Source organism: Chiloscyllium plagiosum, unplaced genomic scaffold (assembly GCF_037043375.1).
Source record: "Chiloscyllium plagiosum isolate Xiang-an unplaced genomic scaffold, Cpla_swu_hap1 HiC_scaffold_31, whole genome shotgun sequence".
NCBI lineage: Eukaryota > Metazoa > Chordata > Chondrichthyes > Orectolobiformes > Hemiscylliidae > Chiloscyllium > Chiloscyllium plagiosum.
In genome coordinates, this window is record NW_028270169.1 from 5324658 (window position 1) to 5446553 (window position 121896).

The 121896-nt window shown below is 51.5% G+C and overlaps 3 protein-coding genes across 4 annotated transcripts; 2 read left to right on the forward strand and 1 right to left on the reverse strand.

Moving 5' to 3' along the window:
* Positions 1 to 17301: 17301 nt before the first annotated feature.
* Positions 17302 to 22125, forward strand: LOC148141847 (uncharacterized). The gene is made up of 3 exons (XM_087977153.1): positions 17302 to 17506; positions 20417 to 20525; positions 21633 to 22125. Exons 1-3 carry the CDS (start codon positions 17396 to 17398, stop codon positions 21899 to 21901), a joined length of 489 nt encoding a protein of 162 aa, XP_087833279.1. The 5' UTR covers positions 17302 to 17395; the 3' UTR covers positions 21902 to 22125.
* A 9556-nt stretch (positions 22126 to 31681) lies between these two features.
* Positions 31682 to 37517, reverse strand: LOC122563865 (uncharacterized). The gene is made up of 3 exons (XM_087977150.1): positions 37307 to 37517; positions 36259 to 36367; positions 31682 to 33786 (listed from the first exon to the last, which is right to left on the reverse strand). Exons 1-3 carry the CDS (start codon positions 37415 to 37417, stop codon positions 33518 to 33520), a joined length of 489 nt encoding a protein of 162 aa, XP_087833276.1. The 5' UTR covers positions 37418 to 37517; the 3' UTR covers positions 31682 to 33517.
* A 21731-nt stretch (positions 37518 to 59248) lies between these two features.
* Positions 59249 to 115114, forward strand: LOC122563860 (Na(+)/citrate cotransporter-like). 2 transcript variants are annotated; one of them, XM_087977151.1, is made up of 12 exons: positions 59249 to 59403; positions 61435 to 61563; positions 67962 to 68098; positions 68541 to 68755; positions 71251 to 71458; positions 81915 to 82037; positions 88278 to 88493; positions 97464 to 97585; positions 98729 to 98844; positions 103155 to 103316; positions 109489 to 109626; positions 114525 to 115114. In XM_087977151.1, exons 1-12 carry the CDS (start codon positions 59296 to 59298, stop codon positions 114651 to 114653), a joined length of 1803 nt encoding a protein of 600 aa, XP_087833277.1. In that variant the 5' UTR covers positions 59249 to 59295; the 3' UTR covers positions 114654 to 115114. The 2 variants fall into 2 exon arrangements, with proteins under 2 accessions (XP_087833277.1, XP_087833278.1); XM_087977152.1 differs by lacking the exon at positions 98729 to 98844.
* Positions 115115 to 121896: the final 6782 nt, after the last annotated feature.

Consider the following 121896-nt stretch of genomic DNA (forward strand, 5'->3'; position numbering starts at 1 on the left):
TGCCAGATCTTCTAAAACCATATAATTAAACCATATACTTAAACCATAAGCTAGGACAAATGTTCGGCACAACATCGTGGGCCGAAGGGCCTGTTCTGTGCTGTATTGTTCTATGTTCTATGTTCTACATACCTGCGAAGGTAAAGTTTACTCACGTAGGCCGGGAGCAGCAGGTAGAGAGGTTTGGATATTAAGAGACACAGGATCTTCTCAAACTTTGATGTTAAAAGATGAGGAGATATGTACCTCTGAAGGACTATTGCCAGAAAAGGTACTAGTAATGGGAATTTACGGTGAGACAAGAAGTGCTCAATTATGTAGTGTGAGGTTAGAGTGTCCAGTGAAGAGTAGAGAAGTCATGGTAGGAGTACTAGACAATCTCTCAGCTCCAGGAACACAATTTATCCTTGTTAATGATATAGCTGGTTCACAGGTTGGAGTGCTGCCTACTGTGGTTGAAAAGCCAATGGGCACACAGGCAACTGAACAATTGCAGGAAACATATCCTGGAATCTTTTCCTGACTGTGTGGTAATGAGGTCACAAAGTCACCAGCTGAAACAGGGGAGATCAAAGAGTATAGATAAGAATGTTGAAGTGGAATTAGCAGAGACCCTGTTTGATCAGATGGTGAGGACAAACCAGGGGCAGATAGATGACACAGCAGACATCTTTAGCTCAGATAAATTAACTGAGTTACAGCAGAAAGATTAGTTTCCCTACAGTATGGAAACAGGCCCTTCGGCCCAATAAGTCCACACCGACCCTCCAAAGAGTAACCCACCCAGACCCATTTCCCTCTGACTAATGCACCTAACACTACGGGCAATTTAGCGTGGCCAATTTACCTGACCTGCACATCTTTGGACCGTGGGAGGAAACCGGAGTACCCGGAGGAAACCCACGCAGACACGGGGAGAATGTGCAAACTCCACACAGTCAGTAGCCCGAGGCTGGAATCGAACACAGGTCCCTGGTGCTGTGAGGCAGCAGTGCTAACCACTGAGCCACTGTGCGCCCCACAAGATGAAAACTTAAAGCAAGTGTATCAAAAGGCATACACAAAAAAAATCCGAATGTATCCCTGAATGTTATTACCTTAAAAATGATGTCTTAATGAGGAAATGGAGACCATCACATATTCAGAAAGATGAGAAATGGGCAGAAATTCATCAAGTCAGATGATTAGAGGGTGGCAAATGTTCCCTTGCTAAAGAAAAGGAATAGGAATAATCCTGGGAATTACAGACCAGTCAGTCTTTCATCAGTTTTGAGCACAGTATTGGAGAGGATTCTGAGAGACAGGATTTATGATTACTTGGAAAACCATAGTTTGATAAGAGATAGTCAGCATGGCTTTGTCAGGGGCAGGCTATGCCTCACATACTTTATTGAATTCTTTGAGGATGTGACAAAACCCATTGATGGAGGTAGAGCAGTGGATGTGGTGTCCATGGATTTCAGCAAGGCATTTGATAAGGTTCCCCATGGTAGGCTCCTTCAGAAAGTAAAGGGGCATGGGATACAGGGAAACCTGAGGGTGGTAGTAGATGGAAAGTATTCAGCCTGGAGCTCGGTGACCAGTGGTGTTCCGCAGGGATCGGTTCTGGGACCTCTGCTCTTTGTGATTTTTATAAATGACTTGGATGAGGAAGTGGAGGGTGGGTTAGTAAGTTTGCTGATGACAGGAAGGTTGGTGGAGTTGTGGATAGTGTGGATGGCTGTTGTAAGTTGCAATGGAACACTGACAGGATGCAGAGCTGGTCTGATAAGTGGCAGATGGAGTTCAACCTGGAAAAGTGTGAAGTCAATCACTTTGGAAGGTCGAATTTGAATGCGGAATACAGGGTTAAAGGCAGGATTCTTGGCAGTGTGGAGGAACAGAGGGATCTTGGGGACCATGTCCATAGATCCCTCAAAGTTGCCACCCAAGTTGATAGGACTGTTAAGAAAGCATATGGTGTGTTGGTTTTCATTAGCAGCAGGATTGAGTTTAAGAGCCGTGAGGTTACGCTGCAGCTCTATAAAGCCCTGGTTAGACAAATCTTGGAATATTGTGTCCAGTTCTGGTCACCTCAGTATAGGAAGGATGTGGAAACTTTAGAGAGGGTGCAGAGGAGATTTACCAGGATGCTGCCTGGACTGGAGGGCATGTCTTATGAAGAAAGGTGGAGGGAGCTAGGGCTTTTCTCATTGGAGTAAGGAATGGTGAGAGGTGACCTGCTAGAGGCGTACAGGATGATGAGAGGCATAGACAGGGTGGATAGACAGAGACTTTTCCCCAGGGTGGAAATGGCTATCACAGGGGGTATAATTTTAAGGTGATTGGAGGAAGATTATGGGGAGATGTCAGAGGTAGGTTCTTTACACAGAGAGTGGTGGGTGTGTGGAATGCACTGCCAGCAGTGGGAGTAGAGTCAGATACACTAGGGACATTTAAGTGACTCTTGGATAGGCACATGGATGATAGTACAATGAAGGGGATGTGGATTAGTCTGATCTTAGAGTAGGATAAAAGGCCAGCACAACATCGATGGCCGAAGGGCCTGTACTGTTCTATGTTCGATGTTCTATTCTAAGTCATATTGCCAGTGGGTTATAGAATGGAAGTGTTGCGGGTAGTACATGAGCTACCACTAGGGGTCATTTAGAAGTTAGGAAAACTCAGGCTAAAATACAAAAATATTTTTGCTGGCCTGGACTGCACAAGGATGGAGCTGAATTTTGCCAGATGTGTCATACATGTCAGGTATTTGGAAGACCACAGGCAGCGATAAAACCTGCACTTTTAATGCCTTTCCTGCATTTGAGGAACCTTTCACAAGAGTCTTGATTGATTGTGTAGGATCCTACCTAAAACAAAAAGTAGGAATCGATATTTGTTAACAATAATGGTTGTGTCAACTAGATTTCCAGAGGCCGTTCCATTACACAATAGCACAGCTAAAAGGAATACAGAGGAATTACTCAAACTTTTCACTAGATATAGACTACTGACAGAGATACAATCAGATCAAGGGTCAAACTTCACATTAAAATAATTCAAGGAAGTTATGGACAGTTTAGGAATAAAGCAATTCAAACCTACCGCGTACTGTCCAGAATCACAAGGGGGGCTAGAAAAGTGGCATCAGACATTAAAGACCACGTTGAGGGCTTATAGGAGCAGGAGAATCACCGTTTCGGGAATAAGACCTTCATCAGGACTATCCCCTTCTCCCCCACCTTCAACTACTGATTGCATTCCCAGCTACCTTCCCCCCCACCCTCCCATTTATCTCTCAGCCCTGGCTCACAAGCCTCATCCCTGATGAAGGGCTTATGCCCAAAATGTTGATATTTCCTGCTCCTCGGATGCAGCCTGACCTGCTGAGCTTTTCCAGCACCACATTCCAAATACCAAATATGGTCCATTTGAATTCGTTTTTGGGCATGAAGTGAGAGGACCAGTAAAGTTGATTAAGGAGAAATTGGTAAGTCAGAATTCAGAGGTAACATATTTGGACTATGTGTCAATTTTTGGGAATGATTGAGTAGAGCGGGTAGGTTGGCAGGACAGCAAACAATGAAACAGGAAGCAGACAAGGAATCAAAAATTCACAATTTTGCAATTGGGGATAAGGTGTTATTGATACTTCCAGTGACAGGTGAACCTTTAAAAGCAGGGTTTAGTGGACCTTATCAAGTCAAAAGGAAATTGAGTGAGGTGAACTATTTGATAGGGACTCTAGACAGAAAGAAATCCTGCAGTGTGTGTCATGTGAAAATGCTCAAAAGGTATTTTGACAGGGAAGGGAAGCCAAAGGGGATTGTGTTATTGATTACAGCACAGAGGGAAAAACCACGTTCAGATTCTCAATCGGACATTCCTCACATTAAACTGGACAATGAGGAAGTTGTCAAAAATTGGGATAAATCATTGAATTACCTTCTGGAGGGAAATCTCAATGCCCTGAAAGAGTTATTACTGTCACATGGGGAGATATGTGGAAATAAGCTGGGACGTACTGACCTAATTATGCATGATGTAGATATAGGAGATGCTGTTCCAATTAAGCAACATCCTTATAGGCATAACCCTCTAAAGGTGCACAGGTTCAAAAGGAGATTGAATGCATGCTCCAAGATGACGTAACTGAAGTAAGTTACAGTGACTGGAGCTCACTCATAGTCATGGTGCCAAAGCCACATGGTACCCAACAGTTATGTGTGGACTATCGCAAAGTCAGTGCAGTTACAAAAACTGATACATATCCAATTCTGCACTTGGAAGACTGTGTTAAAAAGGTGGGACAAGTAACTTATATTTCTAAGTTGGACTTGCTCAGGGGCTACTGGCAGCTACCTTCGTCAGAAAGAGCAAAAGCAGTCTTGGCTTTCATAACGCCAAATGGACTGTATCGGTTTAAAGTCATGCCATTTGGTATGAAGAATGCACCAGCCCCATTTCAGAGAGTAACCAGTAAGGTCATTGCCGGATTACCCAATTGTGTAGTTTATATCGATGACCTGGTGATTTTTAGTCACACATGGAAGGAACATTGGCAACATTTGTCAGACTTGTTTGATTGACTTCGGAAGGCAGGTTTAGTGATAAACCTGGCTAAAAGTGGATTTGCCAAAGCCCAAGTCACCTTCCTGGACCATGTTATTGGACACAGACTAATGATCCCACAGGATGTAAAAAACAAAAGGTAATTGGGGAGTTTCTCACACCATCGACAAAAAGAGCAGTACTACAGTTCCTGGGATTGAGTGGATTTGATCGAAAATTCATACTAAATGTTAGCAGTGTGGCTACTCCACTCACTGAATTGCTAAAGAAAAGCAAGAAGTTGAACAGCTGATTGTCAGAAGGGATTTGCCAGCCTGAAAGCTGTGTTACCCACTGCCCCAGTATTAGCCATGCCTAATTACACAAAACTATTCAAGGTATCTATCGATGCCAGTGATGTGGGTGTCGGTGCAGTGTTCTTGCAGGAAGACAACGAGAAGATAAAAAGGCCTATCGGGCATTACTCCAGGAAGTTGAACATTCATCAGCTGAAATACTCAATGGTTGAGAAGGCGACTTTGAGCTTGGTGTTGCAACATTTCAGTGTTTATCATATACACCAATCATCACCCATTGAGGTTTGTAGAGAAATTTAATGATAAAAATTCCAGACTGTTTAGATGGAGCTTGTTGTTAAGCCATTCAATTTGAAAATTGTGCATGTGGCAGGATGAGAAAACGTGATTAATGATGCATTATTGAGACACGAATGAGAAACATTAGCGATCAGTGGCAGGAGTACAACAGACTGGAACAGAACATAGTGGTGCATGTTTGCATGATTATTGTCAATGTAATGTATATAATGCTGTAGTGTACTAACAATTTAGGATTATGGTTTTTTTTTAAATGAAGCCAACTTTGAATATTGATGGGTTTTTTTTAAGGGAGGAGGTGTGACAATGCTGCTCCTTTAACAAAGTTATGCTGTCCTTGGGTTTTATTTTCAAAGAGGTTGTCAATACAGACTCCAAAAAGTCTAGGGTGTAAGGTTTTAGGGTCAATTTAATTATAACAGATACTGCCTCAGGCAGAAGGCATTCAAGTTTAAAAAGAACACTTACACAATGAAAGGGGAGGGAGCCCAGTTTCTCTCTGGTTTGGTTGGGGTTTAGCAGTAGTGGGGAAACAGCTGCTGGACCCAAAGAAGCAGGTGCCAGGCTGATTCTCCCTCTCTCTAACTTCGCTCCGGTAAGACCCTGGGTTGGAATTTATCTTTTGTGCCAAAGAGTGTTTATGGGGATTGTTGCAAGTATTTGTAACATCATCATTAAGGCGGAATAATCTGTTGGGTTTTCAGATCGGTTAGGTTATTCTATATTCTGTTATCTTTTGTGTATCATTGGGTAACCTTGGAAATAAATTGTCTTGTTTAAAACGAAGTGGTTTGATCAGATGAATCTCTCCTTGAATGTCCGTGTTACACCTGCTTAAAACAACTCGCAAAGTTAGGGTGCAGGCTACTTTGTTGAAATGTTTTGAGGGGGTTCAGGCCTGGTCCATAACATAGGACAACAGGAATAATCCAGGAAATGAAAGGATGGACAGGCATATGTCAGTGGTAGGGAAATTATTGGAGAAGATCTTTCGGGACAGTCAGCACGGCTTTGTGCAGGGGACATCTTGTCTCACAAATGTGATTAGAGTTTTTTGAGGAAGTGATGAAGATAATTGGTGAGGGTAGTGGATGCAGTCTACATTGACATTATTAAAGCATTTGACAAGGTCCCTCATAATAGGTTGGTCCAAAAGATTAAGTCACATGGGATCCACTGTGAGCTGGGAAGTTGAATACAAGTTGGTTTGCCCATAGAAGCCAGAGGGTAGTTGTGGAGGGGGGTGTGCCTGTCTGGAGGGCTGTGTCCAGTGGTGTTCCACAAAAATCAATGCTGGGACCTCTGTTGTTTGTCAAATAAATAAATGATTTGGATGAAAACATAAGTGGTCTGATTAGTAAGTCTGCAGATGGCACAAAAATCGGTGTAGTTGTGGATAGTGAGTAAGATTGTCAAAGGATACAGCAGGATATAAATGCAGTTGGAAAGCTGGATGGAAAATTGAGAAAGGGATTCTAAACTGGACAAGTGTGAGGGGGAGGTATTTTGGGAGGTCAAATGCAAGAGGAAAGTATCCAGTAAATGGCAGGACCCTGCATTGATATTCCGGGGGATCCTGAAGCACAAATCCATTGCTCCCTGAAAGTGGGAACCCAAGTGGGTAAGGGAGTAAGGAAAGCATATGATAGGCTCGCTTTAATTGGTCAGGGCATGGAGGATAAACGTTGGCAAGTTATGTTGCAGTTGTATACAACTTTAGGAGAAAGTGAGGATTGCAGATGCTGGAGATCAGAGTCGAGATTGTGTTGCTGGAAAAGTGCAGCAGGTCAGGCAGCATCCAAGGAGCAGGAGAATCGACGTTTCGGGCATTAACCCTTCTTCAGGAATGAGGAAAGTGTGTCCAGCAGGCTAAGATAAAAGGTAGGGAGGAGGGACTTGGGGGAGGGGCGTTGGAAATGCGATTGGCAACGTCCCTCCCCCAAGGCCCTCCTCCCTACCTTTTATCTTATTCTGTTGGACATACTTTCCTCATTCCTGAAGAAGAGCTTATGCCCGAAACGTCGATTCTCCTGCTCCTTGGATGCTGCCTGACCTGCTGCGCTTTTCCAGCAACACATTTTCAGCTGTTGGAGAAAATGCAGAGACATGGGATTGAGGGTGATTTAGCTGTTTGGATTAGAAACTGGCTTTCCGTAAGAAGGCAGCGAGTGGTGGTTGATGGAAAATATTCAGCCTGGAGTCCGGTTACAAGTGGTGTGCCACAAGGATCTGTTTTGTGACACTGTTGTTTGTCATTTTTATAAATGACTTGGACGCAGGCATAGGTGGATGGGTTAGTAAGATTGCAGATGACACTAAAGTCGGTGGAGTAGTGGACAGTGTGGCAGGATGTTACAGGTTGCAGGGGGACTTGGATAAAATGTGAGGTGATTCATTTTGGGAAGAATAACAGGAAGGCAGAGTACTGGGTCAATGGAAAGGTTCTTGGTAGTGTGGATGTGTAGAGGGATCTTGGAGTCCATGTACATAGATCCCTGAAAGTTGCCACCAGGTTGATAGTGCTGTTAAGAAGGTATACGGTGTGTTAGGTTTTATTGGTGGAGGGATTGAGTTCTGGAGCCGTAATGTCATGCTGCAACTAGACAAAGCGCTAGTGCAGCCGCACTTGGAATATTGTATACAGTTCTGGTCGGCCCATTACAGGAAGGATGTGGAAGCATTGGAAAAGGTGCAGAGGAGATTTACTAGGATGTTGCCTGGTCTGGAGGGAAGGTCTTATGAGGAAAGGCTGAGAGACTTGGGTCTGTTCTCATTGGAAAGAAGAAGGCTAAGGGGGGATTTGATAGAGACATACAAGATGATCAGAGGATTAGATAGAGTAGACAGAGAGAGTCTTTTTCCTAGGATGGTGACATCAGCTTGTACAAGAGGGCATAATTACAAATTGAGGGGTGATAGATTTAAGACAGACGTCAGAGGCAGGTTCTTTACGCAGAGAGTGATAAGGGCGTGGAATGCCCTGCCTGCTGATGTGGTCACATTAGGGAGATTTAAACAATCCTTAGGTAAGCACATGGATGATAATGGGATAGTGTAGGGGGATGGGCTTAGATTGGTTCACAGCTCGGTGTAACACCGAGGGCCGAAGGGCCTGTTCTGCGCTGTACTGTTCTATGTTCTATGTTCCTTCAAATGTCGGGTGGTTAGGGAGCGGTGATGGAGGAGGCCCAGGATGTCCTTTGTGGAGTGGGAGGGGGAGTTGAAGTGTTTGGCCACAGGGCGGTGGGGTTTCTTTGTGCGTGTGTCCCAGAGATGCTCTCTGAAACATTCCACAAGTTGGCGTCCTGTCTCCCCAATGTAGGGGAGACCACACAGAGAGCAATGCACACAGTAGATGAGGTGTGTGGAAGTGCAGGTAAATCTGTCAGATGTGGAAGGGTCCTTGGACAGAGGTGTGGGTGCAGATTTTACACCTCTTGCAGTAGCAAGGGAAGGTTCTGGGAGTAGAGGGTGGATATTTGGGGAGGGGGTGGGTGGGGAGTCATGGAGGGAGTGGTCTCTGCAGGATTCTGAAAGCGGTGGGGAGGGCAATATCCCCGGTGGTGGGGTCTGTTTGTAGATGGTGGAAGTGGCAAAGGATGATGTGATGTGTATGGAGGTTGGTTGGGTGGAAGGTGAGGGCCGGGGGGGAGGGGGGGTTCTGTCCTTGTTGCAATTGGAGGGGTAGGGTTCAAGGCTGATGTGCGGGAAGAGGAGGAGATAAGCTGGAGGGTGTCGTTGACCACGTGGGAAGGGAAATTGCAGTCTCTAAAGAAGGAGGCCATCTGGTGTGTCTGTGGCGGAACTGATCCCCCTGGGAGCAGATACGGCGGAGGCGGAGGAATTGGCAGTAGGGGATGGCATTTTTGCAGGAGGTAGGGTGGGAGGAGGTGTAATCCAGGTAGCTGTGCGAGTCGGTGGGTTTGTAAATAATGCCAGTGTTGAGTCAGTTGCCAGAAATGGAGATGGAGAGGTCCAGGAGAGAAGGAAGGTATCCGAGATGGTCCAGCTGGATTTAAGGTCGGAGTGGATGGTGTTGGTAATGTTGATGAACTGTTCAACCTCCTCGTGGGAGCACAATGTAGTGCTGATACAGTCACCGACGTAGCGGAGGAAAAGCTGAAGAATGGTGCCAGTGTAGCTGTGGATGATGGACTGTTCCATGTACCCGATGAAGGGACAGGCATAACTGAGGCCCATGCGGATACCCATGGCTACCCTTTTGGTTTGGAGGAATAGGGAGGATTGGAAGGAGACGTTGTTGAGGGGGAGGACCAGTTCAGCAGGCTAATCAGGCGAATGATAGTTTCAGTGGAAGGGTATTGGTTGGGTCGGCATGAGAGGACAAAACAGAGGCCTTCTTCTGGCTGATAGTTGTGTACAGGGACTGGATGTCCGTGGTGGAGATAAGGCGCTGGGGGCCAGGGAAACAAAAGTCTTGGAGGTGGTGAAGAACGTGGGTGGTGTCCAGAACGTAGGTGGGAGGTTCCTGGACTAAAGGGGACAGAACGGTGTAAATGTTTGCAGAGCTGAGATCGGTGGGGTAGGAGCAGGCTCAGACAATGGGTCGACGGTTTGTGAATCTTGGGTAGGAGGTAGAATCAGGCAGTGCAGTATTCTCAGACTATGAGGTTGGAGATTCCCAGAGGTGATGAGGCTATGGATAGTCTGGGAGATGATGGTTCAGTGATGAGAGATGAGGTCAGGGTTAAGGGGGCAAGGGAGGAGGTGTCTGTGAGTTGGCGCCTGGCTACACCAGTGTAGAGATCGGTGCGCCAAACTACCACTGCGCCCCCTTGTCTGTTGGTTCGATGATGATGTTTGGGTTAGAGCAGAGGGACTGAAGGGCTGCGCATTGCAAGGGTGAGAGGTTGGAGTGGGTAAGGGAGGTTGACAGGTTGAGGCGGTCTATGTCACAGCGGCAGTTGGAAATGAAGAGATCAAGAGTGGGTAACAGACCAGCACAGGGTGTCCAGTGGATGGGGTGTTGAGTAATCCCATCCACTAATGGCAGGAGGAGGGGTCCTCGGAGGCTGGGTGGGAGTCTTGATGGAGGTGGCAGAAGAAATGTTCGATGATGCAACACGAGATGAATTTGTTGATCCAGGAGCTCAGGGGGATGAAGGTGAGGCCTTTGCTGAGGACTGACCATTCGTCCTCAGTGAGGGGGAGGTCTGGGGGGATGGTGACAACTCGGCAGGGGTGGGAGCAAGGACCCAGTGTGGGGCTGGAGCTGGGATTGTGGGTGGAAAACGATGCACACCCCCCCACCCTCCCCCTGCCTCCCCCACCCACCTCCCACCTTGCACCTTCCACCCCAACTCCCCCACCCCACCTCCCCCACCCCGCACCCCCTACCCCGTACCTCCCACCCCGCACCCGCCAGCCTGCCTCCTCCACCCTGCATCCCCCACCCTGCTCCCCACACCCCCCACCCCACACCCCCGACCCTGCCTCCCCCACCCCACACACCCACCCAGTACCCCCCACCCTGCACCCCCACCCTGCACCCGCCAGCCTGTCTCCTCCACCCACCTCCCACCCTGCAACCCCACCCCGTAGCACCACCCCGCACCCCCCACCCTGCACCCCCTACCCTGCCTCCCCCACCCTGCCTCCCTCACCCTGCACCCTCACCCTGCACCCCCCACCCTGTACCCCCCACCCCGCACCCCCCATCCCGCATCCCCCACCCCGTACCCCCCATCCCACATCCCCCACCCCGCATCCCCCACCCCGCTCCCCACACCCCCCACCCCACACCACCCACCCTGCCTCCCCCACCGTGTCTTCATGGCTTTCCTCCGAAGATGTGCAGGTTCGGGTGGATTGGGTCGGAGGTGTGAGTGGAATGTTGTTCAGGAAGGCAGTGCACACGTGTTGTGCCAAATGGCATGTTTCCACACTTGAAGGAGTCTATGATTCACTCTTTCTCTCTATTCGTGTTCTGCCAAACTGCAACTGAAATAGTTGTGTTATTGAAGTCTGGCTATACTGTCATTACAAGCTGGATAGTTCCAGGCAGCATGTTCATATTCAATATTTTCACCTTCTGGTGTAAGTAGATTTTAAAACATTAGATGAATGTTTATTGATGCCTGACTGAGTTATTAAATTTATTCTAAAATGATTTCCTAAACTTAGCACACTTCAGCAAGATCTGCGGTCATCTCAAGGCAGCATTCTTAACTTTTTAAAACTATTTTAGCCAAAATTTAGTGTGTAAAAATCAGATAATGATAGCTGAAAAATGAAATCATATCACGATCAGTGAACAATGTTCCAATCCGCCAAACACCCCACAGTGCCATTTAAAAATGCCCTGACCCTCCGACAGTGTGGCACTCCCTCAGCACTGACCCTCTGACAGTGCGCCGCTCCCTCAGCACTGACCCTCCGACAATGTGGCGCTCCCTCAGCACTGACCCTCGGTCAGTGCCGCACTCCCTCAGCCTTGACCCTCCGACAGTGCGGCGCTCCTTCAGCACTGACCCTCCGACAGTGCGGTGCTCCCTCAGCACTGACCCTCCGACAGTGCGGTGCTCCCTCAGCACTGACCCTCCAACAGTGTGGCACTCCCTCAGCACTGACCCTCTGACAGTGTGGCACTCCCTCAGCACTGACACTCCGACAGTGCAGCACTCCCTCAGCACTGACCCTCTGACAGTGCGGCGCTCCCTCAGCACTGACCCTCGGTCTGTGCGGCACTCCCTCAGCACTGACCCTCTGACAGTGCGGCACTCCCTCAGCACTGATCCTCCGACAGTGCGGCACTCCCTCAGCACTGACCCTCCGACAGTGCGGCGCTCCTTCAGCACTGACCCTCCGACAGTGCGGCTCTCCCTCAGTACTGACCCTCCGACAGTGCGGTGCTCCCTCAGCACTGACCCTCCGACAGTGCGGTGCTCCCTCAGCACTGACCCTCCGACAGTGTGGCACTCCCTCAGCACTGACCCTCTGACAGTGTGGCACTCCCTCAGCACTGACACTCCGACAGTGTGGCACTCCCTCAGCACTGACATTCCGACAGTGCAGCACTCCCTCAGCACTGACCCTCTGACAGTGCGGCGCTCCCTCAGCACTGACCCTCGGTCAGTGCGGCACTCCCTCAGCACTGACCCTCTGTCAGTGCGGCGCTCCCTCAGCACTGACCCTCCGACAGTGCAGCACTCCCTCAGCCCTGACCCTCTGACAGTGCGGCACTCCCTCAGCACTGACCCTCGGACAGTGCGGCGCTCCCTCAGCCCTGACCCTCTGACAGTGCGGCACTCCCTCAGCACTGACCCTCGGACAGTGTGGCACTCCCTCAGCACTGACCCTCCGACAGTGCAGCACTCCCTCAGCACTGACCCTCCGACAGTGCGGCACTCCCTCAGCCCTGACCCTCCGACAGTGTGGCACTCCCTCAGCACTGACCCTCCGACAGTGCGGCACTCCCTCAGCACTGACCCTCCGACAGTGTGGCACTCCCTCAGCACTGACCCTCGGACAGTGTGGCACTCCCTCAGCACAAACCCTCCGACAGTGCAGCACTCCCTCAGCACTGACCCTCCGACAGTGTGGCACTCCCTCAGCCCTGACCCTCCGACAGTGCGGCACTCCCTCAGCACTGACCCTCTGACAGTGCGGCACTCCCTCACTACTGACCCCCGATAGTGCGGTGCTCCCTCAGCACTGAGGCTGCGACAGTGCGGCACTCCCTCAGCACTGACCCTCTGACAGTGTGGCACACCCTCAGCCCTGACCCTCCGACAGTGTGGCACTCCCTCAGCACTGACCCTCTGACAGTGTGGCACACCCTCAGCCCTGACCCTCCGACAGTGTGGCACTCGCTCAGCACTGACCCTCTGTCAGTGCCACACTCCCTCAGCACTGACCCTCCAACAGTGCGGCACTCCCTCAGCACTGACCCTCTGACAGTGCGGTGCTCCCTCAGCACTGACCCTCCGACAGTGCGGTGCTCCCGCAGCACTGACCCTCTGACAGTGCGGTGCTCCCTCAGCACTGACCCTCCAACAGTGTGGCACACCCTCAGCCCTGACCCTCCGACAGTGCGGCACTCCCTCAGCACTGACCCTCCAACAGTGCAGCACTCCCTCTGCACTGACCCTCCGACAGTGCAGCGCTCCCTCAGCACTGACCCTCTGACAGTGTGGCACACCCTCAGCCCTGACCCTCCGACAGTGTGGCACTCCCTCAGCCCTGACCCTCAGAGAGTGCGGCACTCCCTCAGCGCTGACCCTCTGACAATGTGGCACTCCCTCAGCACTGACCCTCCGACAGTGCGGCATTCCCTCAGTACTAACCCTCCGACAGTGCGGCACTCCCTCAGCACTGACCCACCGACAGTGTGGCACTCCCTCAGCCCTGACCCTCCGACAGTGCAGCACTCCCTCAGCACTAACCCTCTGACAGTGCGGCACTCCCTCAGCACTGACCCACCGACAGTGTGGCACTCCCTCAGCACTGACCCTCCGACAGTGCGGCGCTCCTTCAGCACTGACCCTCCGACAGTGCGGTGCTCCCTCAGCACTGACCCTCCGACAGTGTGGCACTCCCTCAGCACTGACCCTCTGACAGTGTGGCACTCCCTCAGCACTGACACTCCGACAGTGCAGCACTCCCTCAGCACTGACCCTCTGACAGTGCGGCGCTCCCTCAGCACTGACCCTCGGTCTGTGCGGCACTCCCTCAGCACTGACCCTCTGACAGTGCGGCACTCCCTCAGCACTGACCCTCCGACAGTGCGGCACTCCCTCAGCACTGACCCTCCGACAGTGCGGCGCTCCTTCAGCACTGACCCTCCGACAGTGCGGCTCTCCCTCAGTACTGACCCTCCGACAGTGCGGTGCTCCCTCAGCACTGACCCTCCGACAGTGCGGTGCTCCCTCAGCACTGACCCTCCGACAGTGTGGCACTCCCTCAGCACTGACCCTCTGACAGTGTGGCACTCCCTCAGCACTGACACTCCGACAGTGTGGCACTCCCTCAGCACTGACACTCCGACAGTGCAGCACTCGCTCAGCACTGACCCTCTGACAGTGCGGCGCTCCCTCAGCACTGACCCTCGGTCAGTGCGGCACTCCCTCAGCACTGACCCTCTGACAGTGCGGCACTCCCTCAGCACTGACCCTCCGACAGTGCGGCGCTCCCTCAGCCCTGACCCTCTGACAGTGCGGCACTCCCTCAGCACTGACCCTCGGACAGTGTGGCACTCCCTCAGCACTGACCCTCCGACAGTGCAGCACTCCCTCAGCACTGACCCTCCGACAGTGCGGCACTCCCTCAGCCCTGACCCTCCGACAGTGTGGCACTCCCTCAGCACTGACCCTCTGTCAGTGCCGCACTCCCTCAGCACTGACCCTCCGACAATGCGGCACTCCCTCAGCACTGACCCTCCGACAGTGTGGCACTCCCTCAGCACTGACCCTCGGACAGTGTGGCACTCCCTCAGCACAAACCCTCCGACAGTGCAGCACTCCCTCAGCACTGACCCTCCGACAGTGCGGCACTCCCTCAGCCCTGACCCTCCGACAGTGTGGCACTCCCTCAGCACTGACCCTCTGTCAGTGCCGCACTCCCTCAGCACTGACCCTCCGACAATGCGGCACTCCCTCAGCACTGACCCTCCGACAGTGTGGCACTCCCTCAGCACTGACCCTCGGACAGTGTGGCACTCCCTCAGCACAAACCCTCCGACAGTGCAGCACTCCCTCAGCACTGACCCTCCGACAGTGTGGCACTCCCTCAGCCCTGACCCTCCGACAGTGCGGCACTCCCTCACTACTGACCCCCGATAGTGCGGTGCTCCCTCAGCACTGAGGCTGCGACAGTGCGGCACTCCCTCAGCACTGACCCTCTGACATTGTGGCACACCCTCAGCCCTGACCCTCCGACAGTGTGGCACTCCCTCAGCACTGACCCTCCGACAGTGTGGCACTCGCTCAGCACTGACCCTCTGTCAGTGCCGCACTCGCTCAGCACTGACCCTCGGGCGGCACGGTGGCACAGTGGTTAGCACTGCTGCCTCGCAGCGCCAGAGACCTGGGTTCAATTCCCGCATCAGGCGACTGACTGTGTGGAGTTTGCACATTCTCCCCGTGTCTGCGTGGGTTTCCTCCGGGTGCTCCGGTTTCCTCCCACAGTCCAAAGATGTGCAGGTCAGGTGAATTGGCCATGCTAAATTGCCCGTAGTGTTAGGTAAGGGGTAAATGTAGGGGTATGGGTGGGTTGCGCTTCGGCGGGTCGGTGTGGACTTGTTGGGCCGAAGGGCCTGTTTCCACATTGTAAAGTAATCTAATCTAATCTAATGACCCTCCGACTGTGCAGCACTCCCTCAGCACTGACCCTCCGACAGTGCAGCACCCCCTCACCACTGACCCTCCGACAGTGCGGCGCTCCCTCAGCACTGACCCTCCGACAGTGCGGCGCTCCCTCAGCACTGACCCTCCGACAGTGCGGCGCTCCCTCAGCAGTGACCCTCTGACAGTTCAGCACCCCCTCAGCACTGACCCTCCGACAGTGCGGCACTCCCTCAGCACTGACCCTCCGACAGTGCGGCGCTCCCTCAGCAGTGACCCTCTGACAGTTCAGCACCCCCTCAGCACTGACCCTCCGACAGTGCGGCACTCCCTCAGCCCTGACCCTCCAACAGTGTGGCACTCCCTCAGCACTGACCCTCCGTCAGTGCCGCACTCCCTCAGCACTGACCTTCCGACAATGTGCACTCCCTCAGCACTGACCCTCTGTCAGTGCGGCACTCCCTCAGCACTGACCCTCCGACAGTGCGGTGCTCCCTCAGCACTGACCCTCTGACAGTGCAGTGCTCCCTCAGCACTGACCCTCCGACAATGCGGCACTCCCTCAGCACTGACCCTCCGACAGTGCGGCACTCCCTCAGCACTGACCCTCTGACAGTGCAGTGCTCCCTCAGCACTGACCCTCCGACAGTGTGGCACTCCCTCAGCACTAACCCTCTGTCAGTGCCGCACTCCCTCAGCACTGACCCTCCGACAGTGCAGCACTCCCTCAGCACTGACACTCTGACAGTGCAGCACCCCCTCAGCACTGACCCTCCGACAGTGCAGCACTCCCTCAGCACTGACCCTCTGACAGTGCAGTGCTCCCTCAGCACTGACCCTCCGTCAGTGCCGCACTCCCTCAGCACTGACCCTCCAACAGTGCAGCACTCCCTCAGCACTGACCCTCCGACAGTGTGGCACTCCCTCAGCCCTGACCCTCCGACAGTGTGGCACTCCCTCAGCACTAACCCTCCGACAGTGTGGCACTCACTCAGCCCTGACCCTCCGACAGTGTGGCACTCCCTCAGCACTGACCCTCCGTCAGTGCCTCACTCCCTCAGCACTGACCCTCCGACAATGTGCACTCCCTCAGCACTGACTCTCTGTCAGTGTGGCACTCCCTCAGCCCTGACCCTCCGACAGTGTGGCACTCCCTCAGCACTAACCCTCCGACAGTGTGGCACTCCCTCAGCCCTGACCCTCCGACAGTGTGGCACTCCCTCAGCACTGACCCTCCGTCAGTGCCGCACTCCCTCAGCACTGACCCTCCGACAATGTGCACTCCCTCAGCACTGACCCTCTGTCAGTGCGGCACTCCCTCAGCACTGACCCTCCGACAGTGCGGTGCTCCCTCAGCACTGACCCTCCGTCAGTGCGGCACTCCCTCAGTGCTATACTGTGTCTCATTGGTTCCATGACTGTCAGTGTTGGTGGGATCTTGCTGTGCACAGATTCTCTGCAGCATCGCCTGCATTTCAGCGCCTCCCCATCATGGACTCCCAGCTCTTTCAGACTCTCGGAGCTGATGAACCTCCTATTGACCTGAGCCCTGTCCTGGTGCGCAGTGTCCCCTGGACCCTCAGATGGAGGGTGGGTGGGGGGTTGGTGGTGGGACACCCCCCTCAGAGAACCCCTCTCCCCCAGCCAGTGTTTCCCATTTCCCTGGAACTGACTGAGTACCTGAGATTCCCAGTCAGTGTGAGCAGGTCAGACCAGGGCCCCATGGGTGTAGGGAGACTCCACAGGGATTGATCTCCGAGTTAATGACTAACCAGGCAGTTACTGGTTAACCAGGCCGTTACTGTTTAACCAGTCAGCAGGGATTGGCTGTGCTGACTCTCAGGCTGTAACAGGCTGTGGGGGGACGTTTGCCCTCCTGTCCCAGAGTTTCCCAGTCTGTCTCTGGGGTGAGAGGGTGGTGGGTATCGAACCAGTGCCTGGGAGATGGAGCCGGTGACTGAGTGGATCCGACACCGGTTCCCCACGGTGGGGAATGTCTGTCCCGGTCAGCTGGAGCAGCTGGTGAAGGAGAACCAGCAGGGGGTGCTGCTGCTGGTGAGTGAGGCCTGGCTGAGAGTGCCACTCTGGGCAACTATTCAACTACGGGAGGAATCACAGAGGGCAGTGGTGGTGGGGTGGACGGTGGTGTGAACCTCCTGTTGCCCCCTGTGTGAGGGTATCTGCTCTGGGTGTTTGACATGAGGAGAGTGGGGAAGGAATGGAGTGACCCCGGAATACTGGGAGGGATTGTCCTAAGGGAGGACTTTGTAAAGGGCACCTGGAAGGTGGAGGGGGGTAACGTCAACCCTAGAGAACATTCTGGAATGTAATTGTGACCACAGGAACTTTGAACGGGCTGTTGGTGAGGCAGGAATAAACGCACTGTGGATCTATCAGCTTTCCCATCAGGCCATAGTGTGAACCAGATTAAGTTGGAGCTGTCTGAATTCCTGCAGGAAATTCCAGGCCAGGGTAGGAGGTTAAAGGATTCCCATCTTCCACTCCCTCAGTTCCCCATTTCCCCTCACTGCCTTAGTTGAACACTCACTGCTTCCCCCCACACTGTGAGCCATTCCCCTGGCCAGCTGATTCAGGAAAGGCCCCTGCTTCCGGCCTACTTTAATTCAAAAACAAAAATTGCTGGAGAAACTTGGCAGGTCTGTCTGGCAGCCATGCAGAGAACCAGGAGTTAATTAGGTTAGATTCCCTACGTTGTGGAAACAGGCCCTTCGGCCCAACAAGCCCACATCGACCCCATGAGGAGAAACCCATCCAGACCCATTTCATTCTGACTAATGCACCTAACACTACGGGTAATTTAGCATGGCCAATTCACCTGACCTGCACATCTTTGGACTGTGGGAGGAAACTGGAGCACCCGGAGGAAACCCACGCAGACACGGGGAGAACGTGCAAACTCCACACAGACAGTCGCCCGAGGCTGGGATCGAACCCGGAACCCTGGTGCTGTGAGGCAGCAATGTTAACCACTGAGCCATCGTACCGCAAAATATTTTGAGTCCAGTGTGATCCTTTGTCTGAACACAGGATTCGAAACAGGAATTTGCCAATCCTGTTCAGTCTCTTCAGTAATTTCTGGTTTTGTTTCAGATTTCCAGCGTCTACACTTCCTTACTTTGTTATACTTTCATTCACGCTTCCTGGAGTCACTCATCGGTGGGTTAGATCTGTCACCGTCATTGGACACCTTCTCCGAGGGTCATGGGGGGGTGGTCAAAGGCAAAGGTCGTCACCATATAGTGGACTCTCAGGCTAATTTCTCATTGGGGAGAGTGAGTGTGTGTGTGAGTGTGAGAGAGAGAGAGAAAGAGAGAGAGAGAGAGAGATGACTGATGGTGGTTTAACCTGAGGGTCACCGTGCCTCAGGTGAGATCAGAGGTTGAGAAAGAGGATTCTTTGTGGTCACCTCAGACAGTACAGGTATTGAATCCCTGCTGTTGGTATCACTGTCCATTACAATTCAGTCCCCAGCCAACTCAGAACAAGGAGAGAAATCATCGACAGAATCATAGCCTGTGTTCCCTCAGGTTTCTCAGCAGGACCTGAACGAAGTTTTTATTGAACATCCCCCCCCCAAGGCTCTTGGAATCCATGTGGACAGGCACACAACCCCCAGGTCAAAGAGTGGAATAACTCCTGGGAGTCGTTCCTCTCTGACCCCTGGTGACAAGTGGGCCTCCTACTGTCTCTTCATCATCTAGGGGTTTGATAGATCGACTAAGAGAACCCTGTTTCAGCTGGACAGGCTGAGAATGTCTGTTGTACGTTTGTGGAACTAACCCTTAGCAGGTAATACCTGGGGAGAGGGCTATCACTTTCCTCTACTCTGTACGGGGCTGAAGGGCCTGCTCAGTTTATGGTAAGAGAAGATGTGGCTCTGGTATGACTGAACAATAGGCACTTGTCTTAACAACAGGGTGTAGACTAGAGGCTTTTGCCCGAAACGTCGATTTTCCTGCTCCTCGGATGCTGCCTGACCTGCTGTGCTTTTCCAGCACCACTCTAATCAAGACCCTGGTTTCCAGCATCTGCAGTCCTTGTTATTACCTTTATACTTTACAACTGGGTGTACCTAGTTTAGTTCCATTAGCTAGTTTCGGGTTTTAGACTCTCAGGGTTAAATGAAGATTTCCAGAATACCAGAAAGAGTAGGTTTCAATGGATCTCACTGTGTGCCGCTTGGATAAACGTGTGCTCAGTGCCCAGCTAGTCATTATTCAAAATAACAGCAGCAGTTCAGGAAGGTACCTTCTCCAGGGGCAATTAGGAAAGGGGAATAAATGGCCAGCGATGCCCAGGTCCCAGGAATGAGTTAAAGGAAAACTTCATTCCCAGCAGGAGCCAGGGATGACACACCTGACTGGCACTGGGATGTCACACTTGTGTCCTCTGTCTGAACCAAGACTGTAGGGCATCATCATATTGGGCAGAGCCAACTCCATCTCCAACATTAACCCTTTCAGAAGCAGCAGGAGGAGAGCTGAACAGTGGGAGTTCGTGGGAACATGTACAATCCAAGCTGGGTTGTTCATAGCTCCTCAAACCCAGGGGAATGGGAATATGGAATCCTCTTCCCAGACGTGGCTGATGGAGCTTCCAAGACTAAGATGGACAGAGTTTCGTTAGGGGGCAGGGGATTAGGAATGGGGAGAATTTGAGGGAAAGGGAAGAGATTGATGATCTAATTGAATGGTGGACCAGGCTCAAGGGGCTGATTGGCCTCTTGCTGCTGTGATCCTCATTCAGCAGTTCAGCAATACCCCCTGGGGCCTTCACTGACACTTGTCATGATGCTGCAGAATTCCCGATGAAGCTCACTGGGCTAAGATACCTGGGCTGGGGGCGCAGTGAGGGGGTGAGGGGAGGCAGAGGTGGGGGAGGGTGGGGGAGCTGCTGTACTCCCTGTGGAGAAACAGACAGATCCCAGTGTCCGTGTTGTTTCAGGATGTCCGGAGTACGGCTGAATACGAGGTCAGCCACTTACAGGGAGCCATTCGCATTGACCCAGACACCAGTGACATGGATCATCTGACCAAGGAGCTGGGCCTGGCAGGTAGGGGGCAGTCTAACTCCCATCCCGGGGCTCCTCACCCCTCAGGTTCTCAGCTGTGTGGACAGGCCTCCAGCCTGGGAGATGGTTAGAGTATACACAGTGTCTGCAGTAAAGAGAGCCTCTTCCCCAACTTCTTAACTCAAAATCTTAAACCTGTCACCCAAATCCTTGTACAATTATCCTTTGGGAAGTTGTTTTCCTGCTCTATGTTGTCTAGACCTTGTTCGTCTTGATCCGATCCCCTTTCAATCTCCTTCGTCCTCCAGCCTGACCTCTCACCTTTGTACCCTCCCTCCTCCCTTGGCCCTATTCTGGTCAATCTCCTCAAAGACCCTCACATCCCTCCCCGAGGGTCACCAATGAGATCCAATCTATTCCCGGAGTCCCTATCACACAATATGGGCCGTGTCCCTGCTTATGATCCCCTGCCTTCCTACACCAATCAGAAAGCCAACACACTCATTACCCATTTGGACTGTGGGCCAAACGCCCTCTAACTCCCCATTTTCAAACGGAATGATATATTCTTCAATGTTGCTGGGATTACCCTCTGGGTTTTGTCACAGCTGGACCCTGGATGTTAAATTCCAATTCCTGGAGACTCTGGGCCAGTCAGGCAGGGCTGGTGAGTTAATCTGTGGTTATCGGCAACTGGACACAACCCTCTGGCTGTGGTCTAACCAAAGCTCAGTAAAATGTCAGCAACATGCCTTTCACTCCTGGTAGGAGAAAGTGAGGTCTGCAGATGCTGGAGATCAAAGTTGAAACTTTCCTGAAGAAGGGCCTGTGCCCGAAACGTCGAATCTCCTGTTCCCTGGATGCTGCCTGACCTGCTGTGCTGTTCCAGCAATAAAGTTTCAACTTTCACTCCTGGTACCAACACTCAAACCAAGGGCCCCAGAGGGATTGCTCATGTCCCTCTCAATATCACGGAAGATGGAAATAAGGGAAGATGTTTGAGAGAACTCCAACTCCTCAGCCCATCACAGTTAACCAACTACTCCTAACTCCATTGGACTGGCACCTTCCTCAATCCCGAGACTTTGTGTATGCTCTACATCTCGTTGTTATCCTGGTTTCAGGCTCTGAATGCAGTGTTTCTTCCAGGTTCGATGGATAAGACAGTGGTGTGTTATTGCACAGCGGGATACCATGGGTCGGAAATGGCTGAGAAGCTGCAGCATTCTTTAACACAAGGTCGTGAGCAGGAGGGACGTGGCTCACCCAAGGTTTATAACCTGGAGGGGGGGCTGGCGAAATGGGCCAATGAGAGGAAGCCCATGGTGGACAGCAAGGAGCAGCCAACCAAACTCGTTCACCCATACAACAAGGAGTGGGCTTACCTACTCCAGCCAGAGTTCAGGGCCCCTCTCTGAGGCTCCGGAGGTGGGGGGGGGGGGGGGAGTCTCCCCGATGGAAGCCACAGCAGCTCATTTACAACAACACTCAGGGAGGGCTCGCTACCTGGGGAGAGAGCCATCGAACGGGGAAGGATCAAACTCGGTGCAGCAGCTGTGTCATCCCTCAGAAACGGGATGAGGGAAACTGTCTCAGAATGTTCTCCTGTGATGCTCACAATAAAATAATTCTCCCCAGCAAAGCGATTCTATAACTAACTATCACAACGGCCCGGTGCATTCACTGACCCTCACTGGGGTACAGTCCCCCACACACTGACCCTCACTGGGGCACAGTCCCACACACACCGACCCTCACTGGAGTACACTCCCACACACACTGACCCTCACTGGGGTACAGTCCCACACACACTGACCCTCACTGGGGTAGAGTCCCACACACACTGACCATCACTGGGGAACAGTCCCACACACACTGACCCTCACTGGGGCACAGTCCCACACACACACTGACCCTCACTGGGGCACAGTCCCACACACACACTGACCCTCACTGGGGTAGAGTCCCACACACACTGACCATCACTGGGGAACAGTCCCACACACACTGACCCTCACTGGGGAACAGTCCCACACACACACTGACCCTCACTGGGGCACAGCCCCACACACACTGACCCTCACTGGGGTACAGTCCCACACACACTGACCCTCACTGGGGTACAGTCCCCCACACACTGACCCTCACTGGGGCACAGTCTCACACACACTGACCCTCACTGGGGTACAGTCCCCCACACACTGACCCTCATTGGGGTACAGTCCCACACACACACTGACCCTCACTGGGGTACAGTCCCACACACACACTGCCCCTCACTGGGGAACAGTCCCACACACACACTGACCCTCACTGGGGTACAGTCCCACACACACTGACCCTCACTGGGGTACAGTCCCACACACACACACTGCCCCTCACTGGGGAACAGTCCCACACACACACTGACCCTCACTGGGGTACAATCCCACACACACACTGACCCTCACTGGGGTACAGTCCCACACACACACTGACCCTCACTGGGGTACAGTCCCACACACACACTGACCATCACTGGGGTACAGTCCCACACACACACTGACCCACACTGGGGTACAGTCCCACCACACTGACCCTCATTGGGGTACAGTCCTCCACACACTGCCCCTCACTGGGGTACAGTCCCACACACACTGCCCCTCACTGGGGCACAGTCCAACACACACTGACCCTCACTGGGGTACAGTCCCACACACACACTGACCCTCACTGGGGTACAGTCCCACACACACACACTGACCCTCACTGGGGTACAGTCCCACACACACACTGACCCTCACTGGGGTACAGTCCCACACACACACTGACCCTCACTGGGGCACAGTCCCACACACACTGACCATCACTGGGGAACAGTCCCACACACACTGACCCTCACTGGGGAACAGTCCCACACACACACTGACCCTCACTGGGGCACAGTCCCACACACACACTGACCCTCACTGGGGCACAGTCCCACACACACACTGACCCTCACTGGGGTACAGTCCCACACACACTGACCCTCACTGGGGCACAGTCCCCCACACACACTGACCCTCACTGGGGTACAGTCCCCCCCACACACACTGACCCTCACTGGTGCACAGTCGCCCACACACTGACCCTCACTGGGGTACAGTCCCACACACACTGACCCTCACTGGGGCACAGTCCCCCACACACACTGACCCTCACTGGGGTACAGTCCCCCCCACACACACTGACCCTCACTGGGGCACAGTCCCCCACACACTGACCCTCACTGGGGCACAGTCCCACACACACACTGACCCTCACTGGGGTGCAGTCCCACACACACACTGACCCTCACTGGGATACAGCCCCACACACACTGACCCTCACTGGGGCACAGTCCCACACACACACTCACCCTCACTGGGGCACTGTCCCACACACACACTGACTCTCACTGGTGCACAGTCCCACACACACTGACCCTCACTGGGGCACTGTCCCACACACACTGACCCTCACTGGGGTACAGTCCCACACACACACTGAACCTCACTGGGGTACAGTCCCCCACACACTGACCCTCACTGGGGTACAGTCCCCCACACACTGACCCTCACAGGGGTACAGTCCCACACACACTGCCCCTCACTGGGGTACAGTCCCACACACACACACCCTCACTGGGGTACAGTCCCACACACACACTGACCCTCACTGGGATACAGTCCCAGACACACACTGCCCCTCACTGCGGTACAGTCCCACACACACACTGACCCTCACTGGGGTACAGTCCCCCACACACACTGACCCTCACTGGGGTACAGTCCCCCCCACACACACTGACCCTCACTGGGGTACAGTCCCCCACACACTGACCCTCACTGGGGTACAGTCCCACACACACACTGACCCTCACTGGGGCACAGTCCCACACATAATGACCCTCACTGGGGTACAGTCCCACACATACTGACCCTCACTGGGGAACAGTCCCACACACACACTGACCCTCACTGGGGCACAGTCCCACACACACACTGCCCCTCACTGGGGCACAGTCCCACACACACACTGACCCTCACTGGGGTACAGTCCCCCCCACACACACTGACCCTCACTGGGGTACAGTCCCACACACACTGACCCTCACTGGTGCACAGTCGCACACACACTGACCCTCACTGGGGCACAGTCCCACACACACACTCACCCTCACTGGGGCACTGTCCCACACACACACTGACCCTCACTGGGGCACTGTCCCACACACACACTGACCCTCACTGGGGCACAGTCCCACACACACACTCACCCTCACTGGGGCACTGTCCCACACACACACTGACCCTCACTGGTGCACAGTCCCACACACACTGACCCTCACTGGGGCACAGTCCCACACACACACTGACCCTCACTGGGGTACAGTCCCACACACACACTGAACCTCACTGGGGTACAGTCCCACACACACTGACCCTCACTGGGGCACAGTCCCACACACACTGACCCTCACTGGGGTACAGTCCCACACACACACTGACCCTCACTGGGGTACATTCCCACACACACACAGACCCTCACTGGGGTACAGTCCCCCACACACACTGACCCTCACTGGGGCACAGTCCCACACACACACTGACCCTCACTGGGGCACAGTCCCACACACACTGACCCTCACTGGGGCACAGTCCCACACACACTGACCCTCACTGGGGTACAGTCCCACACACACACACTGACCCTCACTGGGGTACAGTCCCCCCCACACACTGACCCTCACTGGGGTACAGTCCCACACACACTGACCTTCATTGGGGTACGGTCCCACACACACTGACCCTCACTGGGGCACAGTCCCACACACACTGACCCTCACTGGGATACAGTCCCACACACACTGACCCTCACTGGGGTACAGTCCCACACACACTGACCCTCACTGGGGCACAGTCCCACAGACACTGACCCACACTGGGGCACAGTCCCACACACACTGCCCCTCACTGGGGTACAGTCCCACACACACACTGACCCTCACTGGGGCACAGTCCCACACACACTGACCCTCACTGGGGCACAGCCCCCACACACACTGACCCTCACTGGGGCACAGTCCCCACCACACACTGACCCTCACTGGGGTACAGTCCCACACACACTGACCCTCACTGGGGCACAGTCCCACACACACTGACCATCACTGGGGTACAGTCCCACACACACACTGACCCTCACTGGGGCACAGTCCCCACCACACACTGACCCTCACTGGGGTACAGTCCCACACACACTGACCCTCACTGGGGCACAGTCCCACACACACTGACCATCACTGGGGTACAGTCCCACACACACACTGACCCTCACTGGGGTACAGTCCCACACACACACACTGACCCTCACTGGGGTACATTCCCACACACGCACTGACCCTCACTGGGGTACATTCCCCCACACACACTGACCCTCACTGGGGCACAGTCCCACACACACTAAACCTCACTGGGGCACAGTCCCACACACACACTGACCCTCACTGGGGTACAGTCCCACACACACTGACCCTCACTGGTGCACAGTCCCACACACACTGACCCTCATTGGGGTACAGTCCCACACACACACTGACCCTCACTGGGGCACAGTCCCACATACACGGACCCTCACTGGGGCACAGTCCCACACACACTGACCCTAACTGGGGTACAGTCCCACACACGCACACTGACCCTCACTGGGGTACAGTCCCACACACACACTGACCCTCACTGGGGTACAGTCCCACACACACACTGACCCTCACTGGGGCACAGTCCCACACACACTGACCCTCACTGGGGTACAGTCCCACACACACTGACCCTCACTGGGGTACAGTCCCCCACACACACTGACCCTCACTGGTGCTCAGTCCCACACACTGACCCTCACTGGGGTAGAGTTCCACACATACTGACCCTCACTGGGGAACAGTCCCATACACACACTGACCCTCACTGGGGCACAGTCCCCCACACACACTGACCCTCACTGGGGCACAGCCCCACACACACTGACCCTCACTGGGGTACAGTCCCCCCACACACACTGAACCTCACTGGGGTACAGTCCCCCACACACTGACCCTCACTGGCGTACAGTCCCACACACACTGACCCTCACTGGTGCACAGTCACACACACACTGACCCTCACTGGTGCACAGTCCCACACACACACTGACCCTCACTGGGGTGCAGTCTCACACACACTGACCCTCACTGGGGTACAGTCCCACACACACTGACCCTCACTGGGGCACTGTCCCACACACACACTGACCCTCACTGGTGCACAGTCCCACACACACTGGCCCTCACTGGGGCACAGTCCCACACACACAATGACCCTCACTGGGGTACAGTCCCACACACACACTGAACCTCACTGGGGTACAGTCCCCCACACACTGACCCTCACTGGGGTACAGTCCCCCACAAACTGACCCTCACTGGGGCACAGTCCCACACACACTGCCCCTCACTGGGGTACAGTCCCACACACACACTGACCCTCACTGGGGTACAGTCCCACACACACTGACCCTCACTGGGGTACAGTCCCCCACACACACTGACCCTCACTGGGGCTCAGTCCCACACACACTGACCCTCACTGGGGTACAGTCCCACACACACACTGACCCTCACTGGGGTACAGTCCCCCACACACACTGACCCTCACTGGGGTACAGTCCCCCACACACACTGACCCTCACTGGGGCTCAGTCCCACACACACTGACCCTCACTGTGGTACAGTCCCACACATACTGACCCTCACTGGGGAACAGTCCCACACACACACTGACCCTCACTGGGGCACAGTCCCACACACACACTGACCCTCACTGGGGTACAGTCCCACACACACTGACCCTCACTGGGGCACAGTCCCCCACACACTGGCCCTCACTGGGGCACAGTCCCACACACACACTGACCCTCACTGGGGTACAGCCCCCCCCACACACACTGACCCTCACTGGGGTACAGTCCCCCACACACTGACCCTCACTGGGGTACAGTCCCACACACACTGACCCTCACTGGTGCACAGTCGCACACACACTGACCCTCACTGGGGCACAGTCCCACACACACACTGACCCTCACTGGGGTGCAGTCCCACACACACTGACCCTCACTGGGGTACAATCCCACACACACTGACCCTCACTGGGGCACAGTCCCACACACACACTGACCCTCACTGGGGCACTGTCCCACACACACACTGACCCTCACTGGTGCACAGTCCCACACACACTGACCCTCACTGGGGCACAGTCCCACACACACTGACCCTCACAGGGGCACAGTCCCACACACACACGGACCCTCACTGGGGCACTGTCCCACACACACACTGACCCTCACTGGTGCACAGTCCCACACACACTGACCCTCACTGGGGCACAGTCCCACACACACACTGTCCCTCACTGGGGTACGGTCCCACACACACACTGTCCCTCACTGGGGTACGGTCCCACACACACACTGTCCCTCACTGGGGTACAGTCCCATACACACACTGAACCTCACTGGGGTACAGTCCCCCACACACTGACCCTCACTGGGGTACAGTCCCCCACACACTGACCCTCACTGGGGTACAGTCCCACACACGCTGCCCCTCACTGGGGTACAGTCCCACACACACACTGACCCTCACTGGGGTACAGTCCCACACACACACACTGACCCTCACTGGGGTACATTCCCACACACACACTGACCCTCACTGGGGTACAGTCCCACACACACTGACCCTCACTGGGGTACAGTCCCACACACACACTGACCCTCACTGGGTCACAGTCCCACACACACTGACCCTCACTGGGGCACAGTCCCACACACACTGACACTCACTGGGGTTCAGTCCCACACACACTGACCCTCACTGGGGCACAGTCCCACACACACTGACTCTCACTGGGGTACAGTCCCACACACACTGACTCTCACTGGGGTACAGTCCCACACACACTGACTCTCACTGGTGTACAGTCCCACACACACACAGAACCTCACTGAGGTACAGTCCCACACACACTGACCCTCACTGAGGGATCGGTCATGTTCCGTTGAGAGAGTGAAACATGTTGTTTTCCTCCTCCACCATTCCATTTTCCTTCCATTCCTGATCTCACATTCTCGCTCTCTCTGTCTGTCTATACTATCCTTCTATATCTGTATCCTTTCTCTAATTTCTCCAGAAATTGGAGACAGATTAGCTTACTCCATTTTATTCCCAGTGTAGGAGAGATTGCGTGAAATCTGATCAGGGTCTGAGCTCTGTGGGGGTTGGTGACATGTCTGCTAGAATAGCGAGAGAACTCCACTGAGCACTCCACTCTGTGGGAACAATCCCCATGTAGCCCATGGACAGGGGTACCTGATAATTGCCAACCCTTCAGGATTGTGCTGGCACCTCTTGTGTGCACGTGTGGGACACTCAGGAAGCTGTGGGTCTGCACTTCGGGGTTCCCTGAGCATTGAGAGGCTAGAGCGAGGGCACTCTGTGCAGGGACAGACAGCCTGGAGCAGGCTAAGTCTGAAGGCTGCTTGCTGTCTCTCTCTCTCTGAGCAATCACTCACTCAGCACCTCCCTCACACTCACAGTGTCTGGGCCTCGCTTCCTCTGCCAGGCCATTCCTGTTGGCACTTGATGGTGCACCAAGCTAACAGCTGTGAGGATGGTATTGAGGGGCTCGTTAGTACAAACACAGAGACAGGCTGCTGGACAGGACGGGTCTGTCTGGGGTTCACAGAGACACCACCCACTGAGGCCTCAATCGCACACCCACAGTTAGCACCAGCAAACCACACTGCACCATCAATTCAACCAAGTGGCCCTGTTAGAAACTGGATGGGTCCTAGCGCCCCCAGCACAGTCAGTGCTGGGCAGAGGGTGGGGGGTGGAGGGACATCAAGGCTGGAGTGGGAAACCGGAGGCATCGGCAGAGCTGGGTGGGGTAGGGGAGGTGGGTGACAGTGTGGGTAGGAGGGAGCTCCTGGTGGATGAGTTTGTGAGCCAGACAGCGTCTGGGGAATGGGGGTATGTTAGTGGCAGAGACTGCCATAATGGCCTGTAATGAGGGGGTTGGTGTTGGGGGGGGGGGGGCCATGAATGGGTTTACGTGGCGAAAGTTTAATGCAGTGGGTCTGGGAGCCTGGTGGCCAGGAGGCACCCAATGCCCACAGTGAGCTGATCTCGCTGCCAACACTCACCATCCTCTAGATGCTACACAGGATGGCACGGTGGCTCAGTGGTTAGCATCGCTGCCTCCCAGCACCAGGGACCCGGGTTCAATTCCCACCTCAGGCAACTGTCTGTGTGGAGTTTGTACGTTCTCCCCGTGTCTGCGTGGGTTTCCTCCGGTTCCCTCCCACAGCCCAAGGATGTGCAGGTCAGGGTGGATTGGCCATGGGGATTGCAACGTTACAATGATATGGTTGGGAGAGGGAGTCGGGTCTGGGTGGGATGCTCTTCAGAGGGTCAGTGTGGACTCAATGGGCTGAATGGCCTGCTTCCACACCATCAGGATTCTCTGAAAATGTCTGGGTGCAGTCTGTGTGACAGGGAAAGCCGTGGGATACTGGTCAGTGAAGGAATAAACAGAGCAGCTGTTGGCAAATCGCCCCGCTCTGCTGAGTCTGGAACCATTCCCTCTCCCATTTACTGTCCAGGTTGGGTCAAGCTGCTCAGAGGTCGGGTGCTGATGGCTGGAGGTTTACACTGAGCCTGTGGTGCTCCCATTAAACACTGACACCTCCCAATGATGCTGATGTTTGCAGCAATGTATTAAAAACAGGACAACAAGTTATTATCCATGCAATCTCGAAGGGTTTCCCATTGTGTCATCATCTCTCCTGGAAGAAAAGTCCTACTAGAATCAAAACATTACCTCTGTGTCTGTCTCTCTGTCTGTCTGTCTCTCTCTCTCTCTCTCTCTCTCGGTCTGTCTCTCTCTCTCTCTGTCTGTCTGTCTCTCTCTCTCTGTCTGTCTGTCTGTCTCTCTCAGTCTGTCTCTCTCTCTGTCTGTCTGTCTCTCTCAGTCTGTCTGTCTCTCTCTCTCTCTCTGTCTCTCTCAGTCTGTCTCTCTCTCTCTCTGTGTCTGTCTCTCAGTCTGTCTCTCTCAGTCTGTCTCTCTCTCTCTCTGTCTGTCTGTCTGTCTGTCTGTCTCTCTCAGTCTGTCTCTCTCAGTCTGTCTCTCTTTCTCTCTGTCTGTCTCTCTCTCTCTCTGTCTCTCTGTCTGTCTGTCTCTCTCAGTCTGTCTCTCTCTCTGTCTGTCTGTCTCTCTCAGTCTGTCTGTCTCTCTCTCTCTCTCTCTCTGTCTCTCTCAGTCTGTCTCTCTCTCTCTCTGTGCCTGTCTCTCTCAGTCTGTCTCTCTCAGTCTGTCTCTGTCTGTCTGTCTGTCTGTCTGTCTCTCTCAGTCTGTCTCTCTCAGTCTGTCTCTCTCTGTCTCTCTCTCTCTCTCTCTGCACAGGTGCTGCCTGACCTGCTGAGATTCTCCAGCACTCACTCTGTTTGTTGCAGATTTCCAGCAGCTGCAGTGTTTTGCTTTTTCTGAGTTAATTGAGTGACTGAGTTATCAGGATCTCAGTCAGCGGGAGAAACACTCCCGAATAAAACCACTCCGGAATTCGGGAAAAACATCTTCCGCAGGGAATGGGGGTGGGTGGGTGAAGGGATTGTGGGACTCACTCCCACAGCGAGTAGGGGGGGATTATGAGACTGACTCCCACAGGGAGTAGATTCAGATTCTGTGCAGATCTCCACTCCGGGAATTCCTTCCTGTTGATCCCTGGATTATAATTTCCCAGCATCCCGGGAATTGTGATCCGTTGGATCCTCAACTTTAAGGATCCATCCTGGAGTTCCCAAGCGATTGTAGTTTGATCTCGAATGTCAGCAGAAAACCTTTCAGGGTATAATGAGAAAACTGAGTCTTGTTTCAGTTTTTTCCATCCATTTGTTAATTAATTCTTTAAAAAGTCCAAGCTCACAGGGAACATTCAGTTTGATTGTCAGCCAGCAAACCAATCACCAAATAAAACTGTCAGATGAAGTTGAAGAGTCAGGAGGTTTTGCTGAGATTGTACAAAGCCCCAGTGTTCCCCCACAGAGCTTTGGCGTCTGGTCCTATCTATGGTTGGAGGAATTCCCATTCCAAATGTTTCTTTCATAAAATCTTGTTACATTTTTGTTTATTCATTTAATTTGGAGCAAATTTAAACATTAGATTTCATCATTTTTCTGCATTATTGCCATTGACTAGAAAGATTTACAAAAGACATGGGGGAGGCAATTTGTTTTTCACAGAGAGCAGTTTGTGTGTGAGAGGAATGTCTTGGGGAAGTGGTGGATGTGGGTACAGTAATAACATTTAAAAGGCATTTGTATGAGTACATGGATAGGAAACGTTTGGAGAGATATGGACCAGGAGCAGGGTCAGGTGGGAATATGGTTGGCGTGGGTGTGCTTCTGTGCTGGATGACTACCTTTGTCATCATCTCCAAGTGATCATGCTGAAGCTGCTTAGAATTGTGCTGTGTTTGGATTCGAGGCCCAGGCCGAGTGCAGACCAGCGCAGACACTGACATTTTAATTTGTAAATTGTTAACCCTGTGGAGGGTCGTGGTGCTGTTACACTCACAAGGGCTTTGTCACAAGATGTGAAAGTACAGATGTAAAAGTGTGGTGGTAATATTTGAATTGTTGATGTGAAATTGTTCTAAAAAACATGGATTACTTTGTAATATTAAGGGTGAGTCAGATGTAAATGTAATGGAATTCTAGGGAAAGTTGAGGTTAACACTGTCTATGTTTTTCTAGCTCTTTCTGAAGGCACTGTCTCAGACATGCAGTGGCAGTAGTGTAAGGCAGTAATCAGTAAGGCTGGAATACTGTGCCCAGTCCCTGACCTAAGGAAGGATAGACTGGCACTGGGAGCAGTGCACAGAAAGTTCACTTGGCTGATCCCAGGGATGGAGGGGCTGTCCTATGAGGAGAGGTTGAGTGGATGGGGGCCTGTACTCATTGAGGTTTAGAACAATGAGAGGTGACCTTATTGACATGTTTACAAGATGCTTAGAGGATTTGACAGGGGAGATGTGGGGAGGTTGTCCCCCGATGTGGAAGAGTCTGGGACCAGAGGGCAGTGTCTCAGAATAAAGGGTTACTCATTGAAGACAGAGATGAGGAGGAATCTCTTCTCTCAGAGGGGAGTGAATCTGGAGAATTCATCACTTACAGCGAGATGTCGAGGCTGGGTCATTGCGTATAATCACGGCTGAGATAGGTCTTTAAGCAGAAAAGGAATTAACAGTTATAAGGAAAAGTAGAGTTAAAGAGGATGATCAGTTCAGCCACTGAAAGGTGGAGCAGACTTGATGGGCTGAATGGCCTACATCTGCTCCTACATTTTATAGTCTAATGGTCTATGATTAACAAGTTTGATGACAGATGGTGTGAGAGACTGAGGGGGTTATAGGAGCGGGCACTAATCCCCCAGTAAGGGGAAGGGCAGGACAGTCAGAACTGGCAGCACGGTAAGGGCGATGGTTAGTTATGGTGATGGTTGGGTTGATGGTTAGTTAGCAACAGCTAGTTGGTGATAGATAGTTAGTGATGGTTGGGTTCATGGTTGGGTTGGTGATGGTTAGTTAGTGATAGTTGGGTTGGTGGTGGCTAGTTACTGATGGTTAGTTAGTGATGGCTAGTTGGTGATGGTTGGATTGATGGTTGGGTTGGGTGATGGTTAGTTAGTGATAGTTGGGTTGGTGATGGCTAGTTACTGATGGTTAGTTAGTGATGGTTGGGTTCATAGTTGGGTTGGTGATGGCTAGTTACTGATGGTTAGTTAGTGATGGCTAGTTGGTGATGGTTAGTTAGTGATGGTTGTGTTGATAGTTGGGTTGGTGATGGTTAGTTAATGATGGTTTGTTAGTGATGGCTGGATGGTGATGGTTAGTTAGTGATGGTTGTGTTGATGCCAATGTCTCTAAGTGGGTCACTGAGGAGCTTTGAAGTCAGCTTGCAGTAACTGAGCCCAGAGCTGGCAGTAAGGGTGAACCTGGGTGGTGGGCTGCTTCATACAGTCAACCAGTGGCTTCTTCTCCTCAGCCCATCTCAGGAGCCCCCCTTCGAGGTTGTAAATACTCATTGCCCTCTGAAACTGGCTACAATCTCCAGCCAAGAACTCAAGGAGTTTCTCAATCAGCTGTGACGCATGGAATCCAACCGTACAGTAACACACTATAGTCTGAGCAGCATTCCTTCCTGTGAGACACGGAACAAAACACAGGCATTAGTGAGACCGCCATGGAAATAGGGCACACCCAGACACACTGAGACACACTGGGATGCACTGAGACTCACTGGGACAGACTGAGACACATCGGGACACACTGAGACACACTAAGACACACTGAGACACACTGAGACACACTAAGACACACTGAGACACACTGAGACACATCGGGACACACTGAGACACACTGAGACACACTAAGACACACTGAGACACACTGAGACACATCGGGACACACTGAGACACACTGAGACACACTAAGACACACTGAGACACACTGAGACACATCAAGACACACTGAGACACACTGAGACACACTGAGACACATAGGGACACACTGACTCACACTAAGACAAACTGAGACACACTGAGACACACTGAGACACATCGGGACACACTGAGACACACTGAGACACACAGACACATCGGGACACACTGAGACACACTAAGACACACTGAGACACACCGAGACACACTGAGACACATCGGGACACATTGAGACACACTGAGACACACTGAGACACACTGAGACACACTAAGACACACTGAGACACACCAATACACATTGGGATACACAGAGACACACCTGGAATCAAGAAGACACACTGAGACCCCAACACACGTCACTGTAACAGACAATTCAACACAAAGACACACACATCCCAAAAACTCTAAGACAACTTGAAGACCTGAAACTTAGTCATTATTCAAGCCAAGAGAAATTTATCAAGATTTTCAATTGTCCAAAATCAATTAGAGCCTGAACCAGCCTCCCCTGGGTGGTTCCCACTGTGACAAATACCAAAGGTTAGTGTATATGATTCACTCCACATCACGGGGCAGAGAGTGAGCACTGCAGATACTGCAGATCAGAGTGGAGAGAGTGGTGCTGGAAAAGCACAGCCAGTCAGGTAGCATCTGAGGAGCAGGAAAATCAACGTTTCAGGCATAAGCCCTTTATCAGGAATGAGGCTTGTGGGTCGGGGGCTGAGAGATAAATGGGAGTGAGGTGGCATTCGACAGAGATTTTCCTGCACTTCCACAGATGTCACCTACAGTATCCATTGCTCTCTGTGGTCTCCTCTACATTGGGGAGACTGGACGCCTTCTCGCAGAACGTCTCAGAGAATATCTCTGGGACACCCGCATCAATTAACCCCACTGCCCTGTGGTCGAACACTTCAACTCCCCCTCCCACTCTACCGAGGACATGCAGGTCCTGGGCCTCCTCCATCACCACACTGTTACTATCTGATGCCTGGAGGAAGAACGCCTCATCTTCTGCCGTGGGACCCTAAAACCACACAGGATTAATGTGGATTTCACCAGTTTCCTCATCTCCCCTCCCCCTCACCTTATCCCAGATCCAACCCTCTTGAACAGTCCTACCTGTCCACCTTCCTTCCCAACTATCTGCTCCACCCTCCTGTCTGACCTATCACCTTTCCCCCAAACCTTCATCTCCCTATCGCATTCCCAGCTACCTTCCCCCTAACCCCTACCCTCTCCTACTTATCTCTCAGCACCCTCCCCCCCCTCCGGCCGACAAGCCTCATTCCTGATGAAGGGCTTATACCTGAAACGTCGATTCTCCTGCTCCCCGGATGTCTCCTGACCTCACATCAAAAAACAGTTAATGATTTGTGCTGCAGAACTTGCTGCTCCCCCCCCCACGCTGTTCCAGTTTGGTTACAACACTGGCATCTGCCCAATAATATGGATAATTACCCAAGTATGCACTGTATATAAAAAGCAGGACAAATCTAACCCAGCCTATTACTGCCCCATCAGTCTACTCTCGATCATCAGTAAAGTGATGGACAGTGTCAGTAACAAAGCTATCAAGCAGCACCTGCTCAGCAATAACCTGCTCAGTGACGCCCAGTTTTGGTTACAGCAGGGGACCACTCAGCTCCTGACCTCATTACAGCCTTGGGTCAAACACGGACAAAAGGGCTGAATTCCAGAGGGGAGGGGAGAGGGACAGCCCTTGACATTAAGGCTGCATTCGATGGAGTGTGGCATCACAGAGCCCTGGCAAAACTGGAATCAATGGGTATCAAGGGCAAACTCTCCGCTGGTTGGAGTCATACCTGACACACAGGAAGATGGTTGTGGTTGTTGGAGTCACTCATCTCAGCTCCAGGACATCACTGCAGGAGTCCCTCAGGGTAGTGTCCTAGGTCCAACCATCTTCAGCTGCTTCATCAATGACCTTCCCTCCATTCCAAGGTCAGAGGTGGGGATGGTCACTGAAGGTTGCACAATGTTCAGCACCATTCACCACTCCTCAGGTAATGCTCAATCACATTGGTCCCACACAAATGCCAGCTAATGACCATCTCCAATAAGAAAGACCCTAACCATCACTCCGTTAACATTTTCAGTGGTATTACCATCCCTGAACCATTCAAGGAATGAGCTATTAGACTGCCCCCTACCTGCCAGGCCCAGCTCCTTGGCCAGGTGATCCATGTCACTGGTGTCTGGGTCAATGCGAATGGCTCCCTGTAAGTGGCTGACCTCGTATTCAGCCGTACTCCGGACATCCTGAAACAACATGGAGACTAGGATCTGTCTGTTTCTCCACAGGGAGTACAGCAGCTCCCACACCCTCCCCCACTTCTGCCTCCACTTAGCTCCTCACCACCCCCACCCCCCCCAGCCCCCCAGCTCCCCCACCCCAGCCCCTCACTCCAGGTTCAAACATCCTCAAAGCAGAGAAAGAAAACATCCATCTTGGGCAGTTCTAGAGGTGTTCAGAGTGGGGCTCCTGCAGTGGGTGAGGGTCATAGAGCTGGTGAGGGTTAAGGAACTGGGTGAGAGTCCTGGGGTGAGTGAGGGTCTTACAGGTGGGTGAGAGTCCAGGGGGTGGGTGAGGGTCCGGGGGCTGGGTGAGGGTCTTACAGGTGGGTGAGAGTCAATGGGGTGGGTGAGGGTCCGGGGGCTGGGTGAGAGTCCAGGGGGTGGGTGAGGCTCCAGGGGGTGGATGAGGGTCCGGGGGCTGGGTGAGGGTCCGGAGTTTGAGTGAGGGTCCGGGGGCTGGGTGAGGGTCTGGGGGGTGGGTGAGGGGGTCATGCATGGGTGGTGTTTGTTGTTGTGATGGTGTTACAGGATGCCCCATGACCCCAGTTAGTGGGCAGCTGAGTATCCTGTCTCCATTACCAGGATTTCCCACACCACCCCCCGACCGCACTCCACAACTGAAGCCTTTCAAACTGCCGACACATCCCACTGGGAACGGTGAGGTATCTGGGATTGATCCCCACCCTCTCAGGGAGTCCTCCCTTAGGACAATCCCTCCCAGTATTCTGGGGTCACTCCATTCCTTCCCCACCCTCCTCATGTCAAACACCCAGAGCAGATACCCTCACACAGGGGGCAACAGAAGGTTCACACCACCGTCCACCCCACCACCACGGCCCTCTGTGATTCCTCCCGTAGTTGAATAGTTGCCCAGAGTGGCACTCTCAGCCAGGCCTCACTCACCAGCAGCAGCACCCCCTGCTGGTTCTCCTTCACCAGCTGCTCCAGCTGACCGGGACAGACATTCCCCACCGTGGGGAACCGGTGTCGGATCCACTCAGTCACCGGCTCCATCTCCCAGGCACTGGTTCGATACCCACCACCCTCTCACCCCGAGGACAGACTGGGAAACTCTGGGACAGGAGGGCAAACGTCCCCCCACAGCCTGTTACAGCCTGAGAGTCAGCACAGCCAATCCCTGCTGACTGGTTAAACAGTAACGGCCTGGTTAACCAGTAACTGCCTGGTTAGTCATTAACTCGGAGCTCACTCCCTGTGGAGTCTCCCTACACCCATGGGGCCCTGGTCTGACCTGCTCACACTGACTGGGAATCTCAGGTACTCAGTCAGTTCCAGGGAAATGGGAAACACTGGCTGGGGGAGAGGGGTTCTCTGAGGGGGGTGTCCCACCACCAATTCCCCACCCACCCTCCAGCTGAGGGTCCAGGGGACACTGCGCACCAGGACAGGGCTCAGGTCAATAGGAGGCTCATCAGCTCAGAGAGTCTGAAAGAGCTGGGAGTCCATGATGGGAAGGCACTGAAATGCAGGCGATGCTGCAGAGAATCTGTGCACAGCAAGATCCCACCAACACGGACACACTGACGGTCATGGAACCAATGAGACACAGTATAGCACTAAGGGAGCACCGCACTATCGGAGGGTCAGTGCTGAGGGAGTGCCGCACTGTCGGAGGGTCAGTGCTGAGGGAGTGCCGCACTGTCAGAGGGTCAGTGCTGAGGGAGTGCCGCACTGTCGGAGGGACAGTGCTGAGGGAGTGCCGCACTGTCGGAGGGTCAGTGCTGAGGGAGTGCCGCACTGTCGGAGGGTCAGTGCTGAGGGAGTGCCGTGCTGTCGGAGGATCAGTGCTGAGGGAGTGCCGCACTGTCGGAGGATCAGTGCTGAGGGAGTGCCGCACTGTCGGAGGGTCAGTGCTGAGGGAGCACCGCACTGTCGGTCGGTCAGTGCTGAGGGAGTGCTGCACTGTCGGAGGGTCAGTGCTGAGGGAGTGCCGTGCTGTCGGAGGATCAGTGCTGAGGGAGTGCCGCACTGTTGGAGGGTCAGTGCTGAGGGAGTGCCGCACTGTCGGAGGGTCAGTGCTGAGGGAGCGCTGCACTGTCGGTCGGTCAGTGCTGAGGGAGCCCCGCCCTGTCGGAGGGTCAGTGCTGAGGGAGTGCCGCACTGTCGGAGGGTCAGTGCTGAGGGAGTGCCGCACTGTCGGAGGGTCAGTGCTGAGGGAGTGGGCACTGTCGGAGGGTCAGTGCTGAGGGAGTGCCCCACTGTCGGAGACTCAGCGCTGAGGGAGTGGGCACTGTCGGAGGGTCAGTGCTGAGGGAGTGCCGCACTGTCGGAGGGTCAGTGCTGACGGAGTGGGCACTGTCGGAGGGTCAGTGCTGAGGGAGCGCCGCACTGTTGGAGTGTCAGTGCTGAGGGAGCGTCGCACTGTCAGAGGGTCAGTGCTGAGGGAGTGCCGCACTGTCAGAGGGTCAGTGCTGAGGGAGTGCCGCACTGTCGGAGGGTCAGTGCTGAGGGAGTGCCGCACTGTCGGAGGGTCAGTGCTGAGGGAGTGCCGCACTGTCGGAGGGTCAGTGCTGAGGGAGTGCCGCACTGTCGGAGGGTCAGTGCTGAGGGAGTGCCGCACTGTCGGAGGGTCAGTGCTGAGGGAGCGCCGCACTGTCGGTCGGTCAGTGCTGAGGGAGCGCCGCACTGTCGGTCGGTCAGTGCTGAGGGAGTACCGCACTGTCGGAGGGTCAGTGCTGAGGGATTGCCGCACTGTCGGAGGGTCAGTGCTGAGGGAGTGCCGCACTGTCGGAGGGTCAGTGCTGAGGGAGTGGGCACTGTCGGAGGGTCAGTGCTGAGGGAGTGCCCCACTGTCGGAGGGTCAGTGCTGACGGAGTGGGCACTGTCGGAGGGTCAGTGCTGAGGGAGCGCGGCACTGTTGGAGTGTCAGTGCTGAGGGAGTGATGCACTGTCAGAGGGTCAGTGCTGAGGGAGTGCCGCACTGTCGGAGGGTCAGTGCTGAGGGAGTGCCGCACTGTCGGAGGGTCAGTGCTGAGGGAGTGCCGCACTGTCGGAGGTTCAGTAGTGAGGGAGTGCCGCACTGTTGGAGGGTCAGTGCTGAGGGAGCGCCGCACTGTCGGAGGTTCAGTGCTGAGGTAGCGCCGCACTGTTGGAGGGTCAGTGCTGAGGATGTGCCGCACTGTCGGAGGGTCAGTAGTGAGGGAGTGCCGCACTGTCGGAGGGTCAGTGCTGAGGGAGTGCCGCACTGTCGGAGGGTCAGTGCTGAGGGAGTGCCGCACTGTCAGAGGGTCAGTGCTGAGGGAGTGCCGCACTGTCGGAAGGTCAGTGCTGATCGGGTGTCACACTGTCGGAGGGTGAGTGCTGAGGGAGCACCGCGCTGTCGGAGGGGTCAGTGCTGAGGGAGTGCTGCACTGTCGGAGGGTCAGTGCTGAGGGAGTGCCACGCTGTCGGAGGGTCTGTGCTGAGGGAGCGCTGTACTGTCAGAGGGTCAGTGCTGAGGGAGTGCCGCACTGTCGCAGGGTCAGTGCTGAGGAAATGCCGCACTGTCAGAGGGTCAATGCTGAGGGAGCGCCGCACTGTCGGATGTTCAGTGCTAAGGGAGAGCCGCGCTGTCGGAGGGTCAGTGCTGAGAGAGCACCGCAGTGTCGGAGGGTCAGTGATGAGGGAGTGCCACACTGTCGGAGGGTCAATGCTGAAGGAGCACCGCACTGTCGGAGGGTCAGTGCTGAGGGAGTGCCGCACTGTCGGAGGGTCAGTGCTGAGGAAGTGCCGCACTGTCGGAGGGTCAGTGCTGAGGGAGTGCTGCACTGTCGGATGTTCAGTGCTAAGGGAGAGCCGCGCTGTCGGAGGGTCAGTGCTGAGAGAGCACCGCAGTGTCGGAGGGTCAATGCTGAAGGAGCACCGCACTGTCGGAGGGTCAGTGCTGAGGGAGTGCCGCACTGTCGGAGGGTCAGTGCTGAGGAAGTGCCGCACTGTCGGAGGGTCAGTGCTGAGGGAGTGCTGCACTGTCGGAGGGTCAGTGCTGAGGGAGTGGGCACTGTCGGAGGGTCAGTGCTGAGGGAGCGCCGCACTGTCGGAGGGTCAGTGCTGAGGGAGTGCCGTGCTGTCGGAGGGTCAGTGCTGAGGGAGTGGACACTGTCGGAGGGTCAGTGCTGAGGGAGTGGACACTATCGGAGGGTCAGTGCTGAGGGAGTGCCGTGCTGTCGGAGGGTCAGTGCTGAGGGAGTGCCGCACTGTCAGAGGGTCAGTGCTGAGGGAGTGCTGCACTGTAGGTGGGTCAGTACTGAGGGAGTGCCGCGCTGTCGGAGGGTCAGTGCTGAGGGAGCACCGCACTGTTGGAGGGTCAGTGCTGAGGGAGCGCCGCACTGTTGGAGGGTCAGTGCTGAGGATGTGCCGCACTGTCGGAGGGTCAGTAGTGAGGGAGTGCCGCACTGTCGGAGGGTCAGTGCTGAGGGAGCGCCGCACTGTCGGAGGGTCAGTGCTGAGGGAGCGCCGCACTGTTGGAGGGTCAGTGCTGAGGATGTGCCGCACTGTCGGAGGGTCAGTAGTGAGGGAGTGCCGCACTGTCGGAGGGTCAGTGCTGAGGGAGTGCCGCACTGTCGGAGGGTCAGTGCTGAGGGAGTGCCGCACTGTCAGAGGGTCAGTGCTGAGGGAGTGCTGCACTGTCGGAGGGTCAGTGCTGAGGGAGAGCCACACTGTCGGAGGGTCAATGCTGAGGGAGCGCCGCACTGTCAGAGGGTCAATGCTGAGGGAGTGCCGCACTGTCGGAGGGTCAGTAGTGAGGGAGTGCCGCACTGTCGGAGGGTCAGTGCTGAGGGAGTGCCGCACTGTCACAGGGTCAGTGCTGAGGGAGTGCCGCACTGTTGGAGGGTCAGTGCTGAGGGAGCGCCGCACTGTCGGAGGGTCAGTAGTGAGGGAGTGCCGCACTGTCGGAGGGTCAGTGCTGAGGGAGTGCCGCACTGTCGGAGGGTCAGTGCTGAGGGAGTGCCGCACTGTCAGAGGGTCAGTGCTGAGGGAGTGCCGCACTGTCGGAGGGTCAGTGCTGAGGGAGCGCTGCACTGTTGGAGGGTCAGTGCTGAGGGAGTGCCGCAGTGTCGGAGGGTCAATGCTGAGGGAGCGCTGCACTGTCGGAGGGTCAGTCCTGAGGGAGTGCTGCACTGTCGAAGGGTCAGTACTGAGGGAGTGCCGCACTGTCATTGATTAAAAATCCATAGCTCGCATTTGAATAGATTTAATGACCCAGCCCACTGTGGTGAAGAAATCCACAGATTCCCTCCCCTCTGAGAGAACAAATTCCTCCCTATTCCTGCCTGAAATGGGTGACTGTGTATTCCGAGATAATGCCCTATGGTCCATGACTCTCCCACAACCGGAAGCAGCCTCTCCATGCCTACCCTGTCAAGGTTCCCCTGAGAATCAATCAGGTCACTCCCATCCTACCAAACTCCAATGAGTCCAGGCCCAACCACCTCCTCCTAATCACAATGTTCCAGACGTGGTCTGACTCATGCCTCGTGCAATTTTAGTGGAACCTCCTGAGGTTAATGTTCCATTCCCTTCTGAAATACTGGTCTCCATTCCATTTGCCTTCCCTCTGACCTGCTGAACTTGGATACTAGATTGTTGTGATTCGTGGGCAAGGATATCCAAGTTCCTCTGTTCTATTGCTTTTGCAGTATTTCACCATTTCAGTAATATTCAGCTCCTCTATTCTTCCAGCCAAAGTGCATAACCTCTCATTTCCCTACGATATATTCCATTTGTCATGTTTTGCTCACTCAGCCTGTCTGTCCATGTCCCTCTGCAGACCTTTCACTGCTTTGGTTTCCATCTATTTTTGTCATTGACAAACTTGGTGCAGTGTACCCACAACCCTTACCCAGGTCATTCATATATTTTGTAAATACCTGGCCCCACCTCTGATCTCTATCACACTCAACTGGTTGCCATCAGAAAATGCCTCCTTATCCAACTCTCTGCCTTCTCCGAGTTAGCCAGTTCTCTATATCTGCAAATATATTTTTGTTTTATAATTAATCCTGTGGAGTGAGCATCACTGGTATTTATTTGCCCATCCCTAATTGCCCCGAGGGCAGTTAAGAGTCAACCACATTGCCGTGGGTCTGGAGTCACATGGAGGCCAGACCAGGTAAGGGTGGCAGTTTCCTTTCCGAAGTGGAGTTAGTGAACCAGATGGGGTTTTCCCAACAATCAGAAATGGATTCATGGTCATCCTTAGACTCTTAATTCCAGAATTTTGATGGATCCAAATTGCAACACTTGCCATGACAGGATTTGAACCCAGGTCCCCAGAATATTACCTGGGTTTCCGGATTAACTGCCTAGTGTTAATACCACTCAGCCATTGCCTCCCCAGCTGCCTCCAACACCACGGGCTCTTATTAAGTAGCCTAACATGTTATACCTTATCAAATGCTTTCTGAAAATCCAAATATATTGCATCTACGTTTTCCCCTTTGTCCTTTTTTCCTGCGAGTTACTTCCTCAAAGAATTCTAGTAAATTTCTCAAGCGTGCTTTCCCTTTATGAAGCCACATTGAGTCTGTTTGAATAGACTCTAACATATTCCCAATAACTGAAGCTAACAGGCCTATAGTGTCCTGCTTTTTGTCTCCTTCCCTTTCTAAATGAGTTTGTTACTTTGGCAGTTTTCCAAACCTCTGGCTTTTCCAGAATCTAAGAAGATTACTGCCAATGTATGCATTAACTGTGCAGTGACTTCCTTTAATAGCCTTGGATGCATTCCATCAGGTTCAGTCTTTCGACCCATTAATTTCCCTAGCATATTTTCTCTCATGATTGTTATTATATTTATTTCCTCTCCTCCCTTATCTCTTGAATATTAATCATTTTTGGAATGCAATTAGTATCTTCCTCTGTGAGGTTTGATGTAAAATATTTATTCAATTCCACTGCCGGTTCCTGGTACCAGTTTGGAAGTGCAACTGGAGATACTGAGTACAGGTCTGTCCCAGATATATCAGAGAGAGTCATAGAGTTACACAGCACGAGAACAGGCCCTTCGGCCCAACACATCCATGCCGACCAGTTATCCCAACCTCACCTAGTCCCATTTGACAGCATTTGGCCCATATCCCTCTAAACCTTTCCTATTCATATACCCATCCAGATGCCTCTTAAATGCTGTAATTGTACCAGCCTCCACCACATCCTCTGGCAGCTCAATCCACACACGCACCACCCTCTGGGTGAAAACGTTGCCCCTCAGGCCCCTATCAAATCTTTACCCTCTGACTTTAAACCTATGCCCTCTAGTTCTCATCTCCCCCATCCCAGGGAAAAGACTTTGTCTATTTACCAATCCATGCACCTCATGACTTTATAAACTTCTATAAGGTCACCCCTCAGCCCAGTGAAAACAGTCCCAGCCCATCCGTCCTCTCCTTATAATTCAAATCTTCCAGTCTCAGTAACATCCTTGTAAATTTTTTTTGCATTCTTTCTAGTTTTATAACATCCTTTTTATTATCAGGGTGACCATAATGGTGAACATTACTCCAAATGGGGCCTTGTCAATGTCTTCTACGCTATAACATGACCTCCCAACTCTTGTACTCAATGCTCTGACTGTTGACGCTAAACATGTCAAACACCTTCTTCACTGCCCTGTCTACCTGTGACAACACTTTCAAGGAACTATGCACCTGAGCCCCATGTCTCTATTCAACAACACTCCGCACGGCTCTACCATGAACTATGGAGGACCTGCCTTGGTTGATCTTACCAAAATGCAACACCTTACATTTATTTGCATTAGCCTTCATCTGCCATTCCTCGGCCCACTGGCCAATCGGATTGAGATCCTGTTTTACTTTTACATAACCTCATCCACTGCCCACCAAACCACCAATTATGGTCTCATCTGCAAACTTACTACACGCCTCTTACATTCTCATTCAAATCGTTTATAAAAATGACAAACAACGGTGGACCAAGCACCGATCCTTGTGGCACACCTCTGGTCACAGACCTCCAGTCTGAAAAACAACCCTCTCCCACCACCCTGTGTCTCCTACTGTCAAACCAAATGTGTATCTAATTAGCTAGCTCTCTCTGGATCCCATGTGATCTGGCCTTACTAACCCCAGTCTACGCTGTGAAATTTTGTCTAAAGTCCATGTGGACAATGTCGATTTTGTCAATTTTTTGTCAACATCAAATTTATGAGATATGGTTTCCTCACACTCAAAGCCATGCTGACTAATCAGTCCTTGCCTTTTCCAAATGCATATAAATCCTGTCTCTCAGAATCCCCTCTAATACCTCTGGTCTCAGGCTCACCGGTCTACAGCTCCCTGGCTTTTCCTTGCAGACTTTAAAAAATATTGACACAATACTAGCCACCTTCCAGTCTTCCAACGCCTCACCCGGGGCTGTTGATGCTAGTGTCCGTAGCTTCCCACAATGTCCTGGCCCACATTTGATCAGGTCCCCAGGATTTATCTACCTTTATGCATATTAAGGCTGCCAGCATCATTTCTTCTGTAATGTGGACTCTTTTCAAGACATCACTATTTATTTCCCCCCGGCTCCCCAGCTCCAGATTTTTCTTCACAGTAAATACTGAAGAGAAATATTCATTTCGTATCTCACCTGTGGCTCCACACATACATGGCCTTGTTGATCTTTAAGGGGCTTTATTCTGTCCCTAGTTACTCTTTCTCACTTAATATATTTGTAGTCTCTTTGGATTCTGCTTAGCCTTATCTGTGAAAGCTATCTCATGTTTTTTGCCCTCCTATTCCCTGTTAAGTACACTCCTCTATACTCCTCAACGGAGTCACTTCATCCTGGCTGCCTCCTTCTTTTTCTTGCCATCCATTGTTTCTTGTCCCTACCCATCTTGCCCTTCACACGAACAGGAACATCCTGTCTCTGAACTCTCATGATCTTCCTTTTGAAAACCTCCCACTTGCCAGATGCCCCTTTACCTGTGAATAGCCTCCACGAATTAACTTTGGAAAGTTCCTGTCCAATACCGTCAAAATTGGCCTCTCCCAAGTTTAGAACTTCAACTTGTGGACCAGGTCTATCCTTTTCCATCACAATTTTAAAACTAATAGAATTATGGTCACTGGCCCCAAAGTGCTCCCCCCACTGACACCTCAGTCACTTGCCCTGCCTTATTTCCCAAGAGAAGGTCAAGTTTTGCCCCTTCTCTAATCAGTACATATTGAGCATAGAACAGTACAGCGCAGTACAGGCCCTTCGGCCCTCGAGGTTGCGCCAAGCTGTGAAACCAATCTGAAGCCCATCTAACCATAAATTCCTCCCTATCCAAGCTCTTGGCACTATGGCAGTCCCAATCTACGTTTGGAAAGTTAAACACTCCCACTATTACAACCCTATATTCTTACAGCTATCTGCAATCTCCCTTCATATTTGGTCCTCAGTTTCCTGCTCACTATTAGGGACGGGGGCTATAGCACAATCCAATCAAGGTGATCACCCCATTCTTATTTCTCAGTTCCATCCATATAGCTTCATTGGACGATCTCCCAGGAAGATCCTTTATAAGTACAGCCATGATGTTTTCCCTAATCAAAAATGCCACTCCTCCTCATCTCTTGCCTCCTCTTCTATTGTTCCTGTACGCTGGAACATTGAGCGGTCAATCCTGTCCCTCCCTCAGCCAAGTTTCTATAATAGCTACGACGCCACATCATTCCTTCTCTTGTCGAAAACATTCGTCAGCAGGTGCTGGAATTTCCAACGTCCATGATGCAGTCCACAACCCCAGAGAGAAACAGCACTTCAAGGTGAACAGATACAATGACAGTGGGCTCCTTTTACAAAGGCGATGGTTTGGTTACAGCCAAGACACATTACCAGGAGGGTAAAACGTAGAACAAACAAGTCCTGAGATTCCATCACGATGAAAAAGAGATGAGCATGATCAAGCAGAAAAGGGTGACTAGGGTCAGAAAAGGGTCATTCTCAAGTTAAAATTAGGCTGAAATTTAAAAGTTCAGAGAGAGAAAATGAACAAAGTAGTAGGAGGCAAATCGAGAACATGAGAAACTGTCAGCTCACATAAAAGGGAAAGCTAAATTCTCTTATAAAAATTTAAACAGTTAAAATGTGGTAACTTGAGGTTAGACTGATAATGGTGATTTACACAGGGGATGGTAGATATTAATCAAATGTTTTGTGAATATCGTAACCAAGCAAAAGATACTGCCAATGTCAAAGTGAAAGAGGAACTGGGTGAGGCACGGGCTGGTAAAGGGGGAGTGTTACAGACTGACCGGACAGAAAGCTCATCTGACACAGGACACGGAATCTGACAGCATTGAGAAATGTGAGGGGTAGAGTGAAGAATTCCAAAGGCCAGAGACATGTGAACTAATTTACTCAGATGTGGAGGTGCTAGTGTTGGCCTGGCGTGGACAAGGTCAGAAGTCACATGACACCGAGTTATAGTCCAACAGGTTTATTTGAAATCACAAGCTTAATCACCATTACCTGGAGTCCTGTGATTTCTGATTTATTTTGATAGGGGGAACATGAGAAATAATATCAAATAAAAAATATAGAGTATAGAAAAGTCCTAAAGGAGATATAGATGTAGAGAGCCCTGGGTGTGTGTGGTGGGGGGGGGGGGGGGGGTGTAGATGGTGGTGGCAGGTACAAGATGCATCCTAGAGGACAATATATTGCGAAAATAGCAAATGAAGGATTCAGAATTCTGGGTTTGATCAGTAGTGAGATTCTGTTGATTATACAAAGGACACAGCTTTCAGGTTTGGCACTATCGTTTCAGGCAGCTCTGAGCAAAAACATCTTAACAGAATTATTTGCCCCAAAAGACTATGACTTCAATATCTCCGGTTTTACCATCCCATTGTCTGTCTCTCGCAATGTCAGGAACCTTTACCAACAATGTCTTGCAATACAGCCCAATTATTTCATCATACAGCTCTAGACTTCAACACCAAAAGCTGCAAAGTTTGAGAAATGTGACACAGAGACACACATCTTACAGAGTGCATTCAGGAACATTATCATAGCTTCCCTTAAAAAACATCTCAATTCACAAGCTCTATAGCTGACTGCAGCTTATAAACAGAAGAGTTTCAGGCTAAGGGGGTTTAACTAATTTAATTTTAGTAAATATCCTGCCAATGTAAGACATAGCTTTCTCCCACTCCTTTTCATATTTTTTCATTTCTTTTTCTTTTCTTCGTCTTCCTGGTGTCATGGGGAGGTCGGAGCAGAGTTGGTGGCGACTCTTGGCTAATATACTCAATGTGTGGACTCCAGGGAAGGTGACTGGGCATTGGTTGCCGTGATGATGGAGCGGGAATTCCAGGCTGTGGGAGGCCCAGTGTGTGTGAACCTTTAAGGAATCTTGGAGCTGATGAAGACTGAGGGATAGGTAATAAATGCTGGCCAGGCAGCAACACCCACATCCCACAAATGAATTTTAAAAAGGGAACTTTGTTTTAGTAATTTCAGTTTATTCCTTTGTACTCAAGATGGTGCCAGATTGTGGCAACAGACACTTATCACTGTATCTCCCTAGATATATATGACAATAAATCATTCATTCATTCATTCATTTGTTCATTCTTTAATGTATTCATTTTTTTCTCAGGATATGTGAAGTGCCATAAACACCTTGTCAGCTGTAAACTGGCATCTTCAAACTGGCATCGCGCTTCATAGCCAAGTCTCAAAGAGAATGGAGGACAAAAACAGGGGGGGCGGGGGTTGCTTTTACTAAAACTACACAAGGCATCAGTCAGACCACAGCTGGGATACTGGCAACAGGTTTGGATTCCTAATTAAGGTAGTACAGAGGAGCTTCACTCAGCTGATACCAGGAGTTGAGGGACTGCCTTATGAGGAGAGGTTGAGTAGATTGGCCTCTATGTACTGGAAACTAGAAGAATGAGAGGAAACCTTGTTGAAATATACAAGATTCCTTGGTCGATACAGAAGAGGAATAGGCAAAAAGGAAATGGGGATGGGGTAGCTTTGCTAATAAAGTATGGATTAGTGCAGTGGTGAGCGGTGATATATAGGCAATAGATCAAGATGCGGAATCACATTGGGCAGAAGTAAGGAATGGCAAGGGAAAGAAGTCCCAAGTATCATCTATAGATCCCCAGAGAACTGTCTCATTGTATGACAAAATCAGAAAATAATAGAGGTACATATAGAGGTCACTACAATCATCATGGGTGATTTTATATTGTCTGGACAAATCAGATGGACAAGGGTGATATGGATGATGAATTTCGAGAGTTCATGAGGGGATGATTGCACCAAGGATGAATCCTGGTGCCTCAAATATTCATGAAAACGTAATCACTTTGGGGGGAGAGAATTGGTGGCAGTAGTGCAGATTGTACCGTGGGCTGCAGCACGGTGGCTCAGTGGTTAGCACTGCTGCCTCACAGCACCAGCGTCCCAGGTTCAATTCCAGCCTCAGGTGACTGTCTGTGTGGAGTTTGTACATTCTCCCCGGGGTTTCCTCCCACAATCCAAAGATTTGCTGGTCAGGTGAATTGGCCATGCTAAATTGCCCATAGTGTTAGGTGCTTTCGCCAGAGGGAAATGGGTCTGGGTGGATTACTGTTCGGAGGGTCGGTGTGGACTGGTTGGGCCGAAGGGCCTGTTTCCACACTGTAAGGAATCAAATCTAATCTAATCATATCATATTTGCTAATGATACAGAAATGGTTGTGAAGAGGCCATAAGGAATCTGCAAAGGGATATATATATATAGGTTGAGATTGTGTAAAACCCTTGTTAGATGGGGAAGTGTGAGGGCAAGCATTTTGGAATGAAGAATCAAAAGGCAGACTGTTACTTAACTGGAGAGACACTCCAAAACAGTGCAGCACAGCGGGGTGGGAAAGTTCCTGTGCATAAAACACAAACAGTTACCATACAGGTGCAGCAAGTACCATATACACTCGAGTAATTATCTGCCGTTGCATTGTTTTGGAAGAAATAAAAGTCAAAACAACAGCACTTTTAAAAGGGAGAGGAACAGACAATAGGCAGCACATGGTGAGGTCAGGGATGGAGACAGAGAAAATTAACAAACAGTAAAATTCACAACTGAGCTTGGAGGAACCTGTTTGGGAGAGGCCACAGCACAGACATAGATAAGTGAATAGTTTTAAGTGTGGCCTTGGGGCCTTGCTGTAAGTCTGTAGTAGTGAGTAGAGTGAGTTCTTTCTTGATTATATGTCTTATTGAGATATGTCTCTTGATTAAACTTAAATATATAAACCATAAGTATTAAATTAGCCTGGAGCAGTGTTTTGTAGAGGAATAAGACAGTGCTATTTTTGGGTCGGGAGATTGAAAGAAGCAAAAATGGCCTTTAGTAGAGTGATATGCTCTTCTTGTTGAATGTGGGGGTTTAGGGAGAGATTATGAGTTACTGAGGATTATATCTGCAATAAATGCCATTGGTTATGAATCCTATCAGATTGAATGGATCGGTTAGAGAGACAGTTAGAGGCAGTGAGGAATTTACAAGAGGAAAGGGGGTGTGATGGAAGGCAGTTATAGGAAGGGAGAAAGATCACAGGTACAGTCACATAGATGGGTTAACCCTAGGAAAGGTAAGAGAGGTCGGAATTTCATCCAAGATTCTTTTGTGGCTATCCCCATTTCAAACAGGTATGCTGTTTTGGAAAATGTAGGGGGTGATGGATTCTCAGGGTAATGTAGCACAAACAGCCAAGTTTCTGGTATTGAGACTGGCTCTAATGCAATGAGGGGTATATCAGGTTCCAAGAGATCAATTGTGTTAGAGGATTCTTTAGTTAGAGCACAGACAGATGTTTCTGTGTCCAGTAGCGAAAAAGGAGAGAGGCTGAATAGGCTGGGACTGTTTTCCCTGGAGCATTGGAGGGGTGACTTTATAGAGGTTTATAAAATCATGCGGGCCATGAATAGGATAAATAGACAAAGTCATTTCCCTGGGATGGAGGAGTCCAGAACTAGAGGGCAAAGGTTTAGGGTGAGAGGGGAAAGATTTAAAAGGGACTTAAGGGGCAACGTTTTCACGCAGAGGGTGGTACGTGTATGGAATGAGCTGCCAGAGGATGTGGTGGAGGCTGGTACAATTGCAACATTTAAGAGGCATCTGGATGGGTCTATGAATAGGAAGTGTTTGGAGGGATATGGGCTGGGTGCTGGCAGGTGGGACTAGATTGAGTTGGGATATCTGGTCAGCATGGACAGGTTGGACCGAAGGGTCTTTTTACATCTCTATGACTTTCTTTTTGACTACTTTTTAAGGTTAAATTTATGGGGTCAACTATTACATGGATAATACTTTTGAGGGACTGAAATTTATACTACAGTCCAAAATACCATACCGTATCATTAACAGAAGCGTAACTGATGTCAAAATAAATAAGCGACCCCAAAATAAATGAATGATTGTAATTCTGAAAACCCGGACTGGAATACAACAGCCAGCAGACTGGAAGACTGGGAGTGGAACGTGACGGCCGGCACACTGACTGATAAACAATCATCTGTTATCTCTGGAGAACTAGGGTCGACCTTTACAATAACATATATGGAAAATTCCAGAGTATTTAGCCAAAAATAGGGGTTTGTCTTTTACATGAGAGCGACTATTACTCGAGTAAATACGGTAATTAAGAAGGCAATTGGAATAATGGCCTTTATTGCGAAGGGTTTGGAGTTCACAAGCAGGGAACCCTTAATACAAGTGTATGGGGTGTTGGTGGTGCTGTATCTGGTGTACTGTGCAGCTTTGGTCCTGCATAGTTTTAAAATGAATAGGATAGCATTGGATACTGTTCAAAAGAGATTCACTCAGCTGATTGCTGGGATGCAAGAGCTGATTTATCAAGAACTGCCAAACAGGTTCAACCTGTACTCACTGGAGTTTTAAAGAATGAGGGTGACCTTATTGAAACGTGCAAGATCCCAAGGGGGTCTGACAGGAGAGATGTTGAGAAGGGCTTTCTACTAGAGGAGGAATCTCACCAAGATGTGAAGGACTTCCTTGTCCCAGAGAGTAATGAATACATGGAGTTCTCTATCTCAGAGAGTATGCTTGACCCTTTAAGACCAGCCAAAACCCCTGATTCCCCGCTGCTCAAACCTGCTCAATGACTTTTGTTCATGATTCCAATCATTCGCAATATTAACCACGGTGTTGCATTGAGAAGTAAGGAAAATGAATTTATAACTTCTAAACTTCATATCTGATCAGCGAGGAAACAGACCCTTCAGTCCAACTCATCCATGCCGACCAGATATCCTAACTATTCTAGTCCCATTTGCCAGCATTTGGCAAATATCCCTCTAAACCCTTCCTATTCATATACCCATCCAGATGCCTTTTCAGTGTTATAATTGTACCAGCCTCCACCGCATCCTCTGGCAGCTTATTCCATACACGTACCACCTTCTGTGTGAAAATGTTGCCCCTCAGATACTTTTTAAATCATTCCCCTCTCACCTTAAACCTATGTCCTCTAGTTCTGGACTCCCCCACCCCAGAGAAAAGACATTGTCTATTTACCCTATCCATGCCCCTCATGATTTTATAAATCTCTATAAGGTCACCCCTCAGCCTCCGACGCTCCAGGGAAAACAGCCCCAGCCTGTTCAGCCTCTCCCTGTAGCTCAAATCCTCCAACCCTGGCAACATCCTTGTAAATCTTTCTGAACCCTTTCAGGTTTCACAACATCTTTCCAATAGGAAGGAGACCAGAATTGCACGCAATATTCCAACAGTGGCCTAACCAATGTCCTATACAGCCGCAACATGACCTCCCAACTCCTGTACTCAATAATCTGACCAATAAAGGAAAGCATACCAAACGCCTTCTTCACTATCCTATCTACCTGCACTCCAAGGTCTCTTTGTTCAGCCATATGCCCCAGGACGTTACCATTAAGTGTATAAGTCCTGCCATGGTTTGTCTTTCCAAAATGGGCGGCACGGTGGCACAGTGGTTAGCACTGCTGCCTCACAGCGCCAGAGACCCGGGTTCAATTCCCGACTCAGGCGACTGACTGTGTGGAGTTTGCACGTTCTCCCCGTGTCTGCGTGGGTTTCCTCCGGGTGCTCCGGTTTCCTCCCACAGTCCAAAGATGTGCAGGGTCAGGTGAATTGGCCATACTAAAATTGCCCGTAGTGTTAGGTAATGGGTAAATGTAGGGGTATGGGTGGGTTTCGCTTCGGCGGGTCGGTGTGGACTTGTTGGGCCGAAGGGCCTGTTTCCACACTGTAATCTAATCTAATCTAAAATGCAGCATCTCACATTTATCTAAATTAAACTCCATCTGCTACTCCTCAGCCATTGGCCCATCCTGTTGTAATCTGAGGTAACCCTCTTTGCTGTCCGCTACACCTCCAATTTTGGTGTCATCTGCAAACTTACTAACTACACCTCTTCTGTTCAAATCCAAATCTTTAAAAGAGTTTAAGGGTAACTACAGATTATATCTGCCATAAATGCTGTTGGATGCGAATCTTATTCAGTCGAGTGGATCGGTTGGAGAGGCAGATAGAAGCGATGAGGAATTTGCAAGAGCAACAGGATGTGATGGATAGCAGTTATAGAAAGGGGGGTAAGTCTCAGATACAGTCACATAGATGGGTTAACCCCAGGAAGGGTAAGAGAGGTAGGCAGCTAGGGCAGGAGTCTTTTGTGGATAGACCCATTTCAAACAGGTATGCAGTTTTGGAAAATGTAGGGGGTGATGGATTCTCAGGGGAACGTAGCAGAAACAGCCAAGTTTCTGGTATTGAGACTGGCTCTAATGCAACGAGGAGTACGTCAGCTTCCAAGAGATCAATTGTGTAGGGGGATTCTGTAGTCAGAGGTACAGACAGTCGTTTCTGTGGCCAGCAGAGAAAAAGCAGAATGGTGTGTTGTCTCCCTGGTGCCAGGATCAAGGATATCTCAGAGAGGGTGCAGAATGTTCTCACGGGGGAGAGGGGCCAGCAGGAGGTCATTGTCCACATTGGAACCAACGACATTGGAAGGGAAAAGGTTGAGACCCTGAAGGGAGATTACAGAGAGTTAGGCAGAAATTTAAAAAGGAGGTCCTCAAGGGTAGTAATATCTGGATTACTCCCAGTGCTACGAGCTAGTGAGGGCAGGAATAGGAGGATAGAGCAGATGAATACATGGCTCAGGAGCTGGTGTATGGGAGAAGGATTCACATTTTTGGATCATTGGAATCTCTTTTGGGGTAGAAGTGACCTGTACAAGAAGGAAGGATTGCACCTAAATTGAAAGGGGACTAATATACTGGCAGGGAAATTTGCTAGAGCTGCTCGGGAGGATTTAAACTAGTAAGGTGGGGAGGGGGGGTTGGGACCCAGGGGGATAGTGAGGAAAGAGATCAATCTGAGATGGGTACAGCTGAGAACAGAAGTGAGTCAAACAGTCAGGGCAGGCAGGGACAAGGTAGGACTAATAAATTAAACTGCATTTATTTCAATGCAAGGGGCCTAACAGGGAAGGCAGATGAACTCAGGACATGGTTAGGAACATGGGACTGGGATATCATAGTAATTACGGAAACATGGCTCAGGGATGGACAGGACTGGCAGCTTAATGTTCCAGGATACAAATGCTACAGGAAGGATAGAAAGGGAGGCAAGAGAGGAGGGGAGTGGCATTTTTGATAAGGGCTAGCATTACAGCTGTACTGAGGGAGGATATTCCCGGAAATACATCCAGGGACGTTATTTGGGTGGAACTGAGAAATAAGAAAGGGAAGATCACATTATTGGGATTGTATTATAGACCCCCCCGGTAGTCAGAGGGAAATTGAGAAACAAACTTGTAAGAAGATCTCAGCTATCTGTAAGAATAATAGGGTGGTTATGGTCGGGGATTTTAACTTTCCAAACATCGACTGGGACTGCCATAGTGTTAAGTGTTTAGATGGAGAGGAATTTCTTAAGTGTGTACAAGACAATTTTCTGATTCAGTATGTGGATGTACCTACTAGAGAAGGTGCAAAACGTGACCTACTCTTGGGAAATAAGGCAGGGCAGGTGACTGAGGTGTCAGTGGGGGAGCACTTTGGGGCCAGTGACCATAATTCGTTTTAAAATAGTGATGGAAAAGGATAGACCAGATCTAAAAGTTGAAGTTCTAAATTGGAGAAAGGCCAATTTTGACGGTATTAGGCAAGAACTTTCGAAAGCTGATTGGAGGCAGATGCTTGCAGGTAAAGGGACGGCTGGAAAATGGGAAGCCTTCAGAAATGATTAGATTAGATTACTTACAGTGTGGAAACAGGCCCTTCGGCCCAACAAGTCCACACCGACCCGCCGAAGTGCAACCCACCCATACCCCTACAACCTAACACTACGGGCAATTTAGCATGGCCAATTCACCTGACCTGCACATCTTTGGACTGTGGGAGGAAACCGGAGCACCCGGAGGAAACCCACGCAGACACAGGGAGAATGTGCAAACTCCACACAGTCAGTCGCCTGAGTCGGGAATTGAACCCGGTTCTCTGGCGCTGTGAGGCAGCAGTGCTAACCACTGTGCCGCCCACGGTGAGATAACAAGAATCCATGGAAAGTATATTCCTGTCAGGGTGAAAGGAAAGGCTGGTAGGTATAGGGAATTCTGGATGACTAAAGAAATTGAGGGTTTGGTTCAGAAAAAGAAGGAAGCATATGTCAGGTATAGACAGGATAGATCGAGTGAATCCTTAGAAGAGTATAAAGAAAGTAGGAGTATACTTAAGAGGAAAATCAGGAGGGCAAAACGGGGACATGAGATAGCTTTGGCAATTGAATTAAGGAGAATCCAAAGGGTTTTTACAAATATATTAAGGATAAAAGGGTAATGAGGGAGAGAATAGGGCCCCTCAAAGATCAGCAAGGGGGCCTTTGTGTGGGGCCACAGAAAATGGGGGAGATGAATATTTTGCATCAGTATTTACTGTGGAAAAGGATATGGAAGATATAGACTGTCGGGAAATGGATGGTGACATCTTGCAAAATGTCCAGATTACAGAGGAGCAAGTGCTGGATGTGTTGAAACGGTTAAAGGTGGATAAATCCCCAGGACCTGATCAGGTGTACCCGAGAACTCAGTGGGAAGCTAGAGAAGTGATTGCTGGGCCTCTTGCTGAGATATTTGTATCATCAATAGTCACAGGTGAGATGCTGGAAGACTATAGGTTGGCAAATGTGGTGCCACTGTTTAAGAAGGGCGGTAAAGACAAGCCAGGGAACTATAGCCCAGTGAGCCTGACCTCAGTGGTGGGCACGTTGTTGGAGGGAATCCTGAGGGACAGAATGTACATGTATTTGGAAAGGCAAGGACTGATTAGGGATAATCAACATGGCTTTGTGCGTGGGAAATCATGTCTCACAAACTTGATTGAGTTTTTTGAAGAAGTAACAAAGAGGATTGATGAGGGCAGAGCGGTAGATGTGATCTATATGGACTTCAGTAAGGCGTTCGACAAGGTTCCCCATGGGAGACTGATTAGCAAGATTAGATCTCATGGAATACAGGGAGAACTAGCCATTTGGTACAGAACTGGCTCAAAGGTAGAAGACAGATGGTGGTGGTGGAGGGTTGTTTTTCAGACTGGAGGCCTGTGACCAGTGGAGTGCCACAAGGATCAGTGCTGGGCCCTCTACTTTTTGTCATTTACATAAATTATTTGGATGTGAGCATAAGAGGTACAGTTAGTAAGTTTGCAGATGACACCAAAATTGGAGGTGTAGTGGACAGCAAAGAGGGTTAGCTCAGATTACAACAGGATCTGGACCAGATGGGCCAATGGGCTGAGAAGTGGCAGATGGAGTTTAATTCCGATAAATGTGAGGTGCTGCATTTTGGGAAATCAAATCTTAGCAGGACTTATACACTTAATGGTAAGGTCCTCAGGAGTGTTGCTGAACAAAGAGACCTTGGAGTGCAGGTTCATAGCTCCTTGAAAGTGGAGTCGCAGGTAGATAGGATAGTGAAGAAGGCGTTTGGTATGCTTTCCTTTATTGGTCAGAGTATTGAGTATAGGAGTTGGGAGGTCATGTTGCGGCTGTACAGGACATTGGTTAGGCCACTGTTGGAATATTGCGTGCAATTCTGGTCTCCTTCCTATCGGAAAGATGTTGTGAAACCTGAAAGGGTTCAGAAAAGATTTACAAGGATGTTGCCAGGATTGGAGGCTCTGAGCTACAGGGAGAGGCTGAACAGGTTGGGGCTGTTTTCCCTGGAGCGTCAGAGGCTGAGGGGTGACCTTATAGAGGTTTACAAAATCATGAGGGGCATAGATAGGATAAATAGACAAGATCTTTTCCCTGGGGTGGGGGAGTCCAGAACTAGAGGGTATAGGTTTAGGGTGAGAGGGGAAAGATATAAAAGAGACCTCAGGGGCAACTTTTTCACACAGAGGGTGGTACGTGTATGGAATAAGCTGCCAGAGGAAGTGGTGGAGGCTGGTACAATTGCGACATTTAAGAGGCATTTGGATGGGTATATGAACAGGAAGGGTTTGGGGGGATATGGGTTGGGTGCTGGGAGGTGGGACTAGATTGAGTTGGGATATCTGGTCGGCATGGATGGGTTGGATCGAAGGGTCTGTTTCCGTGCTGTACATCTCTATGATTCTATATAAACGACGAAAAGCAGTGGACGTAGCACCAATCCCTGTGGTATACCAAAAGTTAAACCAATTGGTCACAAGAGAGACTGGAAATAAATTAGTAAATGAGTGATCCAGAGAGTGTGGTCATGTGGAGATTGCATCACTGCGTTAGATTAACCCTAACTTTATCACAGCAGTTGGGACTCCAGTGCTCCTGTCCCAGAGGGTGTGCTGCTTCCTGGTGGTGGAATCATAGACTGAGGGGTTTCGCACGACCTGCAGCCCCACACTCACATTCTCCTGCTCCTCAGATTCCAGTTTATGTCACGTCTCAATCTTCACAAAGGAATCATCCTTCATTTGTAAGGACTGATTGCTGCCTGTGGGTCAGGGAGTTGAGGGTCCACTTGCAGAGGCAGACCAGAGTCCGAGATCTTGGAGTTTGGAGATCAGTTTGGTTGGAATTATAGAGCTGAAGGCAAAGCTAACGTTAATAAATAGGAGCCTGATGTAGCTATCCCTGTTACCCAGATATTCCAGGGATAAGTGTAGGGATATAGTATTTCCCGTGGACCTGTTGTGATGTTAAGGCAAATTGTGCTGATTGCAGGTGTGGTCACCATTGCCTTCCTGCAGGGGAGCTCGGGATGGGCAATAAATAATGCTGCAGCCAGAGATTCCCACCTCCCACACACAAATACGAGGAGCCCAGTGCAGTTGGATAATTTGCCTTGGCTGTGTAACAGGATGGCAAATGGGAGCATAGTCATAAGGGCACATGGGGTTAGTTGATGGGGCGTTAACTCGGTTTACCCACACTGGGGTATAGAGAATGCCAGCCTATTGTAGCTGTCAGTCACAGGAGCTCTCTGGACAGGGTTTCCAAAATACACCAGCATCTTCGGTCCATCTGAGAGTGAGTGTGTGTCCACGATGACTTCACCAAGTCTCTAGGGCAGTGCAGCATCAAATCCCAGCTCTCACAACTCCAGCTGCCCTCAGTAGGGTGTGCATCACATGTACGGAAGATTCCAGAACGCCCCAGGCTGTGTGAACTCTGACGAACTCTGCCTCGGGAAAATGAGAGAACTGACAGCTGCTCAGTCCGGCTGATCGTCAATGTTCAAACAAAACTTGCTCAAACACCTCATTGAGGGGGATGCTGTTACACACCAGTTCAGCAGCTGGAATTTGGACATGGGCCTCCTGGCCCAGGAGTAAGGACATTGCCAGTGCACCACAAATTGTCCTGGCTGCCTGGGGTGAATGGGTGTAAAGACAGGGCAGTGCCCATTGAGATCGCAGGTTCAGAACAGGCAAGAGACAATACCAGCTTAAAATAAACAGCCCGTGTTACTGAGGGAAGGGGCAGACAACAGACAGAGTCCGATTGTAGCCAGATCGGACACCCCCACCCCACACCCCACCAAATCAGGAGTCCCGTCATCACCCCTAGTCACCCCCACCACCATCCCCCACCCAAACTGCCCAGGCCACTCTCATTTCTTGTAACACTGGGGATTTCTCTGTTGTGAAACAGTGAGCTGTCACCCAGTGAGGAGGGAGGGAGGGGAGCTGCGTCATCTCCACGTTCCAGGGCACCCGAGTGTGTCTGTCCCCAGCCCCTGGGAGGGAGAACAGTGACAGAGGGAGGGACAAGGGGGTGGGGACTCCGGGTTGAATAAAACTCAGAGCAGCAGAACCTGTTCAATCAGTGGGAGAGTCAGTCAGTGAGAGTGAGGGAGAGGGAGGGAGAGAGAGAGGGAGGGAGGGAGAGAGGGAGGGAGGGAGAGGGAAGGAGAGAGAGAGGGAGGGAGGGAGAGAGGGAGGGAGGGAGAGGGAAGGAGAGAGAGAGGGAGGGAGGGAGAGGGAAGGAGAGAGAGAGGGAGGGAGGGAGGGAGAGGGAGGGAGGGAGAGAGGGAGGGAGAGGAGAGGAGAGAGAGAGAGGGAGGGAGGGAGAGAGGGAGGGAGGGAGAGAGGGAGGGAGGGAGAGAGGAGAGAGGGAGGGAGAGGAGAGGAGAGGGAGGGAGGGAGAGAGGGAGGGAGAGAGGGAGAGAGGGAGGGAGAGAGGGAGGGAGGGAGAGAGGGAGAGGGAGGGAGGGAGAGGAGAGGGAGGGAGGGAGAGAGGGAGGGAGAGAGGGAGAGAGGAGAGAGGGAGGGAGGGAGAGAGAGGAGAGGGAGGGAGGGAGAGAGAGGAGAGAGGGAGAGAGAGGAGAGAGGGAGAGAGGAGAGAGGGAGGGAGAAAAGGAGAGGGAGGGAGGGACGGTCCCGGGGGGAGAGGGCCCGGGTCCTGGGAGGAGATGCCCGCCGTCTGTAGCAGAGCCACCTTCCTCTGGGGCAGGAGTACGCTGCTCCTTGTGGGCCCCATCTGCCTCCTGCTGCCTTTAGCTATCGCTGGGCACAGCTCCGTAAGTTCCTGATCCCACCTGCAACCCACTGGATCCCAGCTTGATCCCTGCGGCGGGGGGAGGGGGGTGGGGTGGGTTACTGGATCCCAGAGTGTTTCTGGAGCTGCTATTGGACTGGGGCAGGATCAGGGGGATCCCTGTCTGATCCCAGTGGATCTGGACAATAGTCACTTCCCGCAGCAGATCACTGGATCCCGAGATCTCTCCGGAACTCCACCATTATCTGTCTTTTCCCAGGGATTCCCCCAGAACCTCCGTGATCTCTCCCAGTGATCACTCCCTCTCTCCGGGATCTCCCTCTTCCCACGATCTCCGGGATCTCCCTCTTCCCAGGATCTCCCTCTCTCTGGGATCTCCCTCTCTCTGTGATCATTCCTCTTCCCAGGATCTCCCTCTTCCTGCGATCTCCGGGATCTCCCTCTCCCCGGGATCTCCCTCTCTCCGGGATCTCCCTCTTCCTGCGATCTCCGGGATCTCCCTCTCTCCGGGATCTCCCTCTCCCCGGGATCTCCCTCTCTCTGGATCTCCCTCTTCCCAGGATCTCCCTCTCTCTCTGGGATCTCCCTCTTCCCAGGATCTCCCTCTCTCTCTGGGATCTCCCTCTCTCCGGGATCTCCTTCTCTCTGGGATCTCCCTCTCCCGGGATCTCCCTCTTCCCAGGATCTCCCTCTCTCTCTGGGATCTCCCTCTTCCCGGGATCTCCCTCTTCTCAGGATCTCCCTCTCCCCGGGATCTCCCTCTCCCGGGATCTCCCTCTTCCCGGGATCTCCCTCTCCCGGGATCTCCCTCCTGTTTGTGATCCCTTAGTCCCTTCAATCTTCCCGATTCCCGTGAAGTGATTCCCTCTGATTTTGATGGATCTGTCTTCCCCCCCCCCCCCCAGTCTGGATTGGGTCGGTGTTTCAGGGAGAGATCACTCTGAGGGACAGATTCCTTCGTGATTCCCATCGATCCAGCCGGTGTGACTTGGATCTTTCACAGAGTGGTCTTTTGGGATCCTGGAGAGCTGACGGGTGATCTCGGGGAATCCTGAGGAGAGTAGGGGTTTGGATCAGTTTCCTGGAGCTCTCCCCCAGGTCCGCTCTGATTGGGAGTGATCACTGGGATTGGTCAACCACTGCCTGATCGTATTCTCCAGCTGGTCGCTCGGGGCTGATGGTCTGGGATCTTGCTGTGCACTTCCCATCTTCTCTCTGACCCTCCACAGATTCTCCTCCATATCCTGCTCTGTCTGTACAGACGCAGTGGCCATTCTGCCCTATGACCCCACTTGTGACTAGCCCCTGTCAAGGGAGTATTTGCTGCCCTCTCTGTTTGAGGGGTTGGGGGCTGATGCTGCTTTGGGACTGGAGTCACTTGGAGTCAGAGCACCAGCTGGTTGCTCTCTTTCAGAAGGGACATCCATGCCCCCCTACCCCACACCCACACACCCCTCCCCCACTTACCCCCTTGCCTTGCACCCACACCTCCACTCCCACACCCCTTTGCCCAGACCCCTCCCCCACTTCCCCTTCCCCCACTTACACCCTCCCTCACACCCCCACCTCCACGCCCCACAGTCCCTCCCCCATACCCCTCCCCCCACACCCCCAGGTTTGAGTTTTCCCAATAGCTGTCATTCTCTGGGATCAGGACCCCATCCTTGGGTTTGAAGATTCCCTCCCAGTGGGTGTGCGCTGTGACTAATGGGATCTACACTGACGACCTCTGACCTGCTCCAGGGGCAGAGGCAGCAAGTGCCTGGACCCTGACAGTGACCTCCAACAGTCACACTGACTCTGATTGGCTCCAGCCCAGACTGTCACCCCTCCCTTCCCCTATGCGGCAAGAGGGAATGGGGGGGGGGGGGGGCAATAGACCTACCTCGGATTTCTTCTCAATACCTCCTGATCTGATTTGGTGTCAGCCTTTATTGGATAAACGTGCCATGAAGCTCCATTCCATTGCCGTGAGAGGTGCTATGTAATTGCAAGTTGTTGTTGTTGTTCTCAGTACCGGGGGTGATGTGAATATCCTTTCCCACTCTGACAGGAAGCCTATTGTGGATTTATCGTGATCTTGATGGCTGTATATTGGTGCACTGAAGTCATCCCATTGGCTGTCACGGCCCTCCTTCCCATCTTACTCTTCCCACTATTTGGAATCATGCCGTCGAAACAAGTAAGTGGCAGCATTCCCCCACCCTCACCCACCCCCCCCCCCCCCCGACCTCAGTGTGAATGGACAGCACTGACCATGACAGCACTGACCATGACCCCCTGACCCCAGTGTGAATGGACAGCACTGACCATGACCCCCTGACCCCAGTGTGAATGGACAGCACTGACCATGACCCCCCAACCCCAGTGTGAATGGACAGCACTGACCATGACCCCGTGACCCCAGTGTGAATGGACAGCACTGACCATGACCCCCCGACCCCAGTGTGAATGGACAGCATTGACCATGACCCCCTGACCCCAGTGTCAATGGACAGCACTGACCATGACCTCCTGACCCCAGTGTGAATGTACAGCACTGAACATGAACCCCTGACCCCAGTGTGATTAGACAGCACTGACCATGACCCCTGACCCCAGTGTGAATAGACAGCACTGAGCATGACCCCCTGACCCCAGTGTGAATGGACAGCACTGACCATGACCCCCTGACCCCAGTGTGAATGGACAGCACTGACCATGGCCCCCTGACCCCAGTGTGAATGGACAGCACTGACCATGACCCCCTGACCCCAGTGTGAATGGACAGCACTGACCATGACCCCAGTGTGAATGGACAGCACTGACCATGACCCCCCGACCCCAGTGTGAATGGACAGCACTGACCATGACCCCCTGACCCCAGTGTAAATGGACAGCACTGACCATGACCCCCCCGACCCCAGTGCGAATGGACAGCACTGACCATGACCCCCTGACCCCAGTGTCAATGGACAGCACTGACCATGACCTCCTGACCCCAGTGTGATTGGACAGCATTGACCATGACCCCCGACCCCAGTGTGAATGGACAGCACTGACCATGACCCCCTGACCCCAGTGTCAATGGACAGCACTGACCATGACCCCACGACCCCAGTGTGAATGGACAGCACGGACCATGACCCCCTGACCCAAGTGTGAATGGACAGCACTGACCATGACCTCCTGACCCCAGTGTCAATGGACAGCACTGACCATGACCCCCTGACCCCAGTGTGAATGGACAGCACTGACAAAGACCCCCCGAGCCCAGTGTGAATGGACAGCACTGACCATGACCCCCTGACCCCAGTGTGAATGGACAGCACTGACCATGACCCCCCAACCCCAGTGTGAATGGACAGCACTGACCATGACCCCGTGACCCCAGTGTGAATGGACAGCACTGACCATGACCCCCTGACCCCAGTGTGAATGGACAGCACTGACCGTGACCCCCTGACCCCAGTGTGAATGGACAGCACTGACTATCACCCTCTGACCCCAGTGTGAATGGACAGCACTGACCATGACCCCCTGACCCCAGTGTCAATTGACAGCACTGACCATGACCCCACAACCCCAGTGTGAATGGACAGCACTGACCATGACCTCCTGACCCCAGTGTCAATGGACAGCACTGACCATGACCCCCAGAGCCCAGTGTGAATGGACAGCACTGACCATGACCCCCTGACCCCAGTGTGAATGGACAGCACTGACCATGACCCCCTGACCCCAGTGTGAATGGACAGCACTGACCATGATCCCCTGACCCCAGTGTCAATGGACAGCACAGACCATGACCCCCCGACCCCAGTGTGAATGGACAGCACTGACCATGACCCACTGACCCCAGTGTGAATGGACAGCACTGACCGTGACCCCCTGACCCCAGTGTGAATGGACAGCACTGACTATCGCCCTCTGACCCCAGTGTGAATGGACAGCACTGACCATGACCCCCCAACCCCAGTGTGAATGGACAGCACTGACCATGTCCCCCGGACCCCAGTGTGAATGGACAGCACTGACTATGACCCCCTGACCCCAGTGTGAATGGACAGCACTGACCATCACCCTCTGACCCCAGTGTGAATGGACAGCACTGACCATGACCCCCTGACCCCAGTGTGAATGGACAGCACTGACCATGGCCCCTTGACCCCAGTGTGAATGGACAGCACTGACCATGACCCCCTGACCCCAGTGTCAATGGACAGCACTGACCATGACCCCCTGACCCCAGTGTGAATGGACAGCACTGACCATGACCCCCTGACCACAGTGTCAATGGACAGCACTGACCATGATCCCCTGACCCCAGTGTGAATGGACAGCACTGACCATGACCCCCTGACCCCAGTGTGAATGGACAGCACTGACCATGACCCCCTGACCCCAGTGTGAATGGACAGCACTGACCATGGCCCCTTGACCCCAGTGTGAATGGACAGCACTGACCATGACCCCCTGACCCCAGTGTCAATGGACAGCACTGACCGTGACCCCCTGACCCCAGTGTGAATGGACAGCACTGACCATGACCCCCTGACCCCAGTGTCAATGGACAGCACTGACCGTGACCCCCTGACCCCAGTGTGAATGGACAGCACTGACTATCACCCTCTGACCCCAGTGTGAATGGACAGCACTGACCATGACCCCCCAACCCCAGTGTGAATGGACAGCACTGACCATGTCCCCCGGACCCCAGTGTGAATGGACAGCACTGACCATGACCCCCTGACCCCAGTGTCAATGGACAGCACTGACCATGACCCCCTGACCCCAGTGTCAATGGACAGCACTGACCATGACCCCCTGACCCCAGTGTGAATGGACAGCACTGTCCATGACCCCCTGACCCCAGTGTGAATGGACAGCACTGACCATGACCCCCAGAGCCCAGTGTGAATGGACAGCACTGACCATGACCCCCTGACCCCAGTGTGAATGGACAGCACTGACCATGACCCCCTGACCCCAGTGTGAATGGACAGCACTGAGCATGACCCCCTGACCCCAGTGTGAATGGACAGCACTGACCATGGCCCCTTGACCCCAGTGTGAATGGACAGCACTGACCATGACCCCCTGACCCCAGTGTCAATGGACAGCACTGAGCATGACCCCCTGACCCCAGTGTGAATGGACAGCACTGACCATGACCCCCCAACCCCAGTGTGAATGGACAGCACTGACCATGACCTCCTGACCCCAGTGTCAATGGACAGCACTGACCATGTCCCCCGGACCCCAGTGTGAATGGACAGCACTGACCATGACCCCCTGACCCCAGTGTGAATGGACAGCACTGACCATCACCCTCTGACCCCAGTGTGAATAGACAGCACTGACCATGACCCCCTGACCCCAGTGTGAATGGACAGCACTGACCATGGCCCCTTGACCCCAGTGTGAATGGACAGCACTGACCATGACCCCCTGACCCCAGTGTCAATGGACAGCACTGAGCATGACCTCCTGACCCCAGTGTGAATGGACAGCACTGACCATGACCCCCTGACCCCAGTGTGAATGGACAGCACTGAGCATGACTCCCTGACCTCAGTGTGAATGGACAGCACTGACCATGACCCCTTGACCCCACAGTCACCTCCCCTACATGGACAACCACCAGGTTACAAACAGACACACAAACAAACCAATCAGGGACTGGGAGAGTCAAGATTAGAGTGATGCTGGAAAAGCTTAAAAACGTGTTGCTGGAAAAGTGCAGCAGGTCAGGCAGCATCAAAGGAGCAGGAGAATCGACGTTTCGGGCATAAGCCCTTCTGCAGGATTGAGGCTGAGAGCCTCCGGGGTGGAGAGATAAATGGGGGTTGGGGGGGTGGGGAGGGGGAAGGAAGTTCAGGTAGCTGAGAGTGCAATAGATGGATGGAGGTGGGGGTAAAGGTGATAGGTCAGAGGGGAGGGTGGAGTGGATAGATGGGAAGGGAGATTGGCAGGTGGGTCAAGTCATGAGGATGGTGCTGAGCTGGAAGGCTGGAGCTGGGGTAAGGTGGGGGAAGGGGAAATGAGGAAAATAAGGAAGTCCACATTAATGCTCTGGGGTTGGAAGTTCCTGAGGCAGAAGATGAGGCGTTCTTCCTTCAGGCTTCGGGTGGTGAGGGTTTGGCGATGGAGGAGGCCCAGGACCTGCATGTCCTCGGTGGAGTGGGAGGGGGAGTTAAAATGTTTAGCCACGGGGCAGTGTGGTTGATTGGTGCGGGTGTCCCGGAGATATGCCCTAAAGAGCTCTGCTAGGAGGTGTCCAGTCTCCCCAATGTAGAGGAGACCGCATCGGGAGCAACGGATACAATAAATGATATTGGTGGATGTGCAGGTAAAACTTTGATGGATGTGGAAGGCTCCTTTAGGGCCTTGGATGGAGGTGAGGGAGGAGGTGTGGGCACAGGTTTTACAGTTCCTGTGGTGGCAGGGGAAAGTGCCAGGATGGGAGGGTGGGTTGTAGGGGGGCGTGGACCTGACCAGGTAGTCACGGAGGGAACGGTCTTTGCGGAAGGCGGAAAGGGGTGGGGAGGGAAATATAACCCTGGTGGTGGGGTCCATATGGAGGTGGCGGGAATGCCAAAGGATGATGCGGTTTATGCGAAGGACCGGGGGTGGGGGGGCGGGGGTTCTGTCCTTGTTACGGTTGGAGGGGTGGGGTCTGAGGGCAGAGGTGCGGGATGTGGATGAGATGCGTTGGAGGGCATCTTTAACCACGTGGGAAGGGAAATTGTGGTCTCTAAAGAAGGAGGCCATCTGGTGTGTTCTGTGGTGGAACTGGTCCTCCTGGGAGCAGATACGGCGGAGGCGGAGGAATTGGAAATACGGGATGGCATTTTTGCAGGAGGTAGGGTGGGAAGAGGTGTAATCCAGGTAGCTGTGGGAGTCGGTGGGTTTGTAAAAAATGTTAGAGTTGAGTTGGTCCTCCTTGGAGATGGAGAGGTCTAGGAAGAGGAGGGAGGTGTCAGAAATGGTCCAGGCAAATTTAAGGTCAGGGTGGAATGTGTTGGTGAAGTTGGTGAACTGTTCGACCTCCTCGTGGGAGCACGAGGTGGCGCCAATGCAGTCATCAGTGTAGCGGAGGAAGAGGTGGGGAGTGGTGCCGATGTAATTACAGAAGATCAACTGTTCTATGTAGCCAACAAAGAGACAGGCATAGCTGGGGCCCATACGTGTGCCCATGGCTACCCCTTTGGTCTGGAGGAAGTGGGAGGATTCAAAGGTGAAATTGTTAAGGGTGAGGACTAGTTTGGCCAAACGAGTGTCGGTGGAGGGGTACTGTTGGGGACGTTGGGAGAGGAAGAAACGGAGGGCTTGGAGGCCCTGGTCATGGCAGGTGGAGGTGTAGAGGGACTGGATGTCCATGGTGAAGATGAGGCATTGGGGGCCGGGGAAAAAGACTAGAAGAGGCCATTCAGCCCATCAAGACTGCTGTACTGTTCCGTGAGACTGTGGCTGATCTGACTGGGTTCTGTATTTCACTGTAAAGAGAGACGAGACAGCATCACTATTTAATTGCTATCCTTCCCTTGAATATTGGGACCTGTGTGGTTGGCCTGTCTGATTGGTTACTTTCAAGCCCATTATCACCTTTAATACAAGACTGGACTGTCCAAGTCATCATCGGGAGCTGGGAATATTCCCAAACTCTCTGACACAGGGGTCACAGTCAATCAGCCGTATTACCCCAGGGGACTGCTGAACCCCAATGTCCTCACAGCCGGAGCCCCCCAGATCCCTGTGTGAATGGACAGCACTGACCATGACCCCTGACCCCAGTGTGAATGGACAGCACTGACCATGACCCCTGACCCCAGTGTGAATAGACAGCACTGACCATGACCCCTGACCCCAGTGTGAATAGACAGCACTGACCATGACCCCCTGACCCCAGTGTCAATGGACAGCACTGACCATGACCCCTGACCCCAGTGTCAATGGATAGCACTGACCATGAACCCCTGACCCCAGTGTGATTATACAGCACTGACCATGACCCCTGACCCCAGTGTGAATAGACAGCACTGACCATGACCCCCTGACCCCAGTGTGAATGGACAGCACTGACCATGACCCCCTGACCCCAGTGTGAATGGACAGCACTGACCATGACCCCCGGACCCCAGTGTGAATGTACAGCACTGACCATGACCCCCTGACCCCAGTGTGAATGGACAGCACTGACCATGACCCCTGACCCCAGTGTGAATGTACAGCACTGACCATGAACCCCTGACCCCAGTGTGATTAGACAGCACTGACCATGACCCCTGACCCCAGTGTGAATAGACAGCACTGACCATGACCCCCTGACCCCAGTGTGAATGGACAGTACTGACCATGACTCCCTGACCTCAGTGTGAATGGACAGCACTGACCATGACCTCCTCACCCCAGTGTGAATGGACAGCACTGACCATGACCTCCTGACCCCAGTGTGAATGGACAGCACTGACCATGATCTCCTGACCTCAGTGTGAATGGACAGCCCTGACCATGACCCCTGACCCCAGTGTGATTGGACAGCACTGACTGTGACCCCCTGACCCCTGTGTGGCCTCACAGTAATGTTTTCTGTTCCAGGTGTGTATGCAGTACCTGCAGGATACCAGCGCCTTCTTCATTGGAGGGTTAATGGTGGCCATAGCGATTGAACACTGGCATCTTCACAAACGGATCGCCCTGAGAACCCTCATGCTTCTGGGTGTCAAACCAGCTCTGTAAGAGTTTCTCCATCATTGTCCTGTTGTGTTCACTCCAGTACATGGTCAAGATCCATGCTTTATTTTTGAGAACAGGGTCAATGGAGAGGAAGTGGGTCACTGTGCATGATATTCAAGTACAAGGTCTGGTCCAGTAAATGCCAAATATTTAAGGGTTGTGTCGGCTGGGAGGGGAGTGAGAGGAGGAGAGGTAAGCTTCAGTTTCAGATAAGCTTGGAGCAAGGTGACCTCCAGTCTGTTTGGAGCCCAGGCCTACAGCCCAGCTGCCCACATGGTAAAGACTGTTCTGTGTGTTTGGAGAACATCCAAGAGGAACCCCTTTGGAGTGTTCATGTCCAAGAAGAGGGTCTTCAATGGGTTCATATTGAGCAGGAGCAGCCTGATTGGCTGGATGTCATGTGACCGTTGCTAACTGATTTGTTTTCTGTGTTGGTTCCAGGTTAATGTTGGGGTTCATGGCTGTGACATCATTCCTATCAATGTGGATCAGTAACACAGCCACGACAGCGATGATGATCCCCATCATAGAGGCAGTGCTGGAGCAGCTCAGCAGCACTGATGTGGAGGCAGAACAAACCGATTTGGAAAGTGGAGGGCCAACCAATGACTTGGAACTGGAGACAAAGAGCTCCAAAAATGAACTGGACTCGTCAGGTCTCTGATACATTCACTCTCCCAATGGGGTCTCTTCAGCCACATCTCAGAGGTTACTTGCTCCCAGACCCCAGGCCATGTTAGAGTTGTTCCTGAAGTGAACATGACCCCTCAGAGAGCTGTCCCCCACTGTTTCAGCCCCTGAAGATGGGGTGGGGTTAGTGGGTGTGGGCAGCTGGCTGGTGCCCGTGGAGTTACTGGGCAGAGATACTGGCAGTTCCTCTCCACAGTTACTGCCAGACTTGCTGAGTTTCTCCAGCAGTTTCTGTTTAAGTTTCAGATTTCCAGCACCCCACAGTTCTGTGTTTCTGTGCACTTCTGAAGAGAAATGCATGTAACAAAGTAATTGCTACCCCTTTCTGAAAATATAACAGAGTGACTATAATATGATAGGATTCGTCATTCAGATGGAGAGTGACAGAATTGATTCTGAGGCTAAATGAAGGAAATTATGATGGAATGAGTTACGAGCTGGCTATGATAAATTGGGGTGTGTCACTTAAAAGGGGATGACAGTGGTCAGGCAATGACAATGACAATGATAGAATGGAGGAACTGCAGCCATTGTTCATTCCTGTCTGACACAAAACTAAAACAGGAAAGGTGACGTGACCATGGCTAACCAGGGATATTCGGGACGGTGTTAGGTCCACCGATTCAAGAGACCTGAGGACTGGGAGCAGTTTAGGTTTCAACAAAAGAGGATGAAGAGATTGATTAAGAAAGGGAGAGAGTAAACTGGCAAAGAACAAATGTACCGATTACAAACACTTGTGTTGGTACATGAGGAGAAAAAGTTTAGTGAAGACAAATGTAGAGCCTTTCTAATCAAAACCAGATTATGTTATAATGGGGAACAAAGAGATGACAGATCAATTAAATACATACTTCAGTTGTACCTTTACAAAGCAGGATATAAATAATGTTCCCAAAGTGAGGGGGAGCACAGGGAGAGGCACTAAAGGAAATCAGTATTAGTAGGGAAATGGTGTTGAGAAAATTGATGAGATTGAAGACTGAAGAATCCCCAGCATTTAATAATCTACATCCCAGAGTCATAGAGACATACAGCATAGAAAGAGACCCTTCGGTCCGCCATATATATGCTGACCAACCAAGACTAAACTCTAATAACTGAGCAGTTGGAAAACAATGGCAGGATCAGACAGTCAGCATGGACTTACACAAAGGGCGGGCACTGGTTCCAACTTGGTGCTCAAGGGACAAGTCTATTAGGTTCACAAATTGATTTGGACTCTTTGAGGATTTACATCTTAGAATTGATGAAAGGGAGCCAGTGGATGTGGTTTATTTGGACTTTCAACAAATCCCCACAGAAGAGATTAGCATGTAAAATTAAAGTGCATGGGGTTAGGGTGGTGTAGTGAGATGGATAATGAACTGGTTTGCAGATAGAGTGGGAATAAGTGGATCTTTTTCTGAATGACAGACATTGACGAGTGGAGCAGCAAAGGGATTCGTGCTAGAACACCAGTTATCCATTATTTATGTGGATGATTTGGATGAGGGACCTAAATGTAATATCTCCAGGTTTGTAGATGACACAAAGCTGGATGGGAGGGTGATCTGTGAGGAGGATGCAGAGATGTTTCAGTGTGATTTGGGCAAGTTGACAAATATTGGCTAATGCATGGCCAATGAGCCATAATGTGGATAAATGGGAGGCTATTCACTTGGGAAGCAAAAACAGGAAGGATGATTATCTGAATGGCAATAGGTTGGGAACAGGAGGCCGACTGTTGACATACACCAGTCACTGAGGGTCAGCCTGCAGGGTAGCAGGTGGAGAAGGCAAATGATACATCAGCTTTCATAACGAGGTGGTTCAGGTACAGGAGCAGGGAGGGCTTGCTGTGGATATACAAGATCCTGGTGAGATCACCCCTGGAGTATTGTGTGCAGTTTTGGTCTCCTGGTCTGAGGAAGGTGATAGGAGGCGTGCAACAAAGATTTATCAGACTGATTTTTGGTGTGGCAGGGTTGATGGATGAGGACAGGTTGGATTGAATAGGACAATTTTCACTAGAATTCAATAGAATGAGAGGCTGATTCTCACAGAAACCAATGAACTTATAACAGAATGAGACAGGTTAGACGTTGGAAGGATGTTTTAGATGGCAGGGAGTGCAGAATTTAAAGATATGATACAGGCTTTCTAGGAGTGAGAGAAGGGGAATTGTTTCTACCCAGAGTGGGGAGCCTGTGGAACTCTCTTCCACAGAAAGCGAATGAGCTCAAAACATTGAATGCTTTCAAGAAAGATTGAGATTGAGTTCATTGTGTGAAAGGGATAAAAGGGTCTGGCAGGAACACGAGACTGACTTGAATGATCAGCGGTTACCATGCTGAGTGGTGGAACACCCTCAAAGGGCTGAATGGCCTCATTCTCTTCCTATTTTCGATGTTTCTAAGAGAGCCTGTCCCACAGGCTGACGGCAATGTCACTGTGATGTGTTTCTGCTTGTACCCTTCAGAACCGATTTTTTCATCGCTCAAGGAGGGAAATGATCCTGTTCGGAATGGAAATGTACCCACAATGTCCAGACATCCCAAGATCAAGAGCGAGCAAATGAGTATATATAAAGCTCTGACCCTGTGTGTCTGCTACGCAGCCAGTATAGGGGGCACAGGCACTCTAACTGGCACTGGCCCCAATATGGTGCTGAAGGGACAGGTCAACCAGTGAGTCCATGTCTCATATTGATAATACATCTCAACAACTGTCTTAACCCAGAACCGGATATTATTGATTAAACTAATTTTTTTTAGACTAGATTCCCTACAGTGTGGAAACAGGCCCTTCAATCCAACAAGGTAAAAACAATGACTGCAGATGCTGGAAACCAGATTCTGGATCAGTGGTGCTGGAAGAGCACAGCAGTTCAGGCAGCATCCAAGTAGCAGCAAAATCGCAAGTCCACGCCGACCCACCGAAGAGTAACCCACCCAGACCCATTTCCCTCTGACTAAAGCACCTAACATTATGGGCAATTTAGCATGGCCAATTCACCCTGACCTGCACATCTTTGGACTGTGGGAGGAAACCGGAGCACCCGGAAGAAACCCACGCAGACACGGGGAGAACGTGCAAACTCCACACAGTCAGTCGCCTGAGGCTGGAATCAAACCTGGGTCCCTGGTGCTGTGAGGCAGCAGTGCTAACCACTGAGCCACCGTGCCACCCACTGAGCCACCGTGCCACCCACTGAGCCACCGTGCCACCCACTGAGCCACCGTGCCGCCCACTGAGCCACCGTGCCGCCCACTGAGCCACCGTGCCGCCCACTGAGCCACTGTGCCACCCACTGAGCCACCGTGCCGCCCACTGAGCCACCGTGCCACCCCCACTGAGCCACCGTGCCGCCCTAAACCTTCAGCTCTTTCAGTCCAACCTCATGTTGGTCACCTCCAAATGAATTTTCCCAAAGGTATGGTTCAATGATTGTGAGGATGCTGGTCAGTGACAATTTCCTGTTTCCACACTGTAGGGAATCTAATCAAAGCCTCAAGGTTCAGTCAAAGTGGATTCAAATACCAAACAGTGACATGAACACACAACACAGCACTCCCTCAGCACTGACCCTCCGACAGTGCGGCTCTCCCTCAGCACTGACCCTTCGACAGTGTAGCACTCCCTCAGCACTGACCCTCCGACAGTGCGGCGCTCCCTCAGCACTGACCCTCCGACAGTGCGGCGCGCCCTCATCACTGACCCTCCGACAGTGCGGCGCTCCCTCAGCACTGACCCTCCGACAGTGCGGCACCCCCTCAGCACTGACCCTCTGACAGTGCGGCGCTCCCTCAGCATTGACCCTCCGACAGTGCAGCACTCCCTCAGCACTGACCCTCCGACAGTGCGGCACTCCCTCAGCACTGACCCTCCGACAGTGCGGCTCTCCCTCAGCACTGACCCTCCGACAGTGCAGCGCTCCCTCAGCACTGACCCTCCGACAGTGCGGTGCTCCCTCAGCACTGACCCTCCGACAGTGCAGCACTCCCTCAGCACTGACCCTCCGACAGTGCAGCACTCCCTCAGCACTGACCCTCCGACAGTGCGGCGCTCCCTCAGCACTGACCCTCCGACAGTGCAGCACTCCCTCAGCACTGACCCTCCGACAGTGCAGCACTCCCTCAGCACTGACCCTCCGACCGTGCGGCACTCCCTCAGCACTGACCCTCCGACCGTGCGGCATTCCCTCAGCACTGACCCTCCGACAGTGCGGCGCTCCCTCAGCACTGACTCTCCGACAGTGCGGCGCTCCCTCAGCACTGACCCTCCAACAGTGCGGCACTCCCTCAGCACTGACCCTCCGACAGTGCGGCGCTCCCTCAGCACTGACTCTCCGACAGTGCGGCGCTCCCTCAGCACTGACCCTCCAACAGTGCGGCACTCCCTCAGCACTGACCCCCCAACAGTGCGGCGCTCCCTCAGCACTGACCCTCCGACAGTGCGGCGCTCTCTCAGCACTGACCCTCCGACAGTGCGGCACTCCCTCAGCACTGACCCTCCGACAGTGCAGCACTCCCTCAGCACTGACCCTCTGACAGTGCAGCACTCCCTCAGCACTGACCCTCCGACCGTGCGGCATTCCCTCAGCACTGACCCTCCGACAGTGCGGCGCTCCCTCAGCACTGACTCTCCGACAGTGCGGCGCTCCCTCAGCACTGACCCTCCAACAGTGCGGCACTCCCTCAGCACTGACCCTCCGACAGTGCGGCGCTCCCTCAGCACTGACTCTCCGACAGTGCGGCGCTCCCTCAGCACTGACCCTCCAACAGTGCGGCACTCCCTCAGCACTGACCCCCCGACAGTGCGGCGCTCCCTCAGCACTGACCCTCCGACAGTGCGGCGCTCTCTCAGCACTGACCCTCCGACAGTGCGGCACTCCCTCAGCACTGACCCTCCGACAGTGCAGCACTCCCTCAGCACTGACCCTCTGACAGTGCAGCACTCCCTCAGTATTGACCCTCCGACAGTGCGGCACTCCCTCAGCACTGACCCTCCGACAGTGTGGCACTCCCTCAGCACTGACCCTCCGACAGTGCGGCACTCCCTCAGCACTGACCCTCCGACAGTGCGGCACTCCCTCAGCACTGACCCTCCGACAGTGCGGCACTCCCTCAGCATGGACCCTCCGACAGTGCGGCATTCCCTCAGCATGGACCCTCCGACAGTGCGGCACTCCCTCATCACTGACCCTCTGACAGTGTGGCACTCCTACAGCACTGACCCTCTGACCGTGCAGCACTCCCTCAACACTGACCCTCCAACAGTGCGGCACTCCCTCAGCACTGACCCTCTGACAGTGCGGCACTCTCTCAGCACTGACCTTCTGACAGTGCGGCACTGGTCTGAGGGAATGCTGCACTGTCAGAGGGTCAGTGCTGAGGGAACGCCGCACTATCAGAGAGTCAGTGATGAGGGAGTGCCACACTGTCAGAGGGTCAGTACTGAGGGGGCGCCGCACTGTGGGAGGGTCAGTGCTGAGGGAGTGCCGCACTGTCGGAGGGTCAGTGCTGAGGGAGTGCCGCACTGTTGGAGGGTCAGTGCTGAGGGAGTGCCGCACTGTCGGAGGGTCAGTGCTGAGGGAGTGCCGCACTGTCGGAGGGTCAGTGCTGAGGGAGTGCCGCACTGTAGGAGGGTCAGTGCTGAGGGAGTGCCGCACTGTCGGAGGGTCAGTGCTGAGGGAGTGCCGCACTGTCGGAGGGTCAGTGATGAGGAAGTGCCGCACTGTCGGAGGGTCAGTGATGAGGAAGTGCCGCACTGTCGGAGGGTCAGTGCTGAGGGAGTGCCGCACTGTCGGAGGGTCAGTGCTGAGGGAGTGCCGCACTGTCGGACGGTCAGTGCTGAGGGAGTGCCGCACTGTCGGAGGGTCAGTGCTGAGGGAGTGCCGCACTGTCGGAGGGTCAGTGCTGAGGGAGTGCCGCACTGTCGGAGGGTCAGTGCTGAGGGAGTGCCGCACTGTCAGAGGGTCAGTGCTGAGGGAGTGCCGCACTGTCGGAGGGTCAGTGCTGAGGGAGCGCCGCACTGTCGGAGGGTCAGTGCTGAGGGAGTGCCGCACTGTCGGAGGGTCAGTGCTGAGGGAGTGCCGCACTGTCAGAGGGTCAGTGCTGAGGGAGTGCCGCACTGTTGGAGGGTCAGTGCTGAGGGAGTGCCGCACTGTCGGAGGGTCAGTGCTGAGGGAGTGCCGCACTGTTGGAGGGTCAGTGCTGAGGGAGTGCCGCACTGTCGGAGGGTCAGTGCTGAGGGAGTGCTGCACTGTAGGAGGGTCAGTGCTGAGGGAGTGCCGCACTGTCGGAGGGTCAGTGATGAGGAAGTGCCGCACTGTCGGAGGGTCAGTGCTGAGGGAGAGCTGCACTGTCCGGGGGTCAGTGCTGAGGGAGAGCTGCACTGTCCGGGAGTCAGTGCTGTTAGTCATATCATGAATCATTGATGTAAAGCATTGCAGATGCTGGAAAACTGAAATAACAGCCCAAAGTTTGAAGAGACTCAGCAGTTTTGGCACCGTCTGTGTCGATGGAAACAGAGTTAATGTTTCGAATTTCGATCATTCTTCCTCGGAACTGAAACTAAAACCTTGCCTTTTTGTTCTGTCGAAAGTTAACCCTTTGTGCCCAGACCCTGACCACTGTTCCTCCTCCCAGTAAAATAGGAGAAGTGAGGCTTTTGGTGGTTCCATTTTCCGTGACCTTCTTTTCCAGGAAGGCTGTGGTCTGTGTTACCCAGATCCTATTTGTCATGAGACAGCCAACATTAATTCATCCAGTGGACTACACTCTGAAATGCTTTTGGGTGGTGTGGAGGAGCCGGTGTTGGACTGGGGCGGACAAAGTTAAAACTTGCACAACACCAGGTTATAGTCCAACAGGTTTAATTGGAAATACTAGCTTTCAAAGCACTGCTCCTTCATCAGGCAGGTAGTGGGGCAGGATCTCTGTGTCCTATGATCTACCTACCTGATGAGCTAGTGTTTCCAAATAAACCTGTTTGACTATAACCTGGTGTTGTGTGATTTTTAACTTTGGATAAAGATGATGTTTTGAAATGATAAACAATATGCTGTCAATGGCCGTTTCTATCGAGGGGTAAATGAGATGTATCAGGAGCTGCTGAGGTGGACTATGTGGATACAGGAATGTCTTTCAGATACCCTCCCCCCCACATGCTGGCTGCTTGAGATAACAGGGCTATTCAGGGACCATCTCTGCAAGTGCAGCTGGGAAGGTGGGCAGGGGTCAACCATCCTCCACCCCAGACGCCATCATGGCTACAAATAGCTGCTGGGCTCACTGGGATTGGTCTTTCAAAGCCTCAGCAGGGGAACAGCAGCGAGAAGGGGCTGAGACACTATTAAAATGTCAGACTGGAGACCAGTGGCTCACATTGAGGTGAGACAGGATAGGGACAGAGGACATAGTGTCAAAGAGTCATAGAGATGTACAGTATGGAAACAGACCCTTCAGTTCAACCTGTCCACACTGACCAGATATCCCAACTCAATCTAGTCCCACCTGCCAGGACCCAGCCCACAGCCCTCCAAACCCTTCCTATTCATATACACATCCAGATGCCTTTTAAATGCTGTAATTGTACCAGCCTCCACCACATCCTCTGGCAGCTCATTCCATACATGTACCACCCTCTGTGTGAACATGTTGCCCCTTAGGTCTCTTTTATATCTTTCTCCTCTCACCTTAAACCTATGCCCTCTAGTTCTGGACTCCCCGACCCCAGGGAATAGACTTTGTCTATTTACCCTATCCAAGCCCCTCATGATTTTGTAAACCTCTATAAGGTCACCCCTCAGCCTCCGATGCTCCAGGGAAGACAGCCCCAGCCTGTTCAACCTCTCCTTATGGCTCAAATCCTCCAACCCTGGCAACATCCTTGTAAATCTTTTCTGAACCCTTTCAGGTTTCACAACATCTTTCCCATAGGAAGGAGACCAGAATTGCACGCAATATTCCAAAAGTGGCCTAACCAATGTCCCGCAACATGACCTCCCAACTCCTGTACTCAATACTCTGACCAATAAAGGAAAGCATACCAAACGCCTTCTTCACTATCCTATCTACCTGTGACTCCATTTTCAATGAACTATGAACCTGCACTCCAAGGTCTCTTTGTTCAGCAACACTCCGTCGGACCTTACCATTAAGTGTATAAGTCCTGCTAAGATTTGATTTCCCAAAATGCAGCACCTCGCATTGATCTGAATTAAACTCCATCTGCCACTTCTCAGCCCATTGGCCCATCTGGTCCAGATCCTGTTGTAATCTGAGGTAACCCACTTCGCTGTCCACTACATCTCCAATTTTGATCATTGCATACGAAAATGTTGGGGTGATTGAACAAAGTTACGGCTGCAAAGAAGGTAGACAAAGAGCAAGATCAACTTTAGATTGAAAAGTCAGTCATATTGCTGTGAGTCTGAAGTCACATGTAGGCCAGACAGGTAAAGATGACTAATTGTCTTCCCTGAGTGAACCCGGTGGGTTTGTATTACTGGAGATACTAGTTTCAGAGTCACTATTAGTGATTTTAATTCCAGATTCTTATTAGCTGAAATTAAATTCCACCAGTTGCTGTGGTGGGATTTGAACCCACATTCCGAGAGAATTGCCTGGCTCTCAGGATAACTAGCCAGTGATTTAATCCCAGTCTCCCCCCACCAGGGAGCAGAGGGACCAGGAGATGTGAAAGCATCTGAGCTCCCTTCCAGGGGCGAAGCGCAGATATCCAATCAGGTCTCTCCCTCGCCTGGGATGGTGGGGGCTGGGAGGGGGGGGGAGGGGTGAAGATTTTAGTCCCTTGTGTTGCCAGAGCACCAAGAGATCCTTTGTTTGCTCTTTTTGGGGAAATTATGAGCTCACTGTACACTTCTGGTTATGAGTGAAGTTACAATTAGAGAAACCTTCCCATTGATCCTGCAGTGTCACCGGCAACTGAGAGATCCTCCCTCAATGTGATTCGACACCACCTCCACTTGAAAAGCAGTAATTACATCGTAATGCAGCGCAGGGTAGAGAGCACACACAGCACTGTCAGAGCTGTCACCTTGCCACTGTCAGCTCAGAGCTGGAGTCTCCTACTGTCATGGCTGCCCTCAACCAAGACCACTGTTTCGAATGAGGGGCGAGGGGGAGCTCTCTCGTTTCCTGTGCATCCCTCATCCAGCGAAGAGTGGCAGCCCGGGGTGTGTCTGGATATTCACAGAACTGCTGCTCCTGGATCTTGGTCAATAGACATGAAGCTGGAAAAGCACAGCAGGTCAGACAGCATCCGAGGCTCTGCTTTTCCAGCTTCATATCTACTGACTCTGACTTCCAGCATCTGCAGTCCTTACTAGCACTTGTGAGATCTTGCTGTGCACCAGTCAGGCTGCCATGTTTCCCTGGGTTATCAACAGTGAAAGGTCACCCATGAGCGGTGAAGCCCCTCTGGAATGTCAGGTGGCTGTGAGAAGTGGTAGACAAACACACACAGGCTCTTCCCTCCAACCCCCGTTCCCTCCCCCTGCCCACCAGTGAGGGCAGAGCACTGGACATGATCTACATGGACTTCACTAAGGCATTCGACAAGGTTCCCCATGGGAGACTGGTGAGCAAGGTTAGATTTCATGGAATACAGGGAGAACTAGCCATTTGGTTACAGAACTGGCTCAAAGGTAGAAGACAGAGGGTGGTGGTGGAGGGTTGTTTTTCAGACTGGAGGCCTGTGACCAGTGGAGTGCCACAAGGATCGGTGCTGGGCCCTCTACTTTTCATCATTAATATAAATGATTTGGATGTGAGCACAAGAGGTACAGTTAGTAAGTTTGCAGATGATCCCAAAATTGGAGGTGTAGTGGACAGCGAAGAAGGTTATCTCAGATTACAACAGGATCTTGACCAGATGGGCCAATGGGCTGAGAAGTGGCAGATAGAGTTTAATTTAGATAAATGCGAGGTGCTGCATTTTGGGAAAGTAAATCTTGGTAGGATTTATACACTTAATGGTAAGGTCCTAGGGAGTGTTTCTGAACAGAGACCTTGGAGTGCAGATTCATAGCTCCTTGAAAGTAGAGTCGCAGGTGGATAGGATAGTGAAGGCAGCGTTTGGTATGTTTTCCTTTATTGGTCAGAGTATTGAGTACAGGAGTTGGGAGGTCATGTTGCGGCTGTACAGGACATTGGTTAGGCCACTGTTGGAATATTGCGTGCAATTCTGGTCTCCTTCCTATCGGAAGGATGTTGTGAAACTTGAAAGAGGCTGAGGAGTGACCTTATTGAGGTTTACAAAATTATGAGAGGAATGGATAGAATAAATAGACAAGGTGTTTTCCCTGGGGTGGGGGAAGTCCAGAGGGGCTTCACTGCCATGAGTGTCCTTTCACTAGAGGTTTAGGGTGAGAGGGGAAAGATATAAAAGAGACCTAAGAGGTAACTTTTTCACGCAGAGGGTGGTACGTGTATGGAATGAGCTGCCAGAGGAAGTGGTGGAGGCTGGTACAATTGCAACATTTAAGAGGCATCTGGGTGAGTATATGAATAGGAAGGATTTGGAGGGATACGGGCCGGGTGTTGGCAAATTGGACTAGATTAAGCTGGGATATCTGGTCTGCATGGACGGGTTGGACTGAAGGGTTTGTTTCCGTGCTGTACATCTTTATGACTCTGATGTCCCCTATAATGGAGCTTCCAGCCAACCTGTCCATTCTCTGACACCATATAATTATCACCAATTTCTTTCCTTGTCAGAACCTTTGTCTTTCTCCCTCATTTCGTCTCACTTGTGCTCTCTCTGTCATTCACCCTCTCTTTTCTCTCTCTTTATTATTGCCACCTTGTCTATTTTCCATTACATTCTCTCTCTTGTCTGTCTCTCTCTCTCTGGATTTCTCAACCTGATTCTTTCTCCCCAGGTGTATCCATGCCTTTCATGTGTAACGTTCGGGTGTTTGAGGTTTAGAATCGAGTCCAGAAATGTAGTCTGTCAGCCTGTAGGGTATCACGGTCTCTGACTGTGTCCCTGGCCCTCGGTGAAAGCTTGATGTACTGGCAGTGGCTTGTTTTCCTATTACAGCGATAGAGAGTGTCAGATTGCTTTGGGAGTGGGGTGGAGGGAGACATGGGCAGGTTTAAGAATAAAATATAGGGTCCCTCTCTCCCTCCTCTGTCAATCTCCTCTGCAGTAATTGCGACTGGTAATCTGTATTGTGAAACTATCCTCCACTGACTGTATATTGCTGAAGGATTCAGCCTGCTATTACCAAGAGACTTTGGTGTAGGTTTCATTGTGGATTTGGTTTTTGATTTGATTTGATGTAAGGTTTATTGTCATGTGTGCTCAAGTACAAAAGTACAAGTGTGTAATGTCACCACACACGGCACCATCTCAGGTATGAAGATACTGAGGTACAAAACTTAAAAACAACTGGTAACATTGAGAAACAAGGTTCAAAGTATTGTTGTTGTTTCGAGTACAGGCTGTTTCTTCCAGAACATGATAGTTGCGTTCCTGTGTGACCCCACGCTAGACAAAAATCACACAATACAAACAGCACTTAAAGAGTTGGTGATATAATCGTGTTATAGCCAACACACACCTTAAACGTTCACGCTATCGAAACAGCCAATCATGTTACAGTCAATTTGTGTTAACGAAAGACGCGCTATAGCAGAACTGCCTGAATAAGGAGAGTGATAAAGAAATATTCTGTCGGCATTTTAAGCCGATTACCCTGACTAATGCCATGGTGGTCAGGAAAGTAGGCTGCTAGAGCTGTGATGTAAATCTGGAGAGGTTTACCTCTTTCCCCTCTTTTCACAGTTGCTGCTAAGTATTTCTGGCATGTTTGTTGGGTAAAGGTTATTGAAGATTTGGAACCAAGTGACTGGAATGAAAACACGGACTAACCACTGACGGTGGTGAGATAGGCTGACTGTTGTAATTCTGTTCCTCACTGTATCCTCATCTCCTCAGTATCAGGTTGCAATTGGGGGGGGGGGGGGGGATGTGGTGACAGGACACTGGTTATGTTCATAATCCAGAGGCCTATTCACATAACCAAGGGCCATAAATACAAATCCTACCAAGAGAGTCTAGGAATTAAAGTGAAATTAATTCACTAAAATCCAGATTTCAAAGCTAGAATCAGTCATAGAATCATAAAGATGTTTAGCACAAAAACAGAGCATTTCTGAGCACTCTGTATGCCCTTGCTTACTCTAATCTACCTGTACTGCTCACAAACACATCTTTTCACTGTACTTAGGTACACGTAACCACAATAAATAAATCAAATCAACCCAAAATTCTAAATTAATCTTGTCCCATTGGGCCCATATCTCTCTAAACCCTTCCTATTCAGGTGACTTAATTGAGACATATAAGATAATCAGAGGATTAGATCGGGTGGACAGTGAGAGCCTTTTCCTCGGATGGTGATGGCTCACACAAGGGGACATAGCTTTAAATTGAGGTGTGATAGATATGGGAGAGATATCAGAGGGTTGTTTTTTTACTTAGAGAGTAGTGGGGTGTGGAATGCCATGCCCTGCCTGCAACAGTCGTAGACTCACCAACTTTATGGGCATTTGGATGGTCATTGGATTGGCATATGGACAAGAATGGAATAGTGTAGGAAAGATGGGCCTCAGATTGGTTCCACAGGTTGGTGCAACATCGAGGGCCAAAGGGCCTGTACTGTAATGTTCTCTGTTCTATGTCCTGTTCACATACCCAAGGCTGTGAAGCCTATTTGAGGAAGGGAAATCTGTCATCCTTACCCTGTCTGGCCTACCCATGACTCTGAGTCACAGCAACCTAGTTGGCTGTTCACTGTGTTTGGAAATGGCTGAGGGGGTCACTCAATTGTGTCCAAGGAAGCAGCTCACCACCATTTCCCTGAGGGTAATTAGGGACGGGCACATGAGAGGGAGCTTTCTGGAGACTCACTATCTTTTCAGTGCAGAAACGTCTCCTCATCTCAATCTTAAATTACCTCCTCATCACCTCGAGGGCAACTAGGGACGGGCAACAATTGCTGGTAACAAACGAGACACTCACACCCCGAGAGTGACTGGGGTAGCTGACAGCGACGGTGTTATATCTGACCATGTTTTAAGACTTCTTTGTGATTTTGTGGTTTTGAAGGATTTTCCCAGAAAGCGGAGAAGTGGTTAATTTCGCCTCGTGGTTTGCATTCTCGTTTCCCAACATGCTGATTATGTTCATTCTCTGCTGGTTATGGCTGCAGGCGTTATTCCTGGGACTCAAGTAAGTGACTGCCTGGAAGCTCAGTGCCTGGTTCAGGGCTGCTGTGGGCTTTATGTCTTGGACACAGACAGTAGCAGCGAAAACCCAGATAGTCGCTTACTTACAATCGGAGAAATGTCTGAACAAATCAATACGTACCCCTGGCTGCAACAATAACCTGCATTTATATAACACCTTTCACACTGGAAACCAGTCCAAGATGCATTAGGTGTGAGTATCAGTGAAAATCTGGCACCCAATCACTCTCGGAGAGATGTTGGCACAGGTGACCCATAGCTTCATCCAAGTTCCAGGATTTAAGGAGTTTCTAAAGGAGGATGGATAGAAGGAGACAGAGGTTGAGGATGGAAATGCCAGAGCTGGGGCTGAACACAAGGCCAGTGGGACCCACTGTGCAGTGACTATGATCAGGGGATGTACACGAGGCGGAATCACGAGGGCCACAAAGGTCCCTGTGGGCTGGACAGGAGGACAGGGGCACAGAGATTTCTAGACAATCCTGGGAGGGTTGGGCATGGTCATGGAACACACAGCTGCTGCCTTCTGAGTCAGGGTTCCATGCTGTCCATGTAACCTTGGTAACAGATCCACATTCTTACCTGTCATTCTGACAGCAACAGGACCCTGGAAACCCAGCCTGATGGAGATCTCCCATTGCTGCTGCAAAGACCCTGGGTGTAGGTTCTGTCAGGGGATTCCCAACCGGGCCGTTACACCATTGGGCTAAATGGTAATGATGAGCGAGTAACTCCAGAACAGCCTGAACCGAAGTTGATTGTGAGACTACTTTGATACCATAAGTTTAGGATGTTGAGGTAAATGATAGCAATGACCTGAGGTCCTGATACCCGGTGTAACCTGGCTGCTTACTGACCAGATGGGCAGGGAGCTCAGACACTTTCTCATTTTGGTCTTCAGCTCTTTTTCTCTTTCTTTTCACCCCCTCTATCTCACACGCTCTTTCACTGTCTCACTCACTCTCTTTCTCTATCTCACTCAGTCTCTCACATTCTCTCATCTCACACACTCTCACATTCTTTCTCTCATTCTCTTTTTCTCATACTTACTTTCACTCACTCTCTACCTCACTCAATCTCACATTCTCTCTAACTCACACAATCTATTTCACTCTTGCTCATTCAATCTCACACTCTTTCTTTCACTCCATCTCACTTTATTACTCTCTTTCACTCTCTGTCTCATTCTTTAACTCTATCTCACTCTCACACACACTGTTTGTATCTCACTCTTTCTTTCAATTTCAGTTTCTCAATCTCTCGAATCTTACTTTTTCTCTATCTCACAATCTCTTCTCTCACTCACTCTCTGACTCTCTCTTTGTCTCACTGTCTCACAATCTCACTTATTCTTTGACATCCATCTCTCCAACTCACTCTCTCATACTGTCTCTTTTTCACTCTCAGTTCCTCTCTCTCTCTCTCTCTCTATGTCAATCTCTCTAACCCACGCTTTCGGTATCTCACATTCTCTCTAACTCACTCTCTCTCTCACTGTCTCCCAATCCTTATATCTCACTCACTCTCTCATTTCCTGGTTTCTCATTGTAATATGGGGGATGGGGGGTGGGGAGGTGTCCCTATTATCCAGATTCTTATCTGCTTATCCCTCCCATGTGCTCGGCCTAGTGTACATCAGCAATGTTAGTTCTGTGATGTTCTGTGTCCATTGTTGCTCTATTCCCTTTTATACAAAGGGTGTAGATTGTGTTGCGCCTCACCATTCACAAGGAACTCCTGTATGAGCATCTCAAGCTGCTGCACTGATCCTTGTAGCTTTTACAAATTGACATAAACTCCGAGAGTCCCTCCATCTTGCTAACAATCTGTACTCTACAATATTTATAAGATATCTCATTCTATAATGGGACAGAGAAGGATCTCTGATAAACTTAAACATCAAAACCTTTCACTAATCTAATAATTTTATAAACTCCCCAAGTTATAGAGTCATAAAGTCATACCAGCACGAAAACAGACCCTTCAGCCCAACACGTCCATGCTGACAATGTTCCCAAACTAAACTGGTCCCACCTGCCTGTGTTTCACCCATATCCCTTCAAACGTTTCCTATCCATGTATTTATGCAAATGTCTTTTAAACATTGTAACTGTACTTGCATAAACCACTTCCTCTGGCAGGTCATTCCACACACGAACAACTTTCTGCGTGAAAACATTGCTCCTTGTGTCCATTTGAAATCTTTCTCCTCTCACCTTAAAAATACACCCCCTAGTCTTAAACTCCCCCACCCTAGGGAAAAAAAAAATCGTCACTCACCCTATCCATACCCCTCATGATTTTATGAACCTCTATAAGGTCACCCCTCAACCTTCTGCGTTCCAGTGAAAAATGTGCCAGTGTCTCCAGCCTCTCCTTAGAATTCAAACCCTCCATTCCCGATAACATCCTGTAAATCATTTCTGAGCCCTCTCCTGTTTAATAATACCCTTACTGTAGCAGGGCGACCAGAATTGCACACAGTATTCCAGAAATGGCCTCACCAACATCCTGTACAATCTCAAGCTGATGCCCCAACCCCCAAACTCAATAGTATGAGAAATGAAGGCAGGCATGCCAAACGCTTTCTTAACCACTGTGAATAAGTGTGACGCAAATTTCAAAGCATTATCTACCTGAACTCTTAGGTCTCTCTGCTCTACAACATTACCCAGGGCCTTATCATTGTCTATAAGTCCTGCTCTGACTTGTTTTACCAAAATGCAGCACCTCGCATTTATCCAAATTAAACTCCATCAGCCACTCCTCAGCCCATTGACCCAATTGATCAAGATCCTGCTGTAATCTGAGATGACCTTCTTCACTGTCCACTGTGCCATCAATTTTGGTGTTATCCACAAATTTACGAACCATGTCTCCCACGTTCTAATCCGAATCACTACATAGATGACAATCAGCGCAGAGCCCTGTCACTGGCCTCATAGTTGTGCAGCCTAGATTACAAATTATTTTGATTTTATTATTTCTTTAGCTTTTCTAATTTGTTTTCCCGAAGAATTTGTATTTAAGAATCTGTACTTAAGTATTTTTGTCCTGAAGGTAAGGGGTGCTTTGTAAACTTTCCATATGAAAATAAAGTTAATTCTAATTCTAGTTCCGAAGCATGGGGAGGTGAGGGCGATGAGGAATTGGTTAGAAACAGGAGCTGAGGCCTGAGGCAGTCCACTATGAAATGGTAGGAAGAACTCCAGACACCATACGGCCTATCTTCTTGCAGTTTTATGTACCAGCAAACAGCAATACTTGTGAAATCACTGAATTACCCAAACTCAAGGCACAACCCTCCCCAACGTTAGGGAGATATCACAAAGTAGAATCATAGTATTAAACTGAGGCAAGGCAATTAAAGAAAGCAGCACAAACTTTATAGGTGATTGGTCTGAGGGCGAGGATGAAGCAACACCCTTACATTCCACAGATTGAGAACGTGCTTTGGAAAACATAGCAGTCTCACCACGAGCAGAACAATAGGATTTGTGGCTTCTTAGACTTTGCTGTGCAGGTGCCACATTGAGATATTTGTTGAAAAATGTCCATATTACAGAGGAGAAAGTGCTGGATGTCTTAAATACATAAAGGTGGATAAATCCCCTGGACTTGACCAGGTGTACCCTAGAATTCTGTGGGAAGCTAGGGAAGTGATTGCTGGGCCTCTTACTGAGATACTTGTATCATCTATAGTCACAGGTGAGGTGCTGGAAGACTGGACATTGGCTAATGTGATACCATTATTTAAGAAAGGTGGTAAGGACTAGCCATGGAACTATAGGCCGGTGAGGCTGACATCAGTGGTGGGCAAGTTGCTGGAGGGAATCCTGAGGGATAGGATGGACATGTATTTGGAAAGGCAAGGACTGATTAGGGATAGTCAACATGGCTTTGTGCATGGGAAATCATGTCTCACAAACTTGATTGAGTTTTTTGAAGTAACAAAGAAGATTGATGAGGGCCGAGCGGTAGATGTGATCTATATGGACTTCAGTAAGGTGTTTGACAAGGTTCCCCATGGGAGACTGGTTAGCAAGGTTAGATCTCATGGAATACAGGGAGAACTAGCCATTTGGTACAGAACTGGCTCAAAGGTAGAAGACAGAGGTGGTGGTGGAGGGTTGTTTTTCAGACTGGAGGCCTGTGACCAGTGGAGTGCCACAAGGATCGGTGCTGGGTTCACTAGTTTTCATCATTAATGTAAATGATTTGGATGTGAGCATAAGAGGTACAGTTAGTAAGTTTGAAGATGACACCAAAATTGGAAGTGTAGTGGACAGTGAAGAAGGTTACCTCAGATTACAACAGGATCTTGATCAGATGGGCCAATGGGCTGAGGTGTGGCATAGAGTCATAAAGTCAGAGATGTACAGCATGGAAACAGACTTCCATTTTCAATTTAGATAAATGTGAGGTACTGCATTTTGGAAAGGCAAATCAGGGCAGGACTTATACACTTAATGGTAAGGACCTGGAGAGTATTGCTGAACAAAGAGACCTTGGAGTGCAGGTAGATAGGATAGTGAAGAAGGCGTTTGGTATGCTTTCCTTTATTGGTCAGAGTATTGAGTACAGGAGTTGGGAGGTTATCTTGCAGCTGTACAGTACATTGGTTAGGCCACTGTTGGAATATTGCGTGCAATTCTGGTCTCCTTCCTATCGGAAAGATGTTGTGAAACTTGAAAGGGTTCAGAAAAGATTTACAAGGATGTTGCCAGGGTTGGAGGATCTGAGCTACAGGGAGAAGCTGAACAGGCTGGGGCTGTTTTCCCTGGAGCGTCAGAGGCTGAGGGGTGACCTTATAGAGGTTTACAAAATCATGAGGGGCATAGATAGGATAAATAGACAAGATCTTTTCCTGGGGTGGGGGAGTCCAGAACTAGAGGGCATAGGTTTAGGGTGAGAGGGGAAAGATATAAAAGAGACCTAAGGGGCAACCTTTTCACGCAGAGGGTGGTACGTGTATGGAATGAGTTGCCAGAGGATGTGGTGGAGGCTGGTACAATTGCAACATTTAAGAGGCATTTGGATGGGTATATGAATAGGAAGGGTTTGGAGGGATATGGGCCGGGTGCTGGCAGGTGGGACTAGATTGGGTGGGGATATCTGGTTGTCATGGACAAGTTGGACAAGTTAGAATTTGGAAATGATATTGTTATCACTACTGTGTAGCAATTTCTGATAATAGCCAGCAACTCCTGATAGCTCTGAAGGCTGGCACTGGGTCAGCTCTTTCAGTGTGTCTCAGAGGTGCCCAGCAACTTCAAATGATTTGGATGCAAATAATTTATACACAAATCAGGCAACAGGTGATAAGATTGTAAGAAATAGGAGTGAGGTCCACAAAACAGACAACTCAGGATGTTGGGCACAAAACTACAGCTGAAGGTGGCATCAAGAGGTCATGAATGTAAAAGTTTCTCCTATGATTTGTTTGGGACTTGTCAGTGGTTCATACAATGTGACACCATCAGGGAAGGGAGCGTGCTCTGACTACATTGTGTTTTAGCTAACTCGGAGCTGAACATTGATGTAGATCATTCCCAAACCAGGAAGAAGGCTAACACCCAGGAAACCTCCAAACATACAATGTAGTGTTAACACACAGCACCAAGCCAAGACTGTACTTTAGATCTAACCCCGTGCTGTCCCTATCCTGGGAGTGTTTGATGGGGGACAATGTACAGGAAGCTTTACTCTGGATCTAACCCTGTGCTGACCCTGTCCTGGGGAGTGTTTCAGGGGGACAGTGTAGAGAGAGCTTTACTTGTAGTTGAAAAGAATATAAAGAGCTTTACGCTAGTTGTAACACGATGCTGGAGGCAGAAGTTCCAGGGGTTGAAGGTTTCTTTCTGCCTCCTTTCAGGGTAATTGCCCTGAGATCCCTAAAGGATCCCTTTGATCTCTCCCATATCCAATTCCGCTGTCCAGACAGAGCCTCCTGAGGAGAGGCCTCTCCAACACAAAGCACATAATGAGATTGGCCGATCTAGAAGTGTTGGGGGGGATTCAGTCCTAAGAAAGATCTATGAGGGACAGGCGATCAGTTTCTCCAGACCACTCACTGAGTGCTGATGGGGATCATTCCCCATAGGGTCTATTGCTTCTCAGTGCTGTGTCTGTGAAAATGCTTGCCCCAAGATATTTGTGACTGGGTCACCCTGGGTTTATGGAGCTGGGAAATGGCTGGAATATGTTCTTGTTTTCCCGACAGTTTTCGGAAGCTGTGGGGCTGGCGAATCCCAGTTACCCCAAAGGAGAAGAGAGCTAATGATGTCATTGTGAGAGAGTACAAGAAGCTGGGGCCAATGTCCTTCGCAGAGAAAGCTGTGCTCATCCTCTTCGTCCTGGTGGTACTGCTCTGGTTCACACGGGAGCCTGGCTTCGTCCGAGGCTGGGGATACCTCTTCTTCAAGGGCAACGGCAAAGGGTGAGTATTGGAAACAAGGCAACACACCCCGACCCTGGGTTATTACCCGAGAGATGGCAGCTACAACACTGACCCTCTGACAGTGCGGCTCTCCCTCAGCACTGACCCTCCGACAGTGCGGCACTCCCTCAGCGCTGACCCTCCGACAGTGCGGCTCTCCCTCAGCACTGACCCTCCGACAGTATGGCTTTCCCTCAGCACTGACCCTCTGACAGTGCGGCTCTCCCTCAGCACTGACCCTCTGACAGTGCGGCTCTCCCTCAGCACTGACCCTCCAACAGTGCCCACTCCCTCAGCACTGACCCTCTGACAGTGCGGCACTCCCTCAGCACTGACCCTCGGACAGTGCGGCGCTCCCTCAGCACTGACCCTCTGACAGTGCGGCACTCCCTCAGCACTGACCCTCTGACAGTGCGGCTCTCCCTCAGCACTGACCCTCCGACAGTGCGGCACTCCCTCAACACTGACCCTCCGACAGTGCGGCACTCCCTCAACACTGACCCTCCGACAGTGCGGCACCCCCTCAGCACTGACCCTCCGACAGTGCGGCACTCCCTCAACACTGACCCTCCGACAGTGCGGCGCTCCCTCAGCACTGACCCTCCGTCAGTGCGGCTCTCCCTCAATTCTAACCCTCCGACAGTGCGGCACTCCCTCAGCACTGACCCTCCAACAGTGCCCACTCCCTCAGCACTGACCCTCTGACAGTGCGGCACTCCCTCAGCACTGACCCTCGGACAGTGCGGCGCTCCCTCAGCACTGACCCTCTGACAGTGCGGCACTCCCTCAGCACTGACCCTCTGACAGTGCGGCTCTCCCTCAGCACTGACCCTCCGACAGTGCGGCACTCCCTCAACACTGACCCTCCGACAGTGCGGCACTCCCTCAACACTGACCCTCCGACAGTGCGGCACCCCCTCAGCACTGACCCTCCGACAGTGCAGCTCTCCCTCAGCACTGACCCTCCGACAGTGCGGCACTCCCTCAGCACTGACCCTCCGACAGTGCGGCACTCCCTCAACACTGACCCTCCGACAGTGCGGCGCTCCCTCAGCACTGACCCTCCGTCAGTGCGGCTCTCCCTCAATTCTAACCCTCCGACAGTGCGGCACTCCCTCAGCACTGACCCTCCGACAGTGCGGCAGTCCCTCAGCACTGACCCTCCGACAGTGCGGCACTCCCTCAGCACTGACCCTCTGACATTTCGGCACTCCCTCAGCACTGACCCTCCGACAGTGCGGCGCTCCCTCAGCACTGACCCTCCGACAGTGCGGCTGTCCCTCAGCACTGACCCTCCGACAGTGCGGCGCTCCCTCAGTACTGACTCTCTGACAGTGCGGCACTCCCTCAGCACTGACCCTCCGACAGTGCGGCGCTCCCTCAGCACTGACCCTCCGACAGTGCGGCGCTCCCTCAGCACTGACCATCCGACAGTGCGGCTGTCCCTCAGCACTGACCCTCCGACAGTGCGGCGCTCCCTCAGTACTGACTCTCTGACAGTGCGGCACTCCCTCAGTACTGACCCTCCGACAGTGCGGCGCTCCCTCAGTACTGACTCTCTGACAGTGCAACATTCCCTCAGCACTGACCCTCCGACAATGTGGTAATCCCTCAGTACTGACCCTCGGACTTTGCGGCACTCCCTCAGCACTGACTCTCCGACAGTGCGGCGCTCCCTCAGTACTGACCCTCTGACAGTGCGGCTCTCCCTCAGAACTGACCCTCTGACAGTGCGGCTCTCCCTCAGTACTGACCCTCTGACATTGCGGCTCTCCCTCAGCACTGACCCTCCGACAGTGCGGCGCTCCCTCAGCACTGACCCTCCGACAGTGCCCACTCCCTCAGCACTGACCCTCCGACAGTGCCCACTCCCTCAGCACTGACCCTCTGACAGTGCGGCACTCCCTCAGCACTGACCCTCCGACAGTGCGGCGCTCCCTCAGCACTGACCCTCCGACAGTGCGGCACTCCCTCAGCACTGACCCTCCGACAGTGCGGCACTCCCTCAGTACTGACTCTCTGACAGTGCGGCACTCCCTCAGTACTGACCCTCCGACAGTGCGGCGCTCCCTCAGCACTGACCCTCCGACAGTGCGGCGCTCCCTCAGTACTGACTCTCTGACAGTGCGGCGCTCCCTCAGCACTGACCCTCCGACAGTGCGGCACTCCCTCAGTACTGACCCTCCGACAGTGCGGCGCTCCCTCAGCACTGACCCTCCGACAGTGCGGCACTCCCTCAGTACTGACCCTCCGACAGTGCGGCACTCCCTCAGTACTGACCCTCCGACAGTGCGGCGCTCCCTCAGCACTGACCCTCCCACAGTGCAGCGCTCCCTCAGTACTGACCCTCCGACAGTGCGGCGCTCCCTCAGCACTGACCCTCTGACAGTGCGGCACTCCCTCAGCACTGACCCTCCGACAGTGCGGCTCTCCCTCAGCACTGACCCTCCGACAGTGCGGCACTCCCTCAGCACTGACCCTCCGACAGTGCGGCACTCCCTCAGCACTGACCCTCCGACAGTGCGGCACTCCCTCAGCACTGACCCTCCGACAGTGCGGCACTCCCTCAGTACTGACCCTCCGACAGTGCGGCACTCCCTCAGCACTGATCCTCCGACAGTGCGGCACTCCCTCAGCACTGACCCTCCAACAGTGCGGCACTCCCTCAGCACTGACCCTCCGACAGTGCGGCGCTCCCTCAACACTGACCCTCCGACAGTGCGGCGCTCCCTCAGCACTGACCCTCCGACAGTGCGGCGCTCCCTCAGCACTGACCCTCTGACAGTGCGGCACTCCCTCAGCACTGACCCTCCGACAGTGCGGCTCTCCCTCAGCACTGACCCTCCGACAGTGCAGCGCTCCCTCAGTACTGACCCTCCGACAGTGCGGCACTCCCTCAGCACTGACCCTCCGACAGTGCAGCGCTCCCTCAGCACTGACCCTCCGACAGTGCAGCGCTCCCTCAGTACTGACCCTCCGACAGTGCGGCACTCCTTCAGCACTGACCCTCCGATAGTGCCCACTTCCTCAGCACTGACCCTCCGACAGTGTGGCGCTCCCTCAGCACTGACCCTCCGACAGTGCGGCGCTCCCTCAGTACTGACTCTCTGACAGTGCGGCACTCCCTCAGCACTGACCCTCCGACAGTGCGGCGCTCCCTCAGCACTGACCCTCCGACAGTGCGGCGCTCCCTCAGCACTGACCATCCGACAGTGCGGCTGTCCCTCAGCACTGACCCTCCGACAGTGCGGCGCTCCCTCAGTACTGACTCTCTGACAGTGCGGCACTCCCTCAGTACTGACCCTCCGACAGTGCAGCTCTCCCTCAGCACTGACCCTCCGACAGTGCGGCACTCCCTCAGCACTGACCCTCCGACAGTGCGGCACTCCCTCAACACTGACCCTCCGACAGTGCGGCGCTCCCTCAGTACTGACCCTCCGACAGTGCGGCGCTCCCTCAGCACTGACCCTCCGACAGTGCGGCACTCCCTCAGCACTGACCCTCCGACAGTGCGGCGCTCCCTCAGCACTGACCCTCCGACAGTGCGGCGCTCCCTCAGTATTGACCCTCCGACAGTGCGGCACTCCCTCAGCACTGACCCTCCGATAGTGCCCACTTCCTCAGCACTGACCCTCCGACAGTGCGGCGCTCCCTCAGCACTGACCCTCTGACAGTGCGGCGCTCCCTCAGTACTGACCCTCCGACAGTGCGGCACTCCCTCAGCACTGACCCTCCGATAGTGCCCACTTCCTCAGCACTGACCCTCCGACAGTGCGGCACTCCCTCAGCACTGACCCTCCGATAGTGCCCACTTCCTCAGCACTGACCCTCCGACAGTGCGGCACTCCCTCAGCACTGACCCTCCGACAGTGCGGCGCTCCCTCAGTACTGACCCTCCGACAGTGCGGCACTCCCTCAGCACTGACCCTCCGACAGTGCGGCGCTCCCTCAGCACTGACCCTCCGACAGTTATGCGCTCCCTCAGCACTGACCCTCCGACAGTGCGGCGCTCCCTCAGTACTGACCCTCCGACAGTGCGGCACTCCCTCAGCACTGACCCTCCGACAGTGCGGCACTCCCTCAGCACTGACCCTCCGACAGTGCGGCGCTCCCTCAGCACTGACCCTCCGACAGTGCGGCGCTCCCTCAGTACTGACCCTCCGATAGTGCCCACTTCCTCAGCACTGACCCTCCGACAGTGCGGCGCTCCCTCAGCACTGACCCTCTGACAGTGCGGCGCTCCCTCAGCACTGACCCTCCGACAGTGCGGCACTCCCTCAGCACTGACCCTGTGACAGTGCGGCGCTCCCTCAGCACTGACCCTCGGACAGTGCCCACTCCCTCAGCACTGACCCTCCGACAGTGCGGCACTCCCTCAGCACTGACCCTCCGACAGTGCGGCTCTCCCTCACAACTGGAGGCCATTCAGCCCATTGATTGTGTTCTGCCATTCAGTCATGGCTGATCTGGTAATCCTCAACTTCACTTCATTGCCTTCTCCTGAGAATCCTTGACTCTTTTGATACTGATTACAAACCTGCCTTGGTCACTCTGCCCCCAATCTCCCCATCCTGCCTGCACGTCCCTGCTTACCTTCCAGTCTCCCTGCTCTGTCTTGCTTTTCCAACACCATCCCTGCTCTTCCAGCTGATAGTGAGGAGATAGCTTTGTGTTTCAGGTGAGTGTGTACTGATGTTAGGGTTGGGGGAGGTGTGGGTGTGTGTGGTGTGAATGTACCCCTGGGTTTGGGCTGGCATTTGGCACTTCCTGCCAGTCATCAGAACAATCGATCATTGGCATTGATCAGTCGGTTCCCATGACCCCAGCCAATCCTCAGGGAACATATTCTACCAGCATGAAAATTTGTTGTTAAGTGTGTGAATATGGCAAAGTGTGATTTAGTATCCAATTATAACCGACTGTTCCATCCAAACGTGCTCCTTCCCAGAAACGCAGAAGCTCCACGGGTGATTTTGATCAAAGGTTTGGAGGAATTAATGGCAACAGTTATTGTGGATCATGGGAAATGGTTCCAGCTGCTCAGGGAGGGAAGGACTCTGGGTCAGAGTCTAAAATTGAGAGCCAGAATGTCTGGAGTGGAATTAGGAAAGACCTCTCGCCAAAGAGTCCTCACCTGCAAATGGCTTTGGACTCACGGCGTAGTTTAGATTTTGTTGAGTAAAGGGAGGAGGGTGGTGAGGAACAGGAAGGTGAATAGAGCTGGGGCACACGGCAGCTGAAGATTGTGGCACTGGAACTTGCAGAGGGTTCCAGAGAACATCTCTGGGACACCCACACTAACCCCACCGCCCCGTGGCCGAACACTTCAACTCACCCCCAAGGACATGCAGGTCCTGGGCCTCCTCCATCGCCAAACCCTAACCACACACCACCTGGAGGAAGAACGCCTCATCTTCCACCTTGGATCCTCCAACCCCAGGGGAAAAATGTGGATTTCACCAGTTTCCTCATCTCCCCTCCCCCCCACCTTATCCCAAATCCAACCCTCCAACTCGGCACCGCCCTGTCGGCGTGTCCTACCGTCCATCTTCCTTCCCAGCTATTCACTCCACCCTCCTCTCCGACCTATCACCATCACCCCCCACCTTCACCTACCAATCGCATTCCCAGGTACCTTCCTCCCTGCCGCACTCCCCTCCCATTTATCTCTCAGCCCCCTTTGGGCCACCCCCTCATTCCTGATGAAGAGCTGATGCTTGAAACATCGACTCTCCTGCTCCTCGGATTCTGTGCTTTTCCAGCAACACACTCTTCAACTCTGATCCCTAGCATCTGTATCCTCACTCTCTCCCAGCCTCTCTCCTCACTCTCTCCCAGCCTCTCTCCTCACTCTCTCCTCACTCTCTCCCAGCCTCTCTCCTCACTCTCTCCTCACTCTCTCCCAGCCTCGCTCCTCACTCTCTCCTCATTCTCTCCCAGCCTCTGTCCTCACTCTCTCCTCACTCTCTCCCAGCCTCTCTTCTCACTCTCTCCCAGCCTCTGTCCTCACTCTCTCCCAGCCTCGCTCCTCACTCTCTCCTCACTCTCTCCCAGCCTCGCTCCTCACTCTCTCCTCACTCTCTCCCAGCCTCTGTCCTCACTCTCTCCTCACTCTCTCCCAGTCTCTCTCCTCACTCTCTCCCAGCCTCGCTCCTCACTCTCTCCTCACTCTCTCCCAGCCTCGCTCCTCACTCTCTCCTCACTCTCTCCCAGCCTCTGTCCTCACTCTCTCCTCACTCTCTCCCAGCCTCACTCCTCACTCTCTCCTCACTCTCTCCCAGCCTCTCTCCTCACTCTCTCCCAGCGTCTGTCCTCACTCTCTCCTCACTCTCTCCCAGCCTCACTCCTCACTCTCTCCTCACTCTCTCCCAGCCTCTCTTCTCACTCTCTCCCAGCCTCTGTCCTCACTCTCTCCCAGCCTCGCTCCTCACTCTCTCCCAGCCTCTCTCCTCACTCTCTCCCAGCCTCGCTCCTCACTCTCTCCTCACTCTCTCCCAGCCTCGCTCCTCACTCTCTCCCAGCCTCTGTCCTCACTCTCTCCTCACTCTCTCCCAGCCTCTCTTCTCACTCTCTCCCAGCCTCTGTCCTCACTCTCTCCTCACTCTCTCCCAGCCTCTCTCCTCACTCTCTCCCAGCCTCTCTTCTCACTCTCTCCCAGCCTCTGTCCTCACTCTCTCCCAGCCTCGCTCCTCACTCTCTCCCAGCCTCTGTCCTCACTCTCTCCTCACTCTCTCCCAGCCTCTCTCCTCATTCTCTCCCAGCCTCTCGCCTCACTCTCTCCTCACTCTCTCCCAGCCTCGCTCCTCACTCTCTCCCAGCCTCGCTCCTCACTCTCTCCCAGCCTCTCTCCTCACTCTGTCCCAGCCTCGCTCCTCACTCTCTCCCAGCCTCTCTCCTCACTCTCTCCCATCCTCTCTACTCACTTTCTCCTCACTCCCAGCCTCTCTCCTCACTCTCTCCTCACTCTCTCCCAGCCTCTCTCCTCACTCTCTCCTCACTGTCTCCCAGCCTCGCTCCTCACTCTCTCCCAGCCTCGCTCCTCACTCTCTGTCTTCCCTCTCTCCCAGTCTCTCTCCCAGCCTCGCTCCTCACTCTCTCCTCACTCTCTCCTCACTCTCTCCCAGTCTCTCTCCTCCCTCTCTCCCAGTCTCTCTCCTCCCTCTCTCAGTCTCTCTCTTCACTCCCTCTCAGTCTCTCTCTTCCCTCTCTCCCAGTCTCTCTCATTCCTCTCTCCCAGTCTCTCTCCTTCCTCTCTCTCTCTCTCAGTCTCTCTCCTCACTCTCTCTTCACTCTCTCTCTTCCCTCTCTCCCAGTCTCTCTCTTCCCTCTCTCCCAGTCTCTCTCCTTCCTCTCTCTCCCACTCCCACTCCTTCCTCTCTTTCCCCCAGTCTCTCTCCTCTCTCTCTCCCAGTCTCTCTCCTCCCTCTCTCCTCTCTCTCTCCCAGTCTCTCTCCTCCCTCTCTCCTCATTCTCTCCCAGCCTCTTTCCTCACTCTCTCACAGTCTCTCTCTTCCCTCTCTCTCCTCTCTCTCTCAGTCTCTCTCCTCCCTCTCTCTCTCACAGTCTCTCTCCTCCCTCTCTCTCACAGTCTCTCTCCTCCCTCTCTCCTCTCTATCCTCCCTCTCTCCTCCCTCTCTCCTCTCTCTCTCCTCTCTCTCTCCCAGTCTCTCTCCTCTCTCTCTCACAGTCTCTCTCCTCCCTCTCTCCTCTCTCTCTCCTCCCTCTCTCCCAGTCTCTCTCCTCCCTCTCTCCCAGTCTCTCTCCTCACTCTCTCCCAGTCTCTCTCCTCACTCTCTCACAGTCTCTCTCCTCCCTCTCTCCTCTCTCTCTCCCAGTCTCTCTCCTCCCTCTCTCCCAGCCTCTCTCCTCACTCTCCCCCAGTCTCTCTCCTCCCTCTCTCCTCTCTCTCTCTCCTCCCTTCTCCCAGTCTCTCTCCTCACTCTCTCCTCTCTCTCTCACAGTCTCTCTCCTCCCTCTCTCCCAGTCTCTCTCCTCCCTCTCTCCCAGCCTCTCTCCTCACTCTCCCCCAGTCTCTCTCCTCTCTCTCTCACAGTCTCTCTCCTCCCTCTCTCTCAGTCTCTCTCCTCCCTCTCCCCCAGTCTATCTCCTCCCTCTCTCCTCATCTCTCCTCTCTCTCCCTCCTCTCTTTCCCCCAGTCTCTCTCCTCCCTCTCTCCTCACTCTCCTCCCTCTCCCCCAGTCTCTCTCCTCCCTCTCCCCCAGTCTCTCTCCTCCCTCTCTCTCCTCTCTTTCCCCCAGTCTCTCTCCTCCCTCTCTCCCAGCCTCTCTCCTCCCTTCTCCCAGTCTCTCTCCTCCCTTCTCCCAGTCTCTCTCCTCCCTCTCTCCCAGCCTCTCTCCTCACTCTCTCCTCACTTTCTCCCAGTCTCTCTCCTCCCTCTCTCCTCCCTCTCCCCCAGTCTCTCTCCTCCCTCTCTCCTCACTCTCTCCTCCCTCTCTCCCAGTCTCTCTCCTCCCTCTCTCCTCCCACTCCCCCAGTCTCTCTCCTCCCTCTCTCCTCATTCTCCTCCCTCTCTCCCAGCCTCTCTCCTCACTCTGTCCCAGCCTCTCTCCTCCCTCTCTCCTCACTCTCTCCTCACTGTCTCCCAGCCTCTCTCCTCACTCTCTCCTCCCTCTCTCCCAGTCTCTCTCCTCACTCTCTCCTCCCTCTCCCCCAGTCTCTCTCCTCCCTCTCTCCTCATTCTCCTCCCTCTCTCCCAGTCTCTCTCCTCCCTCTCTCCTCATTCTCCTCCCTCTCCCCCAGTCTCTCTCCTCCCTCTCTCCCAGCTGGAGATAGTGTCTGGGAAGAGGGAATGTGATCCTCACTCTCTCAGTGACTGGCACAACCAACTGAAGGAGGTGGTTTTGTTCTGGTGCTGTTTTTGGAAGCAGTGCAATGTGACAGCGCTGGGGTCAGGGACGGTGTCTGCTTCACAGCCAGACCCACTCGCTGATACACACTTCACTGTTTCAGATACGTCAGTGATGCCACAGTGGCTGTTCTCATCGCAATCCTCATGTTCATCATCCCATCGAAGAAACCAAACTTCACACCATGGAATCGGATGCAGCAGAGCTCAAAGGAGGATATCTCAGGTATATGTCCAGGACAGGGACAGCACAGGGTTCAATACAGAGTAAAGCTCCCTCTACACTGTCCCCCATCAAACCCTCCCGGGACAGGGACAGCACGGGGTTAGATACAGAGTAAAGCTCCCTCTACACTGTCCCCCATCAAACACTCCCAGGACAGGGACAGCATGGGGTTAGATACAGTGTAAAGCTCCCTCTACACTGTCCCCATCAAACACTCCCAGGACAGGACAGCACGGGGTTAGATACAGAGTAAAGCTCCCTCTACACTGTCCCCCATCAAACACTCCCAGGACAGGGACAGCATGGGGTTAGATACAGTGTAAAGCTCACTCTACACTGTCTCCCATCAAACACTCCCAGGACAGGGACAGCACGGGGTTAGATACAGTGTAAAGCTCCCTCTACACTGTCTCCCATCAAACACTCCCAGGACAGGGACAGCATGGGGTTAGATACAGAGTAAAGCTCCCTCTACACTGTCCCCATCAAACACTCCCAGGACAGGGACAGCATGCGGTTAGATACAGAGTAAAGCTCTCTCTACACTGTCCCCCATCAAACACTCCTAGGACAGGGACAGCATGGGGTTAGATACAGAGTAAAGCTCCCTCTTCACTGTCTCCCCATCAAACACACCCAGGACAGGGACAGCATGGGGTTAGATACAGAGTAAAGCTCCCTCTTCACTGTCTCCCCATCAAACACACCCAGGACAGGGACAGCATGGGGTTAGATACAGAGTAAAGCACCCTCTACACTTCCCACCAACGTGTCTCCAGCCCAGTCAGAGAAGACCAGCCAATATAATAACCAGAATGGCCAGACTGAGTCAGAATCTCAGTCAGTTCTGTGGCACGGTCCTTTCAGAGTTTGTTTCAAACCACAATTGCTTCGACCCTGAGAGCAGTCAGAGACTGGGCGGTGTTTGACCGTGATCCTCTGCTGTATTGGGACACTCACTGCTGAGGGAAGCTAGTCTCCCTCTATCGGCCTTTCCCCATTCAGACTGGGCTCTCAACTCTCACATCTCTGTTACTGACTCAGTGCCAAACACATTTCAGCCAACGACAATGCAGGAGTGATTGGAACGGAGGAAAGGATGATTGTGAGATTGTTTGTTTGTGTTTTATAAATGCCGTCCAGCTGAACAGGAGGGAGCGAGCCAGAGACTCCTGAGTTGGGATGTTGTTCACCATAAGCTGCCCTGGAATGTGGTATTCCTGTTGGGAGGAGGCTTCGCACTGGCTAAAGGCTGTGAGGTAAGCACTCCGACTATCCCAACCCCACCCCCCACTCCCTGCTCAGGTACAGACACTGCCGGGGCAACAGGGAGAGGGCAGAATAGTGGCTGAACTGACCGTGTACATGACCAATTCAGCTGGGCCTAGTAGATACCGTTCTGGGATGTTGTTCTTGCACAGAACACAGAGGAAGTTCATGATGTGTCTGATGGAATAGGTTCACTCAGTGCAGGAGGAAGCCACTCAGTCCCTCGCACTGTACTAGCCCCTAAAAGAGCAATCTAACTGGTCCGCAATCTCATGCTCTTTCCCGGGAGCATTACAAAATGTTTCCTTGTCAAAATTCACAAAATAAGATTTTAAAATCATTTTAATCAAATCATCTTTAAAAATCTAATATTCTTTTGAAAGTTCCTTTTGAACCTCTCTCCATGTGTCAGTTCAATCTGCTGAACTCCAGGAAGTACAAGGTCAGATCAAAGATCCACTTCCTGACAGTGCGGTTGGTGAGCTGTGTACAGGCCCTATGATGGTGAATACCAAGACCAGGCTTTGTATCTCAAACTGCGTTGCAATAGTACAGGGGTCCGAGAGTGGGGAGGTCAGTCACCCCTAACTGGGACACAACACTGGAAATTGGTAGAATGCTAAAATTCTGTAATCATTTAGGGGATGAGGTTATCACTAGGTATGCCAGCATTTAGAACATCAAACATAGAACATAGAACAGTACAGGCCCTTCGGCCATCAATGTTGTGCTGGCCTTTTATCCTATTCTAAGATCAGACTAACCTACATACCCTTCATTGTACTATCTTCCATGTGCCTATCCAAGAGTCGCTTAAATGTCCCCAATGTCTCTGACTCTACTACTCCCACTGCTGGCAGTGCATTCCACACACCCACCACTCTCTGTGTAAAGAACCTACCTCTGACATCTCCCCATAATCTTCCTCCAATCACCTTAAAATTATGCCCCCTTGTGATGGCCATTTCCACCCTTGGAAAATGTCTCTGGCTATCCACTCTATCTGTGCCTCTCATCATCTTGTACACCTTGATCAAGTCACCTCTCATCCTTCTTCTCTCCAATGAGAAAAGCCCTAGTTCCCTCAACCTTTCTTCATAAGACATACCCTCCAGTCCAGGCAGCATCCTGGGATATGGGCCAGGTGCTGGCAGGTGGGACTAGATTGGGCTGGAATATCTGGTCAGCATGGACAAGTTGGACTGAAGGGTCTGTTTCCGTGCTATACATCTCTCTGACTCTATGATCAGAATCGAACACAATATTCCAATCAGGTCTTTATAGAGCTGCAGCATAACCTCGCGGCTCTTAAACTCAATACCCCTGCTAATGAAACACCATATGGCTTCTTAACAACCCTATCAACTTGGGTGGCAATTTTGAGGGATCTATGGACATGGTCCTCAAGATCCCTCTGTTCCTCCTCACTGCCAAGAATCCTGCCTTTAACCCTGTATTCTGTATTCATATTCAACCTTCCAAAGTGAATGACTTCACACTTTTCCAGGTTGAACTCCATCTGCCACTTATCAGACCAGCTCTGCATCCTGTCAGTGTTCCATTGCAACTCACAACAGCCATCCACACTATCCACAACTCCACCAACCTTCCTGTCATCAGCAAACTTACTAACCCACCCTCCACTTCCTCATCCAAGTCATTTATAAAAATCACAAAGAGCAGAGGTCCCAGAACCGATCCCTGCGGAACACCACTGGTCACCAAGCTCCAGGCTGAATACTTTCCATCTACTACCACCCTCTGTCTTCTATGGGCCAGCCAATTCTGTATCCAGACAGACAGGTTTCCCTGTATACCATGCCCCTTTACTTTCTGAATGAGGCTACCATGGGGAACTTTATCAAAGGCCTTGCTGAAATTTATTGCCCATCCCTAATTGCCCCAAGGGCAGTTAAGAGTCAACCACATTGCCGTGGGTCTGGAGTCATACCTAGGCCAGACCAGGTAAGGAGGGCAGTTTCCTTCCCTAAAGGGCATTAGTGACCCAGATGGGTTTTTTCCTACAATCGACAGATTTACCATTAGACTCTTAATTCCAGATTTTTATTGAATTTAAATACCACGTCTGTAGTGGCGGGATTTGAACCTAGGTTTCCCGAACATTATCTGGGTCGGTAGTCCAGCGATTATACCACTAGGTCATCGCGTTCCCTAATTGTCACAAAAATTAAAGATTTTATCTAACTATGCAAAGTTCCCCAATTTTATCCATCTTTTAGACACAGTTTGACAGAAAGCACACACCAGAGTTCCTGTACTTAATAGGAATTACTATCTATGGATTGATGAGGGCAGAGCGGTAGATGTGATCTATATGGACTTCAGTAAGGCATTCGACAAGGTTCCCCATGGGAGACTGATTAGCAAGGTTAGATCTCATGGAATACAGGTAGAACTAGCCATTTGGATACAGAACTGGCTCAAAGGTAGAAGACAGAGGGTGGTGGTGGAGGGTTGCTTTTCAGGCTGGAGGCCTGTGACCAGTGGAGTGTCACAAGGATCGGTGCTGGGTCCTCTACTTTTCATCATTTATATAAATTATTTGAATGTGAGCATAAGAGGTACAGTTAGTAAGTTTGCAGATGACACCAAAATTGGAGGTGTAGTGGACAGCGAAGAGGGTTACCTCAGAGTACAATGGGATCTTGATCAGATGGGCCACTGGGCCAAGGAGTGGTAGATGGAGTTTAATTTAGATAAATAAATGTGAGGTGCTGCATTTTAGAAAAGCAAATCAGGGCAGGACTTATACACTTAATGGTAAGGTCCTAGATAGTGTTGCTGAACAAAGAGACCTTGGTGTGTCGGCTCATAGTTCCTTAAAAGAGGAGTCGCAGGTAGATAGGATAGTGAAGAAGGCGTTTGGTATGCTTTTCTTTATTGGTCAGAGCATTGAGTATAGGAATTGGGTGGATGTGGTGAAACTTGAAAGAGTTCAGAAAAGATTTACAAGGATGTTGCCAGGGTTGGAGGGTTTGAGCTACAGGGAGAGGGTGAACAGGCTGGGACTGTTTTCCCTGGAGCGTCGGAGGCTGAGGGGTGACCTAATGGAGTTTTACAAAATCATGAGGGGCATGGATAGGGTAAATAGACAAAGTCTTTTCTCTGGGGTGGGAGAGTCTAGAACTAGAGGGCATAGGTTCAGGGTGAGAGGGGAAAGATATAAAAGAGACCTAAGGGGTAACTTTTTCATGCTGAGGGTGGTACGTGTATGGAATGAGCTGCCAGAGGATGTGGTGGAGGCTGGTACATTTAAAAGGCATTTTGATGGGTATATGAATAGGAAGGGTTTGGAGGGATATGGGCCGGGTGCTGGCAAATGGGACTAGATTAGGTTGGGATATCTGGTCGGCATGGACGGGTTGGACTGAACGGTCTGTTTACATGCTGTACATCTCTATGACTCTATTACAAAGAGATTCTAACCACGTGTCTCACACACACACACACACAGACACATGCGCGCACACACACATACACACACACACACAGACATTGGTACTCTGGGTGGAGGGAAAGATCAGAGAGTCACGGTCCAATGGCACCAGATCGCAGGATTTGCTGGGATGATGCTTTTGCTTGCCATACTTGATGTGCTTCAATCTCTCTTCTCCAGGTTCTTTTCAATTCCCCACAAGGGGCACCAACAGTTAGTTAATCACTGCAAAATCTTTAGTTACCAATTAAAAGCCACAGCTGCCAGCAACTGGTGAGAGAAAACAAACTGGGTCTTTTCAGGCTTTAGGGGTTTTCTTTACCATGGAGAGACAGACCACCTCCTCTTCTGGAGGTCTGAGAGCTTCTGCCAGTATCGTTCAGACCCACAAGCTGTTCAACTGCATGGCAGCCAATCAGAGAGCTGTCGTTAGGCTGCTCAGTCTTTGGCATCCACAGCTGGTCACAACTCCACAAACCAATCAGCTGCTTGTGACCACTGCTGTGTCTCTGGGGTCAGCTGAACAACACCCAGCCGCGCCCAGTGCTTGAACAAAGCAGCTCTGTAAACACAACTTATAATTTATTTTAGTTGATTGCTTTTAAAAGTGCACCCATTCCTTCAGCGCACCTTGGGTTTTTGAACACACCTTTTCCCAGTTCAGTTCACAATTTAAAAAATCAGAAAAATGAAAAATACTGGTCTTTAGATGTTACATTGGAAATGGGATGAAGAATTGAACTGGACTGGAAGTGACTGGAAGCTCTGGATCACATTTACAGACTGAACGTTAACAGAAATACTGTCCGAGTTAAAATGTTCAATGTTTTTTCTTCCCCCCAGGTTTCTGGCCTTTCCAGGTGGTTGGGGAATCAGTTAGTGCCCCTCCAGACCATTCCCCCATGGGCCATTGTGATTATCTTGTGTCTGATAGTTGCTATCTTCACAGAGTGCACCACCAATGTTGCTACAGCTACCCTCTTCCTCCCTGTCCTGGCTTCAATGGTATGTCCTTTCCAGTTATTGCGTTATTCTGTTACTCTGGGGTGAAATGTGGGGCTGGGGGATGTGGGGGTGGGTGGGGGGTGGGTAAGGTTTTCTTGGGGTTCCAACGCTGTGGGTTCTACTCCCAGCCAGGGAGTGCTGCATTGTTCAATACACAGTCCTTTAGACCAGGCCGGGTCAGCCTGGGGTCAAACAGAGGTTGAACTCTAGTAACAGGAATCACTTGGGTTACTGCTCAGGAAGGAGGAGAACAAATGGGAAAGTTCCCCAATTAATCTAAACCCATTACAAATATGAATCCATTCAAACCTCCAATCTAATTTTCTGTTTCATTTTTGGAATGGGAGTGTTGCTGGCTGGGCCCCATCATTTATTGCCCATCCCTAGTTGCCCCTTGAGAAGGTGGGGGTGAGCTGCCTTCCTGAACCGCTGCTGTCCATGTGCAGTGGGTTGACCCACAATGCCCTTAGGGAGGGAATTCCAGGATTTTGACCCAGTGACACTGAAAGGACAGCGATATATTTCCAAGTCAGGATGGTGAGGGGCTCGGAGGGGACCTTGCAGGGGGTGGTGGTCCCATGTACCTGCTGCCCTTTGTCCTTCTCGATGGAAGTGGTCATGAGTTTGGAAGGTGCTGTCTGAGGATCTTTGGTGAATTTCTGCAGTGCATCTTGTAGATGGTACACACTGCTGCTACTGAGCGTCGGTGGGGGAGGGAGTGGGTGTTTGTGGATGTGGTGCCAGTCAAGTGGCTGCTTTGTCCTGGATAGTGTCAAGCTCCTGAGTGTTGTTGGGGCTGCCCCCATCCAGGGCAGGTGGGGAGTATTCCACCACACCGAGGAAATGAATTATGTCACAATGAGATAAAGAGTGGAAGTTGTGCTGTGACTGGGGGAATGAGGCAAAGGAGGATAGTGGAATTGAACAGGACAGGAAATGAAGTTTCGAATTGCTGCTGTTGGGATAGAAGTGACAGATGTTCCAGACAGTGCTGTCAGCAGCTGAATGACAGCTCACTGGAATGAATTTCGATGAACCCTCATTCAAACAAGTCTTTACAATTAGTGATTCATGTTGCCCAGCACAGCACAGAGGGAGTCAGTCAGCTTCATGTTGTTTACCCACGGAGTAAATCAATCAGTCCCACTCCCCCTCAAAGGGCCCGTGTACATCCCATTCCTACACCAGCACTGAGTCAAAATCCCAGAGCTCCCTCCCTATTGTGCAGAGATGAGGTTACACACCTCTGGAGCAGATGGGACTTGAACCCGTTCCTCTACAGCCCAGAGGCAGGGACACTACCACTGTGTCACAAAGATCCTTGCTGTTCTGTGTGGGATTCCGGGCAGTAGGATTGTTGTTTAATGAAAGACAATTGAACCCAAGTTAACTTGGTGTAATCATTCAATGCTGGTGTTAATAGTTCACTCGTGTGATCGTCAATAAATCGGCTGAAGGTGATATCGAAATATTCAACCCAACAGATGAGAATTTGGGACTGAGATTCTGTGGGTCTTTATTCTGAACATGCAGGGCCTTGTGATCAATGAGATATGAAACCCCCTGCTTGTTCTTTTCGGTGGATGTAAGAGATCCCATGATTTTGAAGGAGATCAGGGCAGTTAATCCCAGTGTCCCAGTCAATAATTCGGCAGCAAAACACATGATCTGGTCATTTCTCACATTGCTGTCTGGAGGAGCTCGCTGTGAGCAAATTGGGTCTAACTTTGCAACAGTGACCAGGCACCTCATTGGCTGTGACCGGCTTTGGGATACACTGCAATAGAAATGTGGATCTTTTAATCTTGTATCCCGGAGACACCACATTGATTATGTCAGCAGCAGCAGCGAGACACATGGAGGGAGGGAAGGGGGGGGGGAGGTGGGATGGGGGGAGGGGGAGCGGGGGGTCAGTGAGTGTTGTTTGGCTGGTCACAGCAGCAGCTCTTTCCCACCCACGTTCCCACCAATGACATCGAACATAGAACAGTACAGGCCCTTCGGCCATCGAGGTTGTGCTGGCCTTTTATCCTACTCTAAGATCAGACTAACCCACATCCCCTACATTGTATTAGCTTCCATGTGCCTGTCGAAGAGTCGCTTAAATGACCCTAATGTATCTGACTACTCCCACCGCTGGCAGTGCATTCCACACACCCACCACTCTCTGTGTAAAGAACCTACCTCTGACATCTCCCCTAAACCTTCCTCCAATCACCTTAAAATTATGCCCCCTCATGATAGACATTTCTGCCTTGGGGAAAAGTCTCTGTCTATCCACTCTATCTATGCCTTTCATCATCTTGTGCACCTCCATCAAGTCACCTCTCACCATTCCTCACTCCAATGAGAAAAGCCCTAGCTCCCTCCACCTTCCTTCATAAGACATGCCCTCCAGTCCAGGCAGCATCCTGGTAAATCTCCTCTGCACCCTCTCTAAAGCTTCCACATCCTTCCTATAATGAGGCGATCAGAACAGAACACAATATTCCAAGTGTGGTCTAACCAGGGCTTTATAGAGCTGCAGCATAACCTCATGGCTCTTAAACTCAATCCCACTGCTGATGAAAGCCAGCACACCATATACCTTCTTAACAACCCTATCAACTTGGGTGGCAACTTTGAGGGATCTTTGGACATTGACCCCAAGATCCCTCTGTTCCTCCATGCTGCCAAGAATCCTGCCTTTAACCCTGTAATCTGTATTCAAATTCGACCTTCCAAAGTGAATGACTTCACACTTTTCCAGGTTGAACTCCATCTGCCACTTATCAGCTCAATTCTGCATCCTGTTAATTTCCCGTTGAAACCTATAACAGCCCTCCACACTAACCACCACTCCATCAACCTTCGTGTCATCGATAAACTTTACTAACCCACTGTTCCACTTCCTTCTCCAAGTCATTTATAAAAATCACAAAGAGCAGAGGTCCTGTAACCAATCCCTGCGGAACACCACTGGTCACCGAGCTCCAGGCTGAATACTTTCCATCTACTGCCACCCTCTGTCTTCTACGGGTCAGTCAATTCTGTATCCATGCCTCCTTACTTTCTGAATGAGCCTACCAAGAGGAACCTTATCAAATGCCTTGCTAAAATCCATGTATACCACATCCACTGCTCTACCTTCATCAACATGTTTTGTTACATCATTAAAGAATTCATTAAGGTTTGTGTGGCATGACCTGCCCCTCTCAAAGCCATGCTGACTATCTGCTAATCGAACTACGGTTTTCCAAGTAATCATAAATCTTATCTCTCAGAATCCTCTCCAATACTTTGTCCACCATCGATGTAAGACTGACTGGTCTGTAATTCCGAGGATTATTCCTATTCCCTTTCTTGAACAAGGGAATAACATTTTCCACCCTCCAATCATCTGGCACTACTCCAGTGGACAGTGAGGACGCAAAGATCATCACCAAAGGCACAACAATCTCTTCCCTCGCTTCCTGGAGTAACCCTGGGTATATCCCATCTGGCCCAGGGGACTGATCTATCCTTATGTTTTTCAAACTTTTCAGCACATTCTCCTTCTTAACATCAACATGGTCTAGCCCATCCGTCTGTTTCACACTGTCTGCAGAATCGTCAAGGTCCCTCCCAGTTGTGAAAACTGAAGCAATGTATTCATTAAGGACCTCCCCTACCTCCTCTGACTCCAGGTGCAAGTCCTCTCCGCCATCCCTGATCGGCCCTCCCCTCACTCTGGCCATCCTCTTGTTCCTCACATAAGTGTAGAATGCCTTAGGGATTTCCTCAATCCTACCTGCTAAAGCTTTTTCATGCTCCCTTCTAGCTCTCCTAAATCCATTCTTCAGTTCCTTCCTGACTACCTTATAACCTTCTAGAGTCCTGTCTGATCCTTGCCTCCTCAACCTTAAGTAAGCTTCCTTCTTCCTCTTGACTAGATGTTCTACATCCCTTGTCACGCAAGGTTCCTTCGCCCTACCATCCTTCCTTGCGTCAGTGGGACAAACCTATCCAGCACAATCAACAAGTGCTCCCCTAAATAACCTCCACATTTCTGTCCTGCATTTTCCTGAGAACATCTGTTCCTAATTGAGGCACCCCAGTTCCTACCTAATACTATTGTAATTCCCCCTTCTCCAATTAAATATTTTGCCATACTGTCTGCTCCTGTCCATCTCCATGACTATAGTAAAGGTCAGGGAGTTGTGATCACTATCACCGAAATGCTCTCCCACCGAGAGATCTGACTCCTGGCCTGGTTCGTTGCTAAATACCAAATCCAATATGGCCTCCCCTGTGGTCAGCCTATCTACATATTGCATCAGGAACCCTTTCTGGACACACCTGACAAAAACTGCTCCATCCAAACTATTTGAACTAAATAGGTTCCAATCAATATTAGGGAAATTAAAGTCCCTCCTGACAATGACCCTGTTATTTCTGCACCATTCCAAAATCTGCCTCCCAATCTGCTCCTCTGTGCCTCTGTTGCTATTGGGGAGCCAGTAGAAAACGCCTAAATAAAGTGACTGCCCCTTTCCTGTTTCTGACTTCCACCCATACTGATTCTGTAGGGCGATCTCCCTTTCTGCAGCTGAGATGCTATCCCTGATTAGCAATGTCACTCCTCCACCTTTTTTACCTCCGTTCCCCACCCTAACAATTCCTTGTGAAACATCCGAACCCCAGAACATCCAACAGCCATTTCTGTGATATCTATGGCCACAACATCATAGTTCCAAGTACCTCTTATTCCTGATTCTACTTGCATTAAAATATACACACTTCAACCCATCACATTTGACTGCACCTTTGTCCTATCAAATGCCTATCCCTTCTCACAGACTCTCTGCACGCTGTATCTGGCTGTTTACTGCCTACTCCATCATCTGATCTGCAGCTCATATTCCCACCCCCCGCCAATCTAGTTTAAACCTTCCTCAAAGCTCTTGCAAACCTCCCCTCCAGTTCTTGTACAGGTCCCACCCTCCCCAGAAGGTATCCCAACGATCCACGTATCTGAAACGCCGTCCTACACCAGCCCCTGCATCCGTGTGTTCATCTGCACTCGCTCTCCAGTCCTAGCCTCACTGGCACATGGCACCGATAGCATTCCTGAGATCACTACTCTGCTCGTCTTGCCTTCTAGCTTCCAACCTAACTCCTTATATTCTCTTTTCAGGTCCCTCATCCCTTTCCCTACCTATGTCATTGATGCCGATGTGTACCACGACCTCTGGCTGCTCTCCCTCCCCCTTAAGAATCCTGTATTCTCGATCCAAGACATCCCTGACCCTAGCATCCAGGAGGCAACACACCATCCGGGCGTCTTGCTCACGACTACAGAATCTTCTGTTTGTTCCTCTCACCATTGAATCTCCTATCACTATTGCACTTCCCTTCTTCCCCCCCTTCCCTTCTGAGCCACAGAGCCAGGTTCAGTGCCAGAAACCTGGCCGCTGTGGCTTTCCCCTGGTAGATCGTTGCCCCCAACAGCATCCAAAATGGTACACTATACTTCTTATTGAGGGGACAATGGGACAAATGTTGCGATTCATTTGATTTGAGCAGCTTCAGATTGAGGGAGGGATCACTGACCATCATCATTCTCCCTCATTAAAGGGAGCCAGTGGATCCTCAGAGAGACTTCAGCTTCATCCAAACGCCATTCAGCCCCTTGAGCCTTATCCATCATTCAGAGCCGGTTAAATTTGAAATACTAATTCATGGTGAAGATTTATTTTTTTAGAATAGTTATGTTTTTCATTAGAATGTAAGCACTACTGACTAGAACAGCTGGTATGTTACAAACCTCTGTCTGGCCTTGAGTAAATGGTGACCCCCATCCTTGGCCCATTGCAGGATATGTACTGTAGATGGACACACCATGCTATTCGGGAGGCAGCCCTGGGGTTTTTTTGGGATTCAGTGCTGGTGTAGGATTGGCAATATAGACGGGGACTTCAAACGGGAGTGGAACTGATTGATTAGCTCCATGGGTAAACAGCATAAAGCTGATTGGCTCCCTCTGTGCTGTGCATGATAACATGAAACGCTGAGTCTAATAAAGACTGATTTTAATGACTGTTCATCAAAATGTATTCCAGTGCGCTGCCATCCGAAAAAACAAACACAGACCGGATGTGTCAGCGCCTCCTCCTTGCTAACTTGTCCCTCTCTCTCAATCTTTCCAATTCAGGCCACCACCATCCAGATGAATCCTCTGTACGTGATGATCCCGACCACTTTAAGCACTTCCTTTGCCTTCATGTTGCCTGTTGCTACACCCTCCAATGCCATAGTGTTCTCCTACGGTCACCTCAGGGTCTTCGATATGGTGAGTATTTTGATTGGCAGAGGAGTGGAGGGCGATGGGAAAAGCCAGGAAAGTGAAGCTAATTCCCAAACTGAATAAGCATGTGCACTCGATGGGCTGAATGGGCTGCTTCCACACTGTGGGGATTCTATGATTGTACTGAGTGGTGGAGCAGGCTTGAGGGGCCAAATGGCCTAATCTGGTTCCTGTTCTGAGAGACAGATAGAGACAAAGGCTGGAGACATCTTGCTGTTCAACACTGAAGCCATTGATCCTTGAATAGTTTGAAGTTGCTGCCTCAGTTTATATGTTCCTGCAGCCTCTGGATTGGTTGTGTAATCAGAGATAATCACTGGCACGCTCGGCCACATTGGCTGCTTGGACTGTCCAATGTCCAACCCACTGACATTTATAGGACAGGTGGCCATTCAGCACATCCTGTCTGTACTGGCTCGAAACCATAGAGGTCTAAACACAGAAAAAGACTCTTCGGCCCATCGAGTCTGGTGCAATCCAACCCCCTGACTACAGGGGTGTACTAATTCCATTTGCCAGCACTTGACTGTCAGCAAAAAAAACAAATGCCGCTATCCTCCTTTTTGTGAGAATTTTGTCAGATTCCTAGCCACATTCCCCTGAAGGCTTGCTATTGATCCCCAACACAAGTACTCTAACATTCCACAATCCAAAATCCCTTCCAGAAAGACATTCGAGCTAATGTCCCCTCTTACTGTCCAAGTGACAATTTTAAATTGTTGACCCCTCGTTATTGACTCTCCAATGCCAACAAACAGGAAGATATTCACAGATTTCTGAAGAACATAGACTGGCGAAATGGGCACATTCATAGCAGATTCAATTTAACAAAAAGTACTGATAAATATCAGTAATGGAACCACATAAATAGACTTTCCTAATTCCTGTGCACAATGACCATCCATTTTGGTCAGGCAGTGCCATGTTGGTTTTGTCCCAGGGACCATTGGCTGTTGGGATTCTGGAGGTGGCTAAAATTGTCAGTTCAAAGTGTTAGGTCCGTTTCTGAAGAGCCAATACCTTCAGACGGTTATCTGGTATCACGTCGGAGTAACACAACTTCCGCAAAAGTGAGAGAAAGACCATTGAATCCTATCAACAGGACAAAGAACAATACAGCACAGGAACAGGCCCTTCGGCCCATCAAGCCTGCGCCAATTCCTAATGCTTACTTAGACCCACTACTTATTGCCCATATATGATATCTATCCCTCTGTTCACCTCCTGTTCACATGTCTATAACAATACACCTTAACTGTGCTGACATGCTTGCTTCCACCACCTCCACTGCCAAACTGTTCCAAGCACCCACCATCCTCTGTGTGAAACATTTTCCCTCTCTCACCTTGAACCTCTGCCCCCTTGGAATTGACCTTTCCACCCTGGGGAAAAGCCTTTGACTATCCACCCTATCTATGCCTCTCATAATTTTGTAGACCTCTATCAGCTGGCCCCTCAGCCTCCATTTTCCAGTGAAAATAATCCGAGTTTATCCAACCTATCCTCATAACCAAAACCCTCCAGACCAAACAACATTCTGGTAAACCTTCTCTGCACCTTTCCAAAGCATCCAGGTCCTTCTGGTAGTGTGGCAACTAGGACTGCACACAGTATTCCAAATGTGACCTCACTAAAGTTTTGTATAGCTGTACCATAACTGGCCAGCTTTTATATTTGACGTCCTGGCCAATGAAGGCAAGCGTGCTGTATGCCTTCCTGACCACCTTAGCCATCTGTATTGCCAATTTCAGGGATCTGTCGACCTGTATGCCCAGATCCCTCTGTATGTCAGTGCTCCGCAGGGTTCTGGGATAGTGATGTTTTCGACAAGACAGAGGAGGAAGCAAACGAGGTGTGAGAGTTGCATTACTGTTATGAGTGCGGTCTCACAGCTGTGTTGGGGGGAGGACATACTGAAGGGATCTTGCAGTGATACATTATGGGTAAGCTTAGGAATAGGAAGAGTGTAATCACAGTATTGGGACTGTACTACAGACCTTCCAGCTGCTAGTGGGAGATAAAGGAAGAGGTATGTAGTCCGATTCTGGAAAGATGTGAAAATAACAGGATTGTTGTGGTGGGTGAATTTAACTTCTCCCATATTGACTGGGATTCCATTAATGCCAGGGGTTTTGATGGGGAGCAATTATTTAGATGGGACCAGGAGGGTTTTTTGAAACAGTATGTGTATAGTCCAACGAAGGAAGGGGCCATATTGGACTGGCATTTGGGAATCAACCTCTTCAAATCATAAAGGAAGGGAAGATATAGAGAAACGAATTTGTCTGCTGGGGGTCCTGAACCTGGACAGAGTCTGATAACAGGACCCAAACCATTCAGGGGTGAAATCAGCAGGAACCATTGACAGGAAAGGGAGTGCTCACTACCCGAGAGAGCTGGAGATGTGGAGGATCAATTGAAATTTCCACACTGTGACCAATGAATGATTTTTTTGGGTTAAGTGCCTTTATAGATAATGGAGGTAGACAAGCAGGAGGCTGGAAGAACACAACAAGCCAAGCAGCGTTAGGAGGCGGAGAAGTCAACGGAGAGAGGTCCTGAGTCCTGAAGAAGGGTTACACCCGAAACATTGACTTCTCCACCTCCTGATGCTGCCTGGCTTGCTGTGTTCTTCCAGCCTCCTGGGAGAGGGATATACGTGGCAAGAACTTTACACAGAGGGTGGTAGGTGTTTAGAACGTGTTGCCAGCAGAGGTGGTAGAGGCAGGCACAGTAGATTCATCTAAGATACGTCTGGACAGATGAGTGAGTAGGTGGGAAGCAGAGGGATACAGATGCTTAGGAATTGGGCGACAGGTTTAGACAGTGGATTTGGATCGGCTCAGGCTTGGAGGGCCGGAGGGTCGGTTCCTGGGCTGTAAATTTTTTTTGTTCTTTGTTGTCCTGCTTGTCTACCTTGGATTCCAGCATGTGCAGTTTTTATTTGTCTCTATATAGATGTGGAGCCAAGATGGGGAAATGGGGTTTAACAACAGACCGACTAATAAAGTGGGAGAAAAAGAATTGGTACTTGGAAAGCATGAGCTCATTAATGAAAGTCATGATTTTGTTGAAGTTAATTTATAATCAAATAAATTGATTGAGTTCTATATTGAACTCAGACTGTTGAGGGTAATGAGATGCATGTTACGTATACTGACTTTCATAAGGCATTTGAATAAGTTCCATGGGATAGGCTTCTAGGTGAAGGACAGGTCCTTGGGGGCCTGTGGCCAGATGTGTGATGGCTCCACACAAATTAACATGGAGTGATGAGCAGCTGTGTGTCAGGCTGGAGGGAGTACACGTTGGTCTGTCTGGGAGTCACGAGCACTGCTCTTTCTGCAGAACGTTCATGATCTAGCCTTTGGTGCACATTACTGCGTATAACCCCCCCATTGAAAGTACATCCCACCCTGATTTGGAAATATCTCCTCCTTCCTTCACCGTTACTGGGTCAACATCCTGGAATTGCCTTCCTAACAGCACAATGGGTTATACCCAGACCACATGGCCTGCAGCAGATCAGCACCAGCTACTCACAGGGGAGTTAGCAACAGGCAACAAAAACTGCTCTTGTTCATAGTGCCCACCTCGTGTGGAAATACAAAAATTGCCAGGCACAGTTTCAAAATGTGTCGATGATATGGAACAAGGAAACGATGAGGAGGAGAATCGCAGCCTTTGAAAGGACACAGACGATTGGAATGGGCAGATTCATGGCCGATACAGGATAACACAGAGAAGTGTGACGTGTTGTATTTTTGGAGGGAGGAGGAGATGAGGGAACCAAAACTAAATGGTCCAGTTGTAGAGTGGCTGCATGCACCGAGACACCTGGGGGAGGGGGGTACCTTCCAAAGTGACAGGACAGGTTAGGAAGCTGTTAAAAAGCAGACAGAACATCAGCTTAATCAAAACAGGCAAAGAGTACAAGAGCACTGAAGCACTAAATCGCAAGCTTTATTTATAAACCTCTGGTTAGTGCCTGTGTATTGTGCCCAGTCTGATACCAGGTACTGGCAGAGATGTCAAGGCTTTGGCGAGGGCACTCAGCTTTATTAAAATGTTTCTGGGGATGAGGGTTCACAGTTACATGGAGAGATGTGGGAAGTTGAGGTTGTTCTCTGAAAAACAAAGAAGCTCAAGAGAGGCTTGTTGGAATAATACTGAGAGCTTCCACAGGAAGGGACTGGAGCACGAGGCTCAGTAATGGGAGTTCAGAGGTTTGACAAAGGCTCCGAAAGTAAGGCGAGGAATGGATTTCTGTCACAGTGAGTTGTGATCCCAAACAGGCTGCTTGGAAGTCTGGTCAAAGCAGATTTAATAGGAACTTTCAAAACCAGAATGAGATAAAGTGTAGGAATGAATCACAGAATAATCAATGTATCAGGAGGCATTGAGTTCCTTGGGGCTCCACCCAGCCCCAGTGCGCACTCGTTCCCATCGACCCTGCAATGTTTGTACCTTCAAACCCCTCTCCCCGTTTGGATCTTCAGCCAATCACCTTCAATCTGTGTCCTTCTGTTATTGAACATTCAGCGATTGGAAATATTATTGATTTATATCCCAGTGAATACTCCGGGAAAGATATTGCAGGATAATGGGGAAAGTGTGGAGAAGTGGGAGTAATCTACAAGAGCTAGCACAGCTATAATGGTGAAACAAAGTCTGTCTGTGCTACATCGTTCCAACAGATTGAAGGGGCTGAATGGCCTCTATCTGTTCCAGTGCATTGTGATCTTCTTTCAGACTCCAGCACTTGCACTAATCTCGGCGAGCTCCCTCCCTCCCAACATCAGGAATGTTTTTTTTAAGGTAGCCAACTTTCTGAGGGTAGATTTAAACCAATGTGACAGAATCGATGTTTTCCCTTTCCACAGGTCAAGGCTGGGCTCGTGCTGAACATCATCGGAGTGGCTAGTGTCACTCTCGCCATCAACACCTGGGGTCGACTCATGTTCAATCTGGACAGCTTCCCCGACTGGGCTAATGTCACCCAGAGAGAGTGAGACCGGGAGCATTTTTATTCCAACAAGTGGGAGCCGGAGGGTATTGAAGTGGGAAATGGGGAGAGCGGAGCATTAGATGCTGTGACTTACACACAGTGAATCCTAGAGATGTGACTGGGCCAAGTATGATGTATGGGGCATAGATCACTTGACTGAGCGGAATTATAAGTGTGTTGATTAAAAGCCTGAATTATCTCCAATAGCTGTAGCCTTTAGTTGGGTTCCTTGGTTTCCAATTCTTCCACAGCCTTGTCCCTCCATCACTCTGTAACGTTGTCTAGTCCCACTAACCGTCCAAGATCTCTGCACTGTGCACTTTTGGCCCCTTGGTCACTGACGTTACTGACTCCATTGCCTGTAGCCATTCCATCAGCTGCTTGGGCTCTGAGCTCTGACATACCCTCCCTCAGCCTTCCTGCATTTTTTGCAAACTCTGTTCCCCCCTCCCCACCCCAACCCACTGAAAAGATGCCTCTTTGTCCAAACTACTGGTCTCCAAGCTCATTATAGCTGCGTGTGAGTATTTGCCGAACAATACGCCTGTGAATTGTGTGGAATGTTTTACTATCTCGAAGGCGTTATACAAATGCAAGTTGTGTTTACTCAGTTCTGGAAGAAACTGAATGAGGTGACCAGTCGGGGTACCTGGGTCGGGGTACATGGGTCGGGGTACCTGGGTCGGGGTACCTGGGTTGGGGTACCTGGGTCGGGGTACCTGGGTCGGGGTATCTGGGTCGGGGTACCTGGGTTGGGGTACCTGGGTCGGTGTACCTGGGTCGGGGTATCTGGGTCGGGGTATCTGGGTCGGGGTATCTGGGTCGGGGTACCTGGGTCGGTGTACCTGGGTCGGGGTACCTGGGTCGGGGTATCTGGGTCGGGGTATCTGGATCGGGGTACCTGGGTCGGGGTATCTGGGTCGGGGTACCTGGGTCGGGGTATCTGGGTCGGGGTACCTGGGTCGGGGTATCTGGGTCGGGGTACCTGGGTCGGGGTATCTGGGTCGGGGTACCTGGGTCGGGGTATCTGGGTCGGGGTACCTGGGTCGGGGTATCTGGGTCGGGGTACCTGGGTCGGGGTATCTGGGTCGGGGTACCTGGGTCGGGGTATCTGGGTCGGGGTATCTGGGTCGGGGTACCTGGGTCGGGGTATCTGGGTCGGGGTATCTGGGTCGGGGTACCTGGGTCGGGGTATCTGGGTCGGGGTATCTGGGTCGGGGTACCTGGGTCGGGGTATCTGGGTCGGGGTACCTGGTCGGGGTATCTGGGTCGGGGTATCTGGGTCGGGGTACCTGGGTCGGGGTACCTGGTCGGGGTATCTGGGTCGGGGTATCTGGGTCGGGGTACCTGGGTCGGGGTATCTGGGTCGGGGTACCTGGGTCGGGGTATCTGGGTCGGGGTATCTGGGTCGGGGTACCTGGGTCGGGGTATCTGGGTCGGGGTACCTGGGTCGGGGTACCTGGGTCGGGGTATCTGGGTCGGGGTATCTGGGTCGGGGTACCTGGGTCGGGGTATCTGGGTCGGGGTATCTGGGTCGGGGTATCTGGGTCGGGGTATCTGGGTCGGGGTACCTGGGTGGGGGTATCTGGGTCGGGGTATCTGGGTCGGGGTACCTGGGTCGGGGTACCTGGGTCGGGGTATCTGGGTCGGGGTATCTGGGTGGGGGTATCTGGGTCGGGGTACCTGGGTCGGGGTATCTGGGTGGGGGTATCTGGGTCGGGGTATCTGGGTGGGGGTATCTGGGTCGGGGTACCTGGGTCGGGGTATCTGGGTCGGGGTATCTGGGTCGGGGTACCTGGGTCGGGGTACCTGGGTCGGGGTATCTGGGTCGGGGTACCTGGTCGGGGTACCTGGTCGGGGTATCTGGGTCGGGGTATCTGGGTCGGGGTATCTGGGTCGGGGTATCTGGGTCGGGGTACCTGGGTCGGGGTATCTGGGTCGGGGTACCTGGTCGGGGTATCTGGGTCGGGGTATCTGGGTCGGGGTACCTGGGTCGGGGTACCTGGTCGGGGTATCTGGGTCGGGGTATCTGGGTCGGGGTACCTGGGTCGGGGTATCTGGGTCGGGGTACCTGGGTCGGGGTATCTGGGTCGGGGTATCTGGGTCGGGGTACCTGGGTCGGGGTATCTGGGTCGGGGTACCTGGGTCGGGGTACCTGGGTCGGGGTATCTGGGTCGGGGTATCTGGGTCGGGGTACCTGGGTCGGGGTATCTGGGTCGGGGTATCTGGGTCGGGGTATCTGGGTCGGGGTATCTGGGTCGGGGTACCTGGGTGGGGGTATCTGGGTCGGGGTATCTGGGTCGGGGTACCTGGGTCGGGGTACCTGGGTCGGGGTATCTGGGTCGGGGTATCTGGGTGGGGGTATCTGGGTCGGGGTACCTGGGTCGGGGTATCTGGGTGGGGGTATCTGGGTCGGGGTATCTGGGTGGGGGTATCTGGGTCGGGGTACCTGGGTCGGGGTATCTGGGTCGGGGTATCTGGGTCGGGGTACCTGGGTCGGGGTACCTGGGTCGGGGTATCTGGGTCGGGGTACCTGGTCGGGGTACCTGGTCGGGGTATCTGGGTCGGGGTATCTGGGTCGGGGTATCTGGGTCGGGGTACCTGGGTCGGGGTACCTGGGTCTGTCACCTGTATCAGCCTGGAATTGAGAATTGTTCCTCACTGTTTGTCCCGCTCAGTTCAACAAAACAGAAAAGATCATCAAATCCAGTGAAAATACAAGAGGGTGTCAGTGTCACATTCTGTCTAATGTTTGTTTTGTGTTCAATCAGTACATTCTTTTAGAGCCTGTCTCCTCCATTTCTCCTGTTTTAGATCAAAACCTTTTCAATAAAGTGGCCTTTGAAAATCAGCCAATGTTAATCCTGAATCGTGGTTTGAAAATTTGTTTTCTCTTTTCTGTTCAAGTATCCTTGGGTTGTTCTGTAGTTGCAGAGAAACCTTCAACCCATCTAACCCACCTATCCCATGTGACTCCTTACAGTAGGGTCGCTAACTTTGATTGGGTGTATTGCAGGACAGTTCCTTACATGACCTTCCACCCTGAGCTATATTCTCTTCACATTTTCAGTTAAAGGCTTTGCCTCGGAGTCCACTTGTGGCTGTCTATGAATTCAACCCGTAACTTCAGCTCACCTTGACTGGATGAAACAATAACTTCTCTTCCTTCAGATTTTATTCCAAACCATTGTCAAACAACAACCTCTTCCTGTTAAACATTTACTAACAGTGAGAGAGATCATAACCAGCCCAAAAGAAACATAACAACAGCAGAACATCCTGACAGAGCTGTCTGGGGCACATGACATTCTCAGATCAACAACAAACACAGAAGGTTAAAGTGACACCACAGTGCAGAAAAACAAAGAGGCAGTCACATCATCGGTCAGCTAAAGATTAATCTGCAAGGCAGCAGGGAGGACGATTGAAAAGTAATTCATATGTCGTCTGGATGGAACCTTGGGAGCTACCTTGTCACAAGCCCCAGTGCTCTCCCACCATTCTCCATCACCCTCCCCCACACTCCAGGTATCCTCACCATTGGGTTCAGGGTCAAAGCACTTTTGGAGTTGAGACTAGGATCAGTGCCTGGGGTTCAGAGTTAATGCTTAGGGTTTGGGGTTAATGCTCAGGCTCTGGGTTGGATGTGATAGGGTTAGGGTTAGGGTTAGTATATGGGGATGGTGTGATAGGGTTAGGGTTAGTATATGGGGATGGTGTGATCAGGTTAGAGTCAGTATATGGGATTGGTGCGATAGGGTTAGGTTTAGTATATGGGGATGGCGTGATAGGGTTAGGGTTTAGTATATGGGGATGGCGTGATAGGGTTAGGGTTAGTATATAGGGTTGGATGCGATAGGGTTAGGGTTAGTATATGGGGATGGTGTGATAGGGTTAGGGTTAGTATATGGGGTTAGGGTGATAGGGTTAGGATTAGTATATGGGGATGGTGTGATAAGGTTAGGTTTAGTATATAGGGGTGGTGTGATAGGGTTCGGGTTAGTATATGGGGATGGTGTGATAGGGTTAGAGTCAGTATATGGGGTTGGTGTGATAGGGTTAGGGTTAGTATATGGGGATGGTGTGATAGGGTTAGGATTAGGGTTAGTAATATGGGGATGGTGTGATAGTGTTAGGGTTAGTATATGGGGTTGGATGCGATAGGGTTAGGGTCAGTATATAGGGTTGGTTTGATAGGTTTAGGGTTAGTATATGGGGCATGGTGTGATAGGGTTTGGGTTATTACATGGGGATGGTGTGATAGGGTTCGTGTTAGTATATGGGTTTGGTGTGATAGGGTTAGGGTTAGTATTTGGGGATGGTGTGATAGGGTTAGAGTTAGTATATGGGGTTAGGGTTAGTATATGGGGATGGTGTGATAGGGTTTGGGTTAGTATATGGGGATGGTGTGATAGGATTAGGGGTTAGTATATGGGGTTAGGGTGATAGGGTTAGGGTTAGTATATGGGGATGGTGTGATAGGGTTATGGTTAGTATATGGTGTTAGGGTGATAGGGTTAGGGTTAGTAAATAGGGATGGTGTGATAGGGTTTGGGTTAGTATATGGGGATGGTGTGATAGTGTTAGCGTTAGTATGTGAGGTGAGGGTGATAGGGTTAGGTTTAGTATATGGGGATGGTGTGATAGGGTTAGGGTTAGTATATGGAGTTGGATGCGATAGGGTTAGGGTTAGTATATAAGGATGGTGTGATAGGGTTAGTATATTGGGTTGGATGTGATATGTTTAGGGTTATTATATGGGGTTGGTGTGATAGGGTTAGAGTTAGTATATGGGGATGGCGTGATAGGGTTAGGGTTAGTATATGGGGTTTGGGAGATAGGGTTTGGGTTAGTATATGGGGATGGTGTGATAGGGTTAGGGTTAGTATATGGGGATGGCGTGATAGGGTTAGGGTTAGTATATGGGGTTTGGGAGATAGGGTTTGGGTTAGTATATGGGGATGGTGTGATAGGGTTAGGGTTAGTATATGGGGATGGTGTGATAGGGTTAGGGTTAGTATATGGGGTTGGTGTGATAGGGGTAGGATTAGTATATGGGGATGGTGTGATAGGGCTAGGGTTACTATATGGGGTTATGGTCATAGGGTTAGGGTTAGTACATGGGGATGGTGTGATAGGGTTAGGGGTAGTATATGGGCTTGGTGTGATAGGGTTAGGAGTAGTATATGGAGATGGTGTGATAGGTTTAAGGTTAATATATGGGGTTGGATGCGATAGGGTTATGGTTAGTATATGGGGATGATGTGATAGGGTTAGGGCTAGTATATGGGGTTGAATGCGATAGGGTTAGGGTTAGTATATAGGGATGCTGTGATAGGGTTAGTATATGGGGTTGGATGTGATAGGGTTAGGGTTAGTATATGGGGATGGTGTGATAGTGTTAGAGTTAGTATGTGAGGTTAGGGTGATAGGGTTAGGGTTAGTATGATAGGGTTAGAGTTAGTATACGTGGATGATGTGATAGGTTTAGGGTTAGTATATGGGGTTAGGGTGATAGAGTTAGAGTTAATATATGGGGATGGTGTGATAGTGTTAGGGTTAGTATGTGAGGTTAGGGTGATAGGGTTAGGGTAAGTGTACGGGGATGGTGTGATAGGGTTAGGTTTAGTATATGGGGTTGCTGTGATAGGGTTATGGTTAGTATATGGGGATGATGTGATAGGGTTAGGGCTAGTATATGGGGTTGAATGCGATAGGGTTAGGGTTAGTATATAGGGATGCTGTGATAGGGTTAGTATATGGGGTTGGATGTGATTGGGTTAGGGTTAGTATATGGTGTTAGGGTGATAGGGTTAGGGTTAGTATATGGGATGGTGTGATTGGGTTAGGGTTAGTATATGGGGTTAGGGTGATAGGGTTAGGGTTAGCTTTCGGGGTTCAGGGTTAGTGCTTGTGATTAGAATTAAAGATGGTTCCCTGGGGTTAATGGTCAGGGTTCAGGATTAGTGCTGGGGGTCAGATGTTAATGGTCAGGGTATGGGATTAGTGCCTGGGGTCAGGGGTTAATGGTTAGGGTTTGGGAAGAGTGCCTGGGGTCAGGGGTTAATGGTCAGGGTTTGGGATTAGTGCCTGGGGTCAGGGGTTATTGGTCAGGGTTCGGGATTAGTGCCTGGGGTGAGGGGTTAATACTCAGGGTTGGGATTAGTGCCTGGGGTCATGGGTTAATAGTCAGGGTTCAGGTTTAGTGCCTAGGGTCAGGGGTTAATGGTCAGGGTTCAGGATTAGTGCCTGGGGTCGGGAGTTAATGGTCAGGGTTCAGGATTAGTGTCTGGGGCCGGGGGTTAATGGTCAGGATTCAGGATTAGTGCCTGGGGTCGGGGTTAATGGTCAGGGTTTGGGATTAGTGCCTGGGGTCAGGGGTTAATGGTCAGTGTTCGGGATTAGTGCCTGGGGTCAGGGGTTAATGGTCAGTGTTCGGGATTAGTGCCTGGGGTCAGGGGTTAATACTCAGGGTTGGGATTAGTGCCTGGGGTCATGGGTTAATGGTCAGGGTTCAGGTTTAGTGCCTGGGGTCAGGAGTTAATGGTCAGGGTTTGGGATTAGTACCTGGAGTTGGGGTTAATGGTCAGGGTTCAGGATTAGTGCCTGGGGTCGGGGGTTAATGGTCAAGGTTTGGGATTAGTGCCTGGGGCCGGAGGTTAATGGTCAGGGTTCAGGATTAGTGACTGGGGTCAGGGGTTAAAGGTCAGGGTTCAGGATTAGTGACTGAGGTCTGTGGTTAATGGTCAGGGTTTGGGAATAGTGCCTGGGGTCGGGGGTTAATGGTCAGGGTTCAGGATTAGTGTTTGGTGCCGGGGGTTAATGTTCAGGGTTTGAGATTAGTGCATGGGGTCGGAGGTTAATGGTCAGGGTCCGGGATTAGTGCCTGGGGTCGGGGGTTAATGCTTAGCGTTGGGACTAGTGTCTAGGGTTGGGAGTTAATGGTCAGGGTTTGGGATTAGTGCCTGGGGTCGGGGGTTAATACTCAGGGTTTGGGATTAGTGCCTGGGGTCGGGGGTTAATGCTCAGGGTTTGGGATTACTGCGTGGGGTCGGGGGTTAATGCTCTGAGTTTGGGATTAGTGCCTGGGGTCGGGGGTTAGTGATCAGGATTCAGGATTAGCGCCTGGGGTCAGGGGTTAATGGTCAGGGTTCGGTATTAGTGCCTGGAGTCAGGGGTTAATACTCAGGGTTGGGATTAGTGCCTGGGGTCGGGGGTTAATGATCAGGGTTAGGGATTAGTGCCTG

What these genes read in the sequence shown, in the direction of transcription:
- LOC122563860 (XM_087977151.1), top strand. Translation starts at nt 59,296, where the DNA reads ATGCCCGCCGTCTGTAGCAGAGCCACCTTCCTCTGGGGCAGGAGTACG. An exon ending in AAATGAACTGGACTCGTCAG is followed by an intron (nt 68,756 to 71,250) that starts GTCTCTGATACA and finishes TGTACCCTTCAG; the next exon opens with AACCGATTTTTTCATCGCTC. An exon ending in ACCTCAGGGTCTTCGATATG is followed by an intron (nt 109,627 to 114,524) that starts GTGAGTATTTTG and finishes CCCTTTCCACAG; the next exon opens with GTCAAGGCTGGGCTCGTGCT.
- LOC148141847 (XM_087977153.1), top strand. Translation starts at nt 17,396, where the DNA reads ATGGAGCCGGTGACTGAGTGGATCCGACACCGGTTCCCCACGGTGGGG. An exon ending in AGCAGGGGGTGCTGCTGCTG is followed by an intron (nt 17,507 to 20,416) that starts GTGAGTGAGGCC and finishes GTGTTGTTTCAG; the next exon opens with GATGTCCGGAGTACGGCTGA. An exon ending in CAAGGAGCTGGGCCTGGCAG is followed by an intron (nt 20,526 to 21,632) that starts GTAGGGGGCAGT and finishes TGTTTCTTCCAG; the next exon opens with GTTCGATGGATAAGACAGTG.
- LOC122563865 (XM_087977150.1), bottom strand. Translation starts at nt 37,417, where the DNA reads ATGGAGCCGGTGACTGAGTGGATCCGACACCGGTTCCCCACGGTGGGG. An exon ending in AGCAGGGGGTGCTGCTGCTG is followed by an intron (nt 36,368 to 37,306) that starts GTGAGTGAGGCC and finishes ATGTTGTTTCAG; the next exon opens with GATGTCCGGAGTACGGCTGA. An exon ending in CAAGGAGCTGGGCCTGGCAG is followed by an intron (nt 33,787 to 36,258) that starts GTAGGGGGCAGT and finishes CGTGTCTCACAG; the next exon opens with GAAGGAATGCTGCTCAGACT.